Below are 118,618 nucleotides of genomic sequence, written 5' to 3'. Positions count from 1 at the left end.
AACTGTGGGTGAGCATAAACTAAAAATTCAAAACAATAAAAAAAATTTAAATCCACATTTCCAGCGTAAAGCAAGAGAGTGCCCTTTTACATTTGTGGAAATGTAAGTCATTTCTCGTCTGCTATTTATTTATTTATTTTCATGCTGTTTAAAATTTTTAATCAGACACACAAGCGAACTGTGTGGTGCCTGCGCATAGTGAGGCCAGAACAGTTTCAACATGCAAGTCCTTCATCATTTCCAGTCCAGCTGATAGTTGGTGTGTGCCAGTGCTGCCAAAAGCACTGGCATTGTTGTGATCCTCCATGTTGCTCATCGTCTGGTGTCCCTCTCTCACTGCATCATGTACAGTTGGACCCATTAATAAACTACTGACTAATTTTATCTGAGCTGTGGTTATTTTTTTGTGCATCTGATATAGTTGTAATAATTTACACATCATTTTGGGGTGCAGGGTATATTTTATTCTATCTTTTTAGGAATTACATAACTTAAAAAGACGAAAGTTAAATTGGGGTTGTCAGTTTTGTGTCCTAACAAAGTAGCCAACAGAGTCCTTTTTATGTTTTGGATTTTTCAGTGTTATTGGTTTCAGTAAAATATTACATGTTCAGTTTAATGTGGAACAGAAAAAGTATACATTTTTGCATTTTTACTTATCTTTTATTGAAAGTTACCTTAATAAACCAATATGACTGATTTAAGTAATTTCAATATCTGATTGCTGAACAACAAACTTCAGGCATTACCTACACACGGTAAAAAAAAAAATTAATTAAAAGCTGGTGACCTTTAAAAATAAATCTTTAAAACAAGACATGCAATGACCGCACAAGAACTAGATAAGCACCAGACAAAAACAGTCGTGGTTTACTCTTCAGTGTCTCTCGACAGTTAGCTTTCTGTTGACAAGCTGTCTTACCTGATAAAAGGTTGATCTGAAAGCTGCTGTGATCTTTATCAAATTCAATATGTGCATCTAAGTGTCACAAGTCTGTTGCAACCAAAAGACAGCTTAAGCTCAAAATGTTACATATGTGAATTAATTATCAAAAACACAACAATGGAAGACACATGGGACAATAGTAATAGTAAGTAGCAGCTCGTCCTGTAACTCCACTCTGTCCATCTCAGTTATTGCTTCCATGTGTAAGACACATTTTTTTCTTTAAAAAATTTAAATTATCTGAAATTTGGACATAGTTGGGTGTTTCAACTAAACAGTGATTCCAAAGTGAAAGTCTGTGACAGGAATACAATTAAATAACTAATAAATGAACTCTATGATAAAATGATCTACAAAAAGAATGTGGTGGAGAACTTTGAGCAAATATTAGTGGGGGTGTATGGTTAAGTTTCATCTAAAAGACATTTACCAAAAAATATCTACAATCATATTATACTAATGCAATTAAATTCTTTAAATCGCTGCACCTGTATGTTATATGATCAGCCAACCCTGGAAAAAGGAAAGTTCAAAAGAAATCACTGCAATTGCAAAAGGTATCTACATTTATATTTTTGATAACTTTATGTAAACTTCTGAACAGAGAGTAATGCATCTAGTGCTATAAATGAGAGAATTAGACAATAACTTGTGATTTATCTGTGCAACTCAAGACTTTTTTGACACATTGAGTGATTGCTCATTTCTAGTAGACCGGAAGTGGAAATAGTTTTGACTTCAGATAATTTAATATGACTAATAATAAAATAATACACAGGGGGAAACAAATGAAAATAGAGTTCATGTTAGTTCATTTCTAGATGCCTCTTAACATCACATTTTATTTTTCGGCATGTAATGTTACTCATTTAAAAGTTAGAATTCATCCTTGACAGTGAAAATGTTGTGAAGCCAACTTCTATGCATCATCAGAGGAATGAATGAGTGAGTAAGACATCCATCCAGTACATTTAGTGTCGGCCCCTCACTGTGAAAATAATTACATTTGAGATAAGGTATGCATGTGACATTTCAGTAAAAGCATAGAAAACAAAATCATTTACCACTTTCTGAAACATTATTTAGAGATGAGTTTGTTTTACAAATGACAGAACATCTTGTGAGGTTAGACTACTTATGTTTTCTGCAGAAAAAAAAATCTTGGTTTCTTGGTTTACATTAAGCAGAATAATGCCATAAAGCTCTACTAAATCGAAGTTCCATTCACAAAACTACAGTATATTTTGATATGGACTAAATTTGGTTTGGGATTCTAACCCCAGGAATAGTTAGATATCTCCAACTTATCACATTTCATGTTATTGCAATATTTATCATTCCCTTCCTTGCCTCAGGACTTGTTTCTACTAGTTTTTCCACATAAAGACACTGAAATTCTTGCCCATTTTGCTTTGCAATAAAACTAGTCAGTTAGAGAAAGTGTGAACATCTATGTGTCTATCTATGAAAAAAGGCATAATTAATAACGTCAGGAGCCACCATTTGAGAAGGAGGGATTGTAGTGACGTCACCAAATATTAAAACAGGTATGTATCAAACTCCCATCAAAGCTAGAGCCCAGACTGCCACGCCAGAACAAGAGGTAAGTAATTTTTTTATTTGGATAACATCTGTTGGATTATAATTGAAATGAACTTTATGAAGGAGTAAACAAAAATATATCTTTTATCTTTTATTCTTGTAAAATTTTTGAATTGTGTCATTTAAACGTTTTTTCTTCTTTAAAAGTAATTAATTATTTTGTCTGACAGAAAACACTATCGGACAGGTGTCAGATTATCTGCGTTTGGTCCAGAGGAAATGGTCCCGGTTCTCTTTAACCTGACCCTGGCCATTGTGTTTGTTCTGACCTGCATGTCAGCGGTCCCGCTGCGGTGCCACAAGCCGCCGCAGGTGGACCCGCTGACGGCCCACCGGGCCGACCCGCAGTGCTGGGACTCCTCCTCGGCTCTGCTGCTAGACATGCGGTCTCCGAGGATAGCCGACACGGTCCCCGCCTTCTGGGACCTGATGGGGACCCTCCGGTCCTCAGAGGACGGGAAACACGCGGCGCTGTTCTGGGACCTGGCCCGGGTCTTTTGGGAGATCTACGTGGAATGCGTGATGTCCAGGAGCCACGGCATGGGGAGGAGACACATCACCTCTGTGCACTCCCTGATTACTGACAGTAAGTGCGCATATTTCATTAGTTTTCAATTAACGGATCTATAATTTGTATAGTAAAAGAGAAAAACAAAACTTAAGGGGACTAAGCATCAAAACGCCACTGAAAATGAAATGCTTACTCTTTTTAAAAAATACAAAAATAATAATTAAATAAAATGTATATTTCCAAAGGTCCACTGTAGTTGAAAGAGCTCACTATATTTATAGCAATTAAAACATTAAAGAAAATATAAGGTCACTGGGAGTCAAAGTACAATGTTATTGAATTTAAAAAAATATGTATTAATATTCAAAATGTTAAATTGTTATATATTTAGAAGTATTACTTGTTCATAAATATGTCTTTTTAAAATAAAACATGAATAATACTAAAGATAAATCTCTGATAGGTTTAAGTTAATGTGTCCTATTTTCTGACATCAAACTTGTACTGCTTGAGGAAAATGGATGAAGGTGTATCTTAAAATAAGAGATTTTAGTTTTTTCTGGGAAATCAGAAGTTTACAAACTCTACATAAAGTTTACTGTTTGCTATGCCTTTAAACAATTTGGGAAGGCCCAGATAATGAGAAACTGTTACATTGCTGTAGAATTAATTTTTTCAAACTATGTATATAAACAGCAGATCCTCGCCATCATAACTTTCAGTAAAGACAGATTATGTGTGTCACACATGAACATATAGATTCACTGAAAATGCGTAAAAATGTTTGTATCAAGCCCAGAACAAAAGCAAAAGACATTTTAAAAATAATGACACTCAATTGAAAACAACTTGAAGGCCCCATGACACCCAAGCTTCAGTTTCCTTTTCTACCAGGACTTCCTGACACTTGTTAGAATCCATATTCCCCTTTGAACGTTGCAGGTTTCCAGTTGCAGAGGAAGCAAAGCATACTTGACCACCACCATGCTACTCTGTAAACATGTTCTTTTTATTCTTCTTTCACCTGATCCACCCCTGAATTACAGGCCTAAGAAACATTAGAAGAAATGTTTTTGACACTTCACACTTCTACAAGCTTCTTTGAACAAAGGGGACATTTAATTTTTGTACCTGTTCTAGAAGACATTTGAATTATGAGAAATAAATTTGTTTATTAATTCACAACAAAGTAAAAGAAAACACCATATAGCTTGTGTTTTTGTGGTAGCTGCCAATAGGTGCCTACAGTGTCCCTGGAAAATACAATGGAAAAACGGCAGGAGGGCGTTCCGTTGCAGGTTAAGGGGTTAAAAAAGTATTTATATGGCTTACATTTTTTATACTGGATCACATTACAATCACAAATGTTGATTTTATTGGGATTTTATGTATGGGTGTCAAACTGCAGACCTTGAGAGCTGGGTCCTGCAATGCTTAGATGTGCCCCTGGTCTGGAACAGACTGAATGAAAAAGCTGGATACTCACAGCATGCAGTCAAGTTCTGCAAAGTCCTGTGCATAACCTAATCATTTGACTGAAGTATTTCTTAGCGATGACATATTTGTAACTTGCAAGATAGCCACTGGACTGCAAGGGCTGGAGTTTTACACCAAAATAGATTCTTCCTGCCCATCACAGTCCACAGCAACTCTTTGAAGATACTTGAATGATGTGAGTTATGACAGCATTTAGTTCCCTTTAGGGAGTATGTAAGTTGTTTTAGAATTGAATTGAACTGAATTTAGCTCCATCCATCTATCCATCATGCCTGACCAGCCTCCTTCTCCCTGCTGAAGAAAATCCCCACAACATAAAACGTCTCTCACCATGTTTTGCCATGGAAGAACATATGACAAAATATTAAAAAAAAGAAATTCAATTCAATTTAATACTCATGAAAAACACTTTGACTGCATCTGAATCAATTCCTGATATCCTTGTAGTGATGTTTGCACACAGGCCATCTGAATTTGAGAATTTGGAAAACCCCATATTTAATTAGTGTCTTCTGAAAGTGTTATGTCATAGAAGGAAACCTGAATGGTACTAGAATGTCTGCCAACAACGATAGAATTTCCGTTACATTAGGTCTAGCAAAGTTTTGGGACTTACCGTGAGCTATTAACATCCTCCACCACGATTCACTGTTCTCTCTGGCTTCATTCCACCATTTATGTTGAAAGCACAATTACCTAGACTGTAAATTTCTCTTTAGTTACCTAATTAAATTGTTTCAGTAAATTTATTTGTATAAAACCATTTACATGAGAGTGATGCATGTTGCAACTTTCACTCTGTGTTTGTCGTTTACAGAGTCCTTCAGGTACAACAGCTCGAGAGCTAACTCCTGGACAAAGCTCACAGTCAGAGTGAGACGCAGAGGACACATCACCAGACTGAAGACTGAACCCAAATAAAACACAACACAAATGTCTCTGAGGGTTCCAGCTGGGCAGCTTTTGTCTTTATTTCAGCCCCTCTTTGTGATGCCCCTGTCATCAGTTAAAAGAAAATGTTGTATGGATATTAATATTATTCTTTTACATTCCTTAATATTGTTACTTTTTTATATGGACAATTAAATATTTAGCTCAAAAATGTAAAACCAAGTTCTTTTTTATGTAAATGTTTGTCTGTGTATATACATTTTGGAGGATTTTTTATTGGCTAAGAAAAAAACTAATAAAAAAAATTACATTTGCTTGTACAGTTCAGATGTAAGTTATTTATTCTCGTCTATAAAAATTGTCAAATTTTACCGGGATACTACTGTATCCTGAACATGTTTTAGGATGATTTGTCTGTGTTTTGCTAATTATAGCTTATCATACATTTGAGCCAAATCTATTTTTTTTATTGAGTATTATGAAAAAATTTTGACATCTGCCTGAAGACGGCAAAGTCTGGATGTTCAGTGTTCTGTATAAAGCATGACTTTTGCAGTGAGGTGAAATTATTGTTTAAAATTTGGCATACTGATATAACAAAGTACAATGCGATATATGGCACATGTCAAACTCAATTCAGAGGCCTGTTACTTTGACTTCATAGTAACAGTCTACATTCCTGGGTCACAGTTTAGGGTTAGAGGTGATGTTGGATAATCTCACCACATTACACTGTTTTTTTGGACAGAGTGGCCAGCAAACTTAGAGAAAATTTTCAAATGATGAAGCAGTTAATAGTTTTCAGCAATAGACAGATTGGTGGTATTAAAGTACTGCAAAACATTCCTTATCATGGAGGTACAAAACAGAACAAGGATTTCTTTACTTGCTCCAATGCTAATAATGTTTCCAGTTATCCTTAATGTGAAAAGACTGTGTGCAATTTGAGATTAAGTAAAAAAAAGTGGAGGTAGAGGTAATAAATAATTTATTATTATTATTATTATTATTATTATTATTATTATTATTATTATTATTATTATTATTATTATTATTATTATTATTATTATTATTATTATTATTATTATTATTAATGGTGTGTTTATGCATTAATTAATTTATGTACTTATTTATTTTGTTTATTTGTTTGTTACTGCAGCAGGGGGCGCTGTCGGAAAAAAGTTCTGAAATTCGCTCAAGCTTTACATTTACTTTCTTCTCAGCTTCCGTTGGTGGGCTGGTTCAACATCTCATATAAGTTCTGAACCTTTAGCTCGCATTTCTGTCTCCTTCGTCGGCTCGGAGCTACTACATTATGCTGAAGTGAACTTTTCTTTCACAAACCAGGAGACAACTCGTCTACATGGTATGACGGCGTCTTGTTTATCGTTATTTCGTACTTTGAGTGTTAATGATACATAGTTCAGAGTGCAGGCGTACATTGCTGATTTACTCGTTGTTACACGTTATTTTCCTGGTTCTGATCCCTGTTTCTGTGTGAATATTGGAGAAAGACAGACTGACAAAATGTAGCTTGGTTCATAGGAAGTATTTAGAAAAAGAAAACGACCCCAATGGGTTGAACTTCTTTTATTTTAAATAACGTCAAAAGATCTTCTAAGTTGGACTTGTAGGTGGTTCCCCACAAAAATATTTAGGAGGAACCATATTTGAATTGTCCTTGCTGGAGGATATTTATAATATTTTAATTAATATTTATTTTAATTAATCACCCATCTTTATTCGTGTTTAAAAACAAGTAAACGTTTCCTATAACTGGTTTGAAGATTTCTTTTCCTCGTATGAGTCAGCTAACCGGGCATCGTCACTTAGTGTTGGGAATGTTTTTATCTACCATATAAACAATTAAGGGAGAAGACAGTGACACATAAATTATTGAGTAAACTATTTCTACTTTCACATTTGACCACTTTACATGAAACAATAATATGCTTAGTGTACTGAACTTGGAAGTACATTATTCAGTTTAATCAATTGTACGCTATTTTAATCACGTTTATCCTGAATGGTTTTGTTTACACAGTCATAGGCAACTTCTTGTGTGTTATGCTTCCATATATTTGGCTTTTAAAACCTTAATATTTCTGATTTTTTTACAGCATACATCATCATTTTCAAACTTACATTTTTCAGTCGTTTCCAGGTTTTTAGCTCAAGGAAGTTGTGATCATTTCCTTGGCAAAAATTGAACAGCATGGTTAAAAAAGTAAAGTTATAACATTTAGATTTTTATTTTCTTTGGATAGGAACAGATCTTTTATAATTACAAAGAATGAATAAACGGAATGAAAGGCATTAAAGGTGTAAAAGGGATTGTTTTACTGGGTGATAAATTTGTACAAATAAACACCAGTGGTCACCTTGGTGATCTGGCTGCTGTGTTGTGTCCTCTTTCCTCAAGATGTATAATTCTAGCTGTTTGACTGTTCTAAGCTAAGTTTTCAATGAGGAGACTTTTTTTTGTATTTAAGTGATTATCTTTGTGGTGAAAGTTGATTAGCACATGTTGACAAGACGTTTCCAGGGAGAATGTGTGGACTTAAAACTGTATTTCTTTATTTTCTGTCAGAAGAGACTTATCAATGTAGCATTTCAGGTATTTTATATCTTAATATTTTCATGGCCTGCTGTTGTTCAACAGCAGGCCGACGATTTGTTTCACTTTCATTTAACTCTGTGGCGCTTTGTTGAAACAGGAAATTTCAACAAAGCCGTGTTTAGGCATTTGACCTAAATCATGTGATTCACAGAACTTGATTTATTACATAATAGAAAATAGTGTAATGCTATAAAGAGTCTGGGGGAGCATTAAAGGAGTACTAAGTGGTGGAATGATCTCAAAATCTTTCTAAATCATTACAACTGTTTCAATTTAGGTGTAATTCACAGTTTGTTGTAGAAGGACTTTTACTCTCGAGTGTTTTCTATGTATTGTCACATTACAACCACAAACGTTCACGTTTTTTCTGAAGTAACAGGAATATGATACATGTTTTTTGAAAATGTTTTACAAGTTAAAGACTGAAAGGTATGCTGTGCATTTATATTAATAATACAAATGCACTTTAATTTGATTAATTTTTTCATTGAATCCTGGCTCAAGTTTATTCAGAATGAATGGAGAGTGTCTTTAAACACATTATGAATCAAGTGGATTTAGGCCTGGATTTTAACAGAGCTATTCTTTGATTTATAGCATCGCACCGCAACTCAGGCTGCTTATTTAGGGTTGTTGTTATCTTTGTGTCTTCTTTTTCTTTTTTTAGGAATGCTTTTAGTTTTCATTTAGTTCCATCCTTCTTTCATTCACTCTGATCAGATTCCTTGTCCCTACTGTAGAATCACGTTGTTTCACAGTGGGGAAAGTGTGTTTAGGGTGATGTTCAATGTCAGTTTTCCATCATGGATGCTGATGAAATCACCTTCTTCCACATGCTGGCTGTTTATGCCTTATGGTAAGCAGGTTTTCAATCTCTGAGGCAGAGACAGCTGTATTTATAGTTCACAGATGGACACTATTTATTAGTTTGGTGATTTTGGAATGCAAATTGGTGCAATAGATGAGGGGTGTCTGAATAAACAGGGGTGAATAAAAATGCACACCACAATTTCTCTTTCATTTCACAAATTAGCACTTTTCTATGTAGGTCTATTGCACAAAAAACAGATAAATCTTTTAAAATTAAAGGCTGTGGCTTTGTGGGTAGAGTAGTCATCTTGTGAAAGATTGTAGGTTGAATTCCAGCTTCCTCCTGCCACGTGTCGGTGTGCAATTGTCAACCGATCTGGTATAAATGCATGTGTGTTTGTGAGTGCGAATGGGTAAATGTGACTCTAGTGTAAAGCCCTTTGAGTGGTCAACAATAGTTGGAAAAGCGTTTTGTAAGTTCCGTCCATTTAAGTATATGTGTTTGAGTGTATATATGTTAACAAATAAAACTCATTCAAAAAATGCCCTCGTCTTAAATACATGAATCAGATTTGAATAGGGACATTTTTAGAGCAAGTTATAAGGAAGTGTTTTTCTCTGCTCTCCTAAACATGTACTGACATGTCTAAAGGCTTTCAGAAAGAAATACTATACTCCTTCAGTGCTCTATTCTTTATTGATACATCTATCTATATCAATCTGTTTTTATTGTGGCAAAAAAATAATTTGATTTGCACTTAACCAAAATCAACCCTTTTAGATTAATTATAGCAAAGATAATAAAATGAAATGACTTCAGTGAGACTCTCCTGAGTCATGATCCGTACTTACTTATTTGGACGCTCCAGGGCTTTACAAGTACAACTAAAATTGTTTTTATATTTTGAAAATTCATATTTTTTGTAGCTCATTTCAGAAAGAGAAACCTACATATTGCATAGATTTACCACATAGAGTGAAATATTTCAAGTCTTCTTTCAATTTTGCTTAAAGAAAACAGCAATCCAGTTCTGTTTCTTCTTAGCCCAGGTAAGACGCTTCTGATGTTGTCTTGTTCAGGACATTTATACCCCTTGCGTAGGATGCGTCTGTGCATTTAAAGGATTTTTAAAAAATCCTTTAAAAAAATTTTTTAAGGATTTTTTTAAAAGGATCCTTTAAAAAATCCTTTTTTTTTTAAAGGATTTATCTTGACAATCAGGCTGAAGTTATGACTGCTCCTCCACTTGACTTTCTTTCAATATGCTATGATTTTTCTGAGACACTGAATTTTGTATTTTCATCAAAATTACAACAATCTTCTATGTGTGGGGAATCATGAGTTTAGATTCTTACGGTGAGTTACAAAAACATTGACCTGTCACACATGAGAACGTCCAAACAAATTTAACTGTAAGTTAAGGCATATTTGTTTCATGGAGTAGGAGACTGATCCAAAGCACACCAGCAAGTTTACCCCTGAAAGGCACAAAAAAAATCCTCAAGTGTCTGTAATGACTTTACTCTGTAAAAACTTGACATCTAAACCATTTTTTTTTTAATTGACAGGAAATGGATTTCCAAAAGGCTCTACTTGAAGTGGGTAAATCCTTGTCCACTGATGAGGTGGAAGCACTGTCTTTTCTGTGCACTGACATCTTGAGCAGAAAACCAGTCACTCTGGATGGTGCCAGCAACCTCTTCTCCTTACTCATGAAAGAAGACCGTCTGTCGGCTGGAAACCCACAGCTCCTGGTTGAGCTCCTTCTCACCATCCAGCGACCTGTTATTTTGCAGAACATTAAACTTTCTTTGCCCTCACCCAGCACCCTCATCTCACCCTACAGGTGGGCTTTCATAACAGTAAAATAAGATTTTGTTATTGGTTTAAGTGGATTTAAGAGTTGAACCGAAATCAAAAATGTAGGATTGCAGTCTTCTGGCCAATCACCAATCTTTAAAGAGCCTGACCTGCCGATTCCAATTTTGGCTGATACCAGTTTTTTTTTGTCTGAAAAGTTGCAAAATATAGCAAGAAAGTTACTGAGTTGGTAACAGCGGGGTGACTATTGTCAGCTGCAAATATGCAGACAGTACCTGGTGGGCCTGTCTATATCAGTCAAGGTTCTCTCATAAAGAGGACAGTGGTTTATTTTTTGAATTATTTACTTTTTAGACCTTATCTGAGGCAGAAAAAATTGGCGGATAAGATTGGCTTCACGTTTAAGTTTTCAGTCAGTCACCGATCTCCCAGAACTAAGGAAATTGACACAAATAAATTGATGCAGCCCTTTAAGAATGTGTTTTTCTCCTGATTGTTGGACAATTGTCTTCCTGCTTCAAAGTACTTAAAAAAAAAAAACTTACCACAATTTTCACTACCTTTGATACCCTTACTAAAAATGAATAAAATACCTTTAAAAAAAGTCGATATTTTATTGCAGTAGAACAAAAATAAGAGGAAAACATTTATTGAGTTGGAAACGATGTATCAGATATTTTACAAACGTAATTCCCAACTGTTTAGGCTTTATAAAACTCATTTTGCTAATAAGACACCTGTTGGTTTTTCTCACATGGAACATACAGCTGAAGGTACATTTTGACATTTTTTAAAATTTTCTTCCATCCATCCATCCATCTTCTTCCGCTTATCCGAGGTCGGGTCGCGGGGGTAGCAGCTTCAGAAGGGAGGCCCAGACTTCCCTCTCCCCGGCCACTTCTTCCAGCTCTTCCGGGGGAATCCCGAGGCGTTCCCAGGCCAGCCGAGAGACATAGTCTCTCCAGCGTGTCCTGGGTCTTCCCCGGGGCCTCCTCCCGGTGGGACGTGCCCGGAACACCTCACCAGGGAGGTGTCCAGGAGGCATCCTGACCAGATGCCCAAGCTACCTCAACTGGCTCCTCTCGATGTGAAGGGGCAGCGGCTCTACTCTGAGTCCCTCCCGGATGACTGAGCTTCTCACCCTATCTCTAAGGGAGAGCCCAGCCACCCTACGGAGATTTTTCTTTCTTGTGAAAAAGGGAAAGAAGTAATTTCTTCCCCCTTTGTCTTTCCTACTTTGATTTCCTTGTTCTTTTGATAGCAATCATCTGGGGAAGAAGCAGTTTTGCAAGAGAAAGACTTGCATAACTGCTCTTTTGCTTGTTTCGCAAGAGGCGTCTTAACAAGTTTCGCAACTGCTTGGAACTGTTAAACGTCCTTTGCTATTCATCACCAAACGTTTTTAGGGAGATTCATCAAATTTCCAAACTACTGAAAACGATCTGTGTTTAGTTTGGAGTAGTTCCGTCTAGATTTAAGTAATATAATTTTTTTTTTTTATAAATTTTAAATCAGAGATTGATTTAACTATCAAAAAATAAAAGGATTAAACAATTACCCATTGCTATGCTGCTGGATCAGTAGTCAGGCTTAGCGGTGTGTTTAGGATTTGTAAAACTGAACTTTATTTTTTGTTTTGAAATAAATAAAAAGTCCTTGTACCAAATTAGAGTTTTGGAAACCTTTTGGAATTGAAAAAAATATTTTGGGATCCTGGACAAAAAATGACATAAACAAAAAACATCCACAAACTTTACATTTCTCTTGGAAATAAAATGGATTTTTTTGGTAATACCCATTATGCAAAATTAGGTTTTTAAATTAAAGAATAATTTTGATTTTAAGTTTATTTAAATTTCCTTTAATGTGACATTCACAGTAATATCAATTAAATTAAACAAAACACAAAGTTGTAGCCAATTGTCAAAAAGAATATTCCTCACACTATTGGCATTTTTTGTGGAAATATTTTTGCCTGAAAATGTGTACACAAAACTACTAAAGTTGATGTTTTTAAATTGCTTTTCTGTTTCCAAATAGTTCTCTAATTTTTAGCAATTTCCACCAGAAGTTAAGAGCCAAGAATAAGTTCTTTCTCAGTCTGAAGATTTTAATCAGGAATGTGTATTATTGAAAAATGTTGACTCTTTTCTACGATCTCGCACAATCACACTTGCTTCAGGAAGCTGCTGTATCGCCTGTCGGAACAAATTACGGAGGAGGAGCTCGGAGACATGAAGTTCTTGCTAAAGGACATCCCAAGAAGAAGACTTGAGCAAAAGGTTGAGTGATTCTTCCTTTGTTCTTACTGTGTCAAGTGTTGGATGTTTTCACTCCCAGATGAGGTTCATCCGGGAGTGAACCTCATCTGTTTTCTTTTATTCTCATCTTCTCCTTTTTAACATTTGAAGGCTTGTTGGAAGAAATATCTACATGGATGTTCATGAAATCAGAAATTGTTTGAAACATTTGCACTACACTGCACATTTAACTATAAGCATTCTTTACTCTGCAGACTACACTGGGAGTCTTCCTGGAGATGGAGCACATGGACCTCATAAATGAATCTAGTCTCGAGTATCTGGAGACCATATTTAAGTCGGTGTGTCCTGTGCTGAATGAAGAGATTCGTCTCTTTAGGAAAGGTAACCCATTTATAATCATAGATATCCACCAAATGAGGAACATGACCTTCTATTTCAAACCCCACGCATTAATACTTTAAATATTTCATTATTTAAATAATGTAGGGCGTTTGTTATGCATGCAAAGTTTAAGGACTGCACAAACAGTTGTTAAACCCTCTGTCATGACGAATGTTACATTATACACATTCATCGGGCCAAAAGAAGTTTTTTACTAGACTGCACTTTTATAGAGGAGGGGAAAGAGAAGTTGGACCTCATTAAATGAAAAACACATCTGTAAATATACTTACACCATCAAAAGCTTGCTTCAGTTCCCAGAACAAGATTTTTTTGTTTGTTTTCTTTCAGAAATTTGGCATCCAGAGTCGTCACCTTCGACTGTTAAACCAAGCCAGGTAAATCATCTATTAAAGATTAAACATCTGTTCTTTTGCTACGCTCCAGAATTTTGACACTTGGCTATCTTTACAAAATAATATATATATTTTTTCCATTTATAAGACCCCGAAACCTTCCTCCAGAACTGATTTCCAGGGAGATGAGAGTAAGTCATCTTATTAACTGGTTTATTTTCTAAATTGTTGCTATTACTTAATCATTTTGTGACACTTTAGTCCAATTTTACCTTTTTTTTTACCTTTCTATTTTTGATTATAAATCTTTTCTTTTTTCTTTAAGCTCCACAACTTCTTTCGGTAAGTTACCAGAAAGCTTCTGAGTTATTAGACAGTAAATATATATATCAATTTTTTCTTTAATTCATTAAATTTTATTTCAATGTAATTTTTCAGCAGCCCTCCATGAATCCATCCAACTCCACAAATGGTATCTATTTATTTATTCATTTTTTAAAAATATAATCAGTTTTTCCAGTGCTACTTTATTAAAACTGATGCATTTTACCTAGTTTTCCTGAACTCTTATCTATCTTAATTTCATCTATATCCTAGATATTAGCCAAGGTAGAAGACCGTTTTTAACAGTCTTTATTATTAACATTTACTTCTGTTCCACACTTTTTTCACAAAAGGGGAAATGGCTTCTTTGGATACAGTGAATACAGAAAAGAACAACCCAGAGTCTCAAGAAAATGATGAGGTTTGTACATTTATTCTTCCTTTACCTTCTAAAATAAATGCTCAAGTAAACAGGGCCTGCTCAATCTGGAAAAGGCTGAAATTTGGTTCAAGTATTTTCCAAGTTTACAATTTTATTTCCTGTCCTACAGTCTAAAATGTTACTTTCCTTACTTCCTTTCTCTTTGTCCTTCTATCATTCTCTGGCTCCTTCCCTTCCTTCTTACAGAGGTTTGCATGCACCACATAAGAAGACGCACATTTTTTCACTTCTCTAATTGTTGGTCAGTTAGAATGGTCAAAATTATCTATATTTGCTGAATACCACAATTAGAGAAGCAAAATGTCAGAGATTTATTTATTAAAGTCTTCAAAATCACAAGTTACCATACAGAATTATTACTATTTCTTTAAAAAAGGAGGGAAAGACCAGATGATGACTTTGGAAATTTCTGATTTTCTTAACTGAGAGGAGGCATTCCTGTGGATGTATTTTAAGGAAACACCTTGAACACACTGCTTTATTGTTCGGCACGATGGGAAAATATATGAGTCAAGATATCAGGAAGAGAATTGTAGAGCTGCACCAGTCTGGTTCACCCTTGGGAACAAATTTCCAGATGTTCAGAGATGCTGCATTTGTCTGATCAAATTAGGGGTGCAGCGATTGGAGTTTTATGGCCAATTATCAATCTTTAAAAGCCTGACCTTGTAAGTTTGGCTGATAAACTTTTTTTTTTTTTGTCTGAGAAGTTGCTAAGTTGGCAACAATGGGGTGACTGACTATTGTTAACTACACTTGCAGACGAGGCCTGATGGGAAGGTCTGCCAGTTAGCTCTCTTTCACCGGAGAGCAAATGGAGACTGTGGCTGATTTTATTTTTTAGATCTTTGTGGATGTAGATGAGAGGGGTTTCTCATATAATTGTTGGTTGATCACTTATCTCCCAAAGTTAAGGAAATTGGGGTCGATTTATTGGCCGGCCAATTTTGTTGATGCTTCCCTAATTCAAACAGTTATGTGAAAGTAGAGACGTAATGGAAATGTCAAAACATCATAACGCTCAGGAAGGAGACGGGTGCTGTGTCCTAGAGAAGAAAGTGTTTTGGCCCAAAATTCACAGATCAACCCTAGAACAAAAGCCGAAGACATTGTGTAGATGCTGATTGAAGCTGGTAAAATAGTGTCATTATCCAGAGTGAAATGTGACCTTTACTGACATGGGCTGAAAGGCCGTTCGGCGAGAAGGAAGACATTACTCTAAAAGAAACATAAAAAAGTAAGATTTGCACTGCACATAGGAACAAATATCTTCATTTTTGGAGACATGTCCTGTATTCTGATGAAACTAAAGTGGAACCTTTTGGCGAAAATGACAATCGTTGCATTTGAAGGAAAAATGGGGATGCTTGTACCATTCTAACTGTGAAGTATGGAAACCCAAAAAATTTGATTAAGTCATACCGTTCAAATGGAAAGCTACCAAATATTGATGAAATGTATGGAAACTTGTGATTTTGAAGACATTAAGAAATAAGCCTCTGACCTACTCTTTTTGACGTTATTGTGACATTTTACTAATATAACTAAAACAATAGATGTTTGATCTGATTAAACTCCAGACAGGGAGAAAAAATGTGTTGCATATCTGTTTGTAGTTCTGTAATTTGATTCTATTTGTTTTTTATTTTTCAAATGTAAAATGTTGTACTGTAAAGTGCCTTGAATTTAGTTATTATTCTTTGTGGATTTCTCCTTGTAGGTTCTGTGTGATTATCCAATGACTGGGAAGAGAGGAATCTGTTTGATAGTGGACAACTTTGATTTCTCTGAGTCGTACAAAAATTTAACAAATACATTAAGAAATCGAGAGGGAACCAAGTTTGACAGAGGTAAGTTTATGTGTGATTACCTTCTAATAAAATCCCTTGTGTGTGTGTGTGTGTGTTTTTTTCAGACTCACTGTATTTACAACCGTTTCCATCTATTTGTATTCCTTTCAGATGCTCTGAAAGAAGTATTTGGATGGTTGGGCTATGAGGTGGACATACACGTAGACTATAATGCGGATCAAATAAAAAGTTTGTTTACCCGCATCGGCCAACAGGACCACAGCCAGTACGACAGCCTGGTGTGCTGTATTCTCAGTCATGGCATGGAGGGTAAAGTGTATGGTGTAGATGGCAAACTTGTTGAGATCAAATTGCTGATAGAGTGCATCGATGGAGAGAATTGCCCGTCCTTAATTGAAAAACCCAAGATGCTTTTCATCCAGGCCTGTCAAGGCTGCAAAGAACAGTATCCAGTCCAACCAGACGGCATTGAAGACGAAACAACCCGAATTTTTGCTGATGCGAAAATTGCAGATCTGAGGAGCCCAGTCATAGCTGACTTGCTGGTGGGCATGTCCACGGTTCCTGATCATGCCTCCTTCAGAGATAAATTCTGTGGCACCTGGTATATCCAGTCGTTGTGCAAAAACCTCATCAAGTGTGTGCCACGGTTAGTAATGCACATTGACATCTGCTGCTACTGATTTAGTGGTGGAGAGAACTCACTTGCAAGTGCATCTCAAAAATATGATTGTAACTTAAAAATTAGTATACTTTATTAATATGATTCAAAAGAGAGAATCATATTGGACACCAATATGATTGTTTATTACACACAGCGACATAAAGTGCTAATTTCTGTTGTCATTTGTAAAATCTCTAGAACATAAACGTTTAACTTGTTCAATTAAATTATCATTAATGGTGATAACCATATATGGTAATAGCTCTGACCCAAGCTGTTCTTTGAGTACTTTTACTTTTTAAATCTAACTGAAGAATCTCATGTTTTCCCAGGAGGGTTGACCTTGTCTCCATTCTCACAAAAGTGAACTTCGATGTTAGCGGGATGACCGATTTTAGTCGGAGGAGAAAGCAAATGCCTCAACCAGCCTTCTCTCTCCGAAAGAGGGTGGTCTTCCCTGTCCCTGAGAAACGCCCACCCGAAATTGGAGCGCTTACCAAAGACAATTCCTGAGACATGCTGGATTTTTTTTTTTTGTTTCACTGACAGTTTACAATTTTGAATCAGATCCTGAGTTTTGAAGAATCCGATTTCTCCGTTCTTTTGTAGGAATCTCTTTTGAGTTATAGCTCTTCAAATGGTATTAATAAAGTCCTACTCTCAACCTTTTTTATATATATATAACCATTTCATCATATTTTCTGTGCTCTTGTAATTATTTTAGATCTTGCAATCTCTCATATCTTTTATTTGCATTCATAGTAATGTATATACATTTTTTTGTTTTATTGTCATTTACAATACATTCCATGATGTTTTCCAGCAACTTGTATAAAAATTAACATTATATTCAAAGTGTCACAAAGAAGCCAGCATATCAGTGCTACAACTTTTTTCCTTAGTTTTCTGTTTGTTCTTGACAAGATCTCCTCCCATTTACCTCAGGGTTGTTGCATTTTTATTAACTTGGTGGGAACTCCAATCAAAGTGTGACTGGAGTTCCCACCACAAATATCTACACAAGTATAGACATGATTTATTCTGACATAAATACTCTTGCTAATTTAATACACTTTTTCAAGGGATATATTAGTAGACAAGGTTCCTGCTGCCTTTCTTGTGAATATTATGACACTTCATTTGAATTATAAATGGCCATGTAAAGCACTCTAAAACACCTGTTGCACAATAAAACAACTGAAAACAACAAAAATGTGAAATTATGAAATAAAATGATCCTAAATAAAGAAAATGGCCAGTTACTTTTTGGTAAAAAACAACTATACAGCCGTTATAAGGCCAGGTTTTTGTGATGTGGAAACTGAAACCTGGGATTCCCTGAGTTGAGTATTGCATTTGATTGCTGAATTCGTCACCACAAACCAAAAAAAACAAAACAATAAATAGATCTCCGTTCATGCCTGGCATGATTGTAAGGGCCTCATGAACCCTAAGTAAGTTTCAGTGGCACTAGTGGGATTTTCCCAAGGTTTGCTTTCGCATATCTTCCAACAAAATCTGAGTAAATGCGGTTATGCGATTCCAACCAAACCAAGTCTCTACCTGTAGGGGGCGATAGGCATTTTCCAAACCATTTTGTGGTTGTAGTTGACCCGGATGTTGATACGATTTGTATTTTTCTCCTTACCATAAAGAGTCCTTAGTTGTTAGCTTTTATGATCTGGCAGTCTAACTAGTGATGTAAGAAAAATAAACAAATGTCTAAGAAACAGCGGAGGGGTCTTTAGGTTGTAGTTTCTCCTACAACATCGCTGCGCTGGCCCTTTAAGAAAGCCGGGGATGAAAGAGGTAGTCAGAACGCCGCATCTTTCTTCAGTCACAATGCAATTTTAGAGGTTTTAGTATATATTTTTTTCGTTTAATCCCAATTAAATCCGGAAGCGTGCATGCATGTGAGTTACAGTTGTTATTGTACTTTTGAAAATGTCCTAAATCTATTATGTTAAGCTTTTCCCCCCCGCTTTTCATGGAAACCATTTTATTCGCTTTTCTGTGACGTTCTCTACATTCTGGTTGTTGGTCGGGTTGTCCAGGCGCAGGTCACCGAGGAAAATTTAATCAACTTCGTGTGAGGGTATCAATATTTTTCAACAAGCCCTAAAATACCCCTAACTCGGTGCTTTCATCGTCAAACCAATGATTTCCCTCGTCACTCCACCTGGACATCTCTCTGTAAAGATTTCTGTTTCTTTAGCAATGATTTGATCCGTTTCCTAACGATTATTTAGATGCAAAGCGATGATGGCTTTGCATCTAAGAGGAGGAAACTGCTGCAGACGATAAATCTTCCTGCTGATTAAACGGTGGTGGGATTTCAGCTGAACACTTACAGCTTAGCCTGTGAAATTATTACAATATGAGTAGCTGTTCGCTGATGATTTTCAGCAAATGATACAAATACTAGCATTTTTTTTTTCTTGTCAAGTATGGGTTATAATGAGACTTCGCAATCAAGTATTTGGATGTGATAACTTTGTGCAGTGGTCTTAATAATCATAACGTGACATGTCAGATTCAAAAACGTACAGGTAAATCCAATCTGTAATTCTGTCTCACAGTGCTTCTGATAGCAGAACAAGCTTATACCATAAACATGTCTGAACAAGCATATCAGTCACCAGCTACTCCTGACAGAAGGTGAGTGTTTTATTTTTTTTCTCTCTTACTTTTAAACATGAACTTATCTTACAAATTTAAAAGATCTAGGTTCTCAATTCAACATAGTTTCTATGTTCGACTTTTTCCTGCAAAACTGTTTTTTATTACTTTGTGTATAAATCGTGTTTTGGAGAGAGAGATGCATATGTGGCTGTGGCTGTTCCTGATAAGCAGGCAGCAACCAGGCCAACCAGCTGCACCTGCAGAAGGCCTTTCTCTAAAACCCTGCATGAAACAACAGCAAAACTAAATAGGCATAACATTGCCAAATTCCTCTCATGTGTAATAAGAAAATGGCAAAAACCATCACTAAGCAATATAAAAGAGCAGTATTAGGTTTTAACTCCGTTTCAGATCCCAAAACAAGACAACTGAGCTCTGTCGATGACTGCTTCTTCATTATTTTTTTTCCATGCATTTCATTTCTTGTAAAGTCAAAGCCGATGATTTTCTGTTTCCGTGTTGAACAGCCTGAACACACCAGAACCACTGAGGACGGGCTCCTGGAAGACACCCATACAAATCCTGTATGAACATGGAGTCGTTAGTGGTGATCTCCCCGTGTTTGTGATGGAGAATGCAGAAGGAGAGGCTCATCAGCCCAGCTTCGTCTTCAGCGTGACAATAGGAGGCGTTAAATGTACAGGTGTGCAGCAGTAAGCTCTTACAGTGTCTCTCAAATGTACCCGCACAGATTTGTTCATGTTGGGATTTAATGTCATTGACTAACATATAAATAATGTATAATTGTGAGGGAAATAAATGTATGGTTTTTAAGCTGATACTACAATTATACCTTCAGGTTTTCAAAGTTAGGTCTGTACTTTCTATTAGATTTGTTTTTTTAATGAGTCTTTTTTTTCCCAAGTTAATGACGTAACCAAAAATCAAGAACCAGGTCACATACTTTATATCATGTTTCCCTTCTGGTTCTTGGGCATCAAAATGAAGTATTTAAACCCAGTATATCTAAATTAAGATATCATGGATCACAAATTATGCTGTTTAGAATCAGTATTTATTACAGAAGAATCCAGTGTAGTGTTGAAAGTTCTAAATATATATATATATAATTTTTTTTAAAATCTTGAAACTTATAGAACCCTCTACTGTATTGTAAATATTTATCCTAACTTAACCCATAAGGGATTTCGATATATAAAAATAGCTCAATCTAGAAAAGAGATGGACATCCAAACATAGTAGGTGGAATAATAAAATAAAAAAGTCATAGAAGTGAAACTGGACACCAAGTAGAGCTTCTTACATAGAGAAAGAAAAGAAACATTGACACATGCTTTCACTGCAAAGTTTTTTTAAGCCTGTGTTTTGGTCCTTAAGGGTTGAAGTTGACATTATGTGAAACACAGTTTCACATAATGTCAATCTGTTCTATCATTTGTGCAATATAATAAATGTTTCTGCTTTTACAGGTCAGGGATCCAGCAAAAAGACAGCTAAGCAGCAGGCTGCAGAGGCCGCACTGAAAATTTTGAACATTGACTCTGAAAGTGGGTGAGTAGAGCTTGACAAATCATGAACTAATTGATATTTATCTAAAGTATAAAGGGCTTTCCTACTGAAATAAACTTAAGAAAAAAGGGAAATGAAATATACTTACTGGGTCTAGAATGTGGAAAAATAAAAGATTATTCTTAGCAAAATGTTTTGAAGTAAAATAAAGATAAGTATATTTGAATTGTGTTTTTACTGATCATCTACAAACTATTAATCTGAGAACATTATTTTCCATCTATAGACTGTCGGTTTTATCGTTTACAGAAAGTCTCCACACTTAATTTTCAAATCTGGTTTGTAAAACGCTTGAAAATAAATTCATCTCTTACCGCAGTAGATGATTCTTAGACTTAACAATGTTGGTAAAATCAAACCTTCAATTTCCGTACATTTATAAACTCATTAGTAAGATGATTAATAAAACGTGATTCCCTGGGGTGTTAATTTGTCAGACCGATGTCATGATGTCTTCGATGTTGCGTCCAACAGGGCCGTTCCTGGGAGGTCCAACGCTAATGGCATCATAGCAGAACCAAACAACCCCGTGGGCCTGCTGCAGGTGTGCCGCCTTTCTGCTCTTCAAATGTCAGCAGCATGTTTACTTAGCTTCAGGATCTTTAATTGTTCAGTTAAGACATCATGTAGAGCAGTAGCATCATCACGGCCTTCTTTGCTGCCCCGATGAAACTACAAATTAGTCAAACTAAACAAGTGATGCTCCCAGAATATTTTTTTTTCCTGTTCTGACATTTGGAGCTTGGTTAAAGTGTGTAAAAGCATCAATGTTTTTGGTTTCATATATCAGAAAACTCTTTATTTGACCTTTTTATATGGGAAATGCAACAAACAATCAGTACTACAGTCTCTGTAGTCCACATTTACTTTTGCATGAAAAAGCAAAAGTTTAATAAACATAGCATAACTTGGCTTTTTTGCCATTTGTTTGTGAAAAGGTAATCTTATTGTACTCCCTCAATTACTTTTACAAGGATCTCAGATTTCTGCGTGCCACCATGTGTAGGTACTAAGAAGCCGTCCGGCAGACTTATGATCTGAACGTGATATTGAATTAAACATGGATTTTGTTTGTTGTTTCAGGCCCTGGCGTTGCAGAGAAGATGGCGTGTTCCTGAGTACATTATTTTAACAGAGTGCGGGCCGCCACACCGAAAAGAGTTCACAATAATCTGTAGACTGGAGTCGCTCACAGAACAGGGTGTGCTGTTTTTGCTGTTATTTATTTCTATTCCAATTTTACTTGTTTTTTTCTTTCATTTGTTTGATGGGATTCTTCTGAGGCTTAGTTTTACGTTGCAGGAGTTGGAAACACCAAAAAAGCAGCAAAAAAGGAAGCAGCAGAGAAAATGGTGGCGAAGCTTCAGAGTTTATCGGGATCCTCTGAGATCACATGGGTCTGCTATAGTTTTTTATATTATTTATTTTGACTTTTTGCCATACGTTTTTGTTAAAATTGAAAATCAATTTAAACTTTTTTTTGGACTTCATCTTTTTAGACCCCTAATCCGACCGTTTGCTTTGAGAACATCAGAAACTCCACAGCAGAGAAGATCTTTCTACTCAGGAGAAACCCTCTGAGCATTCCCAACACTGACTACATTCAGATGCTGCTAGATCTCTCCAAAGAGCAAGGCTTTGAGGTCACATACTTTGACATAGGTGGGATATCCACATCTAATCTGGTCTATAAGAAAATGTATTTAATTTTCTTCCATCTCTATCCCATTCCCACTGGCTGTTCCAGCCAGAATACAAAAAGTATCATTTCATGTTTTCCTAGATTAAAATGTTTTTTATTCTAGGAGTTCTTGAAGATGGAAAATCTATTTAATTTGAAGAACAGAAAAGATGAAATGCTGTCTCCTTTTTGTATTTGAATCAATCCCTAAAGTAACGGATAATTTTCATTTTATATATATATATATATATATATATATATATATATATATATATATATATATATATATGAGTATGAGGGAAGTATGAGACAATCCCTATTGTCTAAGTGTGTCTAAGTTTCTTTTCTTCCTCTCTTCATCATGTCTTTCCCTCCTTAGTTAAATGCATTGGAGTCTGTTGTTAGGTGTGTCTAAATTTGAAAAAGTTAAAGTATATGAATACTTTTGCATGCCTTTGTGCATACAGTTTGATTCCAGGTAACATCTGATGACTCCTGACAATAGAAGACACATCAGTTCTCCTTTTTAAAAGTGTCGGTGTTTTGCAGATGAGCTGACGGTGAACGGTCAGTACCAGTGCCTGGCAGAGCTGTCCACCTCCCCCGTCACCGTGTGCCATGGCACCGGCATCTCCTGCAGCAACGCCCACAACGACGCAGCGCACAGCGCCCTCCAGTACATGAAGATCATGGCTTCCAGCAAATGAAAATCCCACCTGCAGCACTTGATTCTCTACCTGACACCATCATCTGTACTCGTCTGTGTCACAGAGCAGCTCCACTTGATTTCTGCTGATTTTATTGGAACTGATGAGATGAAAAGATCTAAAACTTTTAGCATAAGCAGGCTTATCATGGTGCTTTTAAGAGGCTTCAGCTATCCAGAATATTTAAGCAAGTGTTAAGTAAGAGCAATGAATTCGCTGTTTAACTTACATTGAACTAATCATGCTTTGTTCATTTAGATTTTACACTGCTGGCTCCGTTCTTTCACTTGATTTACAGTCAGGAGGCAAGTTACTTCAGTTTCCAGTTAGTTTTTTTTTTTTTTTCTCCGAAGAGTTTTTGCGGCGCTAGTGGCTCGTATTTTTTCGACAGTAGGCAGACAGGAAGGAGGGTGAGGAGCAGGGGGAAGACATGCGGCAAAGGTCGTTGGGACCAGGAGTCGAACCCGCGACGTCCGCTTCGAGGACTAAGGCCTCCAAACGTGGGGCGTGCTAACCCCCTGCGCCACCACAGCACGCCCCAGTTTAAAAAAAAAAAAATTTTAATGCCATCACAAAAAAAATTATATATCAGAAGTAATAGTTTGACTGTTAGGAATGTTTCCATTTAAATCCACCCCAGAGCTTTCAATACTACACTGGATTATTATTCAGTTTGTAAACTGTGGATCCAGAAAGTGTTCACAGTGCTTCACTTTTTCTACAGTTTATGTTACAACCCTATTCCATATTGTTTTAATCTCTTTTCTCAAAATCATCCTTCTCCCTTGATCGCTCAGTTTAAAGGGTCAGCCAGCTCCAGGTTGAATCCTTTTTCCATTTACCAATGATGGAGACTAGTGAGCTCATTGTGACCTTCACCAGATCTGAGCCTCAAGACAATTCTTTTGATTTCATTCTTTGCGTTTGACCTCTGACCTGCACTATTAATTGTGGAACCGTATATAGATGCATGTGCCTTTCAAAATCAAGTCCAATCAACTGTACTTACCACAAGGGGACTTCATTTTTGAGCTTCATTGCGAAGGCTGTGAAAACTTACATAAATGGGATTTTTTTCAATACCCTTTTTGTATTTAGCAAATTTACAAAAATTACATTTTTTTTTATATTGTCAAAAAATGGTATATTTATGTGTAGAGATTAATTTAAGACAATTTAGAATGACGTGTGTGAAATGTGAAGCACTGTGAAGACTTTCTGGACGTTCTGTCAGAAATGCTCCCTGGAATGCGGTTTGTTCTTAAAACAACTCCTTTCATACTCTCCCGTGGTGCAGCTAAATGTATAGATGTGATCCTCTTAACAACGCTCCCAACCTGTGTAAGACTGGAGTCTCTGTTTGTTTTGAAACCAGCAAATAAACCCAATCAACTCCTGAATTATGGCTGCTGTCTGCTCACAGTCCGGCTGATGGTTGATGATTGTTGCAGTTATTGCTGGAGATATTTCTCCGAGGAGCTGTCCAACAGGCGGCCTTCAACTTGTTGGTCCGTGCGTCTTCCAGTTCTGGTCCGGTTACATCACAAATGGTCCACAAGTGGATTCAGTTTTGATTTATTTAGCTTAATACCAGTAGTAATGAAGAACGCCCAGTGTACAAAATGATGAGATAATTCTTCACTGACCATAGAGACGGTTTTTGTTTCTAAATTTTATTTAGGCTATGAAAATAAATTTTCATGATAAATTTCTGAGTTTTGTTTTAAAGAGAGACTTCATGGATTTAGTTCAGTAGCCGTACATATTAATTATTTTAAATGTGGTCAAGTGCTGCAGTTGAGACCAGATGGTTGCATACATTAGAAAATAACACAAGGTTTTGTTTTCATTTGTCTCACTGTTTCAAGTTAAATTAGACTAAATGAATCCTTTTTGCTGAGTTAAGATTACTTCAGTTATTTCTGTTTACTAAATGCCACAACGATGACATGCAAAAATACATTTCTCTAATCAGTTTCTTCATGTTCAGAAGTTTACATACACTTTTTTTTAGTTCTTGGAAGAATTGCTTGATGCTGAAATGGGCTATACATGTAAACTTGCCTTGTCTCAATTAGCATTTTTTTTCCCTTTCATCTTGACTGAAAGCATACTGATGTTCAGTTTTGCCCCAAACCCTCATCCACGACTGCAGTTTCTCCAGGATGTAAAAACACACCCACTCCTCTGTTTGTTGTTTGCCATTTTATTAGAACAAGCACTATGCAGCAGCAGTGTACAGTGTCCATGGAAAGATATGTACTTAGTTAAAATTGCACTTTAGAAGGTATCCACTAGGGAGTAGATCTGAATAAAACCAAGCTGACTTTAGTGCTTTGTGATCCGTGTCAGTCCACAAGGAGGATTGGGTCCAAGTTAGAAAATAATAACCTTTCTTTGTAAGGCATCAAAGACATTCATTGGCAAGCGAAAGTTGTCTAGACATGCAGGTGGAGCGATGGATGTAGAAAGCTTCAGGTCATCTTTTATTTTTTTTCTCTCCTGATTCTATGATACAAGAACTACGAGAAGCACTGCTTTGAGCTGCTGGGACTCGATCACTGAAGCCGGTGGGGGAAAGGAGATCAGCTTCAGCGGTGAAGAACGTCTTTAAACCGCCAGCATGATGCAGTCAGAACAAAAATACATTAAATCTAAACTATTCTGTCCAGAGGGGAAGCCTCGGTGTGTGTAATCGTCTGCAGGTAGATGGAAAGTGTGACTTTCTTTAATGGCATACCTTCTTCTTGGCGTGATGTTCCTGTCAGGTGTGTGTGTGTGTGACGCATTGATAAATGCATTAAGGCACAGCAAGTGAAACTGAAGAGATTTAGCGTTGAGATTGTGATCCAGAATTTTTTTCTTCCTTCTTTTAAATAAGAGAATCACATAGATGCAAAGCAGATCTACTTTTTTTGGTTTTTAATCTTCACTCTGGCTTTATATATATTCCTCTCTCACCCTGCAGTCCAGAACTATACGAAGCAGTTCAGATGTAGGATTTGAGTACTCAAATGTGTTAGAGGGTTATTTTAAAAGGATGTTATATTAGTCTGAAGAAGAAAAGAAAAATAGGGAGAGCTATTCAAAACCTTAAAGCTTCTCTGTTTTGCAGTAAATATACAAACTTTATATAACTGTCTTGTTTTCTTTGCAGAAACAAAAGATGTAGCAGTAAGTTTTCTGGGGAATCCGACATAAATCTGGTTAAAAAACTGAAAAAAAAAAGGTAAATGAGCCTGCTGTTCTTTTACATGGCAACCTGTAGGTGTCGCTGCTGCCTCATAATTTATATAGTCTGCTGCCTCAGAGATTTAAAAGCTTTAATAACTCATTAGGATTGGTAATTTGAAATTTCAAAGAAATTAACAAAAAAAAGTGAAAAAATTAGAAATTAAAAGTGATTTGCACGTTAAAAGACGTCACGATCTCTACCACACTTTTGCTTCATCTTTTCTCACAATGACACTACGAAACATTTACACTGTCTCTCAAAATTATTCACACCCCTTACATTTATCTCACATATTTTCGCAGCCACAAAACTTAATGTCTATCTAATGAGACTGTATGTGATAGACCAACACAGTGCGAAGTAGGAGTATAAAGACGCTGTTTACATTTTCTACAAATATCTGAAAAGTGAGGCATGTATTTATATCCAGCCAGCCCCCTTTACTATAAAGCATCCTTATTAGCAGATGAAGTGCACCTGCGTGTAATCTAATATAGATGAAGATAAATTCAGGGCAATCATGGAAGACACCTTCCTAAAGGCAGCAAATGATTTGAGACTGGGGTATTCATGGGTTAAAGTGGCCCTGTCAAAGTCCAGATCTATATCCAAACGAGAATCTGAAGCAAGATTTGAAATATTTCAGTGTCTATACGTACAAAGATGTTTGAGACATATCCCAAAAGACATGCATGGGTTACTGAATAAGAACTTACACATTTTAGATTTTTATTTGCAAAAGCATATGCTTGTTTCCTTTTCCTTCCACTTCACAGCTATGCTCCACTATCATCTAAAATCTCAATAAAACACATTTAGGTTTCGTGGCTGTGACTTGACAAATTGCGAAGGAGTTTGTGAAAATAAATACTCTTGCAGGGCACCATCTGCAGACAGAAAAAACTCATTTCTAATGTATTCTTGCAGCACATTCTGACCCTAAGCAAGTCTTTGAGGTTTCGTGTAATTTAGATGAGTTGATTTTATAGAAAATAATAACTCATGACAATGTTTTAACTATTCACCATCTCTTCTATTTATATTCTAAAGCAACCTACATGTTTTACTCCTGTAAATGTGTTAGTAATGTGACCTCTTTCCACTGTTTCTGTTAATCTAGCATGAGTCGATTCCCCAGAGAAGATTCTGCCACCTAACAGATTCATTAGTATTAAAAAGCAAAAATAAATAAAATTTGCCAATTCAAATAATTCTTTCACACAAGATATTCTTTTTTTTATGTATAAAAATACTTCTTTTTTTTTCTCTACAATATTTGATGATATAGTAAATACGGCTTTATGCCGGTGAAAGCTGCTCTCTAAGCATGCACATATTGGTAGGTATTCAAAATGTCTACTCCATAGACTAGTCTAAGCCAAACTGCTGTCTGGAAACGAAATGGCTTCAACTAAAAGGCGCCTAATACTTTGACTCGTATGGGGGTCTTTTTAAGGCAAGGACAAACTGGGAAAGTCAGAAGAGCTGAGGAGAGATCTACGTAGTAGTGGCGACCCAGCTTCAACAAGCAGGATGAGGATGTTTCCACGGATGGGTGACCATGTAGCAGCCCCTCCACATTCTCAGCTCCGCAGTCCTTCTTGTCCATGCACACAGATGTCGCAGAGTGTTCCTGTCCAACACCCCGCTGTGCATAGGTAAGAGCTTCCTGGTCTGCAGCGTTGGAGGCGGAGCTCCGTGTGCTACCACAGGCTGACAGTGGGCTCCATGTTGATGAAGCCGGGGTTTTTGCGGAGCTCCCAGTACATGTTGTTGGAGACCCACCTCTCCCTGTGGTTGGCATCCACCACTTTTCTGCACAAAAAGGGCAAAATGATGCAGGATTTTTAGCTTCTTTTTTTTTTATAAGAGAATATTTTTCTGATGATTTCCTCATGATTTCTTTTTGTCATATTTATATAAAAGAAGCACTCATTTACATACAAGAGCATAAAAGTGGTATAATTAGAAAAAAGACCAGCTAAACCTTGGATTTACACTCATATACATTAACATTTCATCACTGATTTGCGTCTTTATCATATGTTTCATGCATTACAAAGTTTTTGTGCCTTTTTTAAATAAGGAAGACACGCCTTGTAGTTACCAGGTAACTTTTCTTCTCTTACTGGCAGAATTTCCAAAATGAAACCATCATAAAAATCCTTCAAATAGCTCAGTGGCATCCAAACATTTTTATGTTCCAGTTTGAAGGAACATTAAAAAAAAGGAACATGCACTGTTATTTAGAAAACCAAAGTAATTTGGTTTTCTAAATAAAATGTTTTTGTATTTATTTCTTATTTTTAGCAGATCAATAAACTAAACAAGCAATATTTTAATGAAATGAACATAGAAGTCAAATTTTCTGTCAAAATCATCATAGATCCAAAACATAAAAAGGGTTTCTCTCTTTAACTGTGCATGCACTTAAGGGCCACAAAAAATCATTCCAAGGGCTGCAAATGGGCCCCAAGCTGCACTGAGGAAACTGTTCTCAGCTCAGTTGCAAAGCCACCAAAATATGACTTCCAATTTATGTCCAGTAAAAAGTAGAAACAGCTCAGATTGTTCTTAATGTTCACAGCTCACAGTTCATGTCATTTTAATGGGTGCAGATAGGACTTCAGATCATCAATCAAATTTGAGTATCAAGCAAAGACAGTCTGACTCAATACAAATAGCATTTATTTAACTGACTGATGGCACTTTTTAAATTTCGTTGTTCTTGTGACAATGACAATAAAGATTTATCTTAAGGGGAAAAAAGGAAGCAATTCACGCCCATTTGGTCCTTTGTTTCTAAGTAGATGCCTCCTTATCCTAAAAACTGCTTGTACAACTCTTAGCAGCAATTACTCCCAGCAAGTGTTTGCAATAACTTGCGATCTGAATACCTTTACGCATCAGCGCATGATGATTGTTGCCGTTACAATCACCATGGCAGCCTGAGCTGAAACGTGGGACTCAGCAGGTGAACGTCGGATAACTATCTGCTTCTCTCTCCTGTTTACACACACTTTAATTCAGCTTCAACATCGAGGCAACAAAAAAAAAATCAGATTTTTGTAGAACTCCCACAAGTTTCATCTGCTTATTGTGTTTTTTATTTTAAATTCAATAAACGTACTTCGATCTGCGGTGATGCTTTATAAGAAGAGTGATGGTTCCTCGGTTATGCTTTTACCTAAAATAACAGGTCTTGATCATTTTAGATCATGCATAAAACACTAAAGTCAGAAAATTACACAGCCTCTAAACTCTATTTTACTTTAATTATCTTTCTAATTATTTAATAATGCCTCTTGCCAAATGACTGCAGGAGACAGGCAGCAGCTCCTCCGCAACCCTGCTAGGATAAGCGGGAATAGATGACGATTTAGAATTTTTATGCAAATTTTGAGATGAAAATGATGGTTATGTTGCTAATTTCCTTTATGAACTGAGCTATCACTGCAGGTTCTAGTGGAGCGTGATGAAGCTGAGCTCCCACTAGTTACTGCAGCAACATAACATCAAATATAAGGTTCAGATCACCTATATATCCAACATGAGTCACTGTGAGAAAAGGTTTGGTTACGTTTGCTTTATAAACTGACAAGTTTAGAATCACTGAGATAGAAAATCCTCTTTGCTCAGTGATTCTGTGTTTAGCTGAATCTCCTTGCTGGACAGAAATTAACTGCGTGATTAATCGAACAACAGCTGACAGAAACTTTCTGTACTCCCCTATTTTTTCTATTTATAGATAATACTTTTGGCTGAGGGCTTCTTGGTTTGACTGTACATTTTTGCTGGACAAAAGGAATTGGTGTAGCTACTGTAACGTTCTGAACCCTCCATCTTTCCAGAGAAGGTGCTTCTGGCTCAGAGTTGAGTTGTGTCTCTGAAATATTGAGCCACTGACCAAGCAATTGCTGCCACTACCATTCTCTACTCAACTTGTTTTTGTTTTGTCATAGAAAGGCCTTGATACTATGATACTACTTCTGCAATTAACTCTGTGCACTCGTTATTTTTGTTTCCCATAGAAAACAATCCTGTTGCTTATCTTGTGTTTTTTCTTGTTTCCTCCCTGCCCTCTGAACCCCCTTGTGGTTGCAACAGATGGCTCCTCAAGCCCAGCCTGGTTCTGCTGAAGTTTTTCTTCAGTTGAAATGGCACGGTTTCTCTCCACTGTCGCCACATGCTTAATCAGGAGGAGGGATTGCAGCAAGGTCAACGATTAGATGCAACTAACTGACCTTCTTTAGACTGATACCAGCTGGTGCAACATGATTAACTATATTTGTCAATGATGTGTAATAATTTGGTTTAAATTATACTCTGAGAAGATATTCATTGAGATCTTACGCTATATATAACTTTGTATCACTTTGTGTTGTAGGTTCCTGCATAAGTCATGTTTGTAATTGTTTAAAATACTTCAGTGAACAGTCATGCATCACATGGGAGGCACTACAGTGGTACGTTTCACAGGCTAAGTGTTTGGGATGACAAAGTCAATAAAATCAATATCATCTGGGTGAAAAGATGTGTTTTCAACACGAGTCTTGCCCTTACTTAAAGAAGCGTGGCTCGTGTTTGATGTTGTTCTCCTCATTCCACTTCCTCCTGGCTCTCTGGGCATCTTCAATGCGCTGCTTCTCAGAGGAGGCCATCTCCACGTTTCCTTCCTCCAGATATCTGTGGCAGCAAAAAGACAGGTAGCATACTAGGAACAAAAAAAAAACTCCTCCAGAGAACATGTTAAAGAACACTATTTAAAACTATTAACTATTTTTTTCTAGATTTTGTCAAGTTTGCTATGTTTACTGTTACAGCCACAAGGATCAGTGTAGTTCATTGAACAGTTGTGCTCAATTATGAAGTGGAAGGAAAAGGATGCATTGTTTTCAAGGTTTGTCACACAAAACTCTCAAAAGTAAAAAGCGGGTTTATATTTGGCCCCTCTGAATCCAGCCTTTGGCTGCAATAACAGCTGTGGGGTTTTGGGGTACGTCTCTACTAACTTTGCAAATCCAAACTAAAGTTTTGCCCCATTCTTCTTTGCAAAATAGCTGAACCTCAGTCAGACTGGAGTTTCTGTTTATATAATTTTTGAAGTCATATCATAGATTCCTAAATGGATTTAAGTGTAGTTCCCATAGCATGATCATGCCACTGCCTTGTTTCATCGTGTGGATGATGATTTTTAGGAGTAAATACTCTACCACACATAGCATAGGACAAAATTATTAAATTGCAGTCTCACTTGAACAGAGATTTTTCTTCATGTTTTTAAACTTCATGGTTTTCTTTCTATAGCAGCTTTTGCCTTGACACTCTCACACATCCACACAGTTGTGTTTGTTCACGTGTGTTCTCTGACAAACCTACTGGGTCTTTATAACACAGCTTTATTTATACACACAGCTGGACCGGATCACTTCTGAAGACGATATATGAGCACAATGAAATGGCACTTTGTGTTCGTCTATTGCATAAAATCCCAATAAATCATATTGGAGTTTGTGGTTGTAATATGACAAAAACGGTGAACTCTTATGAATACTTTTGCAAGACATCATTGATCAAAACACATTTTTTTAGCTGAGAATGGCTGTCAGGGGTCTGTACCTTTGATCAGGCCTGAATCGAGCATCTGTCCGCGGCAGGGCGTCTTTCAGCTCGGGGCACAGCTCATTCAGTTCGATGGCGAATCTGGTGAAGCCGTAGTACAGCTCGTAGTCTGTCGGCATGGAGCCTGAGGAGGAAAAGCAATCCGGGTTCCTTTTAGCTCAAAGATCAGGATGAGATTGGCTTTTTATACAGTCAGTATTAGTTGAGGTCCAGCTGTGAGTGAAAGGATGGCACCTGGTCTCCAGACGCATTTGGCAGATGGCGGGACGCCGCAGTAAAGACCTTCGTGCCATTTCCCAAAAAGCCTGTGGATCACTTTTCCCTCTTGGTCCATCACAAATCCCTGCACCTCATTTACGTTGGAGCTCCAGTAATTTCCCTAGGAGAAACAGTCTCTGATAAATCAGCTAATAAAATAAAATCAGATACTTACAACGTCATAAATATATACATATATATTTTTTACCTTAACAAAGGTAAGTTTGCAAAGACAAGTGCTACTCTTCGTGTTTCTGATGGTGATCTCCCCGTAATGTTCGATCCACCGCCGTCCACTGAGGATGTTGTGCACACAGGTGGTGACTTTATTCCATTCATAATGATCTCCAAACCTGCAAAGAAACACATGCAGCTGACACAACCAAACAAAAACATCTGAAATTCACAGCATCACTCTTTTTCTGACAAGTGAGTCAGAAGTTTACATACACTTATCATTGGCATGAATTTCAGACTTCTTTCAGGGCCTTAAATTAATTATTTGAACCCTTCTTTTTCAGGATGCCCTAATCATACAACATACAACTTGAAAATATTTTCTTTAAACAAGAGTTAGGTGCAAAAATTTTAATTTATTTTGGATTTTCTTTAATTCATACAAGGTTACTGTAATGCCTTTTTATTCCACAAATTAAAAACCATACTGAGCTGAAGCGTCTTCTGATTCAGCTCTATTTTGTTTGTAAACTTTTGACCAGAATCTAATGTAATAAAGTAAAAAAGTATTTTAATATTAATAATAGTCATTTTATATGATTATGCATGGTGCAGCTCATTAATTGCTCCAAGACTGACCTGTTAAATGAAAACACAGGACAGTTTTCTAAACTCAGCGGGACAATAAATCTGAAAACCTGCTGTGTTGAAATAATTAAACCACTTTCCTTTAAGAACAAATTGTTGCTAAGTGATGGGGTGGAAGTTACCTGGGAATTGTGAGATTCACAGAGCCGATGGGTAAAATTTCCATAGATTTTCCCCAGAATTTGTTTTTCCATCTCACATCTAGGAAGCAAAAAAGCAGACAAACATTGGGAATCAAGCCAGAAAAGGTTATTATTAACAAGAGAGTTTACTCCTGATGTTTCCTATCTGCTAAGCCAGACTCTCTCCCAGGAGCCTCTCACTAATCAGGCAGGTGATCTACCTTGCCAGAAGGTGAAGTTCTTGGATTCGCAGTGGCAGGCGGAGATGGGAGGGTGGTGGCTCACCTGAGAGGAAAGATCAAACACGAAGAGTCATATTTCTCATGACGTTCGCACTGATGTTCATAGATTTATGTTCTATCAAGTTTCTATTCTAGATAGAACAGTGTCTTTCCAGTTTGTTTTTTTATTAGAGAATAGCACAAATATAACAATATTATAAAGCAGGTTTAAATAGACCTCATTTGGAACAAAGACGCAGATTTTACCACTGTGCTCCATCTAACAGGATGGAGCACAGTTCCATCCTGTTTGATGCATTTCAAACACATTTCTACATTAATCATCTTTGAAAGACTTACCTGTTCAGAGAAAAAGCAGAAGCCCTTGTCTTCCCGGATACATTCGTAAGTCTCTCCAAGCAGAGGGTTGAATGGCTTACTTCCTGCTCTGTAGTAAGTGGAGGAGTAGCCTGAGACGGCGAAAGCTGCGACGAGAACCTGTGATGGAGACAGAGCAACAGGAAGGAGAAAGGATTAAGCGGCTCGTCGTAACACCGGGGATTCAAACTCGAAACAAAGGTTAAAAGCAATTAACACCTGACGGCCAGGCCTTCCAGTAAGAGATGCATTAACTTACTGGAGCAAACATTTGTTTGCTCACTTGATGATCTGAGCGAGATTTAAACACAACACTTTCATTTGCAGAATATTCTTAAAATACATCCTTCGTTGAGAAGTCAGCATTCACATTGTGAACACTGGAAAAAAGTGAACAATCCATCCGTCTGTCCGTCCGTCCGTCCATCCATCAGATGACCTCAAACTCAAACTTTGTGTTTGTTTACCATGCGCTCAAAGGGATCCTCGGTCTCCGCAGCCTTGTCCAGGAGCTCGCTGTACTCCAGCTCCTCACACATGCGCTGCAGCGTGTTGAGCGGCTCGTTGAGCTCCACGGGCATGGACACTTTGGACAGGTCTTTGCCGATGTTGTTCCTCAGGATGTTCCACAGGTTGATGTTGCTGGTGTCCGGGCAGGGAGCCGGCAGGCAAATGCGCCGCCCGTTACGGAAAGCGCTGCCAGCAAAGTCCCCATTGGCCACTGAGCAAAACAAACAACAATGTGACTCTAATGGTCGTTAGAGCATAGTGACCAACATTTAGCTAAAATACTCCATGTTAAGAAATAGTTTCTTTTTTCTACTATTTTCCACAGGCTTTCTATAGGTTTTGGGTCTGGGGAATGGGAATGGCCATGGAGGAAAGGTGGATTTTGACTCTACTTTGATTTGACGTTTCATGTTTGAGATTATTAAAATCATGCTTATGCTTTTACTTTTTTGTATATTCATTTATTTATATGCGAGGCCCTGCTGGAGCGTTTGTTGCAGACCAAATATGTGGTTCTAGTTAAAGACTTAGAAAAGTTTAGCAACACACTTATGTTTGTAATGATAAAACAAAGGAGCCTCTTTAAGGCATCACTCCCACGCAACTGCTTGGTATGTACAGTAGATGTCATCTGATGGTTGTTGGGGAATTTTTAAAATTTTTAAATTGTTGCATTAAATCCAGTGTGCACATTTTCTGGCTTTACACCTCTCTTTTCAATGACATTCATTCTCTTGTCCTTCCCATTTTGAAGAATGGCTAATCTGTGGGCATCTGTGTCACTTCTGTTTCCTCAGACATAAATAGACTGCTAACGTGTGATAAATCATAAAGATTTTTAAAAAGTAAGTTAGAAATTAAGCTATGTTTTAGTGAAATTAACTTCATAGGAAATGGTTCAGGTACCATTAATCAGCACTATTATTTATTAAAAAAAAACATTTTTCCTTAAATATTTTTTCTTACTGGCTTTGTAAAAAAAATTGCAAGAAATTTACTAAAACCTAAATAAAGATACACATATGTTAAAAAAAATTATAAATAATTTCTGAACTCTAAAGAATTAAAATAGCATTACCAGGTCTTTGTAATCATAGGGATTTTATAATCAGCTGAAACAGGAGTGAAGCTGGAATGTGATTTAGTGAACTGATCAGGATTTTATTATGATGGAGTGTTGTTTCCTGAGAGAATAATGTCCTTTATTTCCCAGACTGTAAAATAGATACTAAATGTTGGCGGCTATAATAATGTATCAAACCCCTTGAAATATTATTGTCAAGAACACAGCGTATTTTCTCTTTTCCTGTGCGCTTTATTGCCTTTTTTCCTCCTCTGTGTGGGATGTGACAGAGATGAAGGAGGGAGATCCCTTCCCGACTGCTTCATAAAGCCCAAGAAAAGCCCTTGGCACAGAGCAGCACTGCAAAGTCAACTGCCTCTGCAACACTGATAAATGGTTTCGCCAGTGAAAGCGTGTGTCTGTCAGTTTGTGCGTGGCATTGTGGGAGCAGCACAGCTTATGGGACATGTAGGAATTCCCTGCTTGACTCATTTTCTTTTCTTTTTTTTGGTCTCTCGTTCGAGACTGCAGATGCTTGTGGTGGCGCAGAAACCAGACCTACTTTGTCGGGAGACGTTGTCGGTCACGCTGGCGTTATCCTCAGAAATGTTATCGCTGACGTCGCTGACGTATGACTCATCATCTGAACCCTGCGTGAGGGACAGGTGGAGAGCGAGGAAAGAGGTGGTGCGTTACTAACTGATCAGAGCACGGTGCAGATTAGCCTTACACACAAAATGTAGTTTGCCTTTGGCTAAAAAACTGCAGCAGCAACTATCTGTGTTACTGCAGTAATAGTAGTAGAAGAGACTGCAGCATTTTCATACTATATGGGAACACAAAGAGGTCATTGAAGGCATCAGAAAGGAGGGCATTGCAGCTACTTCCCCTGCAGAAGTATTTACACCCCTAATTTCTTTTCTTATTTTGTGACCTTGATATAAACCTCAATATATTTAATTTGAATTATATGTAACAGAGAAAAACAAAGAGTCAAGTGGAATATGAAAGGTAAGTATAGCATGCAGAGGGATTTATTTATGGTGATATTAAATATATTGAATCCTGTCCAACCACTGCCTTAGGGTCATGGTTTATTTTATCATCAACATGAAAAGCCACCAAGAGCCTCCTGGTAACTCTGGAGAAGCTGCATAGAGCCACAGCTCAGGTTCGATAATCTGTTGCCTTAAAAACTACACTATACCCCAAACCTTTGGAAGCACAATCAGATTTGTAGAAGGTTGTTGTTTCAGTGGTATACACTATAGCAAAAAAATAAATATGATTATGGCATAAAAAGCCACTTATAATACATTTTTACAGTAACTATCAGGTACTTAGCCATGCCTACATTTGTTCTCTTCTGCCTATTTACAGATTGGTGTTTGCAGACTTTTCTGTGGAATGCAACTCCAAACTACTCACAGATATTCTTATATCTGCATATTTAAAATATGAAGAAATAAGAAAATACAATATGAAATATTCAGGAGCAATGCAACTTGATATGGTACTGAAAGCAACCAATCCAGGAACACTATTTATTATCCTTGCTGCTGATTGGTTTACCTCCAAGAATGGTATAAAAGGAAGACTGATTCTGCAGATTCCACTAAGCGCATTAAAGCATCTTAAGATATATTTGTTGTTTTGAACTGTTAAAATAGGCAGTTATAAACATTTTTAGAGGAGATCTCAAGTATTTGGAAATGTCAGCCATTCATACTGGGGTTCCACTGTACCTCTGGTTTAGATTACAGCAAAGAATATAATACAGTATGTATACCTATTTCACTACTTTTACACTGAAGTTGTGACTTTTGTACATCTTCTCAACCTTAAACGAAGCCCTTCTTTTCTTTGGTTAACACAATTGGTAACATCAATGTACACTTAAGGGTAAATTAAAGAAAATGGTTTGAACCAATAAAAACATCCCAACTCAGCGAGCCTCCAAATGAAAAAAATAAAATAACAGCATTATGGTTTTCTAAGAAAGGTGTAGTAAACGGAAACATTGCTTTAAAACTTTTTCCCTGTTTGCCGATGTCGCCACAGCTAATGGTGGTTCTACAAAAACTCAAAGCCAAATTTGACTTCCACTTCACAAATAAGCATTATCATTGCTATTGTGTTGGTCATTTACATAAAATTCCAATACAATACATAGAAGTTAGTGTATATAATGCAACAGTCTGCTTTTAAAAAGGAGACAGAGCAGAAAAAGCTGTTTTAAAGTGACTGAGCTTAAAACCTTCTGCTCTACCTCTAATTTTCAAGCTGCTCTCATTAACTACCATCTGATTACAGCTCTTTGGTTTTCCAGCACAAGAGCCAATTTAACCCATCTCTTAATTTACCCCAATCACAACACACACCTGCCAGCCTTTAAACATCTTCACTGCCTGTTTGTACCTCGTTCTCTGACGAGCTGGCTGACAGAAGCACTTCCTGCGCATCAAAGAACTCAGAGACAGACTCTGACATGGAGAGTCGGCTTTCATTAGAGGCCTGCTGAGTCAGAGGGATCCCCATCTGCTCCACGGCCTGCAGGCAAACACAAGCAAAAGCAGCGTTAGTTCACCCTATCTCAACGTGATGACAGCATTCGGAGCCGAGCGGACCTGAGCAAACAGAAACAGAAACAGCACCCGAGGGAGCACGGCGAGTTCATATTACAACATGTGTTTCGTTGCCATAAGGCACGCTCCCATCCTTTTTGAATTAGTCATTTTTTCTATTAACCTTGATGTCAGGTTCCGCATCAAATTGTGTTCATTTAAGCTTACTTGCCAGGGTGTATCGAAAAAAGCATAAATCTTTGGGACAGGAATCAATAACACCACCGACAAACGCAATAAGCAAGCACTGCAAGAACCTGGACGTCCCCTGGTAGATGAGATCGTATTGATATCGATATGGGAAATTGGCTTCGTCAGAGAGAGACCGACAGCAGTGACCTACCTCATCAGGCGTGGGGATGATGTTCACGCTGACAACTTGTTCCGTCAGGATAGTTTCAGAGTGAATGCGGTTGAGGCGGCTTCGAAGCTCTGCGTTCTGGGCTAGAGCCTGAAAGATAGGAAGCGTGATGCAAACGTTTTAAGTAAAGACGCACTAATCAATCAGCCAGATATCCAAATCACAAAAAGAGTCTAGAGCAGAGATGCCAAACTATAATCCTCGAGGATCAGTGTCCTGCAGCTTTTAGGTTTGTCCCTGCGTAAACAAGACTAAATGAATAACTAAACTACTGTATGTAGTGTACAGGCAATTTAGCCAGTTAGGATGTCAGCCTTTGTTGGTTTAGGTTTGAGACCCTTAACGTCGAGGCAACAAAAGCAGAAAAATGATAATTTAGGGATTTATCTGTTTAACAGCCATCAGCTGAGGAAAACTGAACATTTGAATGTTAAAACTAGAAGACATCATTTATGTAGAAATCAATATAAAAAGACCTTTGTCTTTATAATTTTTTAATTCTATCTTTTAGATGACAAAATAGGGAATAGAATCTGGAAATGAAGACATTTTTCATGCTCAGTTTTCGTTTTTTGATACTTATCCAGACTTGGAAATGACAACATCAAAGTCTGTCGGAACCCACAAAGGCAAGAAGAGTGGATTTTTATTTCATTTAGCATTAACGCTTTGTGAAAAATGGATTAGGTCTCTTCACTGGTTAGAGACAAGCCATCAAGAAGCAAACTATTGTGAGATGTAGCAAACGAGCCGAATGTGTTAAGTGGTTATCAAAATAAGTAAAAGAAGAAATGTGTGGTGATCTAAATATAGATCCTCCCATTGAAGCTCCAGGTACTAAAACAGCTGTATCTATAGCAACTACTAACCACAGATGATCAAACTCCCACAGAGCTTCACTGGGAAATCCGACCTGCAGCCTGACAGAGCCATGTCACACTAACATCCAATTAAGGAAATAACAGAGATAAAGCAGCAAGTGAAACATTTCACTAAAATTATGCCAACAGTTAGAAGAAGGAACAGTCCAATTAAATCACTGGAGTAAAGAGACAGCCCTCAGGAGTTTGGCTAATGAACTGCTCTGCACATCTCCCTCCATCACCAATTAAACTGGGAAAAGATGATTGGGTTTTCATGACTGGCTTGACTCTGCTTTCATCTGCACAAGTAATCTTTTCCTAATGGTGCTATCTGAAACTCTTAAGAATACACAGTGGGTTGTGTGATTTCTTCAAAAAATAAATTGAGGTAACAAGAAAACAAAATATTTTTGTCATTTCCCATTCCCCCCCCCAAATTATGATCCTTTACGGCACAAATGTAGCCACATTTGCTTGTAAACAGTTCAGGTTACAGGTGGGGATAGGAAAAAAATTAAAATGAAAAATACCAGCGACAGAGACTTCCTTATAGAGATGATCTGGGATGACTGGTCGGACTGCTCCTGCTCAGAGAGAACCTGCTTGATCTTCTCTTTCTCTATGGCCACGGTGTTGAAGGCCGACTTCAAGAGAGAGTGGACTGTGGGGAAGCAAGAAAGAAGCAGAAAACCGTTGCTTTACACAATCGGAGTAAGAAAACACATCCTTCCTTGAGTTATTTGACATATTAAATGATGGAAGAATTTCACAAAGGTTAAAACTCAATGTGTCCAAATCTGCAGGAAAAAAAGGCGCAAAAGAATATCTGAAATAGCCTCACCTAGCAAATGTACAGATTCACATCAAAGCTCATTCAAATGACATTTATTTCGCCATTTTATTTCACCTTGCAGTAATGAAACTCATAAACAGTGACATTGTCCACAGTAAAACAGGACCAATATGGATACCAGGACAAAGACCTTCATTCTGGAGACAAAATGCAATCATGCAGATTGAAAAGGTGAAGTTATAATGGCGGTTTTACAAAAAACTCATTTGGTTGCCACAGTAGGTAGAACTGATGCTTCTACTGAGGTCTGCCTTTTTGCTTGTAGATTTTCTATTCAATTAAGAATTCAAGGATTCAAGAATATTTTATTGTCATGCCACCTTGCTTGTTTGTGGTACGAAATTCGAACTCAGGTCCCAGATTAACTAATTTACTACACAGAAAATAAATAAATAAAGTAATTATGTGATATATGTGTGTGTAGGTGTATGTGTGTGTGTGTGTGTGGGGGGGGGGGGGGGGGGGGGGGGGGGGGGGGGGTGCGTGTGTGTGTGGGTGTAAATAATTTATAAGATGAAGCTGTATTAGGTGCAGCTTGAATTCAGGAGTCTGACGACTAAAGGGAAGAGACTGGTTCTCAGCCTCGTGAGAAACAGTATAAATTGTATAAATTGAATATAGTTATTTTGAAAAAAAAAACAACTTATGATTATGGAAAAGTTCAACAGATTTAACTATGACAAAAAATGTGTCTGTTTCTGAAACTGTAAAGATTAAAAAAATCTGATACATTTTTTCCTTAGAATTCAACTTAAAGAATAAAAAGTAGACTGATGTTAAAAATGTATCCTCATTTCATTATTTTAAATTTTTTTTAAATGTACTTTTTCTGAAACACAGGAGCCCAATCTGCCTTTACATTGCAGTTCAAAATTAAAACACATGTACTCAGGTTATTGCACTTTTCTAACCTGCAGAGATCTTTTTAAATTTGCACCTGAGAGCAAAATTTCTAAATTTTTGTTCCCTCAACAAACTACAACACCAACATCATTGCTGCTTTTATTGAATTTCATCACTATTTAATGTGGAATGATCCCAATTTGTGCTGTCCTGCATCTGTGCTTTGACCTTTATTATGTCATTTGTAATTTGACGTGCTTTCCAGACTCTTGAAACAGGATAAAATGTTTTATTATAACAGGTACAGTTGTATTCAGTTATGCTCTTGATCAGCCGGAGTGACAATAATTCATCAAAAAGCAAAGGAAATGAACAAGCGCTCAGGTGATTCATATCACTCCGAGGTGCATTAGTCAACATGTTCACTGCTTCGAGAACACATTAACATGATAAATATTTAAGTAGTAGATTACTGCCATGCATTTACAACAAGAAGAGAGCAATGAAATTAAGAATAGAATAGAATTCAACTTTATTGTCATTGCACTGTCACAAGTACAAGCAACGAGATGTAGTTTGCATCTATCCAGAAGTGCTCTACGAGATATAAATATTTATTCACAGATGTACAAGACTATGTATGTATGGACTATAAGGGGTTATAGCAAAGAGATATAGATATTGTGTATAAATATAAATATGGGAGCTACATGCACAGATTATACAGAATATACAGCAAAATTGTAGCTCCAAAGGTCCAGAAGTTCATGTCTGCTGTAGCGCAGCAAAGCTGTGCAATTCGGGAAAAAAAGTCCAGTAATGAATAGATAAAAAACCACTAAAGAGCAGATTCTGGAGAGACGCTGAGCCTCGCGTTGTTCACGCGCCGCCATCTTGGTCTTATGATTAAGAGGCTTACATTTAGATGACATGTTATTATTTTTTTAACAAACTTATGGAACTAATGTTTTATGTTTTCCTAAACAGACAGGTTGAACCCAGATAATTTAAGTTATATGTTTTTAAAGAAGAAGCACAAGTTGTGCAGTCTTGAGATTGAAGAGAGAACAAAATCAGTCATGCAAAAAGACAGCCTTCATCCGGGAACGGCAAGAAAGCTGCTGCTGAAAGAATCAAAACATTTGACTCAAGTCGAACAGCAAACATGTGGAAGGGGCAATATTTTTAGACGACAAACATTATGGGTTTATTGGAAACCTACAACATTGACCTAAACAGGGCACTGGCACCATTATGATGAGTCAGAAGTTCATAGAAGGATTGATGAACCTAACTATGAGATACTAAAAGAAATCTTGTTGGAGGCTCCAAACATCTTGGACTGAAGTTCACCTCATGTTTTAAATCAGGTCAAGAGTTGGATTGAGCCAGGAAAAGACTAGACCTATATCCAAATGAGAATCTTTTCAGAGAGTATTTATAAGAAATTGGGGCAAAATTTCCATTTTCTTCCAGTTTACAGTCCTGCTGAATTTTGCTTTGATGTATCACATCAAATCGCTACAAAATAAACTGAAGTTTATGGTTTTATTGTGAGAAAAAGTGTGAAAAACTCCAAGAGATTTAAATGTTTCTTTGCATTGTTTATACAGGAATACCAATAAAACAAATTAACTGCTTAGAAGTCGCCTGCTTACCTTTCTGGGCAATAGTGCAGAATTCCTCCTGAAGTTTAATGTAGTCGCTGGCATACTCCACACTGTCTGACAGGCGAGAAACTGGGGGCTGGTAGTCCCCGAGTTCAGCACACAGGTTTGGATTGGAAGAGTGGAGGCGGACAGGCGACATGCTGGCAGACAGAGGAACCTGGAGAGATCACAACCGCAGAGAACTACTGTCAGAAACACTACAGTACAGCTTTTCTGTGTCTTACAATCAGAACCAGCTGCCAAGCCGGAAACCAAATGTTAATCTATTAAACTCAGTGAATCTGTTGAATTAATCTGACAAAAAGATTTTCTTTTTATGTTATTTCAGTGGAAGTTAAATCAAAGGAAAATCCCCCCTCTCCCACCCTACCCAAAATCTAAATTATTCCGTTATTGCATCTTTTCTAGTTATAAAAATCAAGGTGAAAAGTCAAGATAATGGAAATGTTTCACCATCCTTTTTCTGGAAACATGCAAAAAGGATTATTTACAGAATTTAACCTTAATTTTAGCATTGACATTAGGGTTTTATGCAAAACGTTGAAACCCCATTAGTTGTGTCAGCAAACAGCATATAGATTTATACATTAAGCAACAAAAAAAATGTATCAGCAAAAAGTACTCAAGCCATGATATACAGGTTTCTGTGAGCTGCAGTGCAGACAAGCAATTTTATTATAGTGAGGTAATTATTTCCTGATTAAAAGGAGAAAAATAAAAGAACAATATTTAGGTATTAACTTGATTAAAGTCTCACATTGAATCAGATACTGCCACTTTATGAGGCATGATTGATATTTTGTTAGAGCAGCATAATGTTATCATGAGTAAAAACATTTCCTGACGTCATCAAATCACGTGACTAAATTTTGTTCTGAACTAACAAAACAACGTACTATAAGTGAACACACAAATTTTGCTTATAATTAAGTAAATTATTAGCTGCAGTTTAATTATTTTCCCTCGCCGTTTACATCTAGTGAGAGTTTAACCAACCCAACCCTGCTAGTGTGCATGTGTGTGTTACCTGCAGTTGGAATTTCGCATCTTTGCCGACACTTTTTGTTCTCCATCTTCTGTTCAAGCGCTTTTCTTTCTTTGACAGTTCTACACAATTGGCCTTTGAGGCACATGTGGACCGAGCAGTGCAAAGGGAGGTTAACAGGACAAACACGTCACACAAAAGAAGCAAGAGTTAGCCGCACATAGACTGCAGTGAAATGGCATAAAAGAACAGCTTTTTATAAAAGAAAATTAGGCTGCAAACAAAACGATGGTGTGTTGTTTTATTTGTGAATTTGAGCCAAACACTATAATACACAACAAATCAATAGATAATGATAGGTTATAGGTGCTGGATGGCTCAGGTGACAGTGTAGCATGTGTGTTGCAAAAATATTTTACACATTTTAGTTTGGTTCACAAACTAAACAGATTAAAGCATACACAGTGGCTGCATATTTTAAATTTCACTCAGACTCTTTTCAGCAACAATCATGCACAGCAACGAATGCAATTCAGTTGTTATAATCCTTTACTTTTGCTAGTTTAATTTACTTCATAAAATTATTGAGTTTACAATCAGTCAAGCTTCCCACGTTAATTTCTTAAACAGTTAACTGCCTACTGATGGTCATTGCCACAGGCATTGTTATTCTGTGTATGCTGTGCTGCAGCGTAAAGGTCAGCAGCCACAGTGCAGCTGTGGAGCAACACACATGCCATGCAAATGGTGAAAGATGAATGAAATGTTGGCAACTAATGGGACACATTTCTGACTCCTACTAACAAAAGACCTAATCACCTCCATCTTTATCTGAAGATTTATCTCTGTCTGTATTTCATATATACACACATACACTGCTGGTGAGACATACACTCATCAAGGGCATGAATATATATTTTTTCAACTTAGGGATTTTAAAGGTGCAAATATTATTCAAGAATGAAATGATTAAAAAAAATGAACTATGTCAATAAGGTCCAGTCAAATTTATACATAAAAGACCAAATATCTTGGTCAGTGTTATCACAGTCCATGTTGGTGCTGAACTTGCTACAGTCGTGTAGCAGTGACTTCCTGCTTTATCACATTCCTGGTTTTTGTGTTTTCTGGGTTATTCACTTATTAATATAATTTTTTTCCATCTGCAGATGAAAGTTTGAGTCAGAGAGCTGAAACTGGGACACAATTGGGAGTTCCAACAGGACAATGATCATCAGCAGCCATCAAAACTGGTTTTACAATTGATAAAACAGGCTTATCGTAATGTTCCCTGTCACAAATACATTTGTAATTGTTTGAGCAATTTAAACAATATTTACCTATTTGGATAAGAAGAATGATTATATGCAGCCAGAATTGTTTAAAGTTTATTTAATATGTTACCATTAATGGATAAAAATCACAAGATGCTTCAGGGAAAAAAAAGAGCAAAAATACATAAATTAATAAAAATCAAAATAAGAGAAAAAAAAACACATCTAAAAATGTTATTATTTCTATTTTTTTAGAACCAGTATGTATGATTTTGACTCTGTGGTTAAGCTTGTCCACATAATTCTTTTTTTAAAATAGCAGACACTATCTACTGTACAGCAGTTGCATCTTCACGGATAAACAGATTAAGTCTTTAAAAGCTCAAAATGGATATGATCTTCATGCCAATGAATAATGTATGTGAGCTTCTCACCAGCAGCAAGCCTTCCAGTTGGAAAAAAAATGTCCTAATGAAGTACTGACTACAAGTTCATCCTCTACACCGCTGTAAGTGTGTTTCAGTATATGCTCTCAGGTGTGTGTTTTACCTGCATATCTGTGAAGTTGGGCGCTGACTGCGTCCTCTGCAGGATCTCCAGGCTCTGCAACAACCGGCTTAACTCGGTCAGGTTAGACTGGCAGCGTGCGAGCTCTGGAAATAAAATTTACACCAGCTCACAAACTCATTACGTGCCATGGCACAATCACATCCGCCGTTGGGGGGATTTATCGAAAGGCGGCAGGCTCGATTTAATCTACTCTTTTGTAAAATCCCAAATGTCGCCTTTCATCTCACTCACCCTCTGCACACTTGTCCATCTCCTCCGACTCTTGAAGCCAAGCGACCACCCTGCTCTGACCGTTGCTGTAGGACGCCTGCAGGCTGCTGTTGCTGCTGCTGCTGGGAGCCGCCGGCTGCCACGGCAAGCTGCTGGACTTGGCCTGCTGAGGTGAGGCGATAACAGACAGGGTCAGACAGGCCGATCTGTCCGAGGCATCGCGTCAGATGCTATTGCACACAAGTTAAGAGAGCACCACTAGCTAGTTAGGATAAGCAGGAAATATTCTGGATTAAAGCAGAAGGGATTCATTTATAGATTATTTTATAAGAAACAAGTTTTACATTAGATCAACTAAAGCAGTCTTATAAAAACAATGCAGCAAGATGGCAATTAAAATGAGATGTTTTCTCCTTTTTTTTGGACTAAGAAGAAAAACTCTGTTTTTCTGTGTAATCAATGACCTTTTAATTTATTTGGCCTAGCAATGAAGCATGTGAAAAAAATTTGTTGGAAACCAGGAACTGAATGCACAAATTAAAATCTTTTTTAGTCTTTCAATTCGCTACTGGGTGGAAATGACATAAATCAGATTCAAAAATAAATACTTTGAATCACTCCACCATTAATCTGTTACAGGAAATACTCTGACTTTACCATCCACCTCTGGCTTTGCCTGCACTTGTGTCGCAAATTAAATGCTAACATGACAAAAAGTAAGACGAAAAAAGAGGGAAACATATGCAGTACAGAAGGAAGGAAATTAGAAAGTAACCTAGGAAACAATATTTAAATAATGGGAAATTAAATACAATTTCTTTCTTCTTTTTTTCTCTTTTTTTGTACTTCTACAGACCCAGAACAACCCAGGAAGCCAAACATAAACTAGAAGATAAGCTAAATGCTCTCAGTCGAGAGTTTCTTATGGTAAGACAAGATAAAGTTTGAGCTATTTGGCATCAGTGATGAACAGTATAATTGGAAGTGCTGAGGAGAAGCTCTTAAACTTATAACAGCAGTTCCAAATGTAATACATAGCGGTGAGAGCATCATGCTGAGGGCCTGTTTGGCTGCTAGTTGAAACTTGAGACAGAAAATGATGCCACACTCATCGAAGCAGGTTTTGGAAAGCATAAACCAGGTTAACACTGAGCTTCTATAGTGGGCCTCTACAGTTACAGTTATGATAATCTCAAGAATCCCAACTTTCCAATGATGTACATTATGTATACGTGCATAGAAAGGGTGTCACAAAAAGACCCATATGTCCTACTAATGATCATGAAAACCCCACAATGGAACATTAATGCTGATGATGAGAACATAAAAACGTATGGCTGCATATCAAAGTTGGATCAATTTTACATAGAACCCATCAGAAAACTGAACACCGACCCTACACTTCGTTATCCTCAACCAGCGCATATATAAAAGCTGCTGTAGAAATGAGCTATTATACTGAGCTTGAATAAATGCTGCCACCCTGAACCCTTCTTTGTTCCAGGTTTCCAGCATCTTCGAAGTGTTTGATGCAGTAGATAATTCTGACTCCAGGACCGGAGCCTTCCATTTGAGCCAATCTTCAGGGAGAGCTCATCGTGCTGCAGCCAGCTGCTCGGGATCCAAATCCTACTGATCACCTCTAATGGCCTCCATGTGACTCAGCAGCACTCCCAGGAGGAGCTTCTCTGGCCCTATGCTCACATTTACTCACACTTCAAGCGCTCTTACAGAGAATGGGCAATCCTTTTTGTTATCTTAATGGTCTGGATACAGTTTCACGTCTTGCTTTATTACGTTAGGCAGATATACAGTACAGACCAAAAGTTTGGACACACCTTTTAATTCAAAGAGTTTCCTTTATTTTCATGACTATTGACATTGTAGATTCACACTGAAGGCATCAAAACTATGAATAACACATGTGGAAATATGCACTAAACAAAAAAGTGTAAAACAACTGAAAATACCCCTTATATTCTAGTTTCTTCAAAGTAGCAATCTTTTGCTGTGATTACTGCTTTGCACACACTCTGCATTTTCTTGATGAGCTTCAAGAGGTAGTCACCTGAAATGGTTTTCACTTCATAGGTGTGCCCTGTCAGGTTAATAAGTGGGATTTCTTGCCTTAAAAATAGTCATGAAAATAAAGAAAACCCATTGAATTTGAAGGTGTGTCCAAACTTTTGGTCTGTACTGTATGTATATAATCCACAGGGTATCCATGCATTTCCATGTTAAAATTCTGGTGATAATAATAATTTAAAAAATTTTGCAGTGAATTTAAGGCAGAATTTTCTCCAGAGGTCAGATTTTAAATATAAAACCAGCAAAAAAAAAAAAAAATCCTTTGAGAAAAGATGGATACAACTTATAAACATGATGAACATAATCTGGAAATAAAAATACTTTTCAGTGTTTATCTGGAACTGGAATGACTTTTACAAATGATGTTAGTAATTCTCTCGTTAGTGAAGAAAATGCCAGAAAAATGGCACTAATTACGCCAAGGAGCATGTTTCCGTGTCAACTGTGGTTTACATGGAAATTTAGCCCCTGAACAGAACTTCCTCTTTTCAGTTTCATCATGTGTTTACATACATACAAAAAGAAATAGATAAATGTTAACATGTAAATGTTGTTCCCACATATTTTAGTTTTAACAGAGAAATAAAGTGAAAAGAAGCTCACCTTTGTTTCATTTACTACAATTGGGGAGGGCTGGGGCGTCTCCATGGCAGCTGGAGGAGGAAACGTTCGCATCGTGGGCTCCCGGGGAGAGCGCACTATCTCATTCTGTCGATAGAGTCGGTGATGGCGCAGCTTCGACACCCAGGCGTCAAAGATGTCTTGAGACTTGACCTGGACAGGAAGCAGATGACTAACTTTGACCTCTGTCACTTACCAAGCTGCTGTTTTTCACTTTGATATAGTGAATTATCTAAAGTGTTACCTTCAGATGATAAATATGCTCCTCGGTGTCCAGGTCGATGCGACGCGCCCTCTTTTTGATGGACATGACAGAGAGGCCAACATCGATGCTGCCATGAAGTTTTCCCCTTTGAATCTGTGGACATTTGGCAAAAATATTCAGACCTGCTCATAATTTACACACATTATCAGTATTTATGATGCAGATTTGGGACACAAAGATTTATCTGAATAGTTCTTTTTATTTAAATGATCATACGAGAGACGACTTCAAAAACAAGAATTTGATGCATAGATTTGACTTAAATTAAAAGCCTGTAGTCAATATGAGATTCATAACCAAGATTAGTGTTGTGCCTAAATTAATTCAATCTATGAAAAGCATCTTTTGTATTTAGTAGACCATTGTTTTTGCTATTATGACCTGTGGACAACTTGATTGACTGCAAAATATCAGCTGGATTCATGAGAAATCTTAATCCATCGTGGGCAAAGGTCTCCAGTTCATTAACCCTCTTTTGTCTTAAATTATATAAAGGCCACAAGGATTTATTTTTGATTTAAGGGCAGCAGTTGTTCAATAAAATGAAAAGTGAAAGTCCTTCTGCCCCAATAAAACTTGAACTCTCATTACCTGCCTGTTATTCAGTGTTACACATTTCTTACTGTGCAATATCTATTTAAAGGGGAAAACAAAAAGCACATACCACATCTTGCCTACAGTGCTGAGATGGTGACAAAACATTGATGCTCTTAGATTTCCATGCTGGAAGCGCCTCTTTCAAATGCCACGATTTTAAAGATTTCAAGTCAGGGTAAAACTCACTCCACTTTATTACCTATTAATACAGCTTCTGAAACCAAACCCTTGTGGACTTTGAGATATCTTTTGGATTATTGTTGCCTGAAGGCCTGAACACCCAAGCTTCAGCTTGACATTGGTTTACGATAAGATATTTCTCCCAAGATGTCCTAATGCTCGATTTTAATCCGTCTGACCCTCCACACGTTGCAGGCACATACACAGACATCTTCATCGTTTAGAATGTGGCTTACTGTGGAAACTGAACTGCCACTTGGTCTCGCTCCAGGTCTTTATAACCACTTGAAGGTTTTTGACCACTTGACTCATCAAGTGGTCAAAAACCACTTGATGAGTCAAGTCCCTCCCTAATCCAGAGGGAGGTATTGATAACTTCCTCCTTCTGCCATGTTTAGGTGGCTAAGCCACTGCTTCCCTTAGACGTGTTCGAGATACCTTCACATATGTCTCGAGTTACATTCAGGGTCTATGCCATCTTTTTGTACAGTTTTCCCCTGTTTGTGCCAGGCAGTGTTCTCTAAACTTTTTGGACAGTTCTTAGTCATCTTTCCAACATGCAATAAAATGCAATTATTGAAGCCCTCGATTGGTTACATCAAGAGTCCCTGAGAATGTGTTTGATTTGTAAATCTGTGCAGTGATGAATTCAGGGTGTTGAATCGTGAGTGCAGTACTCAGTGACAGAAGGTTGTAGTGGAAGATGTGGCTATAATCCATGTAGTATTAGTTTTATGTCGCTGCTTAAACAGCTCTCGTTTAATTTGTTTACTGCAAACACTTCAAACGGCTTCAAATGTTGATAATAAACCTAATGTGGTTGAAGATTTTTAGGAGCAACTGTTTGGACAACACAGTTTATCTTCTTAGCATGTAATATTTCTGCAAGCGTTATATTTTATGTTTCCTAATAGGTTCATAACAAATGTTGATCACAGTGATGGCCCTGCAGACAGTAGAATCCAAAATGTGCGAGACTAAAATGTTTTGTCACTATCATGAATTGCATCTCCACTCTATCAGTTTTGTTTTTCGTGCAGACGCAACACGCTGCAGATGTCTCAGCTGACTCACTGTCTGTCTTAGCAGAGGTCAGACCTGGCAGCTCCGTTTCTGCCTGCAGGGATGACGGTCAGGATTACTTACATCAATAGGGGTCTTGGAGTACTTCAGAATACCATTGTCCAGAACAAAGAAACGCTGCAGAATAAAAAAAAACAAAGAGTACCAAAGTAGAATTGGTTAAATAATAACAAAGACTTAAAAATGATAAAGAGAATGACTTCAATGAAGTGGCCTTTTAATATTCAGCACAGTTTTGGTAGTGGATGAGTCTGACAGTGCAATTTTTGTAGAAGAGAAAGCTTTTGTGTCTGGCCTGGCCTGTGGATCGTACCTTGTGCCATCCTTTCAAGGGCCATTTCCTTTTCTTCAACATAAAACCTTCATTTTTGTCGGGCCTTTGCACGTTGCTCTGACCGATTTTCAGTCCCTCGATTATTTCCCAGCTGTCTGCCTCCTGGAGAGGAAGAAAAATACACAGCGGTGTCAGAACTAATCCACTCACTCCAATAGTGTGATACACAAACAGGAAACGCAGGCTGTAATAAAAAGAAAATATGGCCTTGTCATAGGAAAAACAAGAACACGTGTAGTGCTTCTTTTAAGCCAGCTAGTACAGCTTTAAAATAACAAAATACTGTCCCTCTTTGCTCTCTCAGCATTTCCACCTCATTAGCTTTTTCCTGACTACGCTCTTTCAGCTCTGAGAGGGTCTGTAAATCAAAATGATGCCTCTGGGGAGGAACGGTGGATAGGTCATGCAGGGACAGGTGACATCCAACCTTTGTCCCTCAGGAGGAGACACACAGGACAACGGGGTCACTGATTTGATAGCAGGAATATGACCAGTAACAGAGGAAGAAACATGATCCTATTTTCTGTCTCTCTGCGGAACCATCAGTTTCACTAAAGAAAATGCTGTTGGTCTTCATGGACTAAAGGAAGAAAATAATTATGGGGTTCGTTGCCAATACATACCTGCAAATTAATGCAGTTAGTTTTTATTGTTCAGGATTGGTCATCTCTATGGCTGTCATATAACTTGAAACTTTTTTCAGACATAAATTATTATACAACAAAATTTCAGTGGATTTAAAAACTACAGATTGGACATTTCAGGTTTGAAAGTATTGTAGATTTTGATATTCATGCAAATATACTGTATGCTGCAGAGAAACCAGATGCTTTTGTAGCCAACATCACCGCCCCAGCATATTCCTATCTTGATATATTTCTACATATACAATTTGGCATAATTAATCTAAATTGGTTGGTTTCCTGGCATGGATAATACTTTTAAATATGGTTTAGCTCAGGGACTGTTCAGAGGCCTGTGGTCAAGTTTTAACCTCACTGTAAAAAAAACCCCACATCTCTATTTTACTGTAAATTAGAGACATTTGTTTTCTCTAGTGTATCTAGTTGGTGATTTGAGTTGACATTACGGATTCTGGAGGCAGCTTGAAAGTGTTGATTTTGGAGCAGAGAAATCTTTCTTTATTGGCACTCTGAGACAATCAGAGAGTGACAATCTCTTTAAACTGTTTCCACAATAACTTGGTGTATGACTATCTAGACATGAACCTGGTGGTTCATGAGATGTTCCTGAAAATGTGACCCAGGTCAGTTTCAGCAGAGGAAGCAGTTTGCTGGTACAATGATCCGAAACACATTACATTTGGTTCTGGAATGGATAAAGTAAGATTAAGTTGCTGGAATGGCCCAAACCTCAACGCTTTTAAAAATGTATGGACTCTGCTTAGAAGCCGGGTCAGTGCCAAGAAATCATCCAACGTAAATGAGCCTTACTGATTCTGGTAAGAGTTGTTTAGTGTCCAGTCTGTGTTGGGCTCTCTGCAATTTACTAAGGCACATTTAACCAAATATGAGAGTATGTATGCACATTTTTGAGTTCGTATGTATATTTCTGATCCTGTGTGAATTAGAGCATCAGCAGTAAATTTACAACTATACATACCTGTTTCTAAAATGAATTAGAAACAACTGCTTGAAATTAGGGTTGCATGATATTAGAAAAGGAAGCATGCATCGTGATATTAATATTGAAAATCAAATAGTGAATTAATCAGTCTGCTCTCTTTCTGCTCTTAAGTTGCTTTTATATTAACAGCATTTCATATTTTTACAATTTATAGCATTTTATATTTTATTTTTATTTTATCTACAACTACTACTCAGTGGTAGTTGTTATTGTGTCTTGTCTCTATGCTGTAACTGCGAAGTAATTTCCCTGCTGGGATGAATAAAGTACTTCTATTCTATTCTATTCTATTCTATTCTATTCTATTCTATTCTATTCTATTCTATTCTATTCTATTCTATTCTATTCAACCATCAAAATGTTTTAACACCTTTCTGTCAGTGATGGCATCTACAGTCACTAAAATCTATATCAATTATTTTTATAGCAAGCAGTCAAACTCCATGCAACTGGGCAAATAAACTATTGGCAAGCAGAACACCAATGCATGATACTAGAAAAATGTTAGTCTTTTAAATACTGCACTCAAGTACTTCTTTAAATTTGCAGTATTGCACATATTGATATCTCTGTAACAACTGAAAATCAATTTTTTGTGCCATTTTACACAGCCGGTACACATTACATACTAAAGAGAATTGGTCTAAGCATGGAGCCTGTCGAACACCAGTTAATAAACACATTAAATGTCAAAGTGAATATTGTAATTAAAAATGTAGGTACTGTATTAAAAACCAAGTAATCAGTGACCTTCAAAAGAATTTGAAGGCAAAAATCACACCAGAAGATGTAAATGAAGGAAAATTATAAAAGCTAATTTTTAATTTTAGGTCACCTTTAGCCAAATTGATAAAAGCTTTAAATAAGATGTGGATCAGTAAGATAACAAAACACTTAATGCATTTGATTAGATTTTGAATTCAACACTTGAATCAATAGCATTGCAGCTTCTGAAACAAAAAGTCAGTTTAGTATGCACAAGCTTCACTTCTCAAGCAACAAACAGCCTGTGGCTTCTCGCTGCACCATGTGACACTACAACCTTCAAGATGTCTCGCCAGGGACCGTGCATGATGACACCTACCCTTGGTTTGCAGGACATTTAACAAAAGAGGACAACAGCTTGCTTAATCTAACAAGTCGGCAAACAGATCTGGGTGGTAATGAGGTCATATACCTCCACTGTGGGGGCAAATACCTTGTGAAAATGGGGAAGTGGAGGAGTTTAAAATATACACCAATGGTACAAGTCAGCTGTTACCTGTATAAAAGGTTATGCTTCGATGCCTCTTCATTTAACACACTACAGCTGCAGCTTATTGTATATACGTAACGGCGTATAGGGCGATAATGAAACATTTGCCTCAGGCAAACTTCCCGTCTGTTATCTGCAGCATTACAGACTTTTAAATGACTCTGAACTGATAAATCAATGGTACACTAAATAAAGAATTGCTTGTGCTGCGAATATTTAAATATATTACCTTTCCCAAACCATTAAAAAGATCCACAGCACCGACTCCACGTAAATACCAACGCACATGCTGACTTCTGGCTTATATGGAAATGGGGCCCATAATAAGTGTTGCTGCTTTTGGTAGCACAGACCACAGAACTGAACTGAATTAAGCCAAAGTGATTTCCTGCACTCTGCTTCCGTTCATTGATCTCGCTGCAGAATAATTTACAGCTGAATGAGCTGGTCCCTCTTGGCAAGTTTACTCCTTTATTGGAGAATTTTGTGGCAGATTCCGTAAGAGGCCTCCTGCTTTTCAAAGTCAAGGTCCTTAAGGAGATTAGCCTCACAAATTTGCTTGTTCATAGTCAGTAAATTTACGTACATCTTCTTGACAAATTAGATATTCAAATCCCGAAAACGGCTTTGTTTGAACCAGAAATTATACTGTGTAAAGGTGATAATCAGCTTAGTCAATGTACTCAATCTAGACGAGCCTTTTTCATGAGACAGGCCCTTAGGGTTTCACCACCGTCGGTGACACACAGCCATAGCAGACCTTTGATGCAATGAATCAAACTGTTACTGTTAAGGTTTCACTGAGCAGAGAAAAGGACAAACACTCTTTGGGGACACCTCAGGCTAAATCAGCCCTATAAATATCAGTGCCACAGCCTGCTTCTGGAGACCACTTTACATTACATTATGTCTCTGGCATAGACAGTGTTGCACAAGCACAGTCTCTCAATCAGTTTTTCCTAACATGTCGTGTGCATATATTCTAAGAAATATCTTTGATAAATAAATTAATACATGAGGCATTGACACCTTTAAATAGTTTTTTCTAAAACAAGGAGCATGGATAATTCAGCTTTGCGTTTTAGGAAGATTGCATTTAATTTAGGCACATTTGAATATAGCCCCGCCTCATAATTTTAAACAACACCGTGTCTACTGTGGATCACTTCACACACAGGCACTGTTCGGAAGAAGGTCCAGCAGAAATCGTACTTTCTGCCACTCAAGAAGTACATTGTTCCAGAGGAGTAGCTGGTGATCTTCTCCACTGGTCCTATTCGGTCTGTCCTTTCCGTATCTGTGTGTGTGATTCAAGACAAGTCCATGACTTGTTCAGGAAATGGCCTCTAGGAATACTGTGCACAAATTAAATTCAAATTCAAAAACCGCGGTCCATGCTACAGTCTACTGATTTTATAAAAACAATTATTTCTCAAATGTGGCACTCCTGTCCAAAAATTGGATAGTAGTTTTAAACTCCATAATAGCAACCAAAAAGTAACAATTATATCACTTGCACAACAAAACAGAACCTCTTGATTAAAAAAACCTGCAACCTATTCATGCCTCCCACACCAACACAATCACCAGTGGAAGATGATATCTCAGCAGCTACAAACCACATAGCAATTGTTTTTGAGGATGTATTTTCCCGCAGTATTTGGCTGGCTCAGCAGTAAAGCTTAGAGTAAGAGGCCTGGCTTCTACACAGAGAGGATGTGGGCATCCTGAGAGAAGCACAGGCCTGCACACAGTGTAAACACACCAGATTCGGTTACACGAGCTTGAAGTCTAAACGTATCATCTGATGACTCGTAGGCTGGTGCAGCTCTGAGAAATATTCCCAGTATCTTTATTCATTTGAAAAGAAAGCAATTTCTACCAAACTGGTGTAGCTAACATACTGATAAAAAAATAAAAAAATAGATAAATAAAAACCTGTGAATTGTCCTGATGCACCCAAGAAAGATTTTTTTAATGCTGCATTTCAGGAATTTTGGATCTAGGAATGTCTGTGAACTAGATGCATGTTCATGTGTTTGTGTGAAACTGTGCTTACTGCAGGTGGAGCACCTAAGTGCTCCCATGAGGGCGTGAACAGCAGCCATCAGCAGCCGATATATTGACCTGTATCGATTCAGAAATGAGGTCAGGATCCCATTAAGGCTTTCCCCAAACAATAATGCATTGCTTTTGCTTTTCCACAAAAATCATTGAAGCCCAACAAAACAAAGGTCATTGGTGGAGCATCTAAAGTCATAATAAAGGCCAACATAGAATGAAAAAGCAGATAATATTTTGAATGGAAAACATGAAGTGAGAAAAAGTTTATCCGTAGCTACACACATAATGGATACATAACATTCGCCATCAAGGCTCAAATGAAGCTTTATTTTCCAGAAAACTGATGCTGAAGCTAATTTGAGCAGAACGTTCAGAATGTGCTTGGAAAAAAGTGAGAACTGAACGAGCTCATCGTGAAGAAGCTTTTTTCCAATTTCAGTTCTGCACAGACAGCTCAATTAATCTCACCACTTCAAATGTAATAAGGGTAGTCTCACTTATGCTGCCAATGTTTTAAACGTGAGGTACGACTATGTGTAGGTTTCTAGCAGATCAAACTCTTGCTTCAGATGAGTATTTAACATCTTATTCAATTATTTCTCTCTTGCTCCTTTTCTCTGATTTATCAAGTGTGAGAGAGCAGTCTGTGAGGGTCATGGTCCCGTCACACACACACCCAGCGAAATGGGAAGCGTGATGACCCACCACAATAAACAAACATTTACGTTGGTTTTAAACATAATGGCCTTCAAGCTCTACTTCTCTGATAACTCATACAGTAGAAAGTAATGTGTGGTAGACCACAGACAACAGTATACATTGAACAACCAATCACAGCCCAGCGTCCCAGCTGTAACACATTCCCAATCCTCCCTACAATAGATTTTATGAAGACACAAATAATCTTTATACTTTATCTATTCATTTTATGACATTTGATTGTTATTTTATAAAGTATTTCCCTAAAACTAATTTAATATACATACTGTATATTAAGGTATGTTTAGAAGGGTTTTCTTCCCATTCTTTGGTTCTTCCTTTTTTTCATAATGAGATACATTACATGTCACTGATTCACAGCAACATCACAGCTTTAGTGGTGCATGCATATTCTACTGATTGATACCTCAGATTTAAACTTGCAGAATACAAATATTGGGCCGGAGAACTGGACTATATAATGAGTGTGATACATTAAAGCTAGAAAATGTCCACAAATAAGAGAAAAAAACTGTGGAGTACAGGCTTACAAAGCAGTGCAAAGTGCTCCTTTTTTGTATATATACTGCACATGCCATTTACTTTTTTTGCACTGGATTTACAATGCAGAAAGCTCTAAATACATGCAAATGCAGAAATGCCAATCAAGTCCAACAGATGCAAACAATTTCCACGTATTTCTCCATCAGGTCACATTTGTCCTCCTTGATGGCACAACACAGCAGAAGTATTCAAAGAGTCTTACTTCCCTGAATTTATTTTAATCACAACAGAGTCGCCCGACCTAAACAAATGAGGCATTCCTTAAGCCTTTGATATTGTAAACCTTAGGTATTGCTTTGGTGGAATGATAATTTCCTCTCGCTGATTAACTCAATAATTAAAAAGCCTAAATTAAAAATATGTATGAATTTGTATTTAAATATGTATCAAATTGTAAAATCATTACATGCAATCTATATAAATACACAGTACTAACTTGTCACAATAGGTCACAATGAAAATAAAATTCTGGTGACTTTATTTTTACAAAATTAATTAAGGGGCCTTCATTTCAATTGTGGAATGTTAATGTTTCTTGTGACACAACGCCAGCAGTACAGCAGGTCAGCTGTGTAATTGTGTAATCCACTGCCAAGTCTGATAATTTGTCTCTTTAATTTGTTGTGTTTGGGACAACCAGACATTGCAGTCCCTAAATAAACTAATGTTAAACTATCCTCATATCAAGAGTTTAGTTTGTATTATGAACTTCTGCTCTTTATCTCCTCCTAATTTTATCTGCAACGGATTTGGCAGCTTCACATAAGTCAGATGTTGAACTCTTCCCAAGATTTTTTTTTTTTTTTTTTTTTTTTTACCTTAAATAATATATAAATAGGGCTATGAGGTTAAAAAAATATAACAGTGTTTTCATTTTAAGATAACTATTTCACAGAGGAGAAGCTCTGCAGAGCAGCAAATCCTTTTTCTTTTTTTGGTAAGATTTGTCAAGCAGAATCCAATCACAAAGGATCCAGAAAGATAATGTAACTTCACAGATGCTCTGCAAACCATCAAATTTCATTCAAGATTCTGATCCATCGGCTACAAAAGCATTACAATAGTTCAATAGAAGAGAATGTTTTTTTTTATTTTTTTTATTCTGTTTCAGCTTCCAGCTTGTCTAGTGTCTGACTTCATCAATTAGGCTACTTTGGACAGACTCTATGTAAAACTGGAAATGTGGAGAACCTTTTCATCAAAAGGTTGCAGCCAAGAAAGGAATAATGAGCTGCAGCTCTGAGTGGGTAACTGTCTGCTTCATCAAGCCGCAGGCTTTCAGCTAACTGTCCCAATTCCTCAGATCGGCTTTCTTTCTTCTTCTCTTGCACAGACAAAACTGGCCGTCCATACCGGGCCTTGCAGAATGTGCCACATGTTCACTGGGGCACCAAGCCTTCGCCTGTCTCTCATGAAATATTCACCAGCCAGTGCCGACGGAAAAGCAGTGATGTCAGAGATTCCAGTATGGGTGTCTTGTTTCCGTGTGGCCACAGTGACACAGCAGGAGAGGAAGGACGACCGGGGGCTTCGGATGACTTAATGCAGGGGTTAAGTTTGAGCCACTGCTCTGTGAACTGCGACATAAGAGCACAGCTCATTTGGTAGCGACTGCTCTTTCTCTGCTGATTAGTCTGCTAATTAGCAGATATCTTGCAAAGGTTGGCAGCAGGTTTATCTAATTGTACTTAACCTTTCACAAGGAATGAATGCATAATGCTTAGCTGTTATGGTAACATTTATCTGTGTTTGTCGCATCTTGCTCTTTCAGCATATGGATGACTAATGATTAAAGGGAATTCTGGCACATATGGATATGCCTGCAGAAATGTCTGTATAGCTGCTTATTTTCCTTGGCTATGTTTCCGGCACTACTTTAACACTACAAATTCCTCCTTACCAACGGATATGTTTTATGACAATGAACAGTCTTGCAGAAGCATTCATTCCTCATGAACCATTTCAAAGTAGTTTTAAGTTGCTACCACAGATTTCAACGTTTCAAAGCATTTTACTGGGAAGGATAGCCACCTTCTTCTTCTGCAAGTACTCATGTAGAAACTGAAATTTATTTTAAATTAAATTTCGCTCTTAAATTTGGGTGGGAGATTCAAACACTTAAATTTGTTTCGATATAAACCCTTCTACTGTAGCACCAGTTTCTATAGCTTTTCTTACAGGACTGCTGCTCTTTAATTAACTCCATCCATCTTTCTATCAACTCTTCTTAGTTTGTATTTTTCTGATATAAAAAAACTATTTAATCCCAACTGCATGATGCTCCAATCACCATTTCTATTTCTAGGTGGACAGGTCTCCAGTCCAGCCTTGGTGTCATCTGTCGGCTAAACCGTCTTCCACTTCTTCAGTGCATTTGGTTGCACTGAATTTTCTTCATGGGTATCAGAATAAAGGGGGTGAATAATATTAAACCCTGCACTTTCTAGATTTATAAAAAGAATATGTAAAAGATGAAATTGAAAAAGTTTGTTTTAACGTCGCAAAATGTGCAATACATACTTGATGTGAATACTTTTGCATAGCAACATGTTTTGTTCATAATTTACTATTTCCTTGATCCTTACTGACAAAGTCCCCCCAGTATAAAAAATACTCTAACATTTACTCTTGATAATTTAATCTCTGCTCCAGCTTCACTCTCAGGAATCTTCTGCTCGATGAACTGCCTCTGAAGTTAGAATATCGTTACCTGCCGGCTGTCTCGCTGGGACGAGGAAGAGGAGGAAGCGCTCTTTTGAACCGGCACTGTGGTCTTGTTCACTGGCGTGTAGCTCCTCTCCTCGGTGCTCATGGTGCGGCCGTGGGGGCCTCGCTGGTATTGATGGTGCTGAGACATGCTGGCCACCAGTCAGCCCTGTGGAGCTTCCTCAGCACTGGGGCACACAGGTCGGGGACATCCTCGGAGACTTCCTCACACTCACAGCCTGCTGCTCATCTGAAACACAAGGATCAGGAAGTCATATTCCACTTGCTCAACCCACACTGCAATGCAGAAGTGTTTTTATAAAAAGAGTTTTGGAATTAGCACATCTGAACCGCTCCAAGCCTCCTTTAATTCAGCATGTTAATCTGAGAAACTGACTGACCCTCAGCATTTCTTTTGAAGCCTGGCTTCTTCTTCTTAACACTTGTATTGAGTAACTGGGTAAAGCTTATCCACTATGCTGTGAAATTACTGCCACTAAGGATTACTCAGCATGCGTTAAGCTGAGATATGAACATCAAAAAGCTTAACTGATCATTCACTTTTATTATCAGTCAGTGTTACTAATTGTTGTGCTAATTAACAATTTGGACTGTCAAGCATAAAATATAATCTCTTTCATTTCATCAAGACAGGTTTTTCAGTTCAAAAGTGAACTGATAATCCCAAAGAAATATTTTTGCAACTTTTTCATATACAAACATTTATTCTGTTTGGCCTGCATTGTAAGCCCTATTTCAAGTCAAATAATTGCTCGTACTGTCATATGAAAAGGCAAAGTATTTATATTAACTGTTTTTTGCAACTTTACTTTTTTGCCATTGTTTTCAACATTATGACCAAAGAGGCAGTGAGAAAAATCATTATTCTATACAGTGTTGTACATAAAAGAAAAAGATAAAAACTTAATTGTCCATAAAAATGGAAATTAGCATTGCATAATCTGTAAGATGCTTCCCATAAAAATAACATGAATCAAGCAACATCATAAACATTCATGGCAGTTTAAAAACAAAACTAACATGTGATCTGCAATAAAGTGTTCATTTATTCTTCCCCTGGTTCAGTAGTGTGATGGAGTTTAACATCGTATTGGAATTTAAGCAGTTAGTCTTATTTAAACCTGAGTCACTTTAAACCATTTTATGAGCCAGGAATCTAACCATGTATACTGGGTCAAACCCATCCTGTTCATCAATCAGCCCAGGACTGGATCATTACATTTGACCCAATACCAGGTGATCAAAAATACCTGCATTGTTATTTTAGCAGGTTTTAGTTCAGTGGTGTTCAAAATGCGGCCTGGGGGCCATGTGTAGCACTCAGCCCTGAGTCATTTTGTACGGCTCCTAATTGCAATTCAAGAGTAGGACAAATTCAACAGACTATTACAGGCAGTTCATAAGTTGTCTTTTTGAAGAAATTGTGACTCATATCTTTTACTTGTTGTTGATGTACAATGTACAGTGGACTCAAAACTTTCAGAAGTTATGTACCTTTCTTTATAGGGAAATGAGGTTTATTTGAAGTCCAGCATAAATTACAGATCCATTTTCTACAAAATGAGATCAATTTGTTTCATTCATTAAAAAAAACCACACAATTTTTTTTTGTGTGTTTTTATTTAAAAGTCAAGTTTTCCCCAAAGTTAAAATATTTAATACCAGTAAATGTTAGTATTAATTATTTTTTTTAAATTTTGATAAATTACATTTCTACACAGTTTGGAGGGTTTTCTTATACAAAACTGATGGCTCTTTGGATTCTGCAACAGAATGTGAACTGAACTCCATTGTGCAGCTCAGATTATTCACAACCTTACTAAAAGCAGCAAGTGCTAACAAACTCATTAATGAACACAAAAACACCACAATTATCTATTAATCGCAATTGATTGTGCGATAATTAGTCGTGAACTAAAATGTAATGATTGTAAAAGTTGTAGTTACATTGAGAACATAATTACCACTTCAGCGTGTTATTGACGTGATTATTAGGACCACTTAAGTTAATGATAAACCCTTTAAACATTTAATTAAATTGGAATATTTAAGAGAAGATGCCAAACAAATAAGGACGTTAAACAACGTGCTGTAAGGCAGAAGCCTACCCAGAGTTCACAGGCACCCAACATCGATAACCTTTCAAACCTAAATGTGCTAAATGTGAGGCAATCTCCTGAAATAATTGTATCAGTTAACTTCAAAACATCTGGTTAAACACCGACTTGGCTAGCAGCAGGGAGTGCCCGTTTTCATCATTAGTCATGGCACATGCTGATATCCATAACACTGCCTGCAAGTCTGCTGTGTAATTGCCTGAACTCTTGGTAGCTCGACTTTTTTCTAATGAAAAACAAAAAGCCCACATTTAAACCACCCTTTCTTTTCCTATAGAAAAGATTAAATATAATCACACTTGGTCTTTAATTTTGCTAAACATTACGGCTTTCTGTCACTGAATGATTATAAGGGTGCAGCACAGACATGATGACATCTTCAGAAATAATATCTAATATTCGACTGGCCTTATCCACTGCAAATTATAGTTATTGCTCAGATATATATATTTACATATATATATATTTACATATATATATACATGCTGCAACATGAAGCTAAAGACATATTCCAATGTATTTCCATCGATAGCTGTACTGTATGTCAAACTAATAGGCAGTGATGAGTCTTGTCATCAGCAGCCTGTGTTCATCTAGTGGACAGATACTGGTGTACACCGCTTCAGAGCACCCTGTGGTTTTGACTGCAGGATGTTTTGGTTAGGCTCTCCCGTGTGTGAGGAACCTCCTGAGTCCACTCAGCAGCACTGAGCATGCTCACATGCAACTGTGCAGCTTTCTCATGCACTACAATCTATAATTCAGCTCCTGCAATAGCGTCATCATCCCCACTCTGCCCAGTCTTAAGCCAGCCAGCGTGTAAGCTAATGTAAGACAAGGTGCTAAGTCGGTTCACACAATGTGTTGCACTCAGCCTATTTAATACATCCGCTCTCCTTGACCTAGTAAGAAGCAGACGTGGCAGGTGCTTTCAATGTAAATTTCACTCTTCTGATGCATTATTGATCACAGTAAGTACAACCTATAATTTGCAAGCAAAAATCAGTGTGTTGTCAGTAAAATTTATTGACATTTAAGTTACAGCCACAGGTCTTTCAGGATATGAAAAACAAAACTGGATGTGAAGCGACTGCAGCAACAGTGAAGTAAAATTACAATCAGACTCTTTGTTTTCACTTCGGTTTTTCACTTTTAATTAACATTTCTAGGCTGAAGATTAATATATGCAAACCCTCTTTGTGACAATAACTTAAAACAGCCACTAATAATAAAAAAAATGTAAACTGGAAAATGAAAGCGCCCGGTAAAAGTGTTATTTTATTGCCACTTTATGAGACAAACTAAAACAAACTAGTGCATAACTGAGCACTGGAAAGAAGAGGTGCCTTGGTTCACAGCTTTTTCACACAATGAGACAACCCCTGCTGAACTGATTACTGTTATATGGACTTCCTCGGTTAATTAAAACGTGACGACCAACTAACCTCCCTCTGCTCTGCTCCGTAGGTTTGCACCACACATACAATTTCCTCTCATGCAACACTTACAACACTGATCTGACTGGTCTTCCCAGCACTGCACAACTCTGGTTTTTACTATCCTTTGTGTTATATAAATGTATATTTAAGACCTGTTATATATGGTGTTTCCCTATTTAACAACATGAAAAACAGAAAAAGGTCACGTGCATTTGCATCAGACCCCTTACTCTTTTACCCATAATTAAACACAGTAACCATGGTTCCATCAGTGCTTTTTAATGCACATTTTGAAGTATTGTATTAGTCCTGAAACTACATCCTGAATTTCGCAAAAAAAAAAAAAAAAATTAAAATTTAGCCTGCATGAGGTACTTTTTGGATTTAAAAAGGGGAGATGGACATACATCTGGTGAATAATATGTTAGCAAACGCTCCAATCCACAACTGGGTCTTTGCCAGAGGCGTTTACCAGAGGCATGAAAGTCCAAACTTCCAGGACAGAGGGTGGGACTGTGTCTAGTTTTCTCTTATTTATTACAGCCATGCATAGTGTTGACATCTGACAATATTACACTTTGTGTGGCTTAATTGATTTGCTCCAAACCAGTAGAAAGAAACACATAATTCGCATTTTCTTTTTGAGTCATTTTAAAAGTTTGCTGAAAATTGGATGGAAACTGTTATGTGCACTAGCTACACTTGTTTAGAGTAGCTAGCAACACACTAAACAGGTTTTGCCAACATGGAAGGGATTCCTGAAGAAAGAAGTTGATTAAAGGGGTCCCACTTTGGTCATTTTGGTCTACATGAATGTGCACCGAAAAACTAACACTGTACATCCCCCTGAACATAGCAAGCCTACAGAAAACGTGTTTGTGGGGACACTTTTTGTCAGGGAAGTTGCTCAGAGGTGTTGGGACAATAGATGGAGCTAAACTTGTTAAAGTCATTGTCATCCTGGAAGAATACCTGGTAGAGGCTGCAAAAGGTTTGAAGACATATGGAAGTTTTCCATCTCTCAGTACAGTTTCTAAACAGAGTCCAGACATAAATCCAATTGAAAATCTTTATTAAGACAGAAAAATGTATGTACAAAGGCATTGTCCATCCAATTTGACTCCATCTAGAGCTGTTTTGTGTTCTTCTATTGCAAAAATTATACACTGAAGTTTCTGGCTATAACATGATAAAATGTGAAATCGTGAAAGAGACTTGACTACCTTTGCAAAGCACTGCACTTCAAGCCAATTTCTGGTTTAGCCTCGAATAAATATTCTATTTTATTTACTGTAAACAGCAACATCACATGCTGAAGCTAATAAAATAAAACCTTTGTCATAAATTTGACAAAACGCCAAAGCTGCTCCATCCTCTGAAAGTTATGGTGGTGCCGGGAAGAGTCCAATCAGGACAGAATGAGTCATAAGCTTATTGTTCTAAATCCAGTCCTCATGAATATTGTCCACTCAGAATGAAGACAAGGCAGGTTGAATGAGTCAGCTATAAAAGCACCACTAAACCATTTAGCTGAAACCTGAACATCTCTAAGCCAACTGATTTTTGCAAGTCCATTGGATGTCTCTAATTTTCAATAAACCCAACTTTTGTACATTGTCCTGAAAAGGAAGAAAAAGCTTTCAAACTAGAAGTACATTGGCTTGCTTTATATTGATTTTTAACGTTTTCAAGAACTTTGTGTGAAGCTGTCGTTTGCTGCGTTTACGGCCATTGTTACTTCTCCAATCAATAGTACTTATTCTGGATGAAGATTAATGAGCATCTGCTTGCTGCAAGAGATGTCTTCCATATGTGAAGATAATAACTGAACAGAAGTAAACAGTGTGCAAATCTTAATAGAACAATAACACACTGTTTTAGGTAAGTACACCAAAAAAATGACTACGTTGTATCCATAAAGCCTTTCGCCCAACAACATATCAGTTTACTACTTAAACTCATTTAAGCCAAATTTGGGTTAACAATGCAAATTGTAGCATTTAGGGTCATGTTACACCAAGAGGCTACTTCACTTGTTTAAAGCACTTAGCAATAGCATGCAACAGTATGAGGAAGTGATCCTTTGTGTTTGCATTTTCCAAACACCTAAAGGTTGCAATGAGATTTTATAGACAAAAAAATTTTCTCAAAAACCAAAGAAATGGTTCTTCTTCCACCAGATATGAACATCTGTGTAAGTTTCAGTCGTTTAGAGGTTTACTTGGGCTTCAATTCAATCTAATAACTTAATGTGATGTAGCTGCTCCTTTCTAAGGAAACAAGATGCATATAATAAGATAACTGTTAACAGTGTTTATCTGTGCGTTCGCCCTCATGTTAGTGGAGCAAGACTTCCTGAGAGAAAGTGAGGAAGTGAAGTATTTTAAAACGAATGAGTCTTCTTGCAAAAGAGGGTGTGTATTACATTAAACATGAAGGCAGGCAATACAGTAAAGGAAAAAGTAGAAGTGGGTCTGGCGGTCTGATGTGATAGATTCGTAGGTTACTGGTACCAAAAACCTGGTTTCAATTTATTTTTACTGCTATGAAACATTTTGTTTATTTCTGGAAACTCACTTGTTTTGACTGTTACTTAAAATGTCTGAATTGGTCATACAAACAATGCTACAATATGAGCAAAGTGTGTCTAATAAAGTGGCCAGTGAATGGATTTGGGTGTGCAAAATCTATACTCTTCAATTTCTGCATCTAACAGCAAAGTAATATTTACGTAAATAAAGAAGTATGAAATATGAAGTCCTGTCTTGATAGTGAAGAACAGCTGAAGCCAAATATTTGGATACACTGTGAAAATGAAAAAAAAAAACTGGGATTGCACCGATACAACAATTTGGGCAGGTATCAATATCCGATATTAATATTGCTGGTATTAAGTACATCCTATCTATACATTTACCTAGTCTTTTGACATTGTAAAAATGACCACACTGCTCACCTTCCTTCTCTGCTTTAGTCAAACACCCCACAATCCTGCGTTGCTTATAAGTGATAGTCATGTGACTATCACTGTCACATGACCAAAAACATACCACATACCCAACCCCTTATAACAGTGCTTCAACTATGCATGGCCTGCAGTACAACATTTACCATTTCCCAGTTGCTAATGATTACGTGCGCTGGGATTTGGATCAACGTATCCCTGGATGCTCAGCCATCAGTTGTTATGGCAATCGTTTTTGCCTCCTTTAGGGTCTGAACAACTTGCGATGCTCCACATCATACCTCGGTTGCTTGTTAAATGCAACATGAACACTGATGGCATTACTCATTACAAACATGTAACATGATGAAGCTCAGTGGTAACTCTGCTGTGATGGGAGTAGAATGACAGTCGTCCCTGTGTTTTCACCACATACAAGAAACACAACCTTGCAGTATTGACCAGAGCTCCAAAGTGAAACAAGTTTGCTGATCCCACACTCTGTTGCATAATTAAAGTGGGCCAACAAAAGCAGCCTCGTGTCCTTATATTATATTACAGGGTATTAAAGGACAAGCCCTGTCTGAATTTACAACTGGCTAATAATGCAAATCAATTGATTCTGACCTTTTACCTAAATGTAGGATTTTAGACTAAATAGATGTAGATCTTGTGTGACATTTGCTAGCAGTCATCAGTGCATCTCTTTAAACTAGGGATCCTTTTTTTTCTCTAAAACAGCACCAGCTGGACAGGGCTGCACATATTACATCATCGAGGTAGAGCAAGGCATAACACATCGAAAGGCTTTTAAGGTACTACCTTACTTGTTCCCAACATAATAACAAAAAAATGAAAAATAAAAAGAGCTTGGACCTTATTTAAGGAATGAAGTTAACAATTTTAGGTTTCACACTTTATAGTAGGACATGAAAAACCTTTCATGCTTTACAATTTTCAATTATGAAGTAAATATTAAAAAACCTATGTAGGATAGTTTGTACTATCCTACGTAGATGTTAATTAACCCTAACCACAAATGCATCTTAGCAGTCCTGAACAAATGCAACCGCAAAAACATTGATATTGTGATTTGATATATAATGCAGGTCTGCACTGGGGCACAGCAGACTGACCCAAAATCGGTATCAGAACCAAAGCTTTACAAACTGGGTGTAATATAGGGATGGTGATGTGGAATTAAAGTTGTATCACAATCATTTTATTCATTTATTTTGATACTGATAAAAGTGATAATAAAAGTTTTAAACGTTACTTAGCATCAATATTATATTTTGGCAATCATCTGTCATGGCATACACCTGTCATACTTTCAAGTGCTGACATTTACCAATTCTCTAATGTAACACACAGCAGAAAAAAAAAAGTTTTTGGGAAGGGAGGCTTCCACCCATCATGAATTGGAGTTTTTTGGAATCACCATAGGAGTATCTAGTTTATTTACTTTGGATCAACATTATTAGCTTTTTCTTCTTTTGCTCTTTCCTTTCGTTTGTTATTTTGTTTGTATTTCCTTTTAAATCCTGTAAAGCACTTTGTATTGCCTTGTTGCTGAAATTGTGCTATAGGCTATAACTAAAATTACCTGTTACCATAAGTTGCCATTATTATCTCATTCATTAGTTTTCCCACTAACAAACAATATCCCCACTCCCTAAAACTGACCTAAACCTCAACAGTCATCCAGTGAATTCCCTCATTTGGAGTAATGGTGGAGGTTGAGACCACTACTGAACATCTCCGATAATCGTAAATGTTCAGCTGTGTTGAGGTCTGGTGACTGAAGACCGCAACATGTGATTCACATCAAAACCTACATGACAAGCTTTGCATTAACCGCTTCCTTCGTTTCAATAGAGTTACTGTTGATCTCTGAATATCACATCAGGGTAAAAATGTTCCACTAAGGGACAAATGACATTTTGTCAAAGTTCAGCAAAATATTTCATTGAAAAGGAGCAGGTGAAATCACACTGGCGCTACTGCTAGATTTTTTTTCTTTGGTCATTTGACCTATAAAGAAAAAAAGCTATTTCAGGTTAATAATAGATAATAAGCAACAGATATTATGCTAAAGTATTATAGATTTGGAACCAAAAAGAGTGCTAATTTTTTGATAAAATAGTACAAACAAATAAAAAACCAACAAACAATCTGAGTAACATGCTGTAATTGGTATGGTTGGGTTATAAGAATCAAAGTGTACCAAGGTTTTAAAAAGTTACATTTTCAAAATGGCTAAAATGATCTATCTATCAAATCATCCTCTGGTTTAAACTCCTATTAGTAGATGCCAGTGCTGCACACTGTTGGTCAGCTGGCTAAAAGAAGGCTCCTACATTAATCCCACGCCTATCAGAAATATTAATCTGTCTCATTGAAAAATATGTAAGGTCTCAAACAACATAGACAGACATTTGGCTGGAAATGAACAGAGCACCACCCACCACAGTCAGAACTGTGTATCTAATTAAACAGCTGAAAACATCTTATTATATGATAAAATGAAATAAATAAATAAATCTTATAGATAGCTCCAATCAGTATGTTGTATACTTGTAGCAGGAGAAGAACTGATTGTTGCTTTAAATTGAAAATAACACCATTTTGTACACATTGTTCAACTTTTTCATGTAAATACAGCGGTGATTTTAATCAAGATTATCATACTGTAAGATTCTCCCTATAATATAGATCTATGACTATCTTAGTGGCATGGAGGTAGCAGTGTAAATGGCATGGGAACACCTTCAGCTGGATGAGTCCTCAGCCAGGGCTGAGCAATACATCAGAGAATCAATAATCAATCCTGATCAAAGCAGCATCCATTCAAAGGGAATGTTAGTTACAAACTACCGAGAGCTTTTGTACTTCTCATATCTTCTTGCATTTTTGTGACCCATGACTAACTGCAGTGTCACTGGCTGACCTTCAGTTAAAAAAGGGAGGCTGAGTGATAGTGTGGAATTAAACTTTTTTAAATTAGCTGCCATACAAACACCATGCAACAGAATGAGGGGGGTATGGGGGTGTGGGGGGATTATTGGTGGAAAATAATAATCTTTGCTGATTCATTAATAGTTGTGGAACATGTGTGGTTAATAAAACACAGTAAAAAAAAAAGAAAAGAAAAAGAAAGGGGGTGAATATAACAGTGACGCATCATCATTACATCATCAAAGTCATCAGTTGGTTGGTCGGCTGGTTACTCCAATATACAGCATCCATGTTTTTATGGATCCTTGATCGTGATGTTTGGATACATACTGCAGGAGTTGTAGCATCCCAGCAGCTGGCTATGTGGCCATGTCTGACCGGTCCTCGCCGATTCACTCAGGATGCAAATACAAAAGGATGAGAAGCTGCGCTCTCAGTCTGAGTGGCTAAATGGAGCAGCATACCCAATGAAACTGTCATAAACCAAACATAAGCAGTGCTGGTATTTAGGTTATCATGGATCAGAGAGAAAAGCTTAGTGCCTTACCACAGATGCGCCGTGATGACCATGTCTTTACAGTTCTTGGCGCAGGAAACAATTGAGGGGGTCTTCCTTGACTGGGCAGAGATTCCCCGCTCCTCAGAGACAAAAACCTGCTCACATCTGCCTCTCTGCGTGCATACCACACTTTTTTCACCTCATAAAGCTCTTGTGCTTTACGGAAGCGAGAGACATTGTGGGAAGTCTGGAGAGGAGAAAAAAAAGTGCTGTGTTAGTCCGTTTCCTTGTATGCGGGGCTGTGATGCTCAGCTCATCTCTAAACTGCACCCCGGTCGCTCCTCCCTGCAGCAAGATCGGCATTAGGCGGGAAGAAATGCCCGGAGTGGATCGAACGCAGGCGGGCAGCGAGCGAGCACGAAAACACGGAGGTGGAGTCGTGAAAAAACTCGGATTGGGAGGAGGTAAGTTTCATGAGGAAAAAAAAAAGGAGGTCAAAGTCAGGCTGTTGAAATTTAACAAATTAAACTTCTGAAACAGTTGTATTGAAATAGTTCAGCTTGATTTTATTATTGGCCTGCATGATGGAGCAGATTAAACCATTGTTGTTTTATTAGTGAAAAAGATTTGTTAACTTTGGAGTTTGTTGCAGTCAGTAGGCTGTGGTCATGATGCCTAGAGGAAGGTGCTTGTACACTTTAAGCTCAAGCAAAAAAAAAAAAAAAAAAATCAGGAATTTGTAATACATCTCAAAGAGAATGAAAAGAGATTATGACAGACTAAAAATGGTGTGATGACTGAAATCTGAGGCAATTTGTTTAGAAGTCTGGCAGTAGCAATATGAACATCCTGCTCATGGCATACAGCTCCAGCAGATGTAGTTCATGACAATAATGAAGCCTTATGCATGAATAAGTTTTAGTTAGTTTAGTTTATAACTATTAACAAGTAACTTAAAGCCTCAGGCAAAGAATACCCCAACGTCTCATAACGCATCATTATTCATCTTAGATCTTTGAGTAGAAAAAAATGTGCCTCATGTTACATTTCTAAATATTATTCAAAGACTCTCTGCCTGCCACCATCTCAAATGTCTTGCAAAAAAGTTAAACATTTTGAAAATTTGTGTTTACTTCTAAAAAAAAGAGAAAAATGACTAAACTAACATGAAATTTACAAATTAATATGACCTATTCAAATTCAGATAATTTTGATAAATAGAAGCTTTGAACCCAAACATTCCTTTGTATACCTTGGTAGTGCAACCACGCACACATTTTAGTTGCAAGCTAGAAAATATATAATAACAAGACCAACATTTGGCACTGAAGCTGAAATTGTCTTGTTGCCTGGCAGCAACTCTTAGCACCCATCTGCACAGTCAGAAGAAAGTAACTCAAATTCTTTGCCACAGTACATTGCAGGTAAGTGCCTTCCGTTTGATGTGCTTGCAAAAAAAAAAAAAAAAGAGGTCAAAGCAACATTTCATTTTAAAGAGTACTGGGAATTTTCTTCTTAAATTTCCTTCAAAAAGTGTTTCAGATTGTTGTTTTTGTTCTTTGATTAATGTACTAGACAGTGTTATTTTGTTCTAGTGATTTACACTAACTTTATCAAGTTGTCCTAAATGTAGTTTTAGATCTGATTCTAAAACAAGTTTGAATTTCTTTATTTAATTCTCTCTTTTTCTGTTTTTCTCACTCTCTCTGTGTTCATTTGAGCTTGATGTCTATCACTAAGAAATTAGTTTTTAAACATCCTAAAACTTTATGTCTTCCTTTCCTTCCACAAAGCTTTACTTTCTCTCTGTTGTTGCGTGACGTATTTTTGATATTTCGTGGTGTTTCCTGGATCGCACTGGCGCAGAAGAGTGAATTTTCTCGATGAGTTTTGACAGATTTGACCTTGTTTTTTTTTTTTTTTGACATTGACACGGACGATGAAACGTCAGCTGACTGATGACGTGTAATTCTGAGTAACTTTAAGATAAGGAAGCACGTTTTTTCTCAACTAGGCAGCCGTCAAAGCCGGTAGAAGGACAAAAGCCGGGAAGTTAGAGGTTACTCTCACTTTTCACCTGATTTGGCACAACAAAATAACCAAAAGGTAAGACCACGATCCTAAAAAGTTAAGTTTAATGATTGTTGGGTTTTCTGCTCCGCCTTGTCGAGTTTTCGACTTAAAAAGGCGAGTTAGATCTGGATTTGTCACTTCCTCCCTCCCACAACGTGGCCTAGTACCAGTCTAAGCCTTTTACCATTGAATCAAGTACATTTGAACTATAATGCGGAAATGGATTGCTTTCATATTAGTTGGTGTTCAAATTAAAATCTTTGTCCTTCATGGTTTATCCCAAGATGCTTAAATAAACGACAACAAAACAATTTTGCTGTAGTTTTTGCTGAATAAATAAGTAACTTAAATATCCAGAAACTTCATAGTCACTCTTTGTTTCATTTTAAGAGCATTAGTTTCTGTTCGTTCTTTTTAAAAAAAGTAGTTTTGTAACAGGTAGGATATCGCCCCCTGGTGGCATGTCTTGTTAAATAAAATCAAATGAAATGTGTTCTCCTTTCCAGAAATTATGAGTGGGGACATTGAGAAGGGAAAAAAGACCTTTGTCCAAAAGTGTGCCCAGTGTCACACCGTAGAAAAAGGCGGAAAGCATAAAACTGGACCCAACTTATGGGGCCTCTTTGGACGCCAGACAGGCCAGGCTGATGGCTACTCTTACACAGATGCCAACAAAAACAAAGGTAAATACTGTATAATGTGAATAAGAATTATTTTCATATCAGGAAACGTGCTGCTTGACTCTAACATTACTTTTGTACTTACTATAATTTCCAGGAATTGTATGGAATGAGGAGACTCTGATGATTTATCTGGAGAATCCAAAGAAATACATTCCTGGGACTAAGATGATCTTTGCTGGCATCAAGAAGAAGAACGAGCGCACCGACCTCATCGCATATCTCAAGTCATCCACTTCCTAAACAAGCCTTTTCTTTGCACAGCTTTACCTGTCTTTGTGTCGTAAGTTAAGCAGCTCAGGAGACCTTTTCATTCCAAACTAAGGCAGAGCAGAAACCAACTAAACTGAAATCGAATGTCACACATGCTGAAACTGTTTATGTAATTGTGATAGCTGTTTTTACATTTGATAACTTCCTGTTTTAACAGGTATATTTTTGTAACCTAAAATAATGATTAAGTATTGTGCATCTATAAGAAAATGAGTTGGACCTAATCATGATATGTTTTCCTTAGTAATTATATTTTTCTTTTTGTAATTTTCTTGAATAAAATTGACACTACGCCAAATTTTTTGGTTGTTTTTTCTTTAACAGTAATACAAATCTGTTTTGTGTTGAGTTAAAGGTAAATCTTTAATGTTTATATGAAGCAGTTTAAGAGATTGGGACCTTTCTTGTAATTATTGCAGATCTTTTTATAATCCTACAACAAGGACCAGGGTTGGGAACCACTGGTTTAGTGAGCTGCATCTAATCATTATAACTAAACTATTTTAACTGACACCTGCTCTTTTTACCTGTAAATTGTGCATTTTGGAAGCATGCCATCTTCTAGTGTATCTCCACTGTTTTATCAATTCCAAGGTAGTCATCTTTCAGGTATTTTTAGGGCACTTTATGCTTCCCTCTGCTGATGAGTTTTATGGAGATACAGATTTCATTTCCTGGCTGAACTTAGCACCTGCTCACATAGTACAAAGTATCTCTTCCTGTCAGGGTGTCACTGTACTGGAATGGTCAGAAGACAGGGCTGACATAAACCCTACAGATATTCTATGGAATATTCTAAAGAGGGTGATGAAGATTACCAGTCAACAATGCAGACAAGCTAAATTAAATGTTGCAATTACATGTTTTTGTTTTTTATTATTCATTTGTTTTTTTGCCAACTCAGCAGTACTGCAGGTTGATGACCTCCATGCCAAGCTGTAGTAATTCATGCAAAAGTAATGTCTTATTCATGGGCTGACTTTTATGTATTAAAAATCTTTGTCTGAAAGTGGGACAAGTTTATTAATGTAATAACATTTACACACAATGTTAGCATAGTGCTTAAGAGGAAAATATAGGAAACAAACGTACATGGATGACATTAAAACTAGTACAAATAACGTGTACCATAATCCCTGAGAAATTGATTTTGTTTTTTAGTAGCTCGTTATCATAATGAGATCACCAGTCATAAACACACTCTAAATAAGTCACTCTTTGAGTAAAGACTCTCTCTCCCTCTCTCTCTCTGTCATACATAAATATATTAGATAATCAGATGAATAATAACCTCGGTAAGTCAACATATTTAGATGCCTCTATAAAATACCTTTCACATATGTGGCTTTGATCTCTTACTCTGGCTTTAAAAATCAGAGTAACAGGTAAAAGCCGCATCATCAGAGTAGTTCCATTACTTGTAGAATACGAATCTATTAAATGTAGACGGTTCAAATGAGACCGTGTTATCGCTCATATAAACCCCGCAGTGCAACAGCTGGAGTAGTCCTCCCCCTGGCGTTCAAACGGCGACTCTGCAGTCTGTTTCAGTGGTAATAATTTAAATTTTCTGACGTATTCGCTCAGAAATAAACGTCGCTGTTACATAACTTAATGAAATAGAACACTGCAGATCAGAAATTTGCGAAAGTTTATGACTTGTGAAAGAGATTCCGAATTTGCCATATTTCTATCTATCTATCTATCTATCTATCTATCTATCTATCTATCTATCTATCTATCTATCTATCTATCTATCTATCTATCTATCTATCTATCTATCTATCTATCTATCTATCTATCTATCTATCTATCTATCTATCTATCTATCTATCTATCTATCTATCTATCTATCTATCTATCTATCTATCTATCTATCTATCTATCTATCTGTCTATCTATGTAGCTTATTTAAGATAAGTAATGTGCAAGCATTCTCTACACAGTCCAGTATTATCATGGACGGCGCAAAATATGTGTCTGTATTACTTAACTAATTTATGAAAATTGTATTTAATTGCCCCCAAATGACTTTTCCTTCAAGCTGTCATCATCAACATCACACTTTGTCTCCGTGAGGGAGGGCAACTAGTTCAAATGGCCAGAGGGCCGATCGCTGAGGCAACCCTGAGCTCCCTGATTGTGTGACGAAGCGAGCATCAGCGGGAGCGAGCCAACCACAGCCCGCGTCATCCGCACTGGAGGACACAAACCACGGGAGTGCGCAGTACTGGGGCTGTATGAGATGTTTCGGATGCTCTCACTACTCTCACTTTTGCCTCTACGGTAGTTTGCTTTAATTATCTCTAATTAGCTGAGCGCAGTGGAGGAAGATGCCGGTGCGCAAAGGGACTCTCCAACCCTCTCCGCTCAGAAAAGGACCTGGATTTGGAGCTCCAGAGGTTTTGCCTGCGTAGCGCATCGTGGAAGTTGTTGCATCTGCACGATTCTCTGCTCTAACCCCGTCGGGTAAATCCTCATAGATGGTATTTCTGTGCGCAATTTCATGGCTTTGGTTCACTGAGGACCATCCAAAGTGCAGACATGGCAGTGTCAAATATGCTGTTCTCTGACGTAGAAAGTTTTCTGGACTCGCACCCCGACCTGTTCGAGGACTATCTGAACAGGAAGGGCAACTACAGCATGGTGGAGAAATGGCTCAAGAACCACCAGGCGAGTAAGGGTCCGGCGGCCGCGGCGCCCGCCGCCGAGCCCCGGGAGGAGAAGGGCAACGCGTGCAAAGACAGCTGGGCGAGCAAGTGCGACGGTCTGCAGCGGAGAGCGTCTCAGAAGGAGCTGCGCAAAACTTTCGCCAGGTCTAAGGCCATCAACGTGAACAGGACGTACGACGAGCATGTGAACTCCAGGGCGCAGGAGCCGCTGACCAGCATGAGGAGGAGAGCTTTGCTGAGGAAGGCGAGCTCCCTGCCTCCGACCACCGCGCACATCCTGAGCGCGCTGCTGGAGTCCAGAGTCAACATCCCCCAGTACCCATCCACGGCCGTGGATTTTAAGTATTATCTGAAAGAACACAGCGAAAGGGAGTTCTTCCTCGAACTCGTGAAAGACATATCCAACGACCTGGACCTGACCAGTCTCAGCTACAAAATCCTGGTGTTTGTTTGTATAATGGTGGATGCAGACCGGTGCTCCTTGTTTTTGGTGGAAGGAACTGGCAACAAGAAAACACTGGTGTCTAAATTCTTTGACGTGCACGCGGGCACCACAGTTTTACCCTCGATGAACTCGGACGAAGTTCAGGTGCCGTGGGGGAAAGGGATCATTGGTTACGTGGCTGAGCATGGAGAGACGGTGAACATCCCCGACGCCTATCAGGTGCCTGCTTCTTCATTGTGAATGATTGCATGCGTGATTCACAGAAAGACTGAGGCAGGAAGGCAGTCCATTTCCTCTCAGCGTCTAACTTTATGTTTCACATCTCAGTGGTAACAGGTTAAACATCTGAGACAAGCACAATCTCCCGAGAAACACAAAGTAGAGTAGCGCATAATTGTGAAGTGGAATAAAAAAATATTACATTAAAAATTACAGTTACAAGTCAGGGCATCGCACTGAAATGTTTCCCTGCTCTGTTTTCAATCAAAGATCACACTCAGCGAGATTGTATAGACGGCATCTATTAAAAGTAATTTTCATGTTTGGTCACAGATTCTCCATCAAATTTAGGTCCAAACTTTGACTAGACCGGCGTTTCCCAATTCCGGTCCTCAGGCCTCCCTGCCCTGCATGTTTTAGGTGTTTCCCTTCTGCTACACACCTGGATTGAATATATGGGTGATCAACAGGTTTCTGCAGCACTTGATGGTCATGCAATCATTTGAATCAGCTGCTCTGGAATAGAGGCACATCTAAAACATGCAGAGCAGGGAGGCCTGAGGACCGGAATTGGGAAACGCTGGACTAGACTATTCCAAGTAGTTCTCCCTGTGTCTATAGGGTAGTTGTCCTACGGTCAGGTGAACCTTGGCCAGAGTCTCAATTATTTTGTCAGTCTGATGACCCTTAATAAAAGCATTCCACATCATGTTAGTGTTCAGTGAGATATTCTGTCAGGGTTTTTCCACCATGCATAGGGTTTTGCAGACAGGTTAAAAAGTTTGATATTATCCTCATCATCTGACCAGAACCCAAGCTTCTGCATGCTTACTGTGTTCCCTACTTGATTTTTACAAAAGTCCAAATATTTCTTTTCTTCCCACTCTTCGATAAAGTCCAGTTTTGTGAAGTCGTGACTATTGCCTGAGACACCTTTTATTTGCTTCTTTGATGAATGCTTTCCTCACCCAGCCTTTCAGATAGGTTGGACAACAATGTCTTGGTGGGTTTGGTGTTGTTCAGATATTGGATTGTAGAGTGTTGTGTGAGCTTGGGATATTGTTTTATAATCATTCTCCACAACTTTATTCCTTCCCTGACTGCTCTGTTAACTTGGTGCTGGTTATTCATTGATGTTCTCTAACAAATGTCTGAGGCCTTCACAGACCACCTATCCAGGTATCTATTTACTAAGTGACTTCTAACAGTTGGTTGTGCTGAATATTGTTTAGGGGAATTAGAGTCAAAGTGGCAGAGTATATATATATATACTCTATATATATATACTTTACAGATATACATTTTAAACATAATTCTACAATTTCTTTCCACTTCACAACAATCCACTGGTTTGTATTGGTCTGTGAAACTGAATCCCCTCCAAGAAAAGCATTTAAGTTTTCAGTTGTAACAAGAAAATGTGAATAAGTTCAGGGAGTGTGAATACCTTTGCAAGGTAGAGTGGGATTTCTTTACATATTGCTTTAGTTCACAGTGTTGCATTAGAAGTCTAACCTCTTGTGGCACCTGTCATCTGAAAAGACCAATAGAGGAATGTCTGCTTATTACAAGCAGTGTGTCTTTATGTATTTGCTGTGCCCTTGCTTGCAGGATCGCCGATTCAGTGACGAAATTGACAAGTTGACGGGCTACAAAACCAAGTCCCTCTTGTGCATGCCTATCCGCAACAGCGATGGCGAGATCATTGGAGTTGCTCAGGCCATCAACAAGACTTCAAGTGGGGAACTTTTCACTGAAGATGATGAGAAGGTAATTTTCTTCCTTGGGATATTCCTTCATTATGTTGCCTTCTTGTTTGCTTTTTTTCTTCAGTGGAAATGTGTTTTTTTTTAATGTATGCTATGGTTTTCCTAAGCTTTTCAGTAATTCTTTGTTTCTCTTTACAGTAGAAATATATTCAGGACATTTGTAGATCAAATAATTTCCAAGTTGTATAAAAATAGAACTTCTGCTTTAGAGAGGCTGCAAATAGGAGTAAAATATCTCAGTATTCACATGTTGTTGGTCTGCATGCTTGTCATCTGGTGATCTATGAAATTGTAAAAAAAAATAAAAAAAAAATTGGTTAAATTCTTGTGTTTTATTTAAAAGAAAAGAAGAACCTGAAATAGTTGCTACAGTGAAGTTTGGTGTCTCTTCTAATAATTACTTAAATAATTAGCTAATCTAACAAAATTTGAGTTGGGGACATTACATTTTGACATAAGAAATGTACAGAAACTGTAATTGACTGACTCATTTGGAAAATGGCTCAAAATATATAAACTTAAACAAGAATAATGAAATGACACTGAAACTTACAAAAATAATGTCTTTTGGAAAACATTGTGACTGACGTCGTGTTGCTTTGAATGCTGCTTTATATGTTCCAGTTTAATGAAATCCATGACATTATAAGACCCTAAAATACTTCTTTGAATGAAACTGTGACACTTTTTCTATCTATCTTATCTCTGTTTGCTTTACATTAAAATGGTAAAAATGATCAAAAAATATTATTCCACAAGTAATTACCCCAGTAGGGCAAATTACCATCTGGATTATACAGGTACTGACCCAGATGCTGAACTGCAGCCTCACAGAGCTCCAAGCAAGACTGCAGCCTCCGAGTGTTGTTATTACTGCACAAAGAGAAGAATAAGCCTGAAGTAATGCTCATGCTTTGTGATTCATTTGTGGCATTTCAAGGATGTTACTCAGATTTTTTTAGACAAACACTGTGCATAGGGTTAGTGCATAAAGGGGCAACAAACTGTCATCATTTATTAATGTCAGTGTTGTAACACTTATGAGTTCACAGTAGCAGAGATGTAAAAAGAACTAAAACTGGATTTTTTCCCCTCAATTTTATCCCCTCTTATGTTTCGTTTTGTGACCTACATGCATAAAACATTTAATTCATTATTTTCTGTGGCTTAGCATCATAGTCATGTTGTGATTCAAAATGTGGTCTTTCTATGTTTGCAAAAAAAAGTTTAAAAGCAAATAAATATCCAATTAAGTTTGTACTTAATTGGATATGAAACTCAAAATTAGTTTTAACGTAATATTCTAATCTTAATAACAAGAAACATCTGACCAGAGGTAATATTAATATATTACCAGACATATTAGACTATTCCAGCCCATTAGAATTTGAATCAATTTGAATCAATTAGAATTTGACTGCAAATCTGTTGCAGGACTTAAAAATGAAATGATGGCTATGAGGCCTATGAGCTTCTTTAAAAAGACAAATAAACAAACACAAAACCTTTCCATAGGGTTTTGAGGAGGGTATTAATTATTTGTGGTGTACATAGTCCATTTGTACTTTGACTATGCTCCTTAATCCCAGTCAAGTCATGGGGCTGGTGCATATAGGTGCAGTCACAATTCCAGAAACAATCATCAGTGGCATTCGAGATATATTAATTTGAGACTTTTTGAGTGTCATTTAAACAATTTGTTGGACTTCAAAGAACTTTTAAAACCAGATTTATTTGCTCAAGTTGGAATTTATGTACTTTCTCAAATTCAGCCATATGTATGGCACACATACATTTCTTAATAAGAGAAAACAAAATCATTGCAAGGTACACCTTATCCATATGTTTTGTTTTGCAGCCACTAGTTTGCATCTTTTTATTTTAGTTGGATGTTTGTCTTCTTTCCAAAAACGTCATCGTGTAATAAAATTTGATTATTTCCTGACACAGATTCAACTTTCTTTCAACATAATGCTTTTCATAAAGGTTAAGGTTGGGTGTAATTTTGCTTCATTCATTCCAAAATCAGTTTTTATGTTTGCTTGAAATAAGGGTCCAATTGGAATACCCAATTCTGTCCAAGTTTTAACCTAACAACCAACCAGCCAACAAGACTTTAGTGCGCAGACCAAAAAATACACAAAAATTCCAAAACTCACTGAAAAATTAATCTAAAGAAATTCTCACAGAAAGGCAACTAATGGTATATAAATCAAGAATTTGTAACAGTAGAAGTCTCTTTTAAAATCTTTTCTACAGTAGTGTTCCTCCTCATATGCTTCCTGTTTATATACTCCTGGTCTGATAAACAGGTAATAATTTGCTTGTCTTTGTGTACGGTTTCATTGTAACTACGATGTACTACTTGAACTGCAGGAGTTTGACCTATCCATGTGTCTACTGTGTGATACAGACAGACTTAATATCAGAACTTAGAGTCTGGGTTTCTTGGCTGGGTCACAGGTAGTCATTGTTATATTTTTCCTAAGCAGTGTGTTCCAGGAGGCGAGAACACTGTGGCAACCGCACTAATATAAATCCCATATTTGCTTTTCAGTGTCTCAAATTGGTTAACCTAAAATTTGACCTGACTGCATAGTGGAATAGCCATTGTGTCAAATATTACTGCACCATCTATGATTAATAACACCAGTAAAGTAGAGTTTGTAGGGGGAAAAAAAACAAACAAGCTTAGGGAACAATAGCTGCACCAGCTTTTCATGGAGATTTTGGATTCAAAGTCATACAGGTACTTCTCAATTTATTAGGAAATCGATGAAAAGTTTATTTCAGTAATTTTATTCTTAGATTGGCACATATCAAAAACTTATTGAAAAATGGCATTTAATACAAAACTGTTATAACATTGGCATGCTATGTCCTACACAACCACAGGAAAGACTGCTAACTTCAGAGTTGCGTAGAATTCAGTCACTGAAACCATAATTATTGAGGGCAAGCCACTAAAGATTATTGCTGCAGAAGCTGACTGTTCCCACAATGTTGAATCCAAGCATGTTAATGGAAAGTTGAATGGAAGAAAAAGCTCTGGTTGAAAAGGGGGTAAAGGCAAAGCTGAATTTAAACATTTGGGGGAGATTTGTTGGATCTGGTGCTTTATTCAGGACATGAACCAGAACTGAGGCACAAAATTCAAGTTGTTTGGGGTCCAATGTGAAGCTTCCACATTTAACATTGTTTTGAGGAGCTTGTCTATCTTTTTGAACACAGCGTCTTCATCTACCAGCAGATTTTAGACAAGATTTTTGCAGCAGCCAATTTTCTTTTACAAGCAGGACATGCCCTGCCCAGGCAACTAAAGGCAACGTGCCTTTTTATTGGTCTTGGTGTGATTAATAACACAAGTGAATTGGAAAGTTTATGAACCATTGCAGATGTCCATGGAAGGTAGAGCATGTTTGACTTCAATTTAGCATATTTTTGTACAGAAACAAATCATTAACGGGTATAAATGAAGGTTTGTATTAGACAAATCTAAGATTTTACAGTGGTCAGTTGGAGTTGCATCTCATCCTGAGACAGATAGCATTCTGTCTATCAGAAGAGCACGTTAAGCCCATCAGGACGCCTGAATGGATGTAGCAGAAAAGATGATGACAGGCAGATACACTGACTCCCTCTCTTGTTGCATGAGCACTCAAAAGGCAGATAAGATGAAACATGAAAGAACAAAAGTAGCTGTGCTATTATTTTAGGGTTTTATTTCTCGCATGTTTCTCTTTGTGCAGCAAAAATATTTGCAGTAATACACAAATGCAATCTATTGTTCATGGAAGAGGTTTTTGTTTTTCATAATTCTCTTGTTCTAAGAGTAGGTTTCACACTGCATTAACATTACACTAATGCCTGGGATGGCTACTGCTGAATTAGTAATGAAATGCAATGGTAGCATCAGTGAACGCAGTGAGCACCGTGCACAGCACAGCTGCAGCTCTGCTTTTATAGGAAACCTTGTAATAAGAAAACAAATCATACTTTATAAAGCATTAAATGATACAGCAGTGGCAGATGTCATTAGAGGCTTAAATGAACCTTCATCAAAACAAATTTGTGCCTAAACTTCTGAGAGGATTTTTCATATTACATAGCTGCTTTTTACATCTCATGCTGTCTTAATTGTGTTGCTGTTGATACCCCGCAGGATTTAGGAGCTTGGGGGAGTGGGAATAATTTGTAATTGCAGTATCTCATTTCTGTGGAGGAATACAGTTAACTGACCCTGTGCTGCGATGCGTCTGACAATATTATTTTGATTAAGATTGTGTTATTTTGTTTCTGCTTTAAATTGCATACAAATTTGTTACTAACAGGTAGACATTATCGGGAAATACCTCTTTGGAAAATCCATGTTTACTTGTGCATTTTCAGCCATCCAGTACAATTTAACATCAGCGGGATTCATCAAAAAGCTGTCTCCCCCCACAACACACGATTTAATGATGTAAATCTGCAGCAAAAGAACAGGAGGATATTGGATCCAATAAAAGAAATGTGTTACTCATAAACAAACTACCCAATGTTGCACAAAAAGTCACATTATTTGTGTTTCATTAAGAGAAAATAGATCAGCAGAGTATTTTCTTCCATAACACAGAGAATTAGTGGGTTCTAATTCTCTGTGTTAGGGAAGAGAATATTGTGTTAATTGTACATGAACATATTTTAGAAAAAGTGAAAATTTTTCAAGAAGTCAGTCGGTGGCTTTCAGTAACCAAGTTCTTGTTTATTATTCTGTTTCTTATGTAGATTTTCTTTGAGAAATCATTTAATTCCTTTAAAAGTATTTACATCACTTAAACCTTTCAACATGTGATCACATCTACAACAAGTCTCAATTCATTTTAATGAGATTTTATATTATACACTGCTCAAAAAAATAAAGGGAACACTCAAATAACATCCTAGATCTGAATGAAAGAAATATTCTCATTGAATACTTTGTTCTGTACAAAGTTCCATTTGCACAACAGCAGGTGAAATTGATTGTCAATCAGTGTTGCTTCCTTAGTGGACAGTTTGATTTCACAGAAGTTTGATTTACTTGGAGTTATATTGTGTTGTTTAAGTGTTCCCTTAATTTTTTTGAGCAGTGTATATATAGACAGTACTGGATTATTTTGAATTTGAAGACTGAGAATACAAAGTTTGCAGTCTTTTTTTATTAAATAAGTTAATTTCTATTTAAAAAATGGATTTACCCAAAGATAGTTGGTATTTTGTGTCTCTCTTTCACTGTAAAAAGGAAAAATACTTAGCTTGTATGTCATGTTCTGTGTTGTCTGTGTATTTATTTATTGTTTTCTGTGTCCTTGAGTCTTTTCGTTGTCCTGTCCTCCCCTTGATTGTTCCCAGGTGTGTCTTGTTTCTGTGATTACCCTCCCGTGTATTTAATGCCACCTGTGTGTCTGCATCGCTGTTGGATCCTTGTCGTTTGTTCGCGTCGTACTGTCTAGCTGTCGTCTCATTGTGGCGTCTAGTCCCTTCGTGTAACTGGTTGCTACCGGCGTCGAGCCCTGGCTTCCGTTCGGCCGTGCTGCCCGGTGTTTGTGGACTGTTTGGATTTTATGTTCATTAAATCATCATCATTCATCTACCTGGTTCCATCTGCGTCTGCCTCACCACCAACACCGCACCAATTCATGACATTGTAATGGAAAACTGTGAAGCAGTCTTTTCAAGCTGTATACAAAAAAAACAACAAAAAACAATACACCATCCTTTTAAAGCTTTAACTTGTGCAATATCCGACTGGAACACAGATATAAAATCAGACAATACACAGAAAACATGTAGCTAGATTTGAGTTTATTCAGGGATTTTGTGCTGGTTTGTGTTCTGATCGCTTTAAAATGCTGGGATCCTGATATGATACAGTACTTGAGATTAGAGCAGCTAACATAATATTCGGGGTTAGGTTATTCAACTTGCTCAGCTACTTGATTCAGCCTGAAGCACAATGTTTTTAGCTTTTGCCACTGTTTCAAAACCAACAGCTGCAAAATAAGTTATGTCTTCAAAAACCCTTGAATTATACCTCTTAGATTTAAAAATAGCACACAGTTACTCCTGTGAGGTCTCTAGTTTTTGCTTACTTTAAAGGTTACAACTACCTCAGAAAGAATGAGAATACAGTATAGGCATATTACATTTACGCTATGTATCTCCTTTAATTTTTTTTATTCTTTTTAATGTTAACTAAACACATTGCACTTCTCGGATAGCAACCGCATTGTGTTGATGCCTAGCAAGGGGCAATACTAATGTTCATGTGACTAAATCAACCTTTGTGTTTTGACCGCAAAGTTTGAGTTTTATTCATGAAAGCAGTTCTCGCCAAAATATTTCTGGCCTCTCCTCACCAGCGCACGGAAAGTGAAACAGTACTTTAAGTCACCTCACAGTTATTCACACCGAGAGCTGCTGGAGAAATAAAGTGGTATGTAATTTTTCTTGGCTTGTTTCATAACAAATATCATTTGTGGGAGAGGAAGCCATTGAGGTTAGAAGGAACTGAGTGTCCCCAATGGTCTAAGCCACTCTGTTTTTTTAAATTATTGGTATTAAACCACTTTTTATTGGTCAGTTCGAAAGGCTCCAGGCAAAAACATCTTGTTTATAATGCAACCTTGTGTATTGGGCTGCCTGACAGAATGTAATTATAAAGAGCAGCGCTCCTTCGGAGTTTGCCTGTGCGCTCCGCAGGCAGATCCATGGGCAGATCCCCACGTCCTGCTTGCTAATGAATCCACTCCCGCTGGGCTTATTGATGACTACGGTCTTTCTGGAAGATCATTATAAGATATTTCCGTAGGACAGCTGAAACAGCATCACGTTTGGTCTCATTGCTCAGTTTCATCTGTTTACTGGATGCAGTTAAGTTCAGAATTATTCATACCCCAGGAAGAGTTAGGTTTAAGTTTAAGCTACCAACATGTTTCTCCTGGCAAAATGTAAAGGAGCTACACATTAGGGCGATGGCAAGGAGGCCCTTTAGTCTCAAAGACTTGGAGCTCATCATCACCAAAGATAAATTGTCAAAATACCAAGGGAAACATGTACAGTTTGGGCAGTATTTATGATTGGAATTTGCTTTTTTAGAATTTTTCAACTGGTTAAAAAAAAATAACTATCAGCATTACTTTTTTAAAATTAAAATGTTAACAAAAACAGAAAGAACATAGTTCCTTTATAAACTGATTTATTGTCTTGAAACAAAGGCTATCTCATCATAGCCCTTTTTCAATAATCTGGGCTTAATAGAAACTATAAAAACAAAAAACTATTTTATCAGACACCTTGCTGTGGGGACTCTGTTCTTTAAGAGAAATTTAGGGCTTGTAGTTGTAAGGTGACAAGACGTGAAAAAGTTCACCAAGCCTTTTGCACTGCACTGCATAAATGCTGTTAACATTGCTGCCAGTGGGCCAAATTGACATATGCGATGTGACAGAGCTCTTCTTTGATAAAAAATGTTCACATCATATTACAGTATTTATGAGTTTTCATTGTGTCCATAGGTTCTGCAGATGTACCTCCCCTTCTGTGGTATTGCAATCTCCAATGCTCAACTCTTCGCTGCCTCCAGAAAGGAGTACGACCGGAGTCGGGTAAGGGCCACGAGGCCGATGGGAGGATAAAGCTCCCATTCCAAGGATCAGCTTTACTCCCTCCCCCTTGATGCTGACATTGAGGCTTGGTATTGATCAGCAGCAGCCCACTTGCTGGCGTCGCAGTGGAAAATCACGGTGCCATGCAGCTTTGCATGAGCATTTTCTCAGGATCTGATGAGGGGGATGGCTCTGTATTCAGAGTAGGACCTAAATCTACTTGAGAATATGAGGAGATCCTCTAATTCATGTCTTACAGTAACACATAATCGAAGGGAGCATAACGAGAGCACAGTTCAGAGAGCAGAGGAAAAAAATTAGGAGATATTCCCTCCTCATTTTTAGGTGCCAGCACATTAAACTGGATTGGCTCTGCCTTAGATAAAGGGTTTAATTTACTTGTATTGAGGAAATCAATTACACTATATCATCCCTTTGGTTTATGGTTTAGGAATTATGATAGTAATTAGATTCCAACATCAGTGCGAAGCACAACACATTTGTTTAAGGGGCTCTTACTCTTGCCTGACAACCGATTTCTTATGTGTTGGAAATACATTAGCATCCATGAGCTTTCAGATTGTCCAAGGTAGTTCCATCATAATATTTTCTCTGTTCCTGGCGCTCAGGCACTCTTGGAAGTAGTCAATGACTTGTTTGAGGAACAGACTGACCTGGAAAAGATCGTCAGGAAGATCATGCACCGCGCCCAGACTCTGCTAAAGTGTGAGCGCTGCTCCGTCCAGCTGCTGGAGGACATTGAGTCACCGGTACTGTTTTGTTTTTCCTTCTGCTGCCCTGCCATGTGTATGTCTAACTATGTTTTCACTTGTGTAACCCATTTCTCTTTGTCTACCTCAGTTTTGTTTTATTAATTAGTATCTGTCTTCAGATCTTTAAATGTTTCTTCCTTTACACAGGTGGTCAAGTTCACTAAGTCGTTTGAGCTACTGTCTCCAAAATGCAGCGCAGATACTGAAACCAGGTTTGTATTAAGCTTCGATAACTTTTGGAAAACTGTTGTTCATTTCCACCTTGAGATTTTTCATTATTTATTTTTGCTCATTTTCAAGGTCCCTCTTGAAAATGAGATCTAGATCTCAACGGGGTTTACCTGATTAAATAAAGGAATATGAATTAAATATTTTATATTTTAAATCCAAAATAAATATGTTCACAACAGAAATTATACCAACATCATCTGCTCTGCCACCACATACACAGTAAAAAAACAACAACAAAAAAAACAACATAAAATGCAAGAAATATGTATGAAATACTTTTAAAATGTGACTATTTGAAAGTGCGGTGAGCATAAAACTTTATTCTGTTCAGAAGATGTACGTTTGAAGCCTTAAATGATTTTGTTTTGCTGCTCTTTGCTTCTGCTAGGCATGGCTGAGTGGAGAAAAAGAGACTTAATATTGTGTGGGCTGTTTATGGATGAAAACAAGCTTGAAGGGAAGACAAATAACCCCTCCCCCCACCCTTGAATGCTTGCCATAGTTAATATCGTCACCTCAAAGCAGTGGCCATAACTGGCCTCTACAAGCAGTCTGAACAATATAAAACTATACAACTCACTATAGTTTTATTTATTTAACACCAATTCACCATAAGTATTATATCAAGACAAATAGGTCTTAATATTCAAATATATGGGATCAAATAAGTTAAAGATTGATATCAAATCAATCTGATTTAACCTAAAACAAACAGATTCAGATCCAGTTACATACACTCAGATGATCCCGTGTAATGACAATTGGTAAAATGCTGAAGGTAGCAATAACTGTTTCAGTGGCTTCATTCAGGAAATAAGCAAAGCTAACGGAGAAACACTGAGCCAGTGGTACTTTCGATAAATGGGAAAAAAAGGGCCGCATGGCAGCAATAGTTCTATTAGTGGCTTTGCCATAAAAACACACACAACTAAACAAATAAGTTCTCAGTCAGAATTTTTTTAAATTATTATTATTATTTTTGGAGAAAACAAAATCAAAAATCATGCAGAGTAATTGGGATCAAATTCTTTGTCACTGTCTGTCTAAAAAAGAAATGGCAAACAAATAATCACCAAATTTGTATTGGAGAGAAAGACAAACAAAGAACTAGCTGAACAAAAACACACTAAGCCAGGAGTGATTTCCATTGGATGGAGAACAGACTACAAATAGTTAGTTGCAGCAATAGCTACATTAGTGGCTTTGTCCATGAAAGAAAGAACAAAGATGCACTGACCCAGGAACACTTTCTATGGGATGAAAAGCAGAGAACACGTAGTCGCAGCAATAGCTCCGTCAATGGTTTTGTCTGTAAAAGAGACACAGGTAAACAGTTAGCTACAGAGAAAAAACATAAAAATAATGTCTTCTACAGCTACAAAAATGCATAAACTAACACCTCTAACAGTATAGCGATGTTGCTGGATAACCTAAACCACTCTAGCTGTAAGGTTTATCAAAAAGTTATATTTTAAACATGTCATTAAAAGAAGATAGGTTGTCTGCGTCACAGACTAAAACTGGGAGCTAGTTCCACAGGAGGAGTCTAATAACTGGAAGCTCTGCCTCCCATTCTGCTATCAGAAACTCTTGGAACCACCAGCAAACTTGCGGTCAGAGATCCCCAAAGTTCTCTTAGTAGGAACATGCAGAGCAATCAAATGTTTGACGAAAATGTAACTCTAAGCTAAATATGCATTCGCTTTTAAATTAATAGCAATTTTGTGATTGGTTAATTTAACTTTCCTAACTTCAATGGCCACCTTTTTGATAACAATTTTGCCACAGTTAATGAATTCAGCAAATTAAATTGCATTTGTTTCTTTTCAAAGTGTTTGTTGCTATAAAGATTGACAGTTGGATAAAGGTAACTTTTCCATATATAAGCAGATAAACAGATTTGATGTCAAAAACCGTCTCAATTAGTAAAGCACCCAGAAAAAAGCAGGAGTTAATGCATCATGAACTGTCATGCATTTTGTGCTGCACCATGAAGACCTTGTCTACACTGCCGCATCACACGCTCCACATGAGTTGAAGATCTGACATCAGCATCATGCTATCTTTATTCTTTAAAGATAAAATTAGCAGCACAGTGCATTTGTTGGCTTTGAAGGTAAAACTTAACGACGGTCCTGCTGTATTAAATGTCAATGGGTGATGTGAGCAGTGATGATGCAGGTGTTTCTCTGGCAGAGTGTGTGGGGGTGTCTGGCAACAAGGAAGACAATTGCACATTTAAATTTTCATTACTTCATGAGCTGCTAAAGACGTTTACAGACATCTGCTGTATGAGAGGTTCATTAAATACAAATTAATATTGGAGTAGGCTCATGAGGAGAAATAGGAGAAGCCGTTACAAACCTGCCGTTAGGAAGATGAATCAGGTCACCTTTTTTTAAATCAAATTATATATTTTCAGCTACAGTCGCAGATTATAAAACAATATTTGTTGAGAATCGAAACCTAGAGATTACGTTTGGTTCAGCAGTTGTTCAGCGTTGTGTTTATGGGTTTTTCTTTCCAACCCTAGTTTCAAAGACAGTATGGAAAAATCGTCCTACTCAGACTGGCTCATCAACAACAGCATTGCAGAGCTGGTTGCATCAACAGGACTACCTGTGAACATTAGCGACGCCTACCAGGATCCTCGCTTCGATGCTGAGGTACAAAGTCCCAATCCCAGGATTTTGTACTACAGAACTGGGAGAATATTATTATAATTAGTCAACATCTAGGTTGCTGCAAGAAAGAGGGCCTCACTTATTATTTAGAGAACTTTCCTGCTGATTTGTTAGGCAACCTAGAAAGGTTTGACATATTGAAACTTATATAACAGAGGCAGAAAAGATGAAAGGGTCGACCTATTGGTACCAGGACTGCTGCCTTATTGGGCAGAAGATTTAATAATTCAAATGTTGATATGAAGACCGAAATTTATCTTGGCCACTAGCACAGCAAGGAGAATTACACGGAAGGTACAGACACATTTTTAAAACTCACTAAATATTGGCACTTTGGAGTCTCCAAGTCTCCATGTCAACCATTAGACCAGTTTGTACAAGGTGAGAAGTTGATAGAGAGGTATTTTAGGAAACTACCTTGTCTTTTCCATTATCACAAACCTTAATATGTAAAGTGTGTACTTTGGTCAGATTAGACAGTCACTAACAAGGTAGTTGGTGTGAAACAACGGATACACTAGTGGAAACTCATCTTATGCAGACTGTAGAGTATGGTAGGGGATCTGTGGTGCTGTGGGTTTACTTATTTTCCAATAGCTCTGGGAAAGCAAAAATGCAAGTCTTCTTGGTTACTTTGAAAACCAAGAGATTTTAAATGAATGTCGAGTTTTTCTAGAAAACTTAGAGTGGTTATTGTTGGAAATGTCAACAGGGTAACAATCAAATCAACACACAAGTTGTCAAAATGCAAAAAATCAATCTTATTTCGCAGTTATCTCACTTCCCAGATGTAAATCTTACAAAAGACCAGAGGGGTGAAATAATGTTGCAGTCACAAAAGTACAAAGTGTGCTTAGACATTAACTAAGCCAACAACCACAGATGGCACAATACATCGGGAATGTTTCAATTTATTGTCTAGTGATGAATTTATTAGAGAATTTGGCTGTAGCTTTGAAACTTTACACACTAAAACTATGTTTTAGTGCCTGTGGATTGTTTGAATGCCTCTGGATAAAGACTACAAAACATAATTTCTAAAGAAGTCTCTGATGCAATTCTGTTTGCTTTTAAGCTTTGTCTTATGAAATAATCAAAGCCAAACCCACTTTTGAGATGTTTTCTGTTTTAATCCTCCACATTTTACAGGCAGACCAGTTCTCTGACTTTCACATTCGCTCTGTGCTCTGCGTTCCCATATGGAACAGCAACCACCAAATTATTGGTAAGTAAATTGTGATCATAATAATATAATATATCATAATATCAGTTTAAAAAATGGTTTATTTGAAAATACTATATTACCACAGGAATGCTGATTGGCCCAGTGTGAAGATATTGAGAAAAAACTTTGCTTATGTAAACCAGAATCTGAACCCTTGCTGGTTTTTATCAGTAAATCCAAAAGTTGTTGAATATCATAGTTTTTCATCTTTTCAGGCCTGTTGAGTTCTGCTTGGAAACCTCTGCTTGTGCCCAGAAAGTTACACAAATGATACAGATGATGGCGGCAAACCAGTGCACTGGATGAACATTTTGCTTATTACACAGTTAAATACCAACATATAAATGGTCCAGCACTATGCATGCACTTTTCTGCATTAAGCAAACAGCAGGGCAGAGAGAAGCTCGTGTATGTATTCAGCGGAGACCGCTCGCATTTGCTGAGATCCATGCTGTGTTGCAGCATCACTCCACACGTGGAGGAGGAGTTTCCCTTCTTCTGTCAGCGTGTATTATGCTTGTGAATCAGCCGCGGGCTAAAAGCACAATGACACTGATAAATCATTGATCCCTCGTCCGCTTTTTTGGCGCTGGAATATTGCAGAGGAGGGAGCAGGTGACAGCAGCTCCTCTCGGTCTCCGGTGAGATCTGACGCAGGGAAGTCATTAGTTTTATGTGAGTGCAAAGTGATCAGCAGATCTGCTGCAGATGGCTGGTTAAGACCTGGGCGCGTCTCTGCGTAGGTGTCTGTGCATTCGTTGGAGCAGGGAGAGGGAGAAAGGAGAAACGAATGGAAAGATTGAGAGGGGAGAGAAAAGGCAGTGTGTGGGTGGCACCTGAGGATGTTAAGTGAAAAATCATTACCCAAACAAAGCAGCAGAGATGAAATTCTTCAGTCAAGGATACATTCAGTAACAAAAAAATGTGTGCCCTCATTTTAATGTAACCTAGGCTGTAAATAGTATTTAATTTTGAATTTTCAGCATTTCAATCAGATGTGTTCTACTGAGATTTACTATACCAACAGTAGCTTGAACTGCAATAGTTCTTTTTAAGATTTATGTTTTTAATTTACTGAAAGTCATCCCAGGTAATTCCTAAAGGACTGTTTTGAAGACACAGCAGGTACGAAGTGTTGAGACCAAATTTGCTCTGGGTTTAATTGCTAAAAAAATTAGACCTTTATTGCACAGAAGTTGCTTACAGTAGAAAAAAATAGAAATACACCACCTTTCAAAATACGTTCACATTTCTCCAGCCATTTCATATTTTATTTCACAATGCAACCATGAACGTCAATATATTTTACTGAAATTTTATGTACCAGCCCATCACAAAGTATGGCATAACTGTGAAGTAGATTGAAATGATGAATGATTTAAAATCTTTCACAAATAGAAATCTAACAAAAGGAGATGCTTTTTCACCTCCCTTTACTCTGATACCCTTTTAGCAAAATTCACTACATTTCCACAGCTCAAGTCAGACAACTTGGTGACACGGGAAGTTTTAGTCATGCACAGAAGAAACCTATTCCTGAAAATAAGGCCATGAGAGGTTCTGTTTTTAGTTTATAGTAAGACATATATGAAAATGCAAATGCACACCACACTTTTCCCATTTTTATTTGTGAAAACGTTCTAAAATCTTTTATATTTTACCTGTATTTGACAAATAATGTACTGCTTTGTGTTAATCCATCCAATAAAATTCAAATTAAATACATTTATACAAAGTTTGTGGATGTAATGTTTCAAAATGTGAAAAAGTTTACAGGGGTATGATTACATTTTGTTTCATCTTAAAGAAAGGACTGTATGGCCACAGTTTGGCTCCAAAAACAGACTTCAGTTTGATTGGTTCGGCAGTTTGTAAGATCATTAATTAATCATCATAGAAGTATAGGCATCATAGAAGACATAAATGTTTAAACATTTCTTTCTTCCTCAAATTTAAAGTGGTGGTGAAGATATACAATTCAGTTCCATTCAGTGTATTTAGATAGCACCAGCTCACAACAGATGTCATGCTAAGGCACTTTACAAAGAAATAGTTTAAATTCAATCAGACATACTGTACATTATCAGTTGATATTAGATATCAAACAACAACGCAATTTAAAAGGTTTCTAAAGAAATAGCAGATTCCATTGAGTCAATGACTTTCAACATTAAATACTATTTTTCATATTTGATCTGTAAATAAATCTTTAATGGGATAAAACCTCCCTCATGTCACTGTAGCCATCAAAAGTGAGGCCTTGATTAAAACATAATATGTGCTATTCTTATTACCTGTCAGTGGACATAATGCTATACCTGATAAATGTATTTGTTAAGGGGAAAATAATGTTTTTTGATCTTTTTAATTGAAATCTGGGCCAACAACTCCAAGTCATAGGCATAAGTTCTTCAAAGCTAAGTATCTCTTTGAAATTAAGAACATTTTAGGTTACAGGCTGTTTGCTGTGCCATAGGATCATTGTTTCCTGCATGTCCAGCTATTATAAACAGCCACTGTATGAAGATGCATTTGAGTTCAGCTTTTGTTGGATGAAATTCCTTACGGGTTAACACAGTGCTGAGCTGGTTGCTGCTCCGGTTTTGTGAAGCTCTAAGCAAAATTCGACACCCCCTCCGTGGATGGCCTCCGGTGAACAAACTGCATTGTTCAGCCATGCAGCCGAAGAGGTCATCTATGTAAAAAAAAAAAATTACTGAACATGAAAACTTGTTGTAGATCTGTGAGGTATGGATTGTGGTGTAGTTGAAGATAATGTGGTGGCCGTGAGGCTCTAAGCAGTCATTTAGTTTGCTAATATTTGTTCTAGCATGTTCTGGAGCTCATTACAAATCACAAGCTGGTTACAGTAGGAACAATCGTGCTTTTGAGAAAACGTCTGCTCTGCATTTTAAATTCATCCATAATAAAAAAAAAACTGTAATTAACTGCAGAGCTAATTCATTTTCAACCAATGAGTCATATTAACACATAGTATTGGCAGGCTGTTTAACCTCTTTGGCATAATTAAAAATGATAATGAATTGTGTGACAATATCCTACCCTCAATTCATCAAATGTTTGGACTTTATTAAATCATTTTCTACTTTCAATTAGAGCGAAATACATCTGAAGGCAGGAGTCAGATAGGAAGAGGTTATTCTCATAAGACAGTTACAGACAAAAACTTTTAAAAGACTAATTGAGTCCCTGTTGGTGTCATTTTATTTAACAGTGTGTGCTCCTTAGCTCATGCCGACCATGTCTGAAGTTGATAAAAACAGCTTTTTCTCCTTTTTAGCCATTGTTAAAAATACATAAAGTGTCTTTGATATTCCCTAGTCTCTAGTGAAAGTGGAGCTTTTTGGTCAAATTGACACCAAGCTGAGCTAAGTGGTATTTTATCTAATGCATAAAATGGTTTTGCATATCAGGTGTCGCTCAAGTGCTGAACAGGCTGGACGGGAAACCATTTGACGATGCAGACCAGCGTCTCTTTGAGGTATTACGCTGCCTTCTGCATATTTTTAACACCAAACGTCCTCTGACTGATTGTGGAAACCATGCTTAATTTATTCTAACTTATTTTTCCTCAGGCCTTTGTGATATTTTGTGGATTGGGCATCAACAACACGATCATGTATGACCAGGTGAAGAAGTCTTGGGCCAAGCAGTCAGTGGCTTTAGATGTAAGGGCACAAAATCCCATTGAATTTGTATTCATTTTCCCATCACAATTAACATACAGTCTCAGTGAAATTTCAGCTCTCGGGTTTTACATTGTCAGGACGTAATGGTTTGGTCCTGGTTCTGAAACTACTTAAATTTAACCTTCATTTTGCAAGAACACACAGAAAACTAACATTTTTATGTGAAAAAAAGTAAGCACACCCTATAATTCAAGGACTTGTAGGGTTTTTTATGGTTTTATTAGTCTCTGATGTCACTTTTAAGACAGACTATTATCTGTCCAAAAATATTGATTCACAGCAATCCATTACAAATTCAGTCATATTGACAGATTCAAGTTAAACTGTATTTAAATCAACGTTGGTAATATAAATAAATCAAATTCAGTTTAGCATGCTAATTGGTAAAAGGTTAACTCAGAAGTCTACTCGGTTGAATTCTAGTTGCTAACTTTGTAGCAGTCACTTGCTCGAGGGAGCACATGGTGACGGTGGAAAGCAATGCCTTCTTTTTAACAGGATGAAACTTCCACCAGAACCAGTCTTGTCTGCTGTGACTAGCTAAGGATTGACATGACAGAATAGCCATGAAAATATATACTTTATATATATTCAAAAAATAGAAACTACAGTTTCATGGTTGACTGCAAGATGCCCCTGTTCTGTGGCTGCAACACAAATCTATATTTGATTACTGATACTTGTCCTCTTAAATCATGTGAAATCATCAAACATTTATTAAACACTAAAAAAGGAAAAGAACAGACTTTAGACTGTGAAGCAGATATTCTTAAATCAGGAATTTGTGCTATAGTGTGATGTATTTAATCATATGTCACAGAAAGTAACAGATGCAAAGTGGAAATTATAAATTTTATTTTCACTTATTCGTCTCATGGGTCTTTGTATAACTTTTTAAATTTTATATATCCACAGAAATGCATGCATGAAAAATGTTGATCTCTTTTTGTAGATAACCTTCTCACAAAGATTTTATTGGAAATTAATGAGAGGCAGTGTAAAGCAATCCCTCATCTGATCTTCAGATTGTAACCATTCAGAACTAGTCAGCCTTTACAATGTGTCCGAAGATTACAGCTGGGAGCTGGTGGGGTACATTCGTTAGCACCAGTGTTTCAAGTACGAGAAGCAGAGGACAGATAGCTGGAGACAAATGCAGAATGAAATAATGCGAGTGTGTGTGCTTTGTTCCTGGCATCCCTGAATAAACATGAGCGTTTATGATTAAATAAGCTACTGCAAGAGTGTGCAAAGTATTTCTCCCAGGAAATGAGAGGAACATGGCGACCCAATCTGTGCTGATGTTGCTACTAGTGCAGATCCACATGCCACTGCTAACTTAATCAGGGAGATCCACAAATCAAACACCGCTGTGGTGTTTTCAGTTGTCTTGAAAGGAATATTACTGAATTATAAAACAAAACTGATACTGTTATTATTTTGCAGGTTCTATCTTACCATGCCACTTGCTCCAAGACTGAAGTGGATAAATTTAAGGTAATGTATTTGCGCCTATAATTACCTCAATTGTAAATGACTCATTTAAGTTAATTTATTTGTTGCTTTACATACATACATACATACATACATACATACATACATACATACATACATACATACATACATACATACATACATACATACATACATACATACATACATATATATATAATGGGAGAAAGTATTCTTATATCTGTATTAGTAAATTTCATTTCCAACTTGCTCCAACAGAAATAATGATAAACCAACACGTATCAAGTGAAAACAGAGTAATTGTGTTATTAGAAATGGATTGCTTCAGTCAACAAGTGATCATTCACAATGCATTATTCATAGACAAATGACAAAATTGGCCATAATTACATTTTTTAACAGCATTACATTTCTGAAATATAGATGTGACCTATTTTCTTCCAGTTTCATGAGCACAATTTTCCCCTATGGCCAACACTATATTCATAGTAGGATTCCTTGTCTCTCTCTCATGAATTCGTGTGATGCTTCAGTCCCCCTCATTCAGCGCGATGCTCTGCTGCCTGCCTTTCTCCCCCTTCTTCCTTTCATAACTGCTCTACATACAGAGAGAGCCCCAATGAGCTCACTTGCCTGGGATTCCACTGGAGTGCGAAAACGTAGTGACAAACAAACCTGGATGCCATTTTGTCACCTGGGGCTGTGAATTGAGAGAGTTGGAATACACCCCCGACCTGACAGGCAGATGTTTGTGAGAGAAACGAGACACACTGGCACTGACACTGAAGACTCATCACTGAATGTGCTTTTCTAGAAAATAAATGGAGGTTAGAAAGTCTGAAACGGTCATTCTTGTTAACAGAGACAGGAATTAGTTTTTCTGCTCAGATGGGCATGCAGCGTTGATTAAAGACTCATGCTGAGAGTGGTTAATAGGAAATTATTTTTGTTTTTGTTTGAGTAACAATGCCAAAAAGCTGCTCAACATTACTATTGCACAACTACATTCGTCAATGAGCTCAGAAAGTAAACAACAGAGAAATCCTTCAGTAAAGCTCCCTCATTAATATCAGCCCTCTGAAAACGAGGCTTCCGAGTCTTAATTAGCATGCTTTCATGTTTTCATACATCATCCAAAAATGGCTCCACTGACCTGCACGTCTGCACTGTGGGCTCATGTTCTCATTCTTCCTCTATGTTTGCTCTCACCATGATGACACAGGCTGCTAACATTCCCCTGGTCTGCGAGCTGGGCATTGATAAGCTCTCCTTTGATGATTTCTCCCTGGATGTCGACGCGATGATAACAGCTGCTCTGCGGATGTTCATCGAGCTGGGAACGGTGCAGAAGTTTAAGATCGACTACGAGGTAAAAGAGCAGAGCTTCTGTGTCTCATTTGCTTTAAATACTTGATTGAGCCTGCTATGAATGCTGTTGTAGGTCCTCATGAAGACCACTGACCCATGCTCTTATCTCTTTCTGTCCGTCTTTCCCTCCAGACACTGTGCAGATGGCTGCTGACTGTCAGAAAAAACTACAGAATGGTCCTCTACCACAACTGGAGACATGCATTCAACGTATGCCAGTGCATGTTTGCCATGCTAACGGTATGCACTGTGAGAACCACATATTAGCACGGATGATTTCTAAGAATGGTTTAGGGAACATGGACTTCAGATTTTCTTGCAACTTTTGTAGGTCTTATAACGAAGTCGAAAAAAGAGGTGTTAAAAACTTGAATGACACTGATCAGGCTTTTTCTGCCAGATTCAAATTGCTGTTGTTCTCTTTGAACTGATTCTGATGTCCACAACTCATGAAACAGGAAAATATGTCACAATTTATTTTATAGAAGTAGCTTTAAATTCAACAGAAAATAATAGGTGCTCCTAACTTGACCTTTATCTGCTTTTAATTTAATAAGAAAACATGTATGCTACAGATGAAAAATGGTGGGAGTGCTAAGTTTCCATTCATTCATCCATCCATACCTACTTAGTTCTGGGGCTTTACTGGAATACCTCCAAAGTAATGTGCCCAAGAGGTAAACAGATGCCTTAACCATCTTATCTTATGCCTTTTGATTTGAAGGAACAGCTGAGCTCCCCTGGGATTAAAGAGCCCAGCCACTCTATCGAGGACGCTCATTTCAGAATCTGGAGTCCAGTAGCTGGACATTACCGCAGACAAAGGCCCAATCTGTCTTTATGTCCAGGGGGAGTTTCCTATTTTTTTCCACATCTTCATATCCACTTCATCACTGGAGGTACAGAGAGAGGAGTCCTTACCAGGATGTGGGTTAAAGTGAAGGCCAGATACAGTGGCCTGGTTCAAAACAACAAGACTTTGCTCCTCAGTAAATAATCATTAGGCTGATGAGTGCACTGATCCATGCATTTGTGGGTTAAAATTCTTGTATCAATTTAATTATTGGATTTCAAACCTGAGATCAAATCATTAAGATGGCTCTGTGTGTTTATTAACTGTGGTTCTGTGCAGATATTTGTATGAATGGAGATCCCAGGAGACTTACTGCATGTGATTCTTTTACTTGAGGTCCTTGGGGCAACACAAGGACCTGATGTGCTAAGTTAACACAATTTAATCAATTGCAGCATTAATGTGCAGTGTCCCATTTGAATTGATTATTGGCAGGGGGAATTGAAATAACATTGTATAAGCTGTTCAAGGTTGCTCTGTTCCTCTAGGTCTTAATGAGTAGGCTGAGGGCCCCACTATCTTTGCTGCTATCCCTGCAGTGACCCACAGTGACTCAGTCAGCACATGATCTCCAGAACCCATTCATCCAAGCTAGAAATGTAGAGCAATGCAACTGCAGTCCCTATGGCATTTTGTGAAGATGCTGTGTTTTTGTTTTTCTTTTTTTAGCTTCATGCTGCTGTTTTTCCATTTTTATTCAATGTGCTCAGGATTTCATTGAATAATGGTGTGCTGCTGCTCATAAACTCTATGTGTGTGTGTTTTATTTGCTTCCTGTCCTCTGTGCCAATCAGACGGCGGGTTTCCAGGAGACGCTGACTGAGCTGGAGATCTTTGCTCTTATTGTGGGTTGTGTGTGCCACGACTTGGACCACAGGGGCACCAACAATGCTTTTCAGGCCAAGTGAGTGCACCTTATTTCTGCTTCTGCTGCTGCAAACATATGCATAAGCACACAACCTGTTGCATATTGTGCAGCAAAACGTTTTAATATTTGCATTACATTCCACAAGGATTCATAACCGTTTACGTTTTTCACATTTTGTCATGTTGCAACCACAAACCTCAATGTGTCTTCATGATGATATTCTCTAACACCTCTGTAGCCTTCACAGAACAGCTGGGTGTATACTGGAATTTCTAATATTTAAGTAATTCTGAATAAAAATTTTGGAATTTATTTTTTGTTTCATAGTAAATCAGGCTGAATATAAATGCCCATTTCAATTCTGTTTTTAGTTCTAAACAAATTGGACAACCACCAAGCATTTTCCTTCCTGTTTACAGTTTGTGCTCAAGTTTATGTTTTAAGTAATATGGCAAAAATATAAACTATTAAATACTTTAACAGAAACCTCAATTTAAATCATTTTTAATGAAAAAGTGGTCATCTCTTTCGACTCCTTAATTTGTAAGGTGGAGTTTGATCTATTTCAAACAATTCATCCCTCATATATTCATTCTGGTTTTCTAAACCAGAACAACTGAGATGTCTATGAATATTTATTTTTGTTTCAAAATCTAAATATAACTAAAGCTCCAACTTACAAGCTTTACCTTAAGCAAACAATTCTCACGCTATATGGGGACCTTTTTTTAAGATCACCTAATGACCACATTCAGACTTTGACATTATAGTTTCATCTGTAGTTTGGGTTATGAGTCTCAAGCGTCCTTTTTTATTGAACCATAAGTTAGAGACAGACTGAACTGGAGAGGAAATCCAAAGAGAGTTTTAGAGCAGATTTTACTTCTCTGCTCTTGTGGAAAACCTATTATGCTATCCTTCTTTTTTTTTTTATCCCAATGTGTTTTTTTGTTTTTTTTTTGTGTGTGTGTGTGTGTGTGTGTGTGTGTGTGTGTGTGTGTGTGTGTGTGTGTTCGTGTGCGTGTGTGTGCGTGTGCGTGTGTGTGTGTGTGTGTGTGTGTGTGTGTGTGTGTGTGTGTGTGTGTGTGTGTGTGTGTGTGTGTGTGTGTGTGGCAGGACGGGTTCAGCCCTCTCTTTGCTTTATGGGACCTCTGCTACGCTGGAGCACCACCACTTTAACCACGCTGTTATGATCCTGCAGAGCGAGGTGTGTTATGTTCCAATATCTGCTGCAATGCAGTTACCGTTCACCTTCTGCTGCATGTGATTACAAACACTGCTGGCAATAGAGCCTTTAACCTTTGTTCCCTTCGGAGATGGGATATTTTTAAACTGCAGTCTGCAGCTGCAATTTCATCCACATTCCTTCAGTAGAAACTGGACTTTCTAGCTCTTATTGCACAACTGTTGCAGAAGGCTGCTTTAGTCAAGTGCAGATAACTGGATCATATGAATACAGCGCAGTAAAGGGAGAAAGAAAGTACACACTGTTTTACGGCTCAGAACTGGTCCCTACCAAGTTCTAAAACCATTTACATCTAAGCTCGAGTGCACAAAAACACATAAGAGATTCCAAGCTGTCATAATTTACTAAATAAAAAAAGACAGAAAATGGAAACGAAATCTGTGGAAAAGTACACCTTGTGATGTGATGGCCTGTAAAACTACTTTTAGTAGGAAAAACTTGAAGTATATGTTTTCTGTATGACTTAATCCAATTTTTGTGTCAGTGTGAAGGAATTTTAGCCAATGCTTTGTTACATTGCTTTAGCTCTTATATCTGCAGAGTAGACACAATTTCATAAGACACTGGATGTAACCGAAAACGCAAAAAATAAAAGATGAACACTTTACGTTTACCAAAGATTTGACACCTGGAGAAGAGTTTAATTTGGCTGCATCTTTTTGGAAAAGCTTCAAGAAGGACGCAGTGAAAATTTCAGCCAAAAGCATTTTTAGTAAGTGTCTACTTGTATCAATGGCTTGTGCTGACAAGTCGATTTTGCACCATTTCTTAAAGCCGGGCCTCACAAAGTCATTCGAAGGGCCACAAATTACCCCTCCCTGGCTACATTGCGGACCTTTACTGCTTAAAGGTTGTATCTAATTTTTATTGATAAAAAAAAAATAGAACCTTCTTTGTTATTGATAATATTAAAAAAACAACCAGTCACATCACCAGAAGTGTTTTTCACACTCCCGGTGATGTGATTTTATTTCCATAGAAATAAGTGTTGATTAACTGGTGATAGCCACTTTTTTATTGATGAAGTCGACTGCCGTCTTTTTTACACTCCGAGGCCAGATTGGGGCAGGAAAAAAGCCTGTTAATTTATTCCTGCTCAGCCATGAGAGTAAGGAATTAGTTTAAAAAACAAAGAACTTTTCAGGGTTTTTAGTTAACAGTTCAAACAAAGTACGGAACATCATTAAACAAGTGTTTAAAAGTTAACGCTTTTGTCTACAAATTATAATAGAAGTTGTAGCTGAAGGAATTTAGATAACATAATTAAACATTTAAAAAAAAAACATGATTAAAACTATATATTAATGTGAAGTTTCTTATGTTCAGCTCCACTCTGGTGGCTTACACCCGTTGAAATAATGTTGTTTCCAAATACCACCAGCCCCAAGTTTAAATGAATGAAAGGTACTAAAGGCCACATAAAAAATGAATGAGTTTGTGCTCAGAGTGCTTGAAGGCAACCGTGTGCTCCCTCAGTTGCCTGAGTAAACAAATAGCTCAGGCTGCCCTCAAATCAATGTAATTACAGAGATGATAGATTCGGTGGTAATTGGTTGGGAGAACGACGTTTTACCAGGTGATCGGGTTTCATGCACTTGTAATTGGAGGTGTTTTTTGAGGGGAGCAGCCGAGACGGGCCTGAGGAGAGGAGAGAATCCAGTGGCTTCATTATCCCGGCGCTGACAACACGGCGAGCTGACAAATGTTTACCTCGACTACACGGCGTCTGTTAATGCGGGGCTGGATCTACTGTTGTCCTCATGTTAATTAGCATACAAATGAATAGTGTGTGACTAATTCGAGTAGAAGGCATAGCTGCTGATGATTCAGTTGAGCTCTGACAAAAGTGTAAAGGGGTTGAATTGTCACTTGTCACCTTTGTGTCTCTCACCTCCTTCTCCATCTGCAGCAGGTGTGACAGCACCACAGACATCCTTTACGTCATCGCTGTTAACGTGGTTCAGTGTTTTTACGAGGACCTCTGAGATGATGAGAGAAGTCAGGGGCATGTTTGCACAAATGTTCAGAGCTAAGCTGTCTGTGTTTAAAACAGTGGTTATCTGGTTTTAAGAGCTCCGTTGACTCTCCAGTAGAGAGCGCCTGGATGGTGAATGAATGTACCGTACATGCTGCGTTAAAAACCCAAGGTATGGAGCTCACTTATTAGCAGCTGTTGGGAAGCTGCTCCCCTGCACAGATCCAATTAGTTTCATTGGAAAAATTCCCGTGAAAAAGCCTTTTGATTTTTTATAGTGTTAAAAGTAAAACACAACGCTGAGTTTCTGTGAATTGGAGAAAATTCACAATAAATTCAAACTTGTGAACCTAATAGATAGGTTTAAGAATCACAAACAGTAATCTGGCAACTAGCTTCTCATCAGAAACCACAGACATGAATGTATCTCTCTCTTTTTTTTATTTTTTGCATCTCTAGAGTTATTTACCACCCAGTTATTTTACTAATTATGTTTAAAACCAATTTGTGTGTGGTGATGACCTTAACACTCTGAAGAGTTTTCCCACTCACAATGTCAGATGGCTTTGGGAACCACACATGGTGCCACTCCAACAAGCAGAAAACAATGCATAAAAAATTTTATGGTGAAATTTGCTAATATATTCTCCTTTTGATACGTTTTCAGCCTTATGCTGGTATGAGTTTAGAAAATTGATCAGACTCCACTCATTTTAAGTCATAGAAGGTTCAATAGTATTTTCCACATTTACAGGACCACCTCCAAGACCTGGTAAACACATTGTGATGTGCTAAGATGGAGAAATTTCCTTTCCCACAGCATCCATTACATCACAGGCAACAGGAGATGGACGAGTCATGGTTCATTTAACTGTAGGAATCATTTAAGTGCAGAAATAATCATAAAAACCCCCACTTTGGGCAATGATTTTGCACACTGCCACAAATTTGTGAATGCCTTCCTGGTTTAACTGGATTAAAACCTTAATGTTATGTGGAAGGTTTGTGTGCGTCCTGCTATGAAAAGTCAGCATGGTGGCTATGAGCCTGTAAACTAAAACTAGAACTGATTTTGTGACTTGAGCCACTGAAGCGAAAGCAGGCATGCCTTTCACTGAAGCAGCAGGAGCTAGTTGGCTCAACAACGCAGACATGTTTCTAACAGTCATGGAGGGAGAAAGCTCTAGGCTGGTATATTTAATGTGGCACATTCATGTCTGCATTGGTTTGATCAGAAAATAACTTGGAGCACCATTAAGATGAAAAACAAATCACACTTAACTCTTTGCTTTTAGATTTTCTTCAGCTCGGGTGAGGTGCTACGTTAACTTTTCAACAGTTGGGCTGTAAGAAAGAGGATTAGGACCACACAAAAAATCACTTACATCCAACATGTTCCTCTAGGATGTCAGTTCACCTCTTGCACAACTCTTTGTCACTGAAGCTGGCTGCTCCCAATAGCCTGTCTGCATTAACATTGTGACTTTTTTTCGAGAATTATAACTTTAATATCAGAATTCCCAAAAGTAGTAAAGTCAAAATTCTGAAATTAAAGTCAGAATTTTTAATATTATTATTATTTTCAGGTGAACTAATTGTCCTTAATAGGATTGTAACAGTCATTTTTAGCTTTTTAATATTAAATATTTAACTTTTAATGGTTCATGAAGTACAATTGAGTGGACTAGTTATAACTTTCTTTAGGCCAGTTAGGGTCAAAATTACACCTACAGGCTCAAATATATATATAGATGCACTCCCACTGTTATTTTCATAAATGTAACTTTGCAATTCACATCTTCTTTTGTTGCCATTAACAAGACTCTCGCATAATCTTAATGGATATCCAAGCACTCTCTTATGCAAAAATGGTAGAGCTATTTGAAAGTGTTGGGTTGTGTTCCTGACTAAATAACTTAAATCCAGTCAGACTGGATGCATTTTAAGCCTCATCAGTGGTCAAACATCCAGCAGGAATTATGCCTGGTGGATGTCTGCGGTGAAGGCGTTTTACTGGATGAGTAAAAAAAAGCTTTGTTTTTGTTGTTTAAGTGTCTTTTCCCCCCCGAGTTATATTAAGAAATATATACTGCTCAAAAAAATAAAGGGAACACTTAAACAACACAATATAACTCCAAGTAAATCAAACTTCTGTGAAATCAAACTGTCCACTTAGGAAGCAACACTGATTGACAATCAATTTCACCTGCTGTTGTGCAAATGGAACTTTGTACAGAACAAAGTATTCAATGAGAATATTTCTTTCATTCAGATCTAGGATGTGTTATTTGAGTGTTCCCTTTATTTTTTTGAGCAGTGTACAAAAATGTCCTGAAAACTGAATATTCAACGGGGTGTCCAATTTGTATTAACCTTTTGAGGTCGACGCCCGCCCTGTGGCGGGCATGACGTCATGTTTCTGTGTGTGTTTTTTGCTCCAATGTGATAATAAATTTTGTCAAAATGAAGCAAACACTGTAAAATCACAAAGTTTAGGATGTTCTGAAAATAATGATACCAAACAAGGTAAGGTAAATAGTTTTTATGGTGAAAATATAAGGGTAAATTCAAAATTAGACCAAAACGGCCATTTAGACCCAAGACTCAGAATGCTACATCTAAAAAGTAATTCACGCAGAGCCTATCAGTATTTATGATGTGAAGCGTTTTGCTCTTTCTGTCATGTAATAACCATGCTTGTCTCCACAGGGTCACAACATCTTCTCCAACCTCTCCTCCACGGAGTACAGTGACCTCATGCAGCTGCTCAAACAGTCCATCCTGGCCACAGACCTCACGCTTTACTTTGAGTATGTTCCTCTAAACCCACTGAATCCAGAACACAAAGCACACTGGCAGCCGTCAGGCTCATCTCAGCACACTGCTTGATCAAACCTGGGAGTGGTTGTTCTAGCGAACAACGCCCCCTGGTGGACAGAATGCGATTTGCAACTTTATCTAGAAGGTCTCTGTTTCTTTCCCTTCAGGAAAAGAAATACGTTCTTTGAATTGGTCAGCAAAGGGGAGTACAACTGGAATGTGAAGGCTCACAGAGACATGTGCAGGTGAGGTTGTCTCTCGTTGTCCCTGAAAACAGAAATACAATTACGTCATAGTTTCCAAGGCTTAACCCTCCTGTTATGTTCCGGGTCAAATTGACCCGTTTTAAAGTTTAAAATTTGTTTAAAAATAGTTGGAAGTATTTTTTTTTGCATGAAACTTTTTCTATTTGTCTTAATCACTCTACATATAAATTGAAAATTTATTCATTTTACACATTTGTACCACCCCCTTGGTCTACTTTTTACATAGGTACTGTTGGTGAATGCCTTCCTAGTTTAACTGACCCGGCAGTCAGGTTAAAGTGCAAAAAAAGATTAAAAAATGTCAATTTCTGTATGTTTCCTTGCAGCTATGAACCATATTTCACCACACGCACACAAACACAACACACCACACACATACATGCACACCCCGACACAAACAAGCCCACTTTCTCACTATTCTCTTTACTTCACTAGGAAACTGCGAGAAAGCAGGTGTTCATAGAATTTTTGACGGGAATCTTTTCTGTTCCCGAGGACAAACTCCAGCCACACTGAGTGGACACTCGGCAGATATGGAGGAAAACATAAATATTCTCTGCATGTCTTATTTATCTTGATTTTAATCAGCGGGTCAATTTGACCCTGAACAGTATGTGTGTCTCAAATTCACTTATATAGATCACCCATTGAAAGAAAAAGTGTAATATAAAAAAACTGACCAAAGATCAATTTCAAGGAAATTTTTTTCAGTGGACATTAAACATGTAAATTCCATTTTTCATGAGTAAATGAGTAGGTTGTTGTCATTGATCCTTAATTTCTGAGAAATAAAAAAACATCATTGCACAAATATTGATAGAAATTGTTAGTATTGGAGTTAATAATCAGATACAAAAATGTTTTGGAGGAATTTTTTGGTTTCTGACACTACTGCATGATTAAACACTCTCTGGGTGAAATTGACCCACGAACATTGTTGCTGTACCCTAGAAACACACATAACAGGAGGGTTAATATAACTCTGTTCCTTCTTCTCAGGTCTATGATGATGACAGCCTGCGATCTTGGAGCTGTCACGAAACCATGGGAAATATCACGCAAGGTGACAAATATGCAGTGAAAAGTGTTAACGTGCTTCTTATGTTCACACGGGGCTGAAAGTTATCAGATTAGATGATTTCGATTTCTTTAGCTTCCTAACAAAGCTGCTTAGCTGGGGGATTGGTTGCTTTCTATAATAAACTGATTCTGCTCGCTACTTTCCACACTTTTAGTACTAAAAAAGTAGGATTTTCTTTCAATTCTTTTCTCAGGTTGCAGAGTTGGTGACGAGTGAATTCTTTGAGCAGGGAGACCGAGAACGACTGGAGCTAAAGCTCACGCCCTCTGTGAGTAAATCAGACCAGCTCAGCGTTTGTGCTTTTTGCAGTCTCTCTCACCCCCGTGCCCTCTGAGAGCTGATGATGCCGACACGATGATATATTTTCTCTGCTGTTCGGAAACACACTGACTTTGTAGGAAACACGAGAGCTTGTGTCTCTTAGCGTGAGGAAAGTGTAGGGTCAGCTTGACCGCTCCGCTGCCCTGCATTCAAAGCAGATTTTTTTTCTATTGGTTCATCTGCAAACCCACAGACAGTTTTGCAGACCCAAAGCCTTGCAAAACTATTTATGCTGTTGGATTTTTTTCCCTCCCATTTTTCACCATAAACCCCAAAACTTCAACATATATTACTGTGACTTAGACCAACACAATGTAGTGAACACATTTAAAGTAGGTGGAAAGTTGTGCATGGTTTCCAAGGATTTTAGGAATAAAAATCTAAAATGTATGGAGTACATTTGTTTTTATTCTTGAAGTTTTCATAGAAATTCCAGTTTTGCACATCTAGAAACCAAGAATTGTTTTTATTTTTCTTTGAAAAATAATTGAAACACAGACAGATTGGATAGAGAACATTTAACAGCATGAATTTTAAAGTCTTGTCAGATTCTTCATTCTATTTAGGTCAGTATTTTGACTGGGCCAATCGAACACAATGAAATACTTTCATATAAGCCATCCCAATGTTGGTCTGGCTGTTTATGGTCGTTGTCTTTTAACAGCTTTTCTTCCAGGATTCCCCCTGGCCTTGCTGAACAGAAGCATTCCCACAGCATAATGCTGCCTCCGTTATGTGGATGTTGTGTTCAGAACAATCTGCAGCATCACTTTTCTGCCATACATAGTGCTGTCTTGAGATCCAAAAGATCTTTTTATGTTTAGTTTAACCAGGCATTTGACTTCAGATGCCTCTAGATTTTCCTTTTCCATCATTCCCATAACAATGAGATGACAATCATGCGCTCCTTTGTGTTGGTTTACCACATTACATCCCAATGAAACACAGGGAAATTGACAAAATGAGACAAAATATGAAAATGGTTACAGGGTATGAACGGTGACATTGTATGTTGGTGTAGAAATGGTAGATTTCTCACTCCTAAATACAAAGGTTGCTTTCATTCAGAAATATTTCCGCTACCCTCATGACTGCATGCAGCCAGCAGAGATGTACTGTCAGCCTAGAAAGGAGAAAACCGGCCGGCTTCTGCCTGCAATTAATGACTGTTAAGTAATCGAGCCTGGCCACATTGCCTTCCCTCTGAAATAAGTAATAGAGTAGCCTCAGGTCTGCTGCTTGTGTTGAACCTTTAGCTCTCTGTTGTGTGTGGGCGTTGGAAATGAAATATTAACTTCTGAGTCGTAGCCCGGTAACTATCTCTGAAGCGCAGACTCAGAGGAGCCTCTTAAGCTCGGGCTGCATGAATGAGGGAGAGGAGAAAATGGGCGTGAAATAAACTCAGCTGACTTGAGAGCGGAAAGAAGAAGTTCCTAAGAAGAGAGCGCTAAAAGCAACACTTCACGGCCTGTATGAGCACGAAAATCATAAAAGCAAACAACTCTTGCTCTCTCTCTTTTCTTTTTTTGCCTTTCAGGCCATCTTTGACCGTAACAGGAAGGATGAGCTTCCAAGTCTGCAGCTGGAGTGGATTGATGGAATCTGCTCTCCTCTGTACGAGGTAATAAAGAAAAGAAAACCCACACGACTGGCTGCTCTCTGGCCTTCACTGTGTCACGCTTGTTGCACATCCGCCTCTGACATCAGCAGATGCCGTCCTTCCTCGGTTATTGTCCCTCGCTGACGGCAGCAGTGAAACTGTCGCCAGCGAGTGTTTGACTTTCTTTGCAGGCGCAGGTTTCTCTGTGAAAGAGAGAAATGCTTTCAATCGAGGAGCTCTGAAAAAGCTTCAAGGTTACGTCCTGTTCTTGTTCAGAGCTGCAGAGCGAGCGTGCACTTTGTGACTGTCAGACGGTGTGTGAATAGAGATGTGAGTCAGGTTGAATCTCCTCTGTTAGACGGTCTGCAGTGAGTTGACTTTTGGCCTCTATTAGCTTTAGACATAGGAAATTCTGACTACTTTTACAGATGAATCTTTGCTAAGTAAAAATATGAATCCGAGTTACTTCCTGGTTACTTTTTAGGGAGATTTTTGCTGTTCTAACTTGTCCAACTCTGCCTTAGTGAATTTGAATATCTCACAGAGAATACTTCATTTAATTTCCAGCCTTTAAAAATGGCAGTATAAGGCAAGTGAAAATATTTTCTATAAGTATACTATGCACACAATAATAGGGAAGAACTGCCAACTTGACAAGGACGGTGAAGCTACAAAGCTTCACTGCTGCCTGGCTGATCACAGAGTCCAAACACATTACGGAAAGTTTAGTGGAAGGAAAAAGTGTGGTACTGTACAGTGTATCCACTCTGCTGAGGTTTTCAGAACGCCCTGGTTACTGCAAGTGACCTCCAACTCTGCATTGTCGGAGTTGCTGCTTTGCATCGTCTTCTTTAGAAAACTGTGGAGATTTTCTACAAAGTTTAGGTCAGGTCAGTTTGTTGGCTAATCAGGTGTGGTGATACCCATGTCATAGAACCAGTTATTGGTTATTTTGGCTGTGTGTGACAAGCCATGAAAGTAAATGTTAGAATTCATAACTCTATCAAGATTGGAGCTATCTCTGTTGCTTATGGCCTTTTTTTCAGCCACACTTTTTCCTTCCACTAAACATTCCCTTAAAATGCTAGGATACAGTACTCTGTGAACAGCCAGCCTATTTACCAATGCCCTTTTAAGATGCGCCTGTGTAGAAGTGTGTGTTTCTGTGTGACGTCAGCCGAGGCTGATCTGAACCTCCCACATCCAGCAGCTGTGTGGGAGGAAGAAGAAGGCAAACTTACTGAGGAGATCAGCTCTGTTAAAGCATGATGCGTGATCAAGTTACATTGATGAAAATCACCAAGAGGATGAGTTGTTAAAGCCCAGATTAAAGAAATAAATCACTGATCTCCACAGCAATGGGTCATTGTCTGGGATTTTCCATTGAAACTGTACAGAAGCACATTACATTCTGGAATTTTGAGTCAAAAGTGCTGATGCATTATCTTCAGATCAGTCGGTGCAAGTTAGAATGGACTAATCTTTGCTGGGCTGTAATTTCACTGGTGTTACTGTCTGTGGTATGTAGATGCTAACATGTCAAAGTTCAGTGAGTGTGTAGGGCGTTGTTCTGTCTGAAGGGCTGATGTTTGGAGAATGCAGATATGGAGCTCACGGTTTTGCTTCTGCCAATTAAACCTGCAAGAGGAGGGAGACAGGTTTAGGGGAAGGCGAACAGAGAAACGTTCAGAGGCGGCAGGATTTTTGTCCGTGGGTGTAAGAGATCTTGTTCTTGATTTTGCTGATCTTCTCATCCTGGTGGTGGCTCCCCACTTGGTGGAATATTAATAATCCCTGATTATATAAGCTTCCATCCTCATACCCTAGCACGCGACAGTAGACTCTTTCTGTCTCTCTGAGACTAAATAATGGAGCGATCGAGCTGAGCAAATAACTGAGCAATCTCCCAAAGAGACTGCCGCTTGCTGAAAAACACAGCAAATATTCAAGGGGCATTTTGTACTTTCTTTTTTTTTGTTTTTTTTCCACAATTTTTTCACCACCCTTATTTGTATTGTTATTTAATACAATAGTATACATACTCATTTATTTTTTAGACAAAATGATTAAATATGTACTTACATGGGTGGCAAAATGTATGCAAACCTTTAGTTGCTGCAAAAAATTGCACAATTGCCTCAGAAGACTTTTTCAAAAATAATAATTTTTTACAAAATGATGCTGCATATCAGACCATAAAACAACATTGTCTGTCCCAGTAATGTAGTATACTGTGCAGTAGTGTCAGCAGCACCTTCAGTGAAGAAGTTTAAAGACATAAATGTTATAAATTTGTTGTTTAGTATCTCAAGCCTGGTGGTATAAAACATTTTGGGGGAAAATGCAAACGATTATCAAAAAATATTCAATCAAGATCGTTTTGTTCACAAATGACAAATTTTGTTACTATTCTTTCAATGTATTTCTTAATTTTAAGTTATCTTCATTACTTCGGTTCCTTCATTTTTTTTCTTTAAAGCACTTTGAATGACCTTTTGTATACCTTCTTGGTGAGATACAGACAAACTTTCCTTGCCTTACTTGGGGTATATTTTTAAATATGTAACTTTGGATCCCCCTTTGAGAGATTCCTCAATCAACTACAACTGTGACCAATTTATCTCTGGAAAAATGTATGCCTTTTACACCCACCCCTATTTGTATTGTTGTTTAAAAGTTAAGGGTTAAAGACTTTTCACACTTATTTCCTCACTTTTGTGAATTGGATGCATACAGATGTTATATTTGCATATGAAACAGAGTTAATGACACAATAAGTAATTACAGTGACTTGTTAGACAATGTTAGAGAAACAACGTCCTGTTATCTTCCTGGTAATTTATCAAATGGAAGGTGACAAGTTTGCTTACCCTGCCAGTTACACCTGAACAGAGAAAAATGACAACAGCAACTAATCTCAGTCACACACGTGCTTCTAATCTTTAAAGAGCAGGCGTTTTGATGGACTGCAGCTATCAAGTGCTTGTTTGTTTTCACTTTTGTTGTGGGTTGTTCTCCCTCTATATGAATTGTTTTATTTCTTCTTCCTTAAATTATTCATTCGATGAACAATACCGAGTCTGAGTTCATTATTAAGCAGCAGTACGTTCAAATCTCAAAGCGAACCACCGCTGTCTCAGAAACTTTGAAAAGTTGCAACTAATTTAGACTATGAGAGAAACATCGATGTTTTCTAGAAATATTTTACCAACTGGATGCTGAGTTAACGTTAATAACTTCATAAATCACAATTGTTTCTTAATGAAACATCAGGGTATGATCAATTATACACATTTTAACACAGTAAGTGATTTCACAAAAACATTTTATGTGACTATGTATCTGTTTTTATAGATTTTCTCTCCTTTTCCCATCTCTTTTTAGACTCTTGTCAAGTTGAATCCCAAACTTCAGCCGATGGTTGATATGATACGAGCAAACAGGGCCAATTGGGAGGACCTGAACAAGAAGAGACAAAGTGGCCAGAGTGTTTCCGCCCATGCCAGTCCCTACAATGACGATGCTACGGAAACCAAAGCCTGCCCAGCGGACAAAGCCGGCAGCACGCCCTGCTGCTGCGGCGACTCTGAAAGCACACCATCCAATACGGCCAGTTAGCTTCTGCTGAAGAGCTGAAACGTCCCTGGCCTTTTTTATTCTCCAGAATGCAGCCTGCAGCAGAGGCAGTGCATGCAGAGGTTCTTGGGCTCTGCTCCTCTTCGCTTTTGCAACCAGAGATGAGCTTTAACACTCGGGAGTGTGGCGCGATCCCTTCAGATTTTCTGCTGAAGGCTGACATAGCCGCATTTGGCCGGCTCATCAGAGCGACTGAAGATCAGATGATGACACCTTGTCAAGGAAGAGAGGAAAATCAAACCACTGTGTTGCTCTGACTTTTTGACAAAAGACACGAAGAGTGTTGTTTGTCTCTGTTGTGTTTTATTTTTGCTCTTGGTATCTTTCTGTGTTGCTCGCATTTTGTCCGGAGGTTAAAGAATCTTTTTTTTGTAAATCTGTAAATAAGCTGTTGAGTTGCTTGAAACTTAATGCATTGGATTGGATTGTGGTTGTAGAGCCTCTTCTGAAGGATGAAGAGATGTAGAAACAGTAGGACCTGTGGCTTGCAATGCAAATTGAATTGTGTTCCCTCCCTTCCTGTGCCTTGTTTCCAGATCCTACTGAAAAATGCATGGCCTCTATGTGAGGTTCTCACGTTATGGAAATTCTTGTTGAACTGTGCTGAATTTCTGCCATAATTTGTAAAACCAACGATTGCAGCTATGTCTTGACCCCTTAGTTTGCTGCAAAGAATTATAATAACCGACAAATGGAAATATATTTTGGCCCAGTTTTATACATACGGGGCCTCTCTTGTCACACAAATATACACAATGTGCCTTGAGAAAGTTGCTCTCATATCACATGGATTTCTGCAGGGCAAAACTTCAGCTCTGATGATTCAGTACTGACAGCTGGAACACAAAATGTCACATTTTATTTCAAAAGCCATGGTTAGACATTTTCAGGGTATCTCTTTTATTTATTTATTTATTTTTGCCTTTTGCACCAATGATAAAAGCTCACCCCACTGTTATGATTATCTGGAATATAAAAGGCTGTAGTGAGCAACTAAAACTTAAAATGTCATAAAATCACTTAACTTTGTCAAAAGGAAACATAATCAACTCCATTCCTGCAGAATTATTCTTACTGATCAATTAAAACAAAACAGGCTTTAAAAAAATTATACCTCTGCAAAGAACAGCTCTGGTGGTCATCTACTATAGTCTTCCACTTATTCAAGACTGCTGCTTGCAGTCTACATGCGGAAGAAAAATCCAACGAAACTCTCTAGTGTATTGGCATTCCCAGGCCAGAAGGGATAAGTAATTGTTCTTGATCTGCTCTTTTTAGGAGGGACTCTAGTAAACCTCAAAAAAGACCCTGGAAGCCAGTCGATATGATCTGTGACCAATAGCTCTACTCTAAGGCTGAGCCTTACCTCTATTCATAGAAAGATCATTTTTATTAGTTGTTTCTGGGATCTCATTCCTTCTGCCATGATTCATCTTTCATGGCAACATGTGAGAGTCATAAAAAAAAATACAGATGCATCACATACTTTGCTGTTTTGGCTCTTTACCTCAACAAACCGGAGGAACACCCTCAACATTGATGAGACCCCAAATCTCTCTGCCAATCTTCTGCTCTGTGACACCATCATTCATTAACAAAGCAAGTAGCTACACAACTCCTCTGCTTGAGAGAGTGACTTACCCCTGAACTGGAGAACACAATCCACCCTGGTCTGGTTAAAAACTTTGACCTCAGAGTAGCAAACTCTCGTCCAACTGCTCTCACCTTGCAGTGAGCTGCTCCAGTTTATGATAAAGATCATGGCCAAAAGATGCCAACAGAACCAAATTGCCTCCTCCACAAGGATTGGAGATAAGGGGCATACTCAACTTAGTGCCAAGGTTACAGACACAGCCCTTGGTTTGGCTATGCAATGACTAGGTAGGTGTTATGACCCATCTAGGGGGGGGCAGATCATGACATGAAGGATCCATCGTCAGATCCCAAGCAGCCAACACACACGAAGTTGAACATTTTATAATGTTACTTATTTTAAAAAGATGTCTTTTTGATTAAGATATTACGAATGGAGCATATGGTTTCAGAGTGATCTATAATGCTGAAAACAACAAACAAAAGGAAACTATCTGAATATTAATTGAAACTTACCTAATTGAAAGTAAATAAACCAAATGACAAAAACTTACCTCCCTAATTAAGAAAAACATGAGAAAACTAAGGAAACATAAACAGCAGCTCACTCCTACAAACTCCAGGCCTTTACATGGTGTTAACAGACAAACAGTGTGGCCGGTTGAGATGAGCTGAGGATGGATGGCAGAAAGTCAGAGTCTGCAGCGTTTATATCCGTCACCTCCGGGAGGCCACCAATTGTACGTCTCCGTCGTCTTTCTAGGAACCAATCAGAGACCGGCACCTGCACACTCATATTTGCATAATTAAGTTTGACGTCGCCAGTTGTAACTATAGGCTTTAAGAGCATTCCAACATCCCATATTCTGGCAGATTTGCTTCAGGTAGAGATCTGTTCTATGGCCCGGATGAATCCTGAACCCGAGGTTCTACGATCCGATGAGATTTCACAGTGAAGTCCCTCATTATCTGGAGCATACTCTCCAGTTTCCTCTCAGATTACATACACCTGTAGCAAGATATTTTAATTCACTATGAAAAGAAACATGAGAATCCTTGTTTTTTTCACTGGCTGACATTAAATAAGATCCTGTTTTAGGTCGGTTAGGATTGCCACAATCTCTTTAATTTGCTAAATGCCAGAATAATGAGAAATATCTTGTTTTTTTCTATTACTTTCTTCAAATTCTGAAGTTTACATTAATACATTAATATAGCAATGCCTTCACACAATTTGGGAATAACCACATTATTATTTCTTGGGTCCAGGTTTCTGGACCCAAGAAATAATTACATGCCGACATAAACAGCACGGAAATGTCCATCTATGATACCAGGATACGACCAGAGATACGACTTTGTAAAGATTCTGTAAAAGTGCTTTTATCCATAGTAAACAAGTCCTGTACTGACATGAACTAAAAAGTCAATCCACAAGGAAGAAGCCATATCTCCAAAACCATGATAAGAAGCCAGTTTACATAAAAAAATGCACTCAAGGACAAAAACATTTTTCGGACACATCTGTTATTCTTGCATTTAGCAAATAAAAATAGTTTGGTCATCTAAACTAGGACATGGAAATATCTAGTCTTGTCTCCATCTGCTCTTTTCTGAACTTTTCTTTGCAGAAATGCTATAGCAACACATACTACTAGAGTACGTCTTAAACCAGCACTGTGTTTATCAGGGACCTGGATTATGCAGAGCAAAACAACAAACAATTTCCTATTGTGTAGATCTTTGTTCGTCTTTTGTACCCCATTTGATGTTTCCTCAGGTATAGGTGCCATAAATTAGACTTAACATTTAGAAAAAATCAACATTTTGGTTATTAAGCTATTCATAGCACCTCACATGACAATGTGCCAGTTTTATATTAGCTGGGAGTCAGACTGAGCTTCTATAACTCGGAACTGTTGAGATTGCACATAAGAAGTCTGCAGAAGTATGAAGCATTTTAGGTTTGTGCAGAATCATCAAAAGAGACCAGGTGGAGTGATTGGAAAACCTTGGAGGTGGATCTTGTTCTCTTCTGTTAGGTTTGCTGTTCATAAACCATTAAAGTGAAATGAATCATCCTTTTGATGTAATCTGTATAGTCAAATCACACTCAGATGGATATTTACAGGATTCCCACATAGTTTGTAAAATCTGGATTTTTTTTCCAAATCAGGAAAAGTACAGATAAGAAATAAGAAAAAAAAACATGTTGTATTTCTTGACATGGTTCCCTATCTAATTTCCTTGATGTTATGTCCTTCCTTTCTTTTATATTTCCTCTTTTATATGTCATTTCTTCCCTGTCCTTTCCTTTTCTCATTATTTATTTTGTATATCATTTCTCCCTCCTTTTTGTCCGTCTGTGCTTACTTCCTTTTGTCTTTTTTCCTACTTTTTTTCTCCCCACTTTTTCTTTCTTTTATTCATATTTTACTTTTTCCTTTGCTTCCTTTCTTCTTTATGGTTTCTCTTTTTTCCTTCTATGGGTCATTCATTTTATCTTTACTTTCTTCCTTTCTTCTTCTCTTTTGTCATTTCTCTGTCTTCCTTCTTTTTGTTCATATATCCTTTCTTGCTTTCTTGTATCCTTTGTTTCTTCCCTTGTCTCCTATCTTCTTCTCTGCCCTGTATCCTTCCTTCCTTCTTTCAGAGTTGAGTTTATGAAGTTATTGAAAGCGTTTTTGTTTTTCATGCAGACCATCATCATCTGAAAGCACTATCAGGTCACTGGGTGTTTTAGTGAAGCACAGATCTGCTTAAAGCACAGCTTTTGTAGAGTCAGGCCGTCAACAGCCTGACTCTGACTAAATCCATTTGTTTCATTTTTAAAACTGTAGAAAGCCTCAGTTTTTATTTTGTTTCATTTCTAAGCTTTGCTCAGAGCCTACATATCCAACCATTTGTTTTCCTTCCTGCAGAAGACTGACACATGAAAACTGGAGTGCCCATCTAATATCAAAGCTTTCCTTTTGGTATTATTCAAACTACTTATTTCTGAGTATGGGTATGCCTTATGAGTCGTGTTGTAGCTTTGTGGGCTGGCGTTTCTAATGTGACTGTGCACATTGTGAGGCATGGATCTAGTGTGTTTTATTTGAAGAGCTCAACAGAAAACGACCAGAATCGCATGTTTAATGCAGTCTCGACTAAAACCAATTTGCTGAGGATGTAGCAAACAAAGTGAGCCGACAAATACCTCGTATTTTGACTAGCGCACACCTTATCTCATCAGACATGCATGACTTAAATTCTCCTGCATTATGCTGCGTGAGTTACATATGAATACTGCTCTTCTATTTTTCTATTAGGGCTCCACATGTGGACAAAGTTTCCTCTTCCTTTTTCCACCTGTATTTCTCTCCTGGTTTGGATTTTGGATTTATTCAAGACAGGCTAGTCTGAGGGAAAGCCAGAGCATGAAAAAGGCAAATGTGCTTCTGTTTCTGTTCAGAGTTTGAATAAAGAAAAAAATAAATCTTCTACATGTGTTTGATTTATTTTGTTACAGAAGAACTAAGAAATATGTATGCATAATAAAACACTGCAGGGAGCAGAAGATTAAATGAGGCTACATAGAAATGCATCCACATGTTTTATCTTGATTACTTTAGCCCAAACATTTCTATCTGCTCAGCAACTTTCACTACTTCAAGTTAATCAGACGTGTAATATTCTCCCCAAAATACATTGAAGTTTGTTTGTGATGGGTTAGGGTTAGGGTTATGCCAAGAAGTCCATGCATCTGCAAGACCTAATGATAGAAAATCTTTGAATAAACATTTTGTTTTTGCTACAAAATTTCTCAATAGTCTGCTAAAGAAACAGATGCAAGAACAGAGGAAGTTCACATGCACTCATATAAATAAACATGGCTAAATCCATTGATGATTTGGTTTTATAAGTATGTAAAATATCTCAGTAGATTCATATACATATTACACAATAAAACACAATGTATTGCATACTCACTTTTCTTACGACGTTATGTATGTTCTACAAAAGCTAACCAGTGAGGAAATATCACAATAAAACAGAATTAAAAAGAAATCTTTAGTTCCTGAAGGATAGATTTAACATATTTAAGTGTTTACCGAGTGTGTCGTGTTAATAATAGAGAACATCCCAGAGGAGATAAACTTTTTTTTTTAAGATATACGATGCTGTTTAAAGATTCTGGTCTTGCCTGCAACGATGCAGATTATCCATTAATCTTTGAAGGTGGTCTTGATCAGTACGTTCATCAGACTTTCTGAAGCTCTTTCTAAATTGTTCTTTAGATTTTGGCTGCTTTTTACTCACTTTACTTACAACCCTGGACATCAGGACTGTAATGAACATTAACCCCACAGTATCCACTTATTGGCTATATGTGATTGGGGGTATCAAATATGTGGATTCCCGAGCTCCTCATCCTCATCCTCCTTCAAGAGTCCGGCCTCTTGAAGGAGGAAGCTCATTTCAGCCACTTGTACTCAGGATCTTGTACTTTTCATTATTATCCACAAATTGGGCTCATTTCCTTCTTCTATGTGAGAGAACACAGAGTTTGTATTACAGCAGACCATGCCTCCAGTTTTCACCTATTGTATCCTGACATTCCTTTAAAATACTATTTTCTGTCAAACTGTGGTAGTGTATTTGTTTTTTCATAGAATCTACAAAAGAAATGAGAACAAATTATGCCTTTATGCCAGGCTGCCCTCAAGCAGCTGAAAGATCGTTTCACTTGCCAAGAACTAAGTCCCATTGGTCGTAACGATGCCGTTTGTTCACTAATGTCCTATAACAAACCTCTCAAGCCTTCACAGATCAGCTGGATTTAAACAGACATTAGATTAAGCACAACTAACTAGTTAGATGACTTCTCATGGCATTGTTTTATTATCTATTTTACTGTAAAGGGGCTGTTTATAAAGCACCACATATTTTATGTTATAATTTAAAATGAAAATCACACATTTTCAATTTACAATTTTACACTACTATTGAAAATGACTAAAAAATATATACCACTGTCCAGACTG

At 37.6% G+C, this 118,618-nt stretch overlaps 6 protein-coding genes across 14 annotated transcripts; 5 read left to right on the top strand and 1 right to left on the bottom strand.

Annotated features, from left to right (window-relative positions):
* The first annotated feature begins 2,767 nt into the window (after positions 1-2,767).
* On the top strand, positions 2,768-5,507 carry fam237a (family with sequence similarity 237 member A). The gene is made up of 2 exons (XM_023336622.1): positions 2,768-3,134; positions 5,374-5,507. Exons 1-2 carry the CDS (start codon positions 2,768-2,770, stop codon positions 5,475-5,477), a joined length of 471 nt encoding a protein of 156 aa, XP_023192390.1. The 3' UTR covers positions 5,478-5,507.
* Positions 5,508-6,680: 1,173 nt separating this feature from the next.
* On the top strand, positions 6,681-17,605 carry LOC102237850 (caspase-8-like). 2 transcript variants are annotated; one of them, XM_023337597.1, is made up of 12 exons: positions 6,681-6,813; positions 10,447-10,724; positions 12,882-12,981; positions 13,215-13,344; positions 13,696-13,742; positions 13,849-13,891; positions 14,026-14,042; positions 14,142-14,172; positions 14,378-14,445; positions 16,187-16,316; positions 16,428-16,926; positions 17,274-17,605. In XM_023337597.1, the coding sequence occupies exons 1-12, from the start codon at positions 6,811-6,813 to the stop codon at positions 17,452-17,454; spliced, it is 1,527 nt and encodes a 508-aa protein (XP_023193365.1). In that variant the 5' UTR covers positions 6,681-6,810; the 3' UTR covers positions 17,455-17,605. The 2 variants fall into 2 exon arrangements, with proteins under 2 accessions (XP_023193365.1, XP_005797720.2); XM_005797663.2 differs by having other exon boundaries at positions 14,139-14,172.
* A 954-nt stretch (positions 17,606-18,559) lies between these two features.
* prkra (protein activator of interferon induced protein kinase EIF2AK2) lies at positions 18,560-23,941 on the top strand. Of its 3 annotated transcripts, none has more exons than XM_005797630.2 (9): positions 18,560-18,750; positions 19,521-19,599; positions 20,091-20,266; positions 21,054-21,135; positions 21,628-21,697; positions 22,237-22,354; positions 22,456-22,550; positions 22,653-22,815; positions 23,384-23,941. In XM_005797630.2, exons 2-9 carry the CDS (start codon positions 19,556-19,558, stop codon positions 23,539-23,541), a joined length of 906 nt encoding a protein of 301 aa, XP_005797687.1. In that variant the 5' UTR covers positions 18,560-18,750; positions 19,521-19,555; the 3' UTR covers positions 23,542-23,941. The 3 variants fall into 3 exon arrangements, with proteins under 3 accessions (XP_005797687.1, XP_023192277.1, XP_023192276.1); XM_023336509.1 differs by having other exon boundaries at positions 18,560-18,797; XM_023336508.1 differs by having other exon boundaries at positions 18,560-18,854.
* Positions 23,942-25,729: 1,788 nt separating this feature from the next.
* Positions 25,730-70,451, bottom strand: osbpl6 (oxysterol binding protein like 6). Of its 6 annotated transcripts, none has more exons than XM_023337130.1 (23): positions 70,158-70,450; positions 60,136-60,381; positions 51,176-51,298; positions 50,926-50,979; positions 48,982-49,095; positions 48,720-48,890; positions 46,050-46,194; positions 45,798-45,901; positions 44,017-44,109; positions 42,978-43,146; positions 40,154-40,284; positions 38,743-38,850; positions 38,194-38,325; positions 36,338-36,425; positions 34,670-34,923; positions 34,185-34,322; positions 33,825-33,888; positions 33,604-33,682; positions 32,865-33,009; positions 32,633-32,777; positions 32,396-32,522; positions 31,340-31,462; positions 25,730-28,591 (listed from the first exon to the last, which is right to left on the bottom strand). In XM_023337130.1, exons 2-23 carry the CDS (start codon positions 60,280-60,282, stop codon positions 28,480-28,482), a joined length of 2,766 nt encoding a protein of 921 aa, XP_023192898.1. In that variant the 5' UTR covers positions 60,283-60,381; positions 70,158-70,450; the 3' UTR covers positions 25,730-28,479. The 6 variants fall into 6 exon arrangements, with proteins under 6 accessions (XP_023192898.1, XP_023192899.1, XP_023192901.1 ...); XM_023337131.1 differs by having other exon boundaries at positions 46,050-46,191; XM_023337127.1 differs by lacking the exon at positions 25,730-28,591 and adding an exon at positions 29,141-30,965 and having other exon boundaries at positions 70,158-70,451.
* Positions 70,452-71,998: 1,547 nt separating this feature from the next.
* On the top strand, positions 71,999-73,433 carry LOC102228435 (cytochrome c-b). The gene is made up of 3 exons (XM_005797629.3): positions 71,999-72,215; positions 72,689-72,865; positions 72,960-73,433. The coding sequence occupies exons 2-3, from the start codon at positions 72,694-72,696 to the stop codon at positions 73,103-73,105; spliced, it is 318 nt and encodes a 105-aa protein (XP_005797686.1). The 5' UTR covers positions 71,999-72,215; positions 72,689-72,693; the 3' UTR covers positions 73,106-73,433.
* Positions 73,434-75,371: 1,938 nt separating this feature from the next.
* pde11a (phosphodiesterase 11A) lies at positions 75,372-115,986 on the top strand. The gene is made up of 20 exons (XM_023337621.1): positions 75,372-76,471; positions 78,083-78,241; positions 85,779-85,868; positions 86,498-86,638; positions 86,789-86,853; positions 89,406-89,538; positions 90,706-90,781; positions 94,216-94,283; positions 94,378-94,470; positions 95,938-95,988; positions 97,187-97,333; positions 97,465-97,572; positions 98,980-99,089; positions 100,170-100,260; positions 104,984-105,084; positions 105,262-105,339; positions 106,360-106,423; positions 106,635-106,709; positions 108,300-108,383; positions 111,747-115,986. Exons 1-20 carry the CDS (start codon positions 75,680-75,682, stop codon positions 111,978-111,980), a joined length of 2,760 nt encoding a protein of 919 aa, XP_023193389.1. The 5' UTR covers positions 75,372-75,679; the 3' UTR covers positions 111,981-115,986.
* Positions 115,987-118,618: the final 2,632 nt, after the last annotated feature.

Source organism: Xiphophorus maculatus, chromosome 7 (assembly GCF_002775205.1).
Source record: "Xiphophorus maculatus strain JP 163 A chromosome 7, X_maculatus-5.0-male, whole genome shotgun sequence".
In the NCBI taxonomy this organism is placed as follows: Eukaryota; Metazoa; Chordata; class Actinopteri; order Cyprinodontiformes; family Poeciliidae; genus Xiphophorus; species Xiphophorus maculatus.
Note: the sequence above shows the minus strand (reverse complement) of the source record. Positions and strands in the feature narration are given on the sequence as shown.

Coding starts and splice junctions, on each gene's coding strand:
- fam237a (XM_023336622.1), top strand. CDS start 2,768: ATGGTCCCGGTTCTCTTTAACCTGACCCTGGCCATTGTGTTTGTTCTG. Junction 3,135..5,373: donor GCACTCCCTGATTACTGACA/GTAAGTGCGCAT, acceptor TGTCGTTTACAG/AGTCCTTCAGGTACAACAGC.
- LOC102237850 (XM_005797663.2), top strand. Junction 10,725..12,881: donor ACCCTCATCTCACCCTACAG/GTGGGCTTTCAT, acceptor CACTTGCTTCAG/GAAGCTGCTGTATCGCCTGT. Junction 13,345..13,695: donor GATTCGTCTCTTTAGGAAAG/GTAACCCATTTA, acceptor GTTTTCTTTCAG/AAATTTGGCATCCAGAGTCG.
- prkra (XM_005797630.2), top strand. CDS start 19,556: ATGTCTGAACAAGCATATCAGTCACCAGCTACTCCTGACAGAAG. Junction 22,551..22,652: donor GATCCTCTGAGATCACATGG/GTCTGCTATAGT, acceptor TCATCTTTTTAG/ACCCCTAATCCGACCGTTTG. Junction 22,816..23,383: donor GGTCACATACTTTGACATAG/GTGGGATATCCA, acceptor GGTGTTTTGCAG/ATGAGCTGACGGTGAACGGT.
- osbpl6 (XM_023337127.1), bottom strand. CDS start 60,282: ATGTCTCAGCACCATCAATACCAGCGAGGCCCCCACGGCCGCACCATG. Junction 40,285..42,977: donor CTGCACTATTGCCCAGAAAG/GTAAGCAGGCGA, acceptor GCTTCCCCACAG/TCCACTCTCTCTTGAAGTCG. Junction 30,966..31,339: donor CACGAGCCACGCTTCTTTAA/GTAAGGGCAAGA, acceptor CTCCTGATTAAG/CATGTGGCGACAGTGGAGAG.
- LOC102228435 (XM_005797629.3), top strand. CDS start 72,694: ATGAGTGGGGACATTGAGAAGGGAAAAAAGACCTTTGTCCAAAAGTGT. Junction 72,866..72,959: donor AGATGCCAACAAAAACAAAG/GTAAATACTGTA, acceptor TATAATTTCCAG/GAATTGTATGGAATGAGGAG.
- pde11a (XM_023337621.1), top strand. CDS start 75,680: ATGGCAGTGTCAAATATGCTGTTCTCTGACGTAGAAAGTTTTCTGGAC. Junction 95,989..97,186: donor CTGAAGTGGATAAATTTAAG/GTAATGTATTTG, acceptor ATGATGACACAG/GCTGCTAACATTCCCCTGGT. Junction 100,261..104,983: donor TTATGATCCTGCAGAGCGAG/GTGTGTTATGTT, acceptor TTGTCTCCACAG/GGTCACAACATCTTCTCCAA.